This window comes from Ranitomeya imitator, chromosome 3 (genome assembly GCF_032444005.1).
Source record: "Ranitomeya imitator isolate aRanImi1 chromosome 3, aRanImi1.pri, whole genome shotgun sequence".
Lineage (NCBI taxonomy): Eukaryota > Metazoa > Chordata > Amphibia > Anura > Dendrobatidae > Ranitomeya > Ranitomeya imitator.
Window position 1 is genome coordinate 785,402,975 of NC_091284.1, and position 141,591 is coordinate 785,544,565.

The 141,591-nt window shown below is 43.6% G+C and overlaps 1 protein-coding gene across 2 annotated transcripts; it reads left to right on the forward strand.

Annotated features, from left to right (window-relative positions):
- The first annotated feature begins 29,035 nt into the window (after window positions 1-29,035).
- Window positions 29,036-116,427, forward strand: HEPHL1 (hephaestin like 1). 2 transcript variants are annotated; one of them, XM_069759155.1, is made up of 20 exons: window positions 29,036-29,305; window positions 52,519-52,763; window positions 56,708-56,920; window positions 63,861-64,037; window positions 65,697-65,951; window positions 91,309-91,474; window positions 91,776-91,915; window positions 93,308-93,439; window positions 94,160-94,374; window positions 97,154-97,304; window positions 99,804-100,016; window positions 100,613-100,829; window positions 101,914-102,053; window positions 104,019-104,159; window positions 105,149-105,255; window positions 105,646-105,868; window positions 109,433-109,572; window positions 112,596-112,758; window positions 113,705-113,734; window positions 113,816-116,427. In XM_069759155.1, the coding sequence occupies exons 1-20, from the start codon at window positions 29,133-29,135 to the stop codon at window positions 114,016-114,018; spliced, it is 3,444 nt and encodes a 1,147-aa protein (XP_069615256.1). In that variant the 5' UTR covers window positions 29,036-29,132; the 3' UTR covers window positions 114,019-116,427. The 2 variants fall into 2 exon arrangements, with proteins under 2 accessions (XP_069615256.1, XP_069615257.1); XM_069759156.1 differs by having other exon boundaries at window positions 97,160-97,304.
- Window positions 116,428-141,591: the final 25,164 nt, after the last annotated feature.

The window sequence follows — 141,591 nt, forward strand, 5'->3', positions numbered from 1 at the left end:
AAGTACACAATCAGGAATTTATCCAGGTACTCTCGGAAGATGTCATGCATAAAGGACTGAAACACTGATGGAGCATTGGCAAGTCCGAATGGCATTACTAGATACTCAAAATGACCCTCGGGCGTATTAAATGCAGTTTTCCATTCATCGCCTCGCTTAATTCGCACAAGATTATACGCACCACGAAGATCTATCTTGGTGAACCAACTAGCCCCCTTAATCCGAGCAAACAAATCAGATAACAACGGCAAGGGGTACTGAAATTTAACCGTGATCTTATTTAGAAGGCGGTAATCTATACAAGGTCTCAGCGAACCATCCTTCTTGGCTACAAAAAAGAACCCTGCTCCTAATGGCGACGATGACGGGCGAATATGCCTCTTCTCCAGGGACTCCTTCACATAACTGCGCATAGCGGCGTGCTCAGGCACAGATAAATTAAACAATCGGCCTTTTGGGAACTTACTACCAGGAATCAAATTGATAGCACAATCACAATCCCTATGCGGAGGTAGGGCATCGGACTTGGGCTCATCAAATACATCCCGGTAATCAGACAAGAACTCTGGAACCTCAGAAGGGGTGGATGACGAAATTGACAGAAATGGAACATCACCATGTACCCCCTGACAACCCCAGCTGGACACCGACATGGATTTCCAATCTAATACTGGATTATGGACTTGTAGCCATGGCAACCCCAACACGACCACATCATGCAGATTATGCAACACCAGAAAGCGAATAACCTCCTGATGTGCAGGAGCCATGCACATGGTCAGCTGGGTCCAGTACTGAGGCTTATTCTTGGCCAAAGGCGTAGCATCAATTCCTCTCAATGGAATAGGACACTGCAAGGGCTCCAAGAAAAACCCACAATGCTTAGCACACTCCAAGTCCATCAAATTTAGGGCAGCGCCTGAATCCACAAACGCCATGACAGAATACGATGACAAAGAGCAGATCAAGGTAACGGACAGAAGAAATTTTGACTGTACTGTACCAATGGTGGCAGACCTAGCGAACCGCTTAGTGCGCTTAGGACAATCAGAGATAGCATGAGTGGAATCACCACAGTAGAAACACAGCCCATTCAGACGTCTGTGTTCTTGCCGTTCAACTCTGGTCAAAGTCCTATCGCACTGCATAGGCTCAGGTTTAAGCTCAGGTAATACCGCCAAATGGTGCACAGATTTACGCTCACGCAAGCGTCGACCAATCTGAATGGCCAAAGACATAGACTCATTCAAACCAGCAGGCATAGGAAATCCCACCATGACATCCTTAAGGGCTTCAGAGAGACCCTTTCGCCTACCATCGAAACCTTCAAAAAGAACCTGAAGACCCACCTCTTCCGACAAGCCTACAACCTGCAGTAACCACCGATTGACCAAACCGCTGCACGGCCAGCTCTACCCTCACCTACTGTATCCTCACCCATCCCTTGTAGATTGTGAGCCCTCGCGGGCAGGGTCCTCTCTCCTCCTGTACCAGTTGTGACTTGTATTTTTCAAGATTATTGTACTTGTTTTATTATGTATACCCCTCCTCACATGTAAAGCGCCATGGAATAAATGGCGCTATAATAATAAATAATAATAATAATAATAACATAGCTGCCAGCGCAGATTCATTCCATTGAGTGAGCACGGACCACTTTCTAAATTTCTGACAATATAACTCTATCTTATCCTGACCCTGACAAAGAGCCAGCAAATTTTTTTCTGCCTGATCCACAGAATTAGGCTCATCGTACAGCAATCCGAGCGCCAGGAAAAACGCATCGATATTACTTAATGCAGGATCCCCTGGCGCAAGAGAAAATGCCCAGTCCTGAGGGTCGCCACGCAAAAAAGAAATAATGATCAAAACCTGTTGAACTGGATCACCAGAGGAGCGAGGTTTCAAGGCCAGAAATAGTTTACAATTATTTTTGAAACTCAGAAACTTAGTTCTATCACCAAAAAACAAATCAGGAATAGGATTTCTCGGTTCTAACATAGAATTCTGAACCACAAAGTCTTGAATCTTTTGTACTCTTGCCAAGAGCTGATCCACACATGAAGACAGACTTCTAATGTCCATTGCTACACCTGTGTCCTGAACCACCCAAATGTCTAGGGGAAAAAAAAGGCAAAACACAGTGCAGAGAAAAAAAAATGGTCTCAGAACTTCTTTTTTCCCTCTATTGAGAATCATTAGTACTTTGGCTTCCTGTACTGTTATGATTAGGCAACTCAGTACCACAGTGAACATAGAGGTCAGAGCACATACAGTGATCTGACAATAATCCAAAAACATAGAACGAGCTCTGAGACGTGGGAACTCTGTTGACCGCAATCCCTAATCCTATCCAACAACACTAGAGGCAGCCGTGGATTGCGCCTAACGCTACCTATGCAACTCGGCACAGCCTGAGAAACTAGCTAGCCTGAAGATAGAAAATAAGCCTACCTTGCCTCAGAGAAATACCCCAAAGGAAAAGGCAGCCCCCCACATATAATGACTGTGAGTAAGATGAAAAGACAAACGTAGAGATGAAATAGATTTAGCAAAGTGAGGCCCGACTTTCTGAACAGAGCGAGGATAGGAAAGGTAACTTTGCGGTCAACACAAAACCCTAAAAACCACGCAAAGGGGGCAAAAAGACCCTCCGTACCGAACTAACGGCACGGAGGTACACCCTCTGCGTCCCAGAGCTTCCAGCAAACAAATAGATAAGCTGGACAGAAGAAAAGCAAACAAAATAGCAAAGGAAAACTTAGCTATGCAGAGCAGCAGGCCACAGGAACGATCCAGGAGGAAAACAAGTCCAATACTGGAACATTGACAGGAAGCCAGGATCAAAGCACTAGATGGAGTTAAGTAGAGCAGCACCTAACGACCTCACCACATCACCTGAGGGAGGAAACTCAGAAGCCACAGTACCACTTCCCTCCACCAACGGAAGCTTACAGAGAGAATCAGCCGAAGTACCACTTGTGACCACAGGAGGGAGCTCTGCCACAGAATTCACAACAGACAAGATAGTTAAGTTATTAAGCTTAGTTCAGGATTTTTGTTATGTCCAAAGTGACCCTGAAGCAAAGGCAAACACTTTTAGGGCTCCTAGGTGTTGCGTGTCAGGTGATGGCTATGGAAGGGGTAGTTCGCGGTGGCTGTCTTTGTCCAAATGGGGAGTAGTGAGACCCAAACATCACATCAGGAAGACTAGACTGATGAAAAATTTTCTTAGGGAGCATAAGGGACGCATTTGTTGCCAGGATGTTGAGACTTCAAATTCAGACCTTTCACTGTATATGGATGCGTCCGTTTCCAGGGGCTTCGGTGCAATTTTTGGTAAGGAGTGGTGTGCTGCCAGCTGGCCTGAGAAGTGGAAAGCTAGTCCGATGGGAAAGAATCTAGTTTGCCTCGAATTGTTCCCCATAGTGGTAGCAGTGGAACTGTGAGGAGAGGATTTAAGTAACAAAAAGGTTAACTATTGGTCTCATAATGCGTGTGTGGTTCATGGGATTAATAATTTAACATCATCCTCTCTGCCAGTATTGGCTTTGCTCAAGCTACTGGTTCTTCATTGCTTGCAATGGAAGATATGGTTCAGGTCTCACCTTGTATTCAAAATGTTTGTGCTGATTCTCTTTCCCGTTTCCATTGGCAGGAGTTGCCGGAAGGAAACCGAGGTGGGCAGGACCTGTCTCCCAGAACTATGAGAAACACTGATGAGCGCATGATTGAGCTGATTCCTTAGTCAGTGGTTCCTGCTACATGGAATAGTTATGGTAAGGCATGGAGCAAGTGGTGTAGCATGGCGAATCATCCATAGTTGGATCAGGCAAGCTTTTTGAAAGAAGTGACGCACTATTTTCTTCAGCTCAGGTCCAGTGGTTTATGCAATACAGGGGTTAGGAGGAGGTTAGTGGGCATAAGTTTTAATTTTCAGTTATATGGTTTAGTGGACGTCACAAAAGCATTTAGAATTCAACAAGCTTTGGGTTGCAGAAGGAATCATGTTAGCAGAGAGTGTTGCCACCCCATTTTATACGGTCTTCTTGGGCGGCTCATTACGGAAGCTAAGGTAATATGACGTTTTTGAAGCCGTATTAAGTGGGACTGATCTTTGTTATGCCTTTTTTGCGATCTTACAGGTTTGGGCAATTGTTCCCACAGGGGGTTTACAAAGTAATGATGTGATAGCTGAGAATGTTGCTATTTGGGTGAGATTGGGGCTTTCTTAGGCTACGTTCACATTTGCGTTGTGCGCCGCTGCGTCGGCGACGCAACGCACAACGCAAATAAAAATGCACCAAAATGCACGCAAAAACGCTGCTTTTTGCGACGCATGCGTAGTTGCCGAAATTTGGATGCAAGAAAAATGCAACTTGTTGCGTTTTCTTGGTCCGACGCTTGCGGCAAAAAAGACGCATGCGTCGCACAACGCAACAAACAAAAACGCATACGTCCCCCATGTTAAATATAGGGGCGCATGACGCATGCGTCGCCGCTGCGTCGCCCGACGCAAACCCGACGCAAACAGACCAATTCGGTCAAGGGGTCTGGATACCATTAAAGACAGTTAATGGTTCGGTCTGCCCATTTCGGATGGTTATGTCTTATTTGTCTATCCGGAGAAGAAATTTATTTTCGCATCATGATGGGTCACCATTGATGCGTTTTCAGTTTCAAGCTATCTTTAAGCGCTCTCTGAAGTTGGAGCATCACCCAAGGAGTTTGGTACCACAGGTTTGTCTAGTGGAGAGGTCATGAGAATCGGGAGATGGATATCTGATTGCTCTGCAGGTTACATTCGCCCCGATCTTTTAAATTGATGTGGGTAAATCTTTCAGGTCAGTGTCATTCTATCGTGTGGTTTCTTGGGCACTCTCACATCTTTTTAGTGGCCCAGAGGGCTGTTTGCAGACCTGGAGAGAAGATTCTAGGTTTTTGTTACATCAAAGCAGTCTGGAAAAATATTGGTGGTCTTAAATAGTCCCACATGCTTTCTGAAACTATGGAAAGAAGAAATGCCAATCATCCTGGTAATACATGTGTGAGGCAATGATTTATGTTTTTTGAAGATGGCGGAGCTCATGACTTAAATGCGTGCTGATCTAGATCGAATTTCTGGTTTCTTCAGAGAGATGATTTTAGTATGGTCAGAAATAATTCCACAGGTGGCATGACAGGGAGCCAGGGACGCTGTGGCGGTATAAAAAGCCAACAGAAAAGTCAACTGCTACATTTCTTTTTTTTTTTGTTCAAAGGCTGGTGTTATACGGCACAGACAATTAGAAGGTGAGAACGGGTCAAGATGGAGTGCATTTACATTAGGTGGGTTTAGACATATTCTTATCAGGTCTGCAGGGCAGGGTCGAGCAGGCTTTTTTTCTTTTGGGTGGGGGGTCGGAGCTCGGTGTAGGCATACACAAAGCCCTTTGTGGCGGGGAATTAGCAATAAATGCAATAGATGGAGCTGAAGTCAGACTTGTCCACCGGTAGTCCAGTTGGGCATACCGTTTAAGAAGTTGGTGTTACAGAGTTTAATGGGTAAAAAGGTTTTGGGTTACACTAAGAGAAATAGTAACAGAATAAAGCTGTGGCCTACCAATGAAAAAAATCAATGTGTCAGTGGTTTATTCAAGCGTCGTAACAAAGGAGGGCAGCAGCAATGGTTGGGTGTTTGGTTTATGGTCTTAAAGCTTTTCTCGGTTGCAGCTACAACCTATGGAGAGATTATTAATATGTCAGTCACGTAGGTTTGCATGGAATTTCACACTCACCAGTGACCTAGGAGACTAGAATTACTGTATTACTGTCAATGACCAGCAGGGAGCGATAAATAACCTCTTCATGAACCTGTGATTTCCCATGTGTGACAAGCAGAAGACAATAATAATATTTATTTCTATAGCGCCAACATATTCCGACACTTTACATTTTAGAGGGCACTTGTACAGACAATAAAAAGACATTACAGCATAGCAATCACATAAATCCAAAGATACCAAGAGGAATGAGGGCAATGAACCAGACAGCCAGCCAAACTTTTTTCCTTTTGGACCATCGGTGGTTAATGCCAGTTTCTTTCCCCCGCTGGCTGATGCAGGTGGTGACTACTCCCACCATCCTTTAAAAGGTCACCTGATGCATGAGCTGACTGTTGGTGATAGTTTCTTTCTGGACAGCAGCTTAGCAGGGGCAGCTCTCTGGTTATTGGAGTCCAGTTGCTGTTATCTGTAAGGGGGGGCTTAGCAGCGGTATACATAAGCTAAGTGTGGTGTTTTTGTTACCTTGTCCTTTGGTGTTTGTCACTTCCCTGTGTTTATTATCTGCAGAGGTGAGGCTAGTGCTCCTTGCCGGCCAGTGCATTAGCCAGGGCAGTAATAGGTGACTACTAGGGACGAGGTATCCTGATGGTGGCAGGGGGGAAGGACCCGCATAGGGTGTTAGGGGAGTGCAGGGACAGGCTCAGGTTTGAGCTCAGGTGGTGACTATTCCCTATTTCCTACGGGTAGGGATTTCCTCCCACCTTTTCCATCCCGTTGTTTGTGAGTTGTGCCGTCCATTGACCGACCACCCGTTGGGTCAGGTCACACCATGACAATTCGCCTCCGCCAGTGACTCCAGCAAGTTTAGGAGCTGAGACCAGTCCATGCTCTATACAGCCAGCGCCTGCCTCTAAGGCCGGCTTCACACTCAGCGTATGAAAATACGGTCCGTATATTACGGCCGTAATACGCTGAAATGTCCTGAAAATAGTGGTCCGTAGCTCCTCCATAGGCAGGGTGTGTCAGCGTTTTTTGCGCATGGCATCCTCCGTATGTAATCCGTATGGCATCCGTACTGCGTGGTTTTCTCGCAGGCTTGCAAAACCGACATACCGCTATAGAAATGATCCATGTGTCCCAAAAAGAAAAAAAAATATATATATATGTATATATACTCTCTCTCTCTCTCTCTCTCTCTCTATATATATATATATGTCAGTAGACACATATATGTATATACATTAATATTTATTCCAGCGCTATACAGCTTGAAAGCCGGTAATTCAATTACCGGCTTTTTCTTTCTCCTTCCTAAAACCCGACATGATTTGAGACATGGTTTACATACAGTAAACCATGTCTTCTCTCCATTTTTTTTGCAGATTCCACACTACTAATGTCAGTAGTGTGTATCTGCAAAATTTGGCCGTTCTAGCTCTTAAAATAAAGGGTTAAATGGCGGAAAAAATTGGCGTGGGCTCCCGCGCAATTTTCTCCGCCAGAGTAGTAAAGCCAGTGACTGAGGGCAGATATTAATAGCCTGGAGAGGGTCCATGGTTATTGCCCCCCGCCCTGGCTAAAAACACCTGCCCCCAGACACCCCAGAACAGGCACATCTGGAAGATGCGCCTATTCTGGCACTTGGCCACTCTCTTCCCATTCCCGTGTAGCGGTGGGATATGGGGTAATGAAGGGTTAATGCCACCTTGCTATTGTAAGGTGACATTAAGCCTAATTAATAATGGAGAGGCGTCAATTTTGACACCTATCCATTATTAATCCAATTGTAGTAAAGGGTTAAATAAAAGACAAACACAATATTTAAAATTATTTTAATGAAATAAAAACAATGGTTGTTGGAGTATTTTATTCTACCCCCAATCCAGTCACTGAAGACCCTCGTTCTGTGAAAGAAAAAACATAATAAACCAACAATATACTTACCCTCCGCAGATCTGTAACGTCCAACGATGTAAATCCTTCTGAAGGGGTTAAAACAGTTTGCAGCAAGGAGCTTTGCTAATGCAATGCTACTCCTCGCTGCAAAACCCCGGAGAATGAGTCTAAATATAGATCAATGAGCTATATTTAGCTTCATTTGCGGTGAGGCGCCCTCTGCTGGCTGTTCATAGATCGTGGGAAATTTCCTAGAAAGCCTGGGAGCTTTCTAGGTAAGTTCCCACGATCTATGAACATCCAGCAGAGGGCGCCTCACCGCAAATGAAGCTAAATATAGCTCATTGATCTATATTTAGACTCATTCTCCGGGGTTTTGCAGCGAGGAGTAGCATTGCATTAGCGGAACTCCTTGCTGCAAAATGTTTTAACCCCTTCAGAAGGATTTACATCGTTGGACGTTACAGATCTGCGGAGGGTAAGTATATTGTTGGTTTATTATGTTTTTTCTTTCACAGAACGAGGGTCTTCAGTGACTGGATTGGGGGTAGAATAAAATACTCCAACAACCATTGTTTTTATTTCATTAAAATAATTTTAAATAATGTGTTTGTGTTTTATTTAACCCTTTACTACAATTGGATTAATAATGGATAGGTGTCAAAATTGACGCCTCTCCATTATTAATTAGGCTTAATGTCACCTTACAATAGCAAGGTGGCATTAACCCTTCATTACCCCATATCCCACCGCTACACGGGAATGGGAAGAGAGTGGCCAAGTGCCAGAATAGGCGCATCTTCCAGATGTGCCTGTTCTGGGGTGGCTGGGGGCAGATATTTTTAGCCAGGGGGGGCCAATAACCATGGACCCTCTCCAGGCTATTAATATCTGCCCTCAGTCACTGGCTTTACTACTCTGGCGGAGAAAATTGCGCGGGAGCCCACGCCAATTTTTTCCGCCATTTAACCCTTTATTTTAAGAGCTAGAACGGCCAAATTTTGCAGATACACACTACTGACATTAGTAGTGGGGAATCTGCAAAAAAAATGGAGAGAAGACATGGTTTACTGTATGTAAACCATGTCTCAAATCATGTCGGGTTTTAGGAAGGAGAAAGAAAAAGCCGGTAATTGAATTACCGGCTTTCAAGCTGTATAGCGCTGGAAAAAATATTAATATATATACATATATGTGTCTCACTGACATATATATATATACCTATTCTATGTGTACACATTTATTCTACCTATTCTACTGTAAGCTGTCAGTGTGATTTTACTGTACACCGCACTGAATTACCGGCTTTTCTCTCTAACAGCGCTGCGTATTTCTCGCAAGTCACACTGCTTGTCCGTGTGTAATCCGTATTTTTCACGCTTCCATAGACTTTCATTGGCGTATTTCTTGCGCAGTACGGTGACAAACGCAGCATGCTGCGATTTTGTACGGCCGTAGAAAGCCGTATAATACTGATCAGTAAAATACGGCAGATAGGAGCAGAGGCATAGAGAATAATTGTGCTGTATTTTTTGCGAGTTTTACGGACGTAGTTTCTGCGCTCTTACGTCCGTAAAACTCGCAAGTGTGAAGCCGGCCTAAAAGCTGAGACTGGAGCTAGCTCTGACCTCAGCTGTTTCAATCATCGATTATGGCATTTTAGTGAATAAATCCTAAATCGGAGAATATTGCCATCTTCATAAAGCCCAGCCTTAGTTTAAAAAAAATCTAAAAATATTGCAAATAAATAAATAAAAGTTTAATCACCTATCCCTTTTTTTCTATTCTGAAGACAAAACTTGCAATGAAAAAAAAAACAAAACAATAAGCCCTATCTGGTATCTTTGCATCCATGAAAACCCAATCTTTCAACATTAAAATGGATTGGCCACTGTGAGGACACAGCATTTAACCCCTTCATGACCTTGGGATTTTTTGTTTTTCCGTGTTCGTTTTTCGCTCCCCTCCTTCCCAGAGCCATAACTTTTTTATTTTTCCATCAATTTGGCCATGTGAGGGCTTATTTTTTGCAGGACGAGTTGTACTTTTGAACAACATCATTGGTTTTACCATGTCGTGTACTAGAAAACGGGAAAAAAATTCCAAGTGCGGTGAAATTGCAAAAAAAAAGTGCAATCCCACACTTGTTTTTTGTTTGGCTTTTTTGCTAGGTTCACTAAATGCTTAAAATGACCTGCCATTATGATTCTCCAGGTCAGTACGAGTTCATAGACACCTAACATGACTAGGTTATTTTTTACCTAAGTGGTGAAAAAAAATTCCAAACTTTGCTAAAAAAAAAAAAAAATTGCGCCATTTTCCGATACCCGTAGCGTCTCCATTTTTCGTGATCTGGGGTCGGTTGAGGGCTTATTTTTTGCGTGCCGAGATGACTTTTTAATGATAGTATTTTGGTGCAGATACGTTCTTTTGATCGCCCGTTATTGCATTTAAATGCAATGTCGCGGCGACCAAAAAACGTAATTCTGGCGTTTCGAATTTTTTTCCTGCTACGTTGTTTAGCGATCGGGTTAATGCTTTTTTTTAGTTGATAGATCGGGCGATTCTGAGCGCGGCGACACCAAATATGCGTAGATTTTATATTTTTTTATTGATTTATTTTGATTGGGGCGAAAGGGGGGGTGATTTAAACTTTTATATTTTTTTTATTTTTTTAACATTTTTTTCAACTTTTTTTTTTTACTTTTGCCATACTTCAATAGTCTCCATGGGAGGCTAGAAGCAGGCACAACCCGATCGCCTCTGCTACATAGCAGCGATCTGCTGATCGCTGCTATGTAGCAGAAATGGAGGTGTGCTGTGAGCACCGACCACAGGGTGGCGCTCACAGCCACCGGCGATCAGTAACCATAGAGGTCTCAAGGACCTCTATGGTTACAATACTGAAGCATCGCCGACCCCCGATCATGTGACGTCATTTCCGGCCGCCCGGCCAGATGCGGTAGTTAAATGCCACTGTCTGCGTTTGACAGCGGCATTTAACTAGTTAATAGGTGCGGGCAGATCGCGATTCTGCCCGAGCCTATTACGGGCACATGTCAGCTGTTCAAAACAGCTGACATGTCCCGGCTTTGGTGCGGGCTCACCGCGGAGCCCTGCATCAAAGCAGGGGAGCCGACATCGGACGGTATAGTACGTCCGATGTCGGTAAGGGGTTAACCTTAGTTATCCAGACGTCTATTTTCAGTAAGCCAGTTGGCATAAAGTGTAATCTTTATGGTAACTCTTCTTGTAGGTTGAATTGATATTTGTAAATTGATGAATGGTTGCTACTTACCCTTTATATCAGCTCCTACAGATTATTGTTAGTACACCTTGCAAAACTGGGATGCAGAGTCACTGAACAATGATGTTTGCTGATACATGGATTACACATTATACTAGACCATGCAGTTTGTTGACTTGCAAACACTGAAGGGTAAGCTATAACAATCAACAATGCAACAATTAACCTCATCCCCTTAACCTGTGGATGATGGCTTGAAGGACAATAGTTGTGAACTATAAAAAGGAGATATGTCTGTAAAAAGACATCCAAGAGATCCAGAGATTCTATACAAAACCTCAGCCAGGAACACTCTACAGCACAGCTGCCAAGACATCATGGCGCCATCACGAGGGACACAGATTTGACATTCCACAGGATGCCAGCTTAAAGGGACTCTGTCACCTGAATTTGGCGGGACTGGTTTTGGGTCATATGGGCGGAGTTTTCGGGTGTTTGATTCACCCTTTCCTTACCCGCTGACTGCATGCTGGCTGCAATATTGGATTGAAGTTGATTCTCTGTCCTCCATAGTACATGCCTGCACAAGGCAATCTTGCCTTGCGCAGGCGTGTACTATGGAGGACAGAGAATGACCTTCAATCCAATATTGCAGCCAGCATGCAGCCAGCGGGTAAGGAAAGGGTGAATCAAACACCAAAAAACTCCGCCCATATGACCCAAAACCAGTCCCGCCAAATTCAGGTGACAGGTTCCCTTTAAGGGTCCAAGGCCCCGGCTGGAAAAATACAGATATGCTCCATTGACCATCACTAAATCCATGGATATATACATTTGGGAAAGTCAGGATTGGGAGCCACTGGTCACCTGGCTCCATGGAGATGTTCAGAGCAAGGATGCGACCCTCCGGTCATCTGGCTTGGTACCTTAACTCTTTAATGACTGCCTTTATGCCTTTTCACGGTGATAGTTAAATGTACTTAAACCACAGCGCCGTTAATTAAAAAGTGTATAGTGCCCCCTAGAGTCACAATTTCTCTGGAGTCTCAGCTGCTGGGGGTAGCCGAGACCCCAGAGAACATGATTCGGGTTGCTTTTTACCAAGCCTGGGGTTGCGATCGCCGTTATTACCATATAACGGTGACTGCAAAAAAAAAGGGCAATTTGCCATTTAATTTCTTTCTCCTCTGAAGTGATCGCACATCAGAGAAGAGAGAAATAGGGTCCACGATCCCCCCCGGTACTTCTTTCTCCCTACTGTCCACCTGCGCTGTCCCCCCGGGCCTCTGGCTTCTTCCGGGAGAAAATGGCGGGCGCCAGATCTGCCAGCTGGCACCTGGCAACAATAAGGAGATTTTTCCTATTGGTTCATTTTGGTCACTGTGATAGACCCTATCACAGTGATCAAAATAAAAAAAATAGTAAATACACTTGTGAAAATAGAAAAAAAAGGTTCTAAATTAAGATATTTGTAAAAAAAAAAAGTTAAATGTTAATTTTTTTTCCTTCCACATTCCTGTGAAGCACGTAAAGGGTTAATAAACTTCTTCAATGTGGTTTTGAGCACCTTGAGGGGTGCAGTTTTTAGAATGGTGTCACTTTTGGGTATTTTTTGTCATGTGCACCCCTTCCTCAAAGTGACTTTAATGTGAGATGGTACCTAAAATACCTAAAAAAAAAAATAAAAAAAAAGGTTTTGTAAATTTTGTTGTAAAATTGAGAAATCGCCGGTCAACTTTTAACCCTTATAACTTCCTAACAAAATAAAATGTTGTTTCCAAAATTGTGCTGATGTAAAGTAGACGTGTGGGAAATGTTATTTTTTAAGTATTTTGTGTGACATAACTCTCTGATTAAGGCTATGTTCACACTTTGCGGATTCCACTGCGGATTTTTCCTCAGCAGAATTCCAAAATCCGCAGTGAAAACCCGTCGCGGTTTTTACTGCGGATTTATCGCGGTTTTTACTGCGGTTTCTTCTGCGGATTTTCATCTGCCGTTTCCTATTGGAGCAGGTGAAAATCCGCAGAAAAGAAGTGACATGCTGCGGAATGTAATCCGCAGCGTTTCCGCGCGGATTTTTCTGCAGCATGTGCACTGCGTTTTTTGTTTCCCATACAGTGTAATGTAAACTCATGGGAAACTGCTGCGGATCCGCAGCGGTCAAATCCGCTGCGGATCCGCAGCAAAATCCGCAAAGTGTGAACATAAAAATTAAGTTTGAAAATTGCAAAATGTTAAAAATTTTCACCAAATTTCCGTTTTCTTCACAAACGCAAGTAATATCAAACAAATTTTACCAATAACATGAAGTACAGTATGTCACGAGAAAACAGCGGGATCCGTTAAAGCGTTGCAGAGTTATAACCTCATAAAGTGACAGTGGTCAGAACTGTAAAAATTGGCTCTGTCACTAAGGGGTTAATGGACTATCGTCTTCCTCAGCTTGTTGTTACCTCCGCTCTGTGCTTGCCACAGGTGGGGTAGTCGGCCCTGGAATCCTTGATGTCACAGTTGCTCTTATCCTGGCGAGTCAGAGGAAGGGTGAGACTCTGTAATTTTGCACCATCTTGGGTATTTTGCTGGGACTGTTCTGTGTTATTTACCTGTTTTGTGGTTACTCTGCTTTACCCTCACCCTGTGTTGTCACCTTGCTGAGTAGCATTACGCCCACAGTAAAAGAAAAGCGGACGTTCGGTGGAATGACCCATGTTCCATGCGGTTTTGATAATTGGACTAGAGCACCTGCTGACACCCCGTGGTCACATCCACCTTTGAGAACTTTTTTTTTTTAAACTAAAAGTTTGTTCTAAAATAATTTTTGCAATTGGGTTTCATTATATATTAGGCTATCTTTGTATTTTTCAGGCTCTTTCTTTCCCTGCACATTCCACCTTAATCTGTGGCCATAAACCAGCTGAGAAAAAGACAGATATAAAAAAGGATTACACGTTTTTCTTCTAGACTGTCAGAAGGGGAAAGCATCCTTTTTATCTTGATTTTTTTTTTCTCAGCTGATTTATGGCCACAGACTACATTAAAGTAAAATGTGCAGGGAAACAAAGAGCCTGTAAAATCCAAACTGTGAAAAAGTTGCAGTGAAACCCAATAGCAAAAATCATTTTTAGCCCCAAATACATGTTTTGAAGGAGAAAAAATATGATCCAAAGGTGGACAATCCCTTTAGGATCATTTAACCCATATAGGAAGCGCCATTAAAAAAAAAAAAAGCACCAGAATTGTTGATTTTCAGTTTTCTTACCTCCTGAAGCAAGGAAATAGGAAATGAGTGAAAAGTTATAAGTGCCCCAAAGCAATATAACGAAGAAAAAAAAAAAAACATTTCGCCCCACAAAAAAACCCTCATACAGCTCCATAAAAAAAATTGTGGGTCTCAAAACCTACATTTTTGGGGTGACATTAAAAAGCTCTAAATTAAAAAATAAAAACAGTACAATAATTAAATTTAAAAAAAAAACAGCAACAATAACTTGTAATCGTACAGACCAACAAAGTTACTGGGTTATTCTTAATACAATGAACAAGGCACAAAAAGTAATGGCTGAATTGTGGTGTTTTTTGTCTTTTTTTTCTTTCACCATTTCACCCCACTAAACTTTTTTTGAGTTTCCATGCACTATTTTGTCAGATGCAATAGTGTCACTCAAAACAACAACATGTCCTACAAAGAAACAAAAAAAAAACACACAAAAAAAATCTATCCTATGTCATGGAAAAATAGGAATGTTGAAGGAAGCTTTGAATTTTTATGCCCTTAACCCCTTTACCCCCAAGTGTGGTTTGCACGTTAATGACCGGGCCAATTTTTACAATTCTGACCACTGTCCCTTTATGAGGTTATAACTCTTCAACGGATCCTGATGATTCTGACATTGTTTTCTTGTGACATATTGTACTTCATGATAGTGGTAAAATTTCTTTGATATTACCAGCGTTTATTTGTGAAAAAAAACAGAAATTTGGCAAAAATTTTACAATTTTCCAACTTTGAATTTTCATGCCCTTAATTCACAGAGATATGTTACACAAAATACTTAATAAGTAACATTTCCCACATGTCTACTTTACATCAGCACAATTTTGGAACCAACATTTTTTTTTGTTAGGAAGTTATAAGGGTTAAAAGTTGACCAGCAATTTCTCATTTTTACAACATCATTTTTTTTCTTTAGGGACCACATCACATTTGAAGTCATTTTCAGGGGTGTATATGATAGAAAATAACCAGTTGTGACACCATTCTAAAAACTGCACCCCTCAAGATGCTCAAAACCACATTCGAGAAGTTTATTAACCCTTCAGGTGTTTCACATGAATTTTTGGAATGTTTAAAAAGAAATTGAACATTTAACTTTTTTTCACAAAAAAATTATTTCCCCTCCAATTTGTTTTATTTTACCAAGGGTAACAGGAGAAAATCGACCCCAAAAGTTGTTGTACAATTTGTCCTGAGTATGCTGATACCCCATATGTGGGGGTAAACCACTGTTTGGACGCATGGCAAAGCTCGGAAGAGAAGGAGCGCATTTGATGTTTCAATGCAAAATTGACTGGAATTGAGATGGGACGCCATGTTGTGTTTGGAGAGCCACTGATGTGCCTAAACATTGAAACCCCCAACAAATGACACCAATTTGGAAAGTAGACCCCCTAAGGAACTTATCTAGATGTGTGGTGTGCACTTTGACCCACCAAGTGCTTCACAGAAGTTTATAATTTAGAGCGTAAAAATAAAAAATCATATTTTTTCACAAAAATGATCTTTTCACCCCCAATTTTTTATTTTCCCAAGGGTAACAGAACAAATTGGACCCCAAAAGTTGTTGTACAATTTGTCCTGAGTATGCTGATACCCCATATGTGGGGGTAAACCACTGTTTGGGCGCATGGAAGAGCTCGGAAGGGAAGGAACGCATTTGACGTTTCAATGCAAAATTGACTGGAATTGAGATGGGACACCATGTTGCGTTTGGAGAGCCACTGATGTGCCTAAACATTGAAATCCCCAACAAATGACACCAATTTGGAAAGTAGACCCCCTAAGGAATGTATCTAGATGTGTTGTGAGAGCTTTGAACCCCCAAGTGTTTCACTACAGATTATATCGCAGAGCCGTGAAAATAAAATTTCTTTTTTTTTTCCACAAAAATTATATTTTAGCCTCCAGTTTTGTATTTTCCCAAGAGTAGCAAGAGAAATTGGACCCCAAAAGTTGTTGTCCAATTTTTCCTGAGTACGCTGATACCACATGTGTCGGGGGGAAGCACTGTTTGGGCGCATAGCAGAGCTCTGAAGTGAAGGAGCGCCTTTTGGAATGCAGACTTAGATGGATTGGTCTGCAGGTGTAACGTTGCATTTGCGGTGCCCCTGATGTTCCCAAACAGTAGAAACCCCCCACAAGTGACCCCATATTGGAAACTAGACCCCCCAAGGAACTTATCTAGATGTGTCGTGAGAACTTTGAAACCCAAAATGTTTCACTACAGTTAATAACGCAGAGCCGTGAAAATAAAAAAAAAATTTCCCACAAAAATGTTTGTTTAGCACCCCAAATTTTTCTTTTCCCAAGGATAACAAGAGAAATTGGACCCAAAAAGTTGTTGTCCAATTTGTCCTGAGTACGCTGATACCCCATATGTTAGGGTAAACCCCTGTTTGGGCGCATGGGAGAGCTCGGAAGGGAAGGAGCACTGTTTTACTTTTTCAACGCAGAATTGGCTGGAATTGAGATTGGACGCCATGTCGCATTTGGAGAGCCCTTGATGTGCCTAAACAGTGGAAACCTCCCAATTATAACTGAAACCCTAATCCAAACACACCCCTAACCCTAATCCCAACTCTACCCATAACCCTAACCACACCCCTAACCCGAACATACCCCTACCCCTAATCCCAACACACCCATAACCCTAATCCCAACCGTAAATGTTATCCAAACCGTAACCCTAACTGTAGCCCTAGCCCAAATCATAACTCTAACCCTAGCCCCAACCTTAACCCTCACCCTAATGGGGAAAAAGGGAAAAATAATAAAATAAAAACAATGTATTTATTTCCAAACTAACGGGGTGATGAAGGGGGTTTGATTTACTATTCATACCGGGTTTTTTTGTGGATTTTTGTGATTGGCAGCCGTCACACACTAAAAGATGCTTTTTATTGCAAAAAATAGTTTTTGCATCTCCACATTTTGAGAGCTATAATTTTTCCAGATTTTGGTCCACAGAGTCATGTGAGGTCTTGTTTTTCGCGGGACGAGTTGACTTTTTTATTGGTACCATTTTCGGGCAAGAGACATTTTTTGATCGCTTTTTATTCCGATTTATGTGAGGCAGAATGACCAAAAACCAGCTATTCATGAATTTCTTTTTTGGGGGGCGTTTATACCATTACACGTTTGGTAAAATTGATAAAGCAGTTTTATTCTTCGGGTCAGTACGATTACAGCGATAACTCATTTATATCGTTTTTTATGTTTTGGCGCTTTTATGCGATAAAAACTTTTATATAAAAAATAATTATTTTGCATCGCTTTATTCTGAGGACTATAACTTTTTTAGTTTTTCATTGATAACGCTGTATGGTGGGTCATTTTTTGCGGGACAAGATGACGCTTTCAGCGGTACCATGGTTATTTATATCCGTATTTTTGATCCCGTGTTATTCCACTTTTTGTTTGGCGGTATGATAATAAAGCGTTGTTTTTTGCCTCGGTTTTTTTTTTTTACGGTGATCACTGAAGGGGTTAACTAGTGGGACAGTTTTATAGGTCGGGTCGTTACGGACGGCGCATACTAAAATATGTGCACTTTTATTATATATATTTTTTATTTTTTTTAGATAGAGAAATGTATTTATGGGAACAATATTTTCTTTTTTCTTTATTTAGGAATTTTTTTATTTTTTTTACATATGTGAATCATGCTATCATGTTATAGTGTCAGATCAGTGATCTGACAGGCACAGCAGGGAGGTTTCCCGGCGCCTGCTCTGAGCAGATGCTTGAAAGCCTCCTCCCTTCATGACCTGGAAGCAGCCCTGCGGCCATATTGGATCCGGAACCTGCAGGCAGGAGGAGGTAGGAGACCCACGGAGCAACGCGATCGCATTGCTCCGAGGGTCTCACGGAGGCACGCAGGGAGCCCCCTCCCTGCGCGATGCTTCCCTATGCCACGGAACACTGCGATCATGTTTGATCGCAGTGTTCCGGGGGTTAATGTGCCAAGAGCGGTCCATCACCCCTCCTGGCACATAGTGCCGGATGTCAGCTGCGATAGTCAGCTGACACTCAGCCACTCTCCCCTCGTGAGGAATTAAGTCCCAGGTCACTTCGACAGGAGAGTACGTCATATGGGATTAAGGGGTTAAACCATTTCTAACTGAAAAAAGAATATTTCAGCCCTGGGGCGACTGACTCCTCTGCGCCCCCCATACAGCTACACCCCGGGTCGGGGTAACCATATACAAGGCCGCAGCATCATACAACATCCTTGCCCTGGGAAAAGGAAATCCTAGCCATGAGCATAGCCTGGACGACTTCCGTATTCTTCATTTTTGGACTCTCGCGGGACACTCAGCTGCCTGTGACAGAAACATGAGATCATTACGGTTATGTACCCAGAGCCGTTCATTCTGGAAATTCCCACATGTTCCCCAGATTTTCCCAGACAGAGCTCTCAGTCTATGTGAAGGGCTATACAAACATTATGTAAGAGCCACAAGTCCTTAATCCTGCAGATGGATTCTTATCTAGATGTGTAAATTAAAGGGTTTTTTACCTCTACTATTAATGAAGGAAGCTTGAAGGGGTATTACCATTTCCAAGATCCTATCCTAATATGTAGGAGGTGTAATGATAATAATATTAGCAAATAACTAAAATTAGAAATGTAGTATAGTTCTTCTGATTTGCTATGTCACTTACCCCATGTGCAGGGCATTGCAGTAGCTTAGGTATCCACGGATACGACCACTCATATAGTGAAAGTTAGTAAGGGGTTAGTGGTCTGAAAGATATATATCTAACCGAGTTTGCATCTTGGCTTTGGGAAAATGGCCGCCGCGATCTCTTCTGCGCACGCGCAGCATCCCGCGGCCATTTTCCTGAAGCCCCGTGCAGCAGAGCACTACATCTGCGCACGCGCGGCCCCAGGAAGATGGCCGCCCGCACCGATGAAAGGAATGACAGCGCAGATCGCGCGCTGTGTCTTCACGTGGGCACAGGGAATCCGGACCTTGGACATGCGCACACCACTACGCCACCAACGGAAACCTGGGGAAGAAAAGAACGCTGTGAACACGCCCACCTGACCAGACCAGCCTGATTGACAGGCGAAAACGCCGACTTTGGTAATGTATTTCTCAGCATACATGGGGAATCAGGGTACACTACATACACCATAGTAACGCACAGCACAGGCCCTATTTAACAGTATTTATATCTCAATCTCAAAAAACGGGGTGACAGGTTCCCTTTAAGGTACCGTCACATTAAGCGATGCTGCAGCGATACGACAACGATCCCGATCGCTGCAGCGTCGCTGTGTGGTCGCTGGAGAGCTGTCACACAGACAGCTCTCCAGCGACCAACGATGCCGAAGTCCCCGGGTAACCAGGGTAAACATTGGGTTACTAAGCGCAGGGCCGCGCTTAGTAACCCGATATTTATCCTGGTTACCAGCGTAAACGTAAAAAACAAACAAACACTACATACTTACATTCCGGCGTCTGTCCTCTCCGGCGCTGTGCTTCTTTGCACTAAGCGCCGGCCGGAAAGCAGAGCACAGCGGTGACGTCACCACTGTGCTTTCCGGCCGCTGCGCTTACACAGTGCAGAGAAGCAGAGCGCCGGAGAGGACAGACACCGGAATGTAAGTATGTAGTGTTTGTGTTTTTTTACATTTACACTGGTAACAAGGGTAAACATCAAGTTACTAAGCGCGGCCCTGCGCTTAGTAACCCGATGTTTACCCTGGTTGCCAGTGAAGACATCGCTGAATCGGCGTCACACACGCCGATTCAGCGATGTCTGCGGGAGGTCCAGCGAAGAAATAAAGTTCTGGACTTTCTGCACTGACCAACGATGGCACAGCAGGATCCAGATCGCTGCTGCCTGTCAAACTGAACGATATCGCTATCCAGGACACTGCAACGTCACGGATCACTAGCGATATCGTTCAGTGTGAAGGTACCTTTAGTGTTCGCTCTCTATTCTTGGACCTCTATGTATGTTACCCAGCTTGGCTTCTGACCTGTTTTACTGTCTCTCGTCTCACTTATATTTGCTCCCGTCTGGCTCTGACCTCTAGCTTGTATTTGACCACGTGTATTGCTGTGACCTCTGGTACTTCTTGTCCTGATGGTTTCCGACTCAGCTCGTCTGACCACTCTTTCGCCACTTGGTGACGCTTGTGCTGCTGCTCAGTGGTGTTATGCTGTGTGTGCGACCTCTATTGCCTCACCAGCATCCCCTGGTGGAGGTTGCGCTATACTGCACTGCAGCAGCATAACACACACCCTCTCCCCTCCCAAAAACCGCAGAGAAACAAACCTCAGTAAATATAATGTCATTAGGTTTTGTCTTTCCGCCAGTTGGTTACAAAGTTAAATATACAATTATCTCTTAACCTGAGAAACAAACACTTGTATACGTCTAACAGGGTCATCACCCAGCTTTTCCTGGCTTCTGAATGGCAAATCTTTTTAGATATGTGGCTGTAAGATAACAGCGGCGCTGGACGGGTATTATAGGTACCTTGGACCCTCGATCAATCCGCTCATGAAGTCAGAAACTGATCTACACACTAGACATAAATCCCCTTTAATGCCTGCATTATATTTTGAACTCGTTGACTCCCATCATGTGTAGCTGTCCTGAGAATGGGAGGTGTGAAACTGCAGCAGATTCATGACCCTTGTATTGTGTGATTCATGCTGAGCTAATGTGGAATATAAAGCGCTGATACATCCTGATTGAGAAATAGGAGAAATTGCAAATATAAGCAGAATATAGACACCTGGTACATCGTCACACAATACACAGACACCTGGTACATCGTCACACAATACAGACACCCGATATAAAGACGCAAAATACACAGACACCCGATATAAAGATACACAATACAGACACCCGATATAAAGACACACAATACAGACACCCGATATAAAGACACACAATACAGACACCCGATATAAAGACGCAAAATACACAATACAGTAAAGATACACAATACAGACACCAGATATAAAGACACACAATACAGACACCCGATATAAAGATACACAATACAGACACCCGATATAAAGACACACAATACAGACACCCGATATAAAGACACACAATACACAGACACCCGGTACATCGTCACACAATACACAGACACCCGGTACATCGTCACACAATACACAGACACCCGGTACATCGTCACACAATACACAGACACCCGGTACATCGTCACACAATACAGACACCCGATATAAAGACGCAAAATACACAGACACCCGATATAAAGATACACAATACAGACACCCGATATAAAGACACACAATACAGACACCCGATATAAAGACACACAATACAGACACCCGATATAAAGACGCAAAATACACAGACACCCGATATAAAGATACACAATACAGACACCAGATATAAAGACACACAATACAGACACCAGATATAAAGACACACAATACAGACACCCGATATAAAGAAACACAATACAGACACCCGATATAAAGACACACAATACAGACACCCGATATAAAGACACACAATACACAGACACCCGATATAAAGATGGAGCGCCCCCAGACGCAGGGCCACGGGTTACTCGGTACCGGTCCTCTCTGTCTCAGTTCTAGGGTTGTCACGGTGGCTGGACCCGGTCCGTGACCCTGCTAAGGGGCGTCCAATAAAAGGTGATACAAGTCTGTCAAGGTTTTGTGATGCCACCTCTGGTATTCGGTCAGGATGACCGACGCTGCTTGGGGCCCACTGGGGTGGTGGTATGGCAGCGAGATGGAATACCTTCCCACAGGTGAAGTATATCCCCAGGGCTTCCCAGTAGTGTAGGTGGTGATGATGTAAGGTGCGATTAATAACGAGGACACAGGGTTGCAGTCTCTTTACCTTTTACTGAAGGCTTCGGGATCCGCAATCCAGAGCACTGTTAACAGGGCTGTCTGAGACCGGCCGGTCCGAAGGCACATCCAGAGTTCCCTTTGCAGGTGGAAATCAGTGCCTACCACTAGCGCCTGTGTGTTGTAGTTCTTCCCTGCTGAGCATTCGGGATAGTCCTCACAACTTTCGTATTTGTTCTTTCTCTCTCTCTCTCTCTCTCTCTCTGTCCCCCAAGTTTATCTGGATAGGACGCACCCGTTTGACGGGAAGGCTCGCAGCTATTCTGGGACCCTAGAGACGCCCCTCTCCACGCTTGACCCCTATGTCTTCTTAGGTGATATATGGTAGACAGCCAACCTATAATCAACTGTCCTGCCACTGTTTGAAGTAATGCTTGGAGTCAGTTACTTCCTCTGCGTTCCGGCCACCGGCTACGTGCCTCAGTAGGATGTTGCCGATCTCGGGGCACGACTCCTACTGGCTCTCCTTTGTGCTGTGATCTCGTTTCTCACTTCTCCACAATATCCTTCGCTTCGTGTCCTTTCTTAGGATGCTGTTGTGAATTCCGCTCTTGGGCTCCCTCCGGTGGTTGTAAGTGGCACTTTTGTGAGTTCTGCTCTTGGGCTCCCTCTTGTGGTTTCTAGTGGTATGGCTGCTCTTTGGAGTTAGCTGTCATCAGCTGCCTCCACTTATCTTCTCTTCTGCTCGGCTATTTAGGTCTGGCTCTTTCTTCAGCCAGTGCCACTTGTAAATGGTTCTTGGTTGGATTCACATCTCTTTGGAGTTCCCTGTTATCCTGACCAGTTCAGCTAAGCTAAGTTTTTCCTTGCTCTTTTCTGTCCATAGATTGTGGACTTATCCATTCTGTGCTTTCTATGTTTGTCCAGCTTATCAGTGTGAATTAATTCTGTCTTGCTGGAAGCTCTGGGAGGCAGATTTGCCCTCCACACCTTTAGTCAGGTGTGGACATTTTTTGTAAACTCTGCGTGGATTTTTGTAGTGTTTTATACTGACCGCACAGTATTCCATCCTGTCCTATCTATTTAGCTAGACTGGCCTCCTGTGCTCATTCTGGTTTCATTCTGTGTATGTCTTTTCCCTCTCCACTCAGAGTCATTATTTGTGGGGGGCTAATCTATCCTTTGGGGATTTTCTCTGAGGCAAGATAGCTTTCCTGCTTCTTTCTTTAGGGGTAGTTAGCTCTTAGGCTGTGACGAGATGCCTAGGGAGAGTTAGGAGCATTCCACGGCTACTTCTAGTGTGTTGTTGAGCTTAGGGACTGCGGTCAGTACAGTTACCACTTCCTTCAGAGCTCGTTACATGTTGCTCCTAGACCACCGTATCATAACAGGATGCCGCCGCAAGGTAGTGCAGGCGCGGCTCCGTCACGTTCTGTCCTTTCTGCTAGGTACCTGCCAGGATCCCACCCCTGACAGGTCCTCCCTGGAGCTCTCCCAGGCTGCGTTCTGTTCTAACTTCCTATCCAACCCCCAGTTTTACCAGTGTGAGGAGTGGTCTAATACATAGTGCCTTTTGCTCCCTCTGGTGGCCGGAGTGTGAAGTGTAATGTGTGACTGTGATACCTGGTCAGGTTAACTCCTTTAGTGCAATCAGACATAACATCACTCCCCTTAGTGGCAGAGCGACATTACTGCAATGACCAGGACTCTGGGGCGTTGCAAAGACACATAATACACAGACACCCGATACATCGTCACACACTACACAGACACCTGATACAAAGACACACAATACTTAGACACCCGATACATCGTCTCACAATACACAGACACTCGACACAAAAACACACAATACAGGCACCGGATACATTGTCACACAATACACAGACACCCGATACATCGTCACACAATACAGACACCCGATACAAAGACCCACAATACACAGACACCCGATACATCGTCACACAATACAGACACCCGATACAAAGACCCACAATACACAGACACCCGATACATCGTCACACAATACAGACACCCGATACAAAGACCCACAATACACAGACACCCGATACATCGTCACACAATACAGACACCCGATATAAAGACACACAATACACAGACACCCGATACATCGTCACACAATACAGACACCCGATATAAAGACGCACAATACACAGACACCCGATATAAAGACACACAATACACAGACACCTGATACATCGTCACACAATACACAGACACCCGATACATCGTCACACAATACAGACACCTGATACATCGTCACACAATACACAAACACCCGATACATCGTCACACAATACAGACACCCGATATAAAGACGCACAATACACAGACACCCGATATAAAGACACACAATACACAGACACCTGATACATCGTCACACAATACACAGACACCCGATACATCGTCACACAATACAGACACCTGATACATCGTCACACAATACACAAACACCCGATATGAAGATGCATAATGCAGACACCCGATACATCGTCAAACAATACACAGACACCAGATACATGGTCACACAATAAACAGACACCGGATACAAAGACACCTGACACAAAGACACACAATACAGGCACCTGATACATCATCACACAATACACAGACACCCAGGACAGGAACACAGGCAGATATGAGTAGGATAAGGGAGCAGGTAGAAACTAGTACAGACTGGAGGGACAGGAACTGTAAGGGACCAGTTCAGAATAGAAGGACAAAGACACACAGGGCACAGAGTTTTAGCAGAGCAAAGCCGCAGCAATCGGAGAGCAGGGCAGAGCTGCAGGAGGCGAGACAGGACCAGAGCAGAGCCTCCGGTTGCGGCGACCAGAGCAGAGCCGCAGGTTGTGACGACTAGAGCGGAGCCGCAGGTTGCGGTGAGCAGAACAGAGCAGAGCCGCAGGTTGCTGCGAGAAAAGCAGAGCCGCAAGTTGCGGCGAGCAGAACAGAAGGTGTGAACACAAGGATACGTACAGTTGAGTGGGAAAGTCAACAGACAAGGATACAAACAGGTACAGGTATAGACCAGAGTTAAGACAGGGACAGACACGGGAACAAGTACAGGACAAGGATTCAGGACTGGGTGGAAGAAGCAAGACACAAGAATACAGATACACGGGCCTGGGCATGCAGCCCCCAGGGTGACAGACAGGACAGGACCTGGCAACTCAGTAGCAAGACACCCGATACATCGTCACACAATAGACACCTGTCACAAAGACACACAATACTAGACACTCGATGCATAGACACCTTATACATAGACACCCGATACAGACACATGATACATAGATACCCTATACATAGACGATATATATATATATATATATATATATATATATATATATACTAGATTGTGGCCCGATTCTAACGCATCGGGTATTCTAGAATATGCATGTCCCCGTAGTATATGGACAATGATGATTCCAGAATTCGCGGCAGACTGTGCCCGTCGTTGATTGGTCGAGGCAACCTTTATGACATCATCATCGCCATGGCAACCATTATGACATCTACGTCGATACTGTGCCCGTTGCAATCAGACGTGGGATGTCTACGTCCTTTATGACATCATCGTCGCTGTGCCGGTCGCTGATTGGCGGCCTCGACCAATCAGAGACGCGGGATTTCTACGTCGATGATGATGATGTCATAAAGGTTGCCTTGACCAATCAGAGACGCGGGATTTCTACGTCGATGGCGACGATGATGTCATAAAGGTTGCCTTGACCAATCAGAGACGCGGGATTTCTACGTCGATGGCGACGATGATGTCATAAAGGTTGCCTCGACCAATCAGCGACGGGCACAGTCTGCCGCAAATTCTGGAATCATCATTGTCCATATACTACGGGGACATGCATATTCTAGAATACCCGATGCGTTAGAATCGGGCCACAACCTAGTATATATATACATACATACATATATATATATATATATATATATATATATATATATATATATATATATATATATATCATGGCCAAACGTATTAACACCCCTGCAATTCTGTCAGATAATACTCAGTTTCTTCCTGAAAATGATTGCAATCACAAATTATTTGGTATTATTATCTTCATTTACTTTGTCTTAAATGAAAAAAACACAAAAAGAATTGTCCTAAAGCCAAATTGGATATAATTCCACACCAAACATAAAAAAGGGGGTGGACAAAAGTATTGGCACCGTTCGAAAAATCATGTGATGCTTCTCTAGTTTGTGTAATTAACAGCACCTGTAACTTACCTGTGGCACCTAACAGGTGTTGGCAATAACTAAATCACACTTGCAGCCAGTTGACATGGATTAAAGTTGACTCAACCTCTGTTCTGTGTCCTTGCGTGTACCACATTGAGCATGGAGAAAAGAAAGAAGACCAAAGAACTGTCTGAGGACTTGAGAAACCAAATTGTGAGGAAGCATGAGCAATCTCAAGGCTTCAAGTCCATCTCCAAAGACCTGAATGTTCCTGTGTCTACCGTGCGCAGTGTCATCAAGAAGTTTAAAGCCCATGGCACTGTGGCTAACCTCCCTAGATGTGGACGGAAAAGAAAAATTGACAAGAGATTTCAACGCAAGATTGTGCGGATGTTTGATAATGAACCTAGACTAACATCCAAACAAGTTCAAGCTGCCCTGCAGTCCGAGGGTACAACAGTGTCAACCCGTACTATCCGTCGGCGTCTGAATGAAAAGGGACTGTATGGTAGGAGACCCAGGAAGACCCCACTTCTTTCCCCGAGACATAAAAAAGCCAGGCTGGAGTTTGCCAAAACTTACCTGAAAAAGCCTAAAACGTTTTGGAAGAATGTTCTCTGGTCAGATGAGACAAAAGTAGAGCTTTTTGGGCAAAGGCATCAACATAGAGTTTACAGGAGAAAAAAAGAGGCATTCAAAGAAAAGAACACGGTCCCTACAGTCAAACATGGCGGAGGTTCCCTGATGTTTTGGGGTTGCTTTGCTGCCTCTGGCACTGGACTGCTTGACCATGTGCCTGGCATTATGAAGTCTGAAGACTACCAACAAATTTTGCAGCATAATGTAGGGCCCAGTGTGAGAAAGCTGGGTCTCCCTCAGAGGTCATGGGTCTTCCAGCAGGACAATGACCCAAAACACACTTCAAAAAGCACTAGAAAATGGTTTGAGAGAAAGCACTGGAGACTTCTAAGGTGGCCAGCAATGAGTCAAGACCTGAATCCCATAGAACACCTGTGGAGAGATCTAAAAATGGCAGTTTGGAGAAGGCACCCTTCAAATATCAGGGACCTGGAGCAGTTTGCTAAAGAAGAATGGTCTAAAATTCCAGCAGAGCATTGTAAGAAACTCATTGATGGTTACCGGAAGCGGTTGGTCTCAGTCATTTTGGCTAAAGGTTGTGCAACCAAGTATTAGGCTGAGGGTGCCAATACTTTTGTCTGGTCCATTTTTGGAGTTTTGTGTGAAATGATCAATGTTTTGCTTTTTGCTTCATTCTCTTTTGTGTTTTTTCATTTAAGACAAATTAAATGAAGATAATAATAATGAAGAATTTGTGATTGCAATCATTTTCAGAAAGAAAATTAGTATTATCTGACAGAATTGCAGGGGTGTCAATACTTTTGGCCACAACTGTGTATGTGTGTGTAAATATAAATAAATATATATTGCACCCAGAGTACAGACACCCAATATATAGAAGTTATTTAGGGGAGTCTAGGCCAATACTAAAATAAAGGGACAGATTTCACTCTGTATTCGTTAAAGGAGGTGGTCTGTGGTCCTTACTTGTTTCAGAGTTTGGTTCTGTATTTTTGCAGGGGGGCTGATTTGGGACTTTGTATTTGTTTAGGTCAGGGATGTCAAACTCAAATTCACAGAGGGTCCAAATTAAAAGTTTGGACAAAGTTACAGGACAGTCTTGATATTTATTAAGAAAATGTGTACATTTGAGGATGATTTTGCTTATCAAATATAACTATAAACTTTTTCATTTGGAAACAAAGTAAAAAAAAAAAAGTTGTCCCACGAACAAAGTACATTTTAATTAATAGATCTGAGAATGAAATATTGGAATAATCTAATTTGTTGTGTAAGAGCAGTAAAACCATATGGCCCAATGGTCTAATTTAAATATGTAATAAAAGGGTATAAAAAAAACCTCAAATACAGAAAATAAAATGATGCAAGCAAGTGTCCCCAAAAACAGTAAGATACCCCCACAGTGAATTCCTCCAGAATATCCCCTCCCTCAATATCCACTACAAAGAATGGTGACCCTATCACAGTATTATTCTCCGACTGTAATCCCTACACAGCCCTGCATACAGTACAATAGGCCCTGCATTGCCCTCCATACAGTATAATGGTCCCACATAGTCCTACATACAGTCAAATGGCCACATTTTAACTTTACTTGCTTTTCTCTTATTGTTCCAGGTTCAGCATTATGGACACAGTTTTCGCCTAATTAATCATTCGTGACGCTTCAAAATGTTGAAAAAAAATCAAAATCAATCTAACGTTTTTTTTTTATTAAGCATTGGAATACATTTTAAAGCTTATCAAAAAGGTAGAGCAACTTTTTCTATAAAAAGCGGCAAAAGAGCACAAGCCCAAAAATAAGCATCTTTAATTTCAGCGAATATCGGGCACTCGTTTTGATGAATTTGGTGCCAAATCTGCCAGCAGAACAGGAAAACAATACAAAGAAAAATTGGACTTTTAAAAAATAAAAGGAGCGCAATTGAATGGAGACCAAAGTGTATTAGAAAGTTACAGAACTTTTTATGATTCAGCGAAATCGAGGGAATCGATTCCGTAAATGATCGCATCCGTGCTGCTGTTTTTTTGTTTGTTTTTTTTGCAGGAAGCTTGGGCTGCATTGTGTGCCCTCATCCTCCACATTGCTGCGGCTCAGTTTTCGGTAGGTGAGCCCTGTGACTATAGTAACCCATGACTGGCACTTCTGCTAATCCTCCTTGCACAATTTCTCCTGTGTCCAGGCTCGGCCTCTGGCAGCCAGGAGGAGTGTCTTGTGTTATTTAGAGCCTGGCTATGCTTGCAGGCAAAGCTTTTGAGCCTTTCATTCTGTCTGGCTGCTGACAGAGACACAAATGCCTTCTCTATACTACAGTGCGACCATTGTATCTCTGCTGCTTCTCAGCTCTTTGTCTGGACTGGGGCAGTCGCTTACAAGAACCTATTATATCGGCATTGTGGAGGAGTCCTGGGACTATGCACCGAGCGGCCAAAATCTCATCTCCGGACTCAACATATCTGATGACGAGTAAGTGCGATGTGTCTGGTCTTTGTCTTATTTTGTGACTTTTCAGCGTTATTGTAATTTTCATTGAATACGTATAGAATTGAATCACGTGACGCAGCTCACGGCCAAATTCGACCCTTGTCCTGATGAATGGGACTTGCACGTCTGCAGTGCCGAGGGGTCCACTGTGCTGCAACTTTGACGCAACCTTCGTCTTTGCAGACTCGTCATTAAAGGGATTTCCCGCAATAGACATTTATCGCCTAGGATGCGTGATAACTATAAAGCTGACCCCCACTGATCACCATAATAAAACCCCCCCAAACACAATAGATAGCGGTCAAAAGCTAAACAATAGTTTCAGCAGTCAGCTGTCTCTTCTGATTCCTCCATAGATCTGTCGAGCACTCCTATGTTCACCATGAGAAAGCTGCTGCCAGATTCCTATGGCGGTGACTTATCTCACCAACAACAAAAGGATCGGAAGGCCGAAATTAAACAAGCTGGATCCCTGTCTCCTCCAACATCATCTACCAAATGAGTTGTGAAGCCCCCCATTCACATCAGACCGTCGGCTGAGCCCGATAATATTGGCATGTTCATCCAACGTCAATCCAATGTGTATTGAGGCTTTAAATTAATGGTCCAGAGAACCTCTTCCTCCTCAATGATAGAGATAGAATGGAACGATAGTTAAGCATGCCTCCTTTTTCATCATTCAATGTCTTTGAATGAAACATCAATCCACATTATCAATCACCACTGCGTCCATTCTAGTGATTGTAGGGTCCCAACACTGTAGCCCCTCTGGTCTATTTTTATGAAAACCCCTTTAGAGAGGATCTATCACTTGCTATAAATATTTAATCTTTTCCCTTGTGTAAATGCCGCAGTTCTCCTGAATCCGACGTTATTTTTCTTTCGTTCCTGCACTTCTCCATTCCGGAGATATGTCCCCCCTCTTATCTGTATGTGAACCTAGTCTTTTTAACCAAGTGATCCTCAAGACATCGTCCACAGAGAATGGTTGAGAACTTCACCCACTTGGCTAAAAAGATCTGGTGTTGTTTTTGATCTTCTCCATTCCTGAGATATGGCCTAACCAAGTGGGCATGACCCTCAAGAAGACTCCCATAAATGAGAGTTGAGGACTACACCCACTTGGCTAAAAAGAGTAGATTTACGTGCAGTAAAGGGGAGGCCATATTTCAGGAATGGAGAAGAGCATGGACAAAAGGAAAACCACACCAGATCCACGAGAAGAGCGAGATTACAGCAGGTAAAAAAATAGATATTTAAGGCAAGTGGCATAGCCTTTCTTTATGTGGCATCCTCTATGTGAAATTGGCTTCAGGAGATGGTGAGTGCCAGGTTGATTGAGTTTTACAGGAAGGTTTTTTCCAATCTCTGCAGTGGTGACATATGGCCAAGTGGAAATCCTCATGAATAATGATCCTACCTGCTAATTGCATACTCAGCATACTTCATAAAGGTCATAGTCACCTGAAATACATTAGTAATGAGTTTATTGTAACACAATCTATGACATATTTTATTACCTTATTTATAGATGATATTTACATCAGTGGTGAAGGGTTATCTCTAGCCCTGTTCATTATTCTCTAGCCCATGTCATTAGTATCCTTGAGCCAAGGTGACATTGGTGAGGGACCCAGATTGACCCTATCATATAAGTGATGTACAATACTTTAGAGTTTATGCATCATGGACAGAGGAAGTTGCAGCGCCCCAGAGATCTGGTTGTTGCAGTATGACACTCTGCCACTAAGGGGAGTGATGGTACGTCTGATGGCACTGAAGGAGTTCTACTGACCAGGTATCACCAGCACACATTACACTTCACACTTCGGCCACTAGGGGGAGAAAAAGGCTTTATTTATTGGGCCACTCCTCACACTGGTAAAACTAGGGGTTGGATAGGAAGTTAGTCAGAAGTTGACTGGGTTGGATTCAGGCAACATCCCGTGGCAGGGGGTGTTGCAGGGAGAAGACACAGGGGGTCCCTGTCAGGCGTGGGAACCTGGCAGGTACCTAGCGAACAGAGCAGAACGTTACGGAACAGCGCCTGCACTACCTTGCTGCTGTATCCTAAGAAAGAGACACGAAGGGAAGGACATTGTGGAACAGTGAGAAATGAGATCAAGCACAAAGTAGAGCCAGTAGGAGTCGTGCCATGAGACCGAAGCAACATCCTACTGAGGCGCGTAGCCGGTGGCCGGAATACCGCGGAAGTAACTGACTCTAGGCCTTACTTCGAACTCCGCAGGACAGTTAATTATAGGTTGGCTGTCTACCTTAAATTTCCTACGAAGACATAGGGGGCAACGCGTGGAGAGGGGCGTCTCTAGGGTCCCGGAAGAGCCCCGAGCCTTCCCGTCATATGGGTGCGTCCTAGCAAGACATAGGGGGCAACACGTGGAGAGGGGCGTCTCTAGGGTCCCGGAAGAGCTCCGAGCCTTCCCGTCATACAGGTGCGTCCTAGCCATAACATACCTGGGGGATGAGAAACTAGTAACATCTGGAACAAGAGAGAGAGAATTAGAAAGAATGAACGAACGAGAACAGAAGTTGTGAGGACTATTCCGAATGCTCAGCAGGGTAGGACTACAACACACAGGCGCTAGTGGTAGGCACTGATTTCCATCTGCGAAGGAAACTCTGGAAGTGCCCATCAGACCGGCCAGTCTCAGATAGCCCTGTTAATCGTGCTCTGGATTGAGGATCCTGAAGTCTTCAGTAAAGAGGTAAAGAGACTGCAACCTTGTGTCCTCGTTATTGCCTGCACCTCACACCATCACCATCCACCTTACTGGGAAGCCCTGGGGACATACTTCACCTGTGGGAAGGTATACCATCTAGCTGCCATTCTATTACCCCAGCGGACCCCACAGCAGCATCGGTCACCCTGACCGAATACCACAGGTGGCGTCACGAAACCTTGACAGACTCCTATCACCTTTTATTGGACGCCCCTTAGCAGGGTCACGGACCGGGTCCAGCCACCGTGACAACCCCAGAACTGAGACAGAAAGGACCAGTACCGAGAACTCGTGGCCCCGTGTCTGGGGGCGCTCCAAAGTGATAGCTCAATATTCCTTACTTGAGTCCTTGTACCTCTGCCTGAGCCAAATGGATGTGTGCACACTGGAGGAAGCTTCAGGTTGTGTGCAGAGCAGCTCCAATGGCCAACTGCAGGTGACCCCAGCCGTCAGGAGCTAAGCCATGAGGTTGGTTATTTTGAGAGCCCGAGGTGCCGACGTTTCCCAGTTGTGGTGACCCTGAACTCAGAGTGTAAGGACCTCTTTTGAATGAGGGCAATTTAATTATTTGATTTTTTTGCAAATTGTCCTGACTTACACCCTATTGCCACCTAATGGAAATAGCAATAATAAAAATCAATATTGGCTCTTTAATGAGCATTGTCATATGACTACAGATAAAAGCCAAACCAGATTGTCAATTTGCAGACACGTGTTTCAGGGTATTGCCCCTCATCAGTGCAAAGCAAGAGATCTGATTTGGCAGTATGAGAGGCCTCTGACTGGGGTCTAAGTGGTAATGTCTCTCCTAGTGGAGGGTGACATGGCTGACGAGTACACATCCCTTCTGACTAGGAGGGGGTACTTTAAAATGTTCCAACTAAAAGTCAAGACCTTATTACACTCTACATCCTTCACTATTTAATTTGTCATTGTGTGTCGTAATCACTAGAACTTTTCAGAGTTCGGTACCCTTATTCGTTTCCTTTTGAATGGTCCAGAGGGATGGGGGATCATGTGGCCATCAAGCTCTGCTACCTCCAGCAAACCCTTGGCCATCTGGGAGGGAGCCGAACTAGACTGAGCTTGAATTCTACTGAGGTAGCAGCTCCAGTGGATGCACAACAGTCTCTCTCCTAGCTGCCCCCTTCTGTGGCTTTCTGGTCCGGTGGGACAGGGAAACTTTTATTTGGGACCTTCTCCTTTTGTATGGTAGTATGCACCGGTCTCGGGTGTGGATCTTTAAGTGCATATACCCAGACTCTGGAACACCATGAGTAAGGGAACACGCAGAGTCAGAACTACATTGGTGTTGCAGATCTCTGTAGATATGTACCTAGTTTTATTTTTGCAATAAAGTATTGAAGACTTTTACACCCTTGCTGAGCTGGACCGCTAGACTTACCTTTCCTTTTCAATAAATCAATTTACGTTGAGGTTGTACCGGGCTCCATGTGTTAAACTTGATTTTGCTGTGAGCTGGCAATTCTTTTTTTATTGCATGGGCAGACTAGGGATGGGCATACAGAGTAGATTTCACAAAGGAGGTGTCTGGTTTAGAAATAACATTTCCCTCATGATGAATTCTGTGTAACTAAAGGGTCTTTATCTCTAGAAGACCCAGCACGCTTTACATTACATGATCAGTCATTAAAAGTAAAGGGACTGTGTAATGCCTTTTTTCGCCTACGGGTGTGCTGTAGGAAAATTTAACACTTTTGCACTTTACAGCTGATCGCTAGAAGCTAGGTGCTTAAGAAAAGATTAGCTGAATACCTTATCAAATAAAAAAAGGGCAATGAAGTGGCTCAGTGGTTGCTTTCCAGCACTGGGGTCCTGGGTTCAAATCCCAACATGGACAAAATCTGCAAGGAGTTTGTATGTTCTCCCTGTGTCTGTGTGAGTTTCATCTCATACTTTTAATATTTGGGATGGGTGCATACTCAAGTGCTATATGACGAAAGAGTGCCATAGTGATATGCAAAAATAATCCACTTTATGGCACAATTCCTACTGTTCATGATCCACCAGCATAATCTTTTTTCCTCCTACGTATCAACAAGATTGGCCATAAATATTTGTGGGCCAACCTTCTGGGGTCTGCTGATACCTTGATGAATGGCATAGTTTAATACCAGTTTGGCAGAATAGGTACAATTTAATTTCACCCCCAAAAATCCTTATAAAATCTGCCTGTTTCCAGCCTGAGGAAGGTCAAAATTTTACTGAAGAATGGAGTTCTGGAGGTCAGATCCCAATCTATCAAATATTGATGGTATATACTAAGAAGAGAATCAATCTCTTTTGGGAAACATATAGCAGGAAGGAACTAAAAATTGTATTTATTTTCTTTAAGAGATGTACTTTAAAGAGGATGTGTCACTTGCCCTAATTTTTTTTTTTATCCGTTGAAAATACCGCTGTTCTCCTGAATCCGGCGTTGGTTTTCTTTTATGCTTGCACCTCTTTGTTCCTGAGATATGACTCCTTCTTCCTTGTATATAAATCTAGTCATATTAGCCAAGTGGGCATGGATTTGAATGCGACGCCTACAAAGTAGGTTTAATGGCCAAACCCCGTGGTTAAAAAGACTAGAACAGGAAAAAGAGGCCATATCTCGGAAAGGGAGAGGAGCAGGTCCAAAAGAAAGACCACGCCGAATTCAGGAGGACAGAGGTATTTTCACCAGGTAAAGAAAATTAAATACTGTACTTATTACAAGTGACAAGATTCAGGTCAAGTTTACCAAAAAAAATCATAAAGTGTTTTGGGGCCTTTCTTTCTTATTGCATACATGTATAAATGTGATAAAACTGAAAGTTCTCCTTAAGCTTTCACTTCTTAAGTATTATTGAGAAATTCTAGGAAACGGTTTAGGCTGTTTACTGTTTAACTTGGTGAAGTTGGCATTCCACCCACAACGGTGACAGCAAATCTGGCACTCACGTAGGTACTTTGAGCCAGGCCAAAATACTTCTTATCCAGGTTACGTTGACATGTGTTGAAACTAATTTCCCTTATTGGCAGTTATATTTGGAGGAACAAAGAGTTGGATTAGTCAGGTTACTTAGTCATTAGAGGATTACAATTATCAACTCAGTTTAAGATGATGTTATTCTCTACTGGAGAACAGTGAGAGCCCGTTGAGCATATTATCACTGTAGGAGGCTTATAGATCGGGATTCCATGTATTGTCCCTGTATTGGTCTCTATTAGTGATGAGCGAGTGTACTCGTTGCTCGTGTTTTCCCGAGCAGGCTCGGGTGACCTCCGAGTATTTGTAACTGCTTGGAGATTTCATTTTCATCAGGCAGCTGAATGATTTACAGCTTCTAGCCAGGCTGAGTACATGTGGGGGTTCCCTAGCAACCAGGCAACCCCCACATGTACTCAGCCTGGCTAGTAGCTGTAAATCATTCAGCTGCCATGATGAAAATTAAATCTCCGAGCAGTCATAAATACTCGGAGGTCACCAGAGCAATGAGTGCACTCGCTCATCACTAGTCTCTATCACTCATAAGAACATTTATTTTTAAAAAGTATAAAATCAAGAAAATTACCAGTATATTTGGATTTAGGGTGTATTGGACTCAAAAAAAATAGGAAAAATATTTCATACTAATTAAAACTTCTACAATGGTCTAAGGGTATGAAGGCATTTATTATCACTACTTTTGATGGTTTAGGAAAGAAGGTCCCATGTTTATTCTCTGGTGGTCTAATGGAAAAAAAGAAGGTCCCACATTTTATTTTATGGTGATCTAGTTTAGGAAATATGGTCCATTTTTTTTATTCCATGGTGGAGTACCGTTTTAAAGAAGGTCCCAAATTTATTCCTTGGTGGTCTAATGAAAGAAAGAAGGTCAATTACTTATTTGATGGTGGTATAGAGTAAGAAAGAAAGTCCCTTACTAATTCTCTGGAAGTTTAATGGAAGAAAGAAAGTCCCATATTTATTCACTAGTGGTTTAGTTTAGGAAATAAGGGCCCTTGTTTATTTCATAGTGGTGTACAGTGAGGAAGAAGGTACCTTATTTCTTCCTTGGTGGTCTAGTGGAACAAAAAAGATCCCTCATTTATTCCCTGGTGATCTGATAGAAGAAAGAAGATCATTTATTTATTCTATGGTAGAGTAGATGAAGATAGAAGGTCTCTTATTTATTGCCTGGTAGTCTAATGGAAGAAAGAAGGCCCTATAGTTATTCACCGGTGGTTTAGTGGAAGAAATAGTGTCCCTTGTTTATTTCATGGTGGTGTAGAAAAAGAAAGAAGGTACCGTACTGTACCTTATTAATTTCCTTGTGGTCTAATGCAAGAATAAATGTCCCTTATTTATTCCAAGACAATATGGAGGAAGAAAGGAGATCTCTTATTTAATCCGATGCAGTCTAATGGCAGAAAGAAGGTCCTTTATTTATTCCCTGGTGGTCTAAGTTAAGATAGAAGATCCCTTACTTATTCTCTGGTAGACTCTGGTAAGAAAAAAAATCCCGTATTTACTGGTAGTCTCTGGTAAGAAAGAAGTTCCCTTATTTATTCCCTGATGGTCTAGTGATAGAAAGATTATCCCTTATTTATTCCCAGGGGGTCTAAAGTAAGAAAGAAGATTCTTTATTTGGCCCCTGGTGGTCTAAGTTAAGAAAGAAGGTCTCTTATTGTTCCATGGTGATATAGTGGAAAGAAGGTTTCTTATTTATTTCCTAATGGTCTAGGGTAAAAAAAGAACCCTTATTTATTATTTGGTGGTCTTGAGTAATAGTGATATAGTTAATATCTGGTGGTCTAGGGTTACCGTGTAAATACACAATACATTTTTTTTATTCCTGGAGGTCCAGTGTAAAATTGGGATTATGCCTCGGGGTTGCTGTAGATGAACAAGTCTCAATATCGTTTGATGATATTCAAGGTTAAAGTAGGTGGTTAATACCTGCTAGTTAAGGCTTTAATTTCAGTGTCTTTTGCACTATATACAAAATGAAGGGCAGTCCAGTAGCCTATTGTTGGGATCAGGTGTTGATGTATGTAAAAGTGGTGGGCTAGAGAGATCTATGGAAGAAACCCCGCGGTGAGTTTCCTTGAGATCTTTGTAAGAGTTATCATCCTACATCATTAAGAGAGGACTGAAAAGAGTAGACGGCGAGCTGACCAATACGTTGTGGGGCTGGGTTAGTCTAGCCAGGGATGAGGGCAGCTTATGGATTTTTGTTCCGGTTGCTGCTAAAGTGGTATGGCTGAGTGCATTGTCAGCCAGGTAGGGGTCAGTTACGAAAAAATTTGCTGGGCTTGTAAGAGACGCCAGTCTGGGACTGGTTGGGTGGTGCTGGAGAGGGTATAGTATATCTGAGTCTGAGAGGGACTGTGTGGGAAATCAGCTTTGGAGGGACTTTTAGGTTGTGTTCCTTGAGGCCTGCTGCAAGGATCAGTTCCATTTTTGGGGGGCTAAAAATATGGAGGTCCCATGGCTTAAAAAAGAGAGACTAGTAAACTGTTTTTGTTTTTTTTTTGCTTAATTAGAAGTCAAGAGCCAGATGCCAGGTCCCCGTAAAGTGACGAGATTAACGGCACAGACTTAACCATGAGCAGTCTTATCCAAACTATTGTCATGGAATATGGTACTTGGACGTCAAACTACATGACCTCCCTTGATGTTTATGGTTTGCTAGACTAGTTTTACCAGCTCATTGCTACAGTGGCTTCTCCTTTTAAAACTCTTTTCTTTCATGTCCCTCTCAGTTAGTGTGAGTGTTCTTCCAGCAAGACACTTACAAAAAGAGACACATTTCTGGTGGCCATACACACTAGGCCAAAGTTGGCCAAACCCTGCCAATTACAGCGGGACCTTTTGACCACCTATTGTGCATTCACTAATCAATTGGCAGATTAAAGAATGCAAGAAGAGCAAGAAGGTCTGGGATGATGCTTTTGAGGAGGAAGGTCCTGGCAGGGCAGTACCCAGATATCTTCTATTACTATCTTTGCATAAATCAGTTCTCACAGCTCTTCAGATATAAGACAACACTTTATCATCTGTCATGTAACGTAAATTATTTTATGACAATCACTTGGAATCTATTTCACAGCTACAGTAACTCGCACATGGGTTATATAATATACGTGAAACAATCCCATTACATCTGCTTCTCATTAACATTCACTTCCAACCATTTACATGTATTATGCCTTTGTCTTGACATCATCTGGAGCATTTCTCATGAGTGTGAGATTAAATAACACACATGTTTTTGGGCCCTAGAAAGCGAGTGGGAGGGGTGGGGGAGTCGAGACTATATAACACTTAACCCTAAGGCTATGTGCCCATGTTGCAGAATGTAAGCAGAATTTTTCTCACCAAAACCGGACACCCTTGCCAGGAAATCCGCTAGATGTTTTTCTCGCTTTTTTTTTTTTTTTGCATTTGTCATGTTTTCCATGCGTTTTTTGCGTGTTTTTTTTTTTTTTTTTCATGTGTTCCAATACAATTCTACAGTGGCAAAATTGCCGCAATTCCGCAAAACTAATGAACATGTTGCGTTTTTTCCATCATGCGTTTCCGCTGCGGAAAAAAACGCAGCATGGGCACAACAATTTCGGAATGCAATTGAAATTATTGGGATGCGTTTTTTAAGCGTTTCCGCGGTGGAAAAACATGACAAACGCTTAAAAAACGCTACATGGGCACATAGCCTAAGGGTGGCAATTTTTTTCATTATACGCACATCAACATTGAAAAGAAAGAAAGAAAATTGTGGAATTCTGGAAATCTTGTGATGGACAGACGTGTTACTGATCTGCAAATGATGTAGAAATGGAAACAAAATTTTCAAAACCTTGATTTTTTTTTTCAGTAGGGAATATGAGTGTCATGTGCAGAAATCCACACACTTACTTTTGTGCTATCATTGAGGTTATTAGGTTCTGTAGAAGGACGTAGATCTGGGTATTTATTATGATGGAATATAGGCTGAACTGGATGGACAAATGTCTTTTTTCGGCCTTACTAACTATGTTACTATGTTACTATGTATGTATTAATGGCCATCTGATGAATGTTCTGCCGTGCTGAATTCACTTTGGAAAATCATCAAGATCTGCTTCTGGCAGCTTCCTTTGCAATGACGTCCCAGATGGGCTCAATGGGAGACAAGTCTGGAAAGGCTGCAGGCCATTGTGGCATATTTAGGCCACCCAGGCTGTTCACAGAAACACGATAAACATGCGACCATAGGTTGTTGTGTTGAAAAACGTGACACTTTGGAGAAATGGCCATATCACTGGTTCCACACAGCCACCAAATCAGTGTAGCTCTGAGATTTTAGTGTATCTGAAATGAAGACTAAAGGTGTCCTGCTACTGTTCACTCATGCCACGCCTTACCATAATTTTGAGAGTAGGCCTGGTGTCAGGTTTCTCTGTAAAGTCCTCTTGATGATGCTACCCATGAGATCTTCAAACAAATCTCTAGCTGTCATTGTGTTCATAATAAAAACTGGTCACATCGTTTAAGTGGATGGACCTTCATTCCAGCCTCCATTGCGTCATTCCACCCTCAGGTTTTCATCTGGAGACCATGTGGGCCATGCCATGAAGAGGCCTTCACAGGGAAAAGTCACACCAGTCCTACACTCAGGATTACTGTGAGCGGTGGCCTAATGTACCACTCTAGTATTCATTCCAAATACAGCAACAGCTCGGCATTACATTGATTTTGTTGTAGCCTGGAGCATCTCCGGACTTGACTCCCATTGAGCACATCTGGGACGTAATTGGGAGCTGCCAGCAGTGGATCTTGATGATTTTCCCAAGTTCATTCAGAGCGGCAGAACATTCCTCAGACGACCATTCATAACGACATTGATAGCAGCCAAGGCTGTAGGTGTTCTACTATACGGAACCTCTTTACCCTCTCACCCTTGTGATGGACTCTGTCACTTGTCAGTCCTGACTGCAGATGGAGCGGACTTTGTTTTTCCCACAGCTCCTGCAGACACGTTATTTCCAGACTGCTGGACACCCACATGTATTGGCAATGGTAATTATGTTCGTGTAAGCTGCAAGGTAATAGGAATTTCCCACAAGTGACTCAAAATTCACATTTCCACAGTCGATCATGATGTGTGGAGGTCCCTGGATAAAATGCATATGTGGGTATTAGAAGATGAAATGTAATATTGCATAAGGCCTTCGTGATGATGATGATTGCAATGTTGCACCATTTCTTATACAAGCCACAGACCAGCCCCCTAAATATATACAGACCGCAAGACTAATTCCTGAAAACAAAGGACAGACCCCAGACCAGTTTCCCTCACACTGATATAGCGCCACTTATCATAGACACCTAAGCCCAAAATAAATACAAACTTCAGCTCAGACATCCAAAGTAAATATAGACCGTTGACCAATTTCTGAAAACAACATAAGACCATAAAACAGAACCTGTACGCAACTACAGACCCCTAAAAAAAAATACGGATGTCAAATCCTCTAAATAAATTCATACCCCAGGGGAGTCTCCTAGATCAGACTCCCTAGGTAATACAAGAGCCCAGACCAAAATCTGAATACAAAATTCGGACTGTAATTAAAGCAGACTCTACACACGTACAGACCAAAACAAATACTCTTTCCACATCCTTAAAAAATGTGCAACCCAGGTCAGACCCCCTAGATATGTAAATACAGACCCCAGGTCAAACCTCCTCAATAATATAAACTCTGTGATCAGATCCACTAATAATACATCCTAGACTAGTCTCATAAGTACATACAGACCAGAGATCAGACTCCATAAATATATACAGGGCTTTGACCAGACTACCAACAGATACAGACCCTAATCCAGACACCAAATATATGCCAACCCTAGACCATACCCCAAATACAGACCCCAGACCAAACCCAAAACAGATACAGACCCTACACCATACTCCAAATAGTCACAGACCCTAGACCAGACCCCAAACAGATACAGACCCTACACCATACCCCAAATAGTCACAGACCCTACACCAGACCCCAAACAGATACAAACCCTAATCCAGACACCAAATAGATGCAGACCCTAGACCAGACCCCAAAACAGATAAAGACCCTAGACCAAACCCCAAATAGATACAGACCCCAGACCAGACCCCAAATAGATACAAAGGCTAGACCAGACCCTAAATGGATGCAGACACTTGACCAGACCCCTAATAAATGCTAGACCAGACCCCAAATAGGTCTATTTTTTTAGAGATCAAGTCTAGATTATCTATCACCAGAACCCTAAACAAAAACAGAACATAGAAAATAATTTTAGAACTAAAACCCTAAGCCTTCTAAACAAGTGTAAATGCCATGAATATATACTGATGTAAAACCACAATAAATAAATAAAGAACCCCGGTCAGACCCAGTTGTAAGTAGTAACATCATCAATACCAACTAACATCACAGCGGCTACAAAGAGAAGAAGCTCCAGTCATTACATTAGGGGTGAGTTAATTAAGGTTTGACAAAGTATAGCAGGACAAATTCCAAGTTGATAATTTTGGATGGCCCCCGAGTGATGGGCTAAATATCCAAATGGCCTCTGACTGACAGCTCTATGTAAATGCAGACCCCAAGTCAGATGTCCAGGGTCTTATAGAACCTCTAAAAAAGAACAGATCTAGTACCAGTCCTTTAAATAAATATATATACAATACCAGGCCTCTATTCAAGTACAGATCCTAGATCAAAAGATGAAAACAAAACACAGACCTCAAACCAAACCCCTCAAATAAATACAGGCCCCTTAAATGAATAGTCATCATACCCCTGAATACTGACCCCAGACCAAACCCTCAAAAAAAAATACAGATCCAAGGCACATTCTTTAAATAAATACAGACCACCCCACCTCAGAACACCTGGACTTGAGTACCTTCCAGGAGAGCAGAAGTTCCCCCCACTTTCATGAAGTCCCTTCCACATTTCAGAAAGGTAGGCAAGTATCTCATGAGTCGGGTCTCAGTGCACGGTCCTCTGTATGATGCCCTTATTCCTTAATAGAGCACATAGAAAGGCACTGTCAGGATGATACAGCTGTTTTAAAACCTAAATTAAAGGGGTCTGTTCTGTAGACTTCCCCTTTACTTAAAGCTTTGGTCAGTAGCCCATTATATGTGATCTGTCATGGGGCTACCGCGACAGAGAGGTTCCAGAGAACCGCAGTGCTCTGGGCCTCGTTCACACACAGTGAACAGAAGCTCTTCTCCTGTATTCTGACCTGGCTGCTTTGTGCCAGCAGTGCAGTAGTTAATCTTGTTGCTGAGTTGCTGTGAGCTGGGTCTCTCAGCTGAAGGTGATTTTGTAATCTCCTCCTCTATATAGACCCAGCCTTGACTTTAGTTTTGTCAGTGATCAGTTCAGCTGCCTGGCTTGGAGGTTGAAGGAGCATGGTGTATTAGGAGCTTGGAGGTTTATTTACAGAGATTGGTGTCTGCTGTTTTGGTTGCATGTTAAACCTGTTTCCCTTCCTAGTTTTTTCCTTCTCTTTGCTTCTATGTGTTTCCTCTGTGATTGTGTGAGCATTTGGTGAGTTTGAGACTTTCAGTTACATTGTCTGTATACCCTGTTTATTGTTGTGTTTATACACTGGTGCAGTCCACCTCCTTTGGGGGGTGAGGGGGCCATTGATAGGGCCTGCACAGGAGACAGGGATACGCTGGCGGCTCAAGCCTCCTAACCATCATAGGTGCCCCTGAGATAAGGGAAAGTCAGGGCCCCATTATAGTGGCAGGGACAGGTGCGGGTCCCAGTATGCCGTCCTGCCCCTTTATCGCTGTTAACGGCGTGACATGATCATTTCATATCATCTTGGTTTGGAAGCAAAGCTGCCATTAGGGCAGTACAGCTGGTTCTGTTGTATGTGGCTGCGTGATTTATGATAAAATATAGGTCCTGGCCACAACGCACTAAATTGATATTTCTCCTCAGCAAAACCTTCCAGGCTTTATGCGGCCTTGGAGGAGGATTTTCCACAGCGGACTCTTCCTGCAGGAAGCAAATGTGGATGTCAGTAGCTCAGCCAACAAATTAGCAGCTGTGCTGGTGATGTTTAATGCTGCAGACACACCCCTGCGGAGCTGCACACTGGCGAAGAGTGGCTCTACAACAGTGCAGGCTTGTGCGTATATTTTAGAGTGATTTTTATGAATGTAGGATGCACTGTACTAGGACATTATTACTTAAATTGTCAGTCTGAGGCACAGAGTTATATTCATGTACTTTAGTGATTGAAATTTCAAATGCTTGTAAAAATTAGCAACTTTGCCATTTACTTGTTACTAAACTCCCCTCTATTATCAAGGATGGAAGGATTTTTAATTTAACTGCTTATGGCTTTTTGTCTAGGTTACCGGCCACCTACAGCCGTGGGCAAACGTGCAGTACTTACAATCTTTTTCTTACCTAGCTTGTAAGCACTGCTCTGAAGCTGTCAGGATCACTGGAGCCCAATGTTAGTTCCCGATCTGGCAAACTGCAGTGAATCTGCAATTCTCTGATGCTGCGGAGGGAAAACTGCCTCACATAGCAGCGTCAGAGTGCACAGCATGGGCTGGTGGTGCAGTGATGTTGCTAGTCCGGGCTGTCAATCATGCAGGAGTTGCTGGGTGGCCAAGTGACTTGTTCTGTGTTGGAGGGAATCCCGTGTGTGTTTGGGTGGAGGTTAGAGTAGAGGTAGTGATTAGAAATGAGTGGATCAGGTAAAATTAGAATTTGCAGATTTCCTGGGAAATTCGATTCACGGAGAAGTTGTTCACCTAGTATTTAATGTTCCTTATTACGCGCTGAGGTCTCCTTAGAATTCAGAGCATAATAAATGTAGATGTAAAAAATAAAAAAAAAATCCTTATACTTGCCTTACTGCTTACTTCTCTGGCTCCACACCATCAACCGTCCGGTTATTGTTGCATCTTCAGATCACCACCACTCACCCTGCAATCCGAGCCTCTCACTCTGGACCAGGACTTCCAGCTTTGATGAGACTCCGGAGGGTTGTGCACATGTGTCCGCAAGGTGGTCTTTCTTCCTTATGTCCTTCCTTACGTCCTTCCTTCCCTTCTTCACTCTCTCCTTCCTTCCTTCCGTTCTTCCTTCCTTTTTGTCCTTCCTTCCCTCCTTCCGTCCTTCCCTCCTTCCTTACATCCTTCCTTCTCTCCTTCGTTCCTTACATCCTTGCCTCCCTCCTTCCTTCTTTACGTCCTTCCTTCCCTCCTTCGCTCCCCCCTTATGTCCTTTCCTCTCTCCTTTCTTCCCTCCCTCCTTCACGCCCTCCTTCCATCCCTCCTTCCTTCCCTCCTTGACTCTCTCTTCTTCCTTACATCCTTCTCTCCTTCCTTCCTAACGTCCTTCCTTTCCTCCCTCCTTCCTTCTTTACATCCTTTGCTCCCTCCTTCCTTACGTCCTTCCTTCTCGCCTTTCCTCCCTCCCTCCTTCATTCCCTCCTTCATTCTCTCCTTCCATCCCTCTTTACTTACGTCTTTCCTTCTCTCCTTTCCTCCCTTCCTCCTTCACTCCCTCCTTCCTTACATCCTTCCTTCGCTCCTTTCCTCCCTCCTTCACATCCTCCTTCTTTACTTCTTTTTTTTTGCTGGTATTCAATAATGCTAGGGCCAATATATTAGCTTTAGAAGAATATATTCCCCCTGTTATGTATATAGCAGCTCATGCAGCAAATTACCAGCCGGCGATCACCTGATTGTCCAAACTGCGGCAGTACGCATTCTGTGTATACTGATCCAAAAGACAAAGACGATATGTTCCAAAACCGGTCACAAAATACACCTTTATTTAAAAATTGTTTAACATCCATGGTTGTCATTTTAGGGAAAAACAGAGAAGAAAGCATGATATTAAAAATACATGTACAGCTGACGCGTTTCAAATCACATGGGTTAATCATATGAATAAAAACCCGCATGGTTCGAAATGCATCACCTGTACATGTGTTTTTAATACTGTCTCCTCTATTTTTTTCTTAAATGATAGCCTTGGATTTTAAACTATTTTTCAATTAAGGAGTATTTTTTTAACCTTTTTTGAGATTGCTGGATAAAAACTCTTTCAGCCTTCAAACTTCTGTTACCGTTAAGGACTAATTATCTGAGCAGCCTCTGATATTGATATTTCTAAGGTCCGAAAGTCAAGGAAGCCCTGAGTGACCTGATAAGTTGATTTTTTTTTTCTACATTTTTCCTAAACTCCTTATGTTTATATTCATGTAAAAAGTTGACAGTATATAAAATTAAGTTTCAGTTGTTTTTGGAAACCAACGCCTTTAAGAATGATCCTGCATTTGCTATTGATGACACTGGAAGAACAGAAAATATTCTTTTTTTCCTCCTGTTTTCTGCTTATACAGTCAGTCGCTGTTGGAAAGATTCCTAGTAAAGAATCTGATTGATTGTTGTCACCGTGCGCTCCATCCTGAATATGAAATTGCTGTGTCACTAGTCTGACTGCTGTCCAAGTACTGCCCTTTTAAGATGAAAAAAACACATTTTGCTCCCCTCTTTGAATATTGTTCCCGCTGGTATGAGGCCTTAGAATAAAATTACTCTCAAACACTGGTAGTATTGTATCCAGCCCTATTTCGGGAACTGCTTAAAAAGAAAAACACACAAAAAGACCAGAAATTTTGTTTAGCCACAAGGGTCTTTCTAAAGTAAAGCTCACTGCAAAAATCTAGGTAGTAATTAGGTGTGAGGAGTGGGCAGAAGCCATGGTAGATGTTGCATGGACAACTATTCTGGAGATATTCTTCATAACTTTTGGGAAAAGACATCAGGAAGATTCAAAAAGTTTGAATATAAAGTGGAGTTCAAAGTTTTTGGCTTGATGATTTACCTATTTACAGTTAAGTCCACATATATTTGGACCAAGACAACATTTTTCTAATTTTGGTTATAGACATTACTATAATGAATTTTAAACAAAACAATTCAGATGCAGTTGAAGTTCAGACTTTCAGCTTTCATTTGAGGGTATCCACATTAAAATTGGATGAAGGGTTTAGGAGTTTCAGCTCCTTAAAATGTGCCACCCTGTTTTTAAAAGGACCAAAATTAATTGGACAATTGACTCCAAGGCTATTTGATGGACAGGTGTGGACAATCCCTTCGTTATGTCATTCTCAATTAAGCAGATAAAAGGCCTGGAGTTTATTTGAGGTGTGGTGCTTGCATTTGGAAGGTTTTGCTGTGAAGTAAACATGCGGTCAAAGGAGCTCTCCATGCAGGTGAAACAAGCCATCCTTAAGCTGCGAAAACGGAAAAAACCCATCCGAGAAATTGCTACAATATTAGGAGTGGCAAAATCTACAGTTTGGTCCATCCTGAGAAAGAAAGAAAGCACTGGTGAACTCATCAATGCAAAAAGACCTGGGCGCCCACGGAAGACAACAGTGGTGGATGATCGCAGAATAATCTCCATGGTGAAGAGAAACCCCTTCACAACAGCCAACCAAGTGAACAACACTCTCCAGGAGGTCGGCGTATCAATATCCAAATCTACCATAAAGAGAAGACTGCATGAAAGTAACTACAGAGGGTTCACTGCACGGTGCAAGCCGCTTATAAGCATCAAGAATAAAAAGGCTAGACTGGACTTTGCTTAAAAACATCTAAATAAGCCAGCACAGTTCTGGAAGAACATTCTTTGGACAGATGAAACCAAGATCAACCTCTACCAGAATGATGGAAAGAGAAAAGTATTGCAAAGGCGTGATATAGATCATGATCCAAAGCATACCACATCATCTGTAAAACACGGCGGAGGCAGTGTGATGGCTTGGGCATGCATGGCTGCCAGTGGCACTGGGTCACTAGTGTTTATTGATGACGTGACACAGGACAGAAGCAGCCGAATGAATTATGAGGTATTCAGAGCCGCCATACTGTGTGCCCAGATCCAGCCAAACTGATTGGTCCTCGTTTCATACTACAGATGGACAATGACCCAAAACAACCAAGGAGTTTATTCTTGAACTAGATGGTGGCCCGATTCTAACGCATCGGGTATTCTAGAATATGCATGTCCACGTAGTATATTGCCCAGTGACGTAGTATATTGCCCAGCCACGTAGTATATTGCCCAGCCACGTAGTATATTGCACAGCGACATAGTATACAGCACAGAGCCACCTAGTATATTGCCCAGCCACGTAGTATATTGCCAGTGACGTATGTCACAGGTTAAAAAATAAACATACTCACCTAACGATCCGAGGGCCCCTTGTAGTTCTAACATACTCACCATTCTCGTCGCTGCTCCTCAGCGTCCTGTCTCTCCACCTCCTGGGATCGAACAGCGCTGTGCCGATGGGCGCGTGGCTGCCGCCATCTTGTGTTCCCAGGATGCATTACAAAATTACCCAGATAACTTAGTGATCTCGCGAGACCGCTAGGTCTTCTGGGTAATTTCGCAATGCATCGCTGGGAAAGGAAGATGGCGGCAGGCGCGAGCGGCTCAGCGGATAACGGACGGTGAGTATAGCAGGTTTTTTGTTTTTTTATTTAATTATTTTTAACATTACTTTTTTTTACTATTGATGCCGCATAGGCAGCGTCAATAGTAAAAGGTTGGGAACACACAGGGTTAATAGCGGCAGTAACGGAGTGCGTTACCCACGGCATAACGCGGTCCGTTACCGCTGGCATTAACCCTGTGTTAGCGGTGACCGGAGGGGAGTATGCGGGCGACAGGCACTGACTGCGGGGAGTAAGGAGCGGCCATTTTCTTCCGGACTGTGGCCGTAGCTGATTGGTCGCGGCAGCCATGACAGCCAGCTGGCGAGACCAATCAGCGAATGAATAACCGTGACAGACAGAAGGACAGACAGACGGAAGTGACCCTTGGACAATTATATAGTAGCCCGATTCTAACGCATTGGGTATTCTAGAATACGCATGTCCACGTAGTATATTGCACAGTCCACGTAGTATATTGGTCAGACACGTAGTATATTGCCCAGTGACGTAGTATACAGCACAGAGCCACATAGTATATTGCACAGCCCACATAGTATATTGCCCAGTGGTGTAGTATATTGCCCAGCGACGTAGTATATTGCCCAGCCACGTAGTATATTGCCCAGCCACGTAGTATATTGCCCAGCGATGTAGTATATTGCCCAGCCATGTAGTATATTGCCCAGTGACGTAGCATACAGCACAGAGCCACGCAGTATATTGCACAGCGATGTAGTATACAGCACAGAGCCACGTAGTATATTGCCCAGCCACATAGTATATTGCCTAGCCACGTATGTCACAGGTTAAAAAATAAACATACTCACCTTCCGATCCGAGGGCCCCTTGTAGTTCTAACATACTCACCATATTTGTAGTTCTGTCGCCTGTGCGAGGTACAGGCGGCAGCTTCCGGTCCCAGCCTGCTCGCGCAGGCGCGCAGGGCCTGTAGTGACGTCGTGGTCACGTCACCGTGACATCACGGCAGGTCGTTCTGCCAGACCATCTGTGCCAACGGAACGTGGCGGTTGCATTGCGAGGAGCGGGAAAGGCGGCGTAGGTGAGTATATAATCGTTTTTTATTTTTTTAATTATTTTTAACATTAGATTTTTTTACTATTGGCGCTGCATAGGCCGCGTCAATAGTAAAAAACTTGGTCACACAGGGTTAATAGCAGCGGTAACGGAGTGCGTTACCCGTGGCATAACACGGTCCGTTACCGCTGGCATTAACCCTGTGTGAGCGGAGGTGTGTATGCGGGCGCCGGGCAGTCAGTGCGGGGAGTAAGGAGCGGCCATTTTCTTCCGGACTGTGCCCATCGCTGATTAGTCGCGGCAGCCATGACAGGCAGCTGCCGAGACCAATCAGCGAACGAATAACCATTACAGACAGAAGGACAGACAGACAGACGGGAGTGACCCTTAGACAATTATATAGTAGATGGCCAAGTCAGTCACCTGATCTGAACCCAACTGAGCAGCATTTCACTTGTTAAAGACTAAACTTCAGACAGAAAGGCCCACAAACAAACAGCAACTGAAAACCACTGCAGTGAAGGCCTGGCAGAGCATCAAAAAGGAGGAAACACAGCGTCTGGTGATGTCCATGAGTTCAAGACTTCAGGCAGTCATTGCCAACAGAGGGTTTTCAACCAAATACTAGAAATGAACATTTTATTTAAATTTATTTGATCTGTCCAATTACTTTTGGTCCCTTTAAAAACAGGGTGGCACATGTTAAGGAGCTGAAACTCCTAAACCCTTCATCCAATTTTAATGTGGATACCCTCAAATGAAAGCTGAAAGTCTGAACTTCAACTGCATCTGAATTGTTTTGTTTAAAATTCATTGTGGTAATGTCTATAACCAAAATTAGAAAAATGTTGTCTCTGTCCAAATATATATGCACTTAACTGAATATAGGACATTCCCTCTATAATGCAGCATTTCATCAGAAATAGCACATATCCCCTGCTTCAGTTCACCTAAAAATGAAAAAAGAACACACTCCTGACCCCAAAACACATATAGAACGTCCTAAGGAAATAAAGATCCAAAAATAAATGCACAAGTTTCCTAACTATCCAAACTCATGCAGAAGAAATGAACACTTGCAGCCAATTTTTCACATAGATTACAGCTGATCATTTGGTGTTCCAGCACCAGATCCCTTTACGATCATCTTATCATCAGAGTAGGTTTCTATTACATTTTCCAAAATGGACATCCTCCATCTACTATATAAAGCTGAATGTGTGTATGTGTGTGTGTATGTGTGTGTGTGTGTATGTCCGGGATTGGCATCTGCACCGTCGCAGCTACAGCCACAAAATTTTGCACAGTCACACGTCTGGACCCCGAGAGCGTCATAGGCTATGTTGTGAGGCGAAATTTTAACCCCGCGTGTTCCAATTCACCAAACAATTTTGCCCCTATCTACATAATGGGGAAAAAAGTGAAAGGAAAAGTGTTGGAAGCGTCGCAGCTACAGCCACAAAATTTTGCACAGTCACACATCTGGACCCTGAGAGCATCATAGGCTATGTTGTGAGGCGAAATTTTAACCCCTCGCATTCCAATTCACCAAACAATTTTGCCCCTATCTACATAATGGGGAAAAAAGTGAAAGGAAAAGTGTTGGAAGCGTTGCAGCTACAGCCACAAAATTTTGCACAGTCACACGTCTGGACCCTGAGAGCGTCATAGGCTACGTTGTGAGGTGAAATTTTAACCCCGCGCTTTCCAATTCACCAAACAATTTTGCCCCTATCTACATAATGGGGAAAAAAGTGAAATGAAAAGTGTTGGAGGCGTCGCAGCTACAGCCACAAAATTTTGCACAGTCACACGTCTGGACCCTGAGAGCGTCATGGGCTATATTGTGAGGTGATATTTTAACTCCGCGCTTTCCAATTCACCAAACTATTTTTCCCCTATCTACATAATGGGGAAAAGTGAAAGGAAAAGTGTTGGAGGCAAATTGACAGCTGCCAGATGTGAACAAGGGGGACTTAAAGAATGAGAGCGATGGCGCAAAAGAGTATATACCGATCAGTTGCTAAGGAAGGGCCCCGACATGGGATACTCACCACACACGGGGATATGAACACACACACAAAATGCGCCACACACTACCACGTGCTTGAACACATATACCACCCTCAGCACACATTTCACCACACATACACCAACCTCGCCACATAAAAGTCGAAACACAAAAGTCGCCGCTCAAAACTCGCCACGCGTAAAACTCGCCACATGCAAAAACTAGGCTCACGCAAAACTCGCCACAAGTGCAAAACTCACCTCATGGAAAACTCGCCACACGCAAAACTTGCACACGCGGAAAAATTGCCACATGCACAAAATTTGCAACACATGCAAAAGTTGCCTCACACAAAACTTGCACATAGTCAAAAGGCACCAGACATAAAACTCACCACGCGCAAAACTCGCCATGCGCAAAACTTGCTGCACTAACCTGTCACATGCAACTCGACACACAAAAAGTTGCTACACGCATGTTGCCACACAAAACTCATCTCACAAAAGTCGCTACATGCATGTCGCCACACACAACTCAACACACACAACTTGACAAACGAAACTCGCCCTAAAACACACACAAGTCTGGCATTAGCCTTCAAAAATAAAAATCTGATTAATAAGCAGACAAACTACAAGAGCAACAAATGTACCATATAGGAAACACAGCAGCTGTCAGTCACATGACCTGTCTATTATGTGTATGTGTGAGCTAATATATACTGCCAGGGGGAGGGCTTCCTGTTGGCTGGGGATTTATCAGGCTGCCAATTTATCTTACAAATACTGAGGTAAAAATACTGAGCAAATAACGTGTTAACGAGGTCTAATACAGGAGATCACACAGGTATATACTATATACAGGGGAGATGACATACAGATATATACTATATACAGGAGAGATGACACACAGGTATATACTATATAGAGGAGGAGATGACATACAGGTACATACTATATACAGGAGGAGATGACATACAGGTATATACTATATACAGGAGGAGATGACACACAGGTATATACTATATACAGGAGCAGATTACCTACAGGTATATACTATATACAGGAGGAGATGACATACAGGTATATGCTATATATAGAAGATGACATACAGGTATACACTATATACAGGAGGAGATGACACACAGATATATACTATATACAGGAGGAGATGACATACAGGTATATACTATATATAGAAGGAGATGACATACAGGTATATACTATATATAGGAGGAAATGACATACACGTATATACTATATATAGGAGGAGATGACATACAGGTATATACTATATACAGGGGAGATGACACACAGCAGGTATATACTATATACAGGGGAGATGACATACAGGTATATACTATATACAGGAGATGACATACAGGTGTATACTATATATAAGGGAGATGACAAAAATGTATATACTGAGGTGAAAATGAGAGGTGTGAGGTGAAAATGAAAAGGTGTGAGTGCAAAATGAGAGGAGTGAGGGAAAATAGTGTAGTGATCGGAAAATGACAGATGTGAGGTCGAAATGACAAGTGTTAGGCGGGAATGAGAGGAGTGAGGGAGAAAATGAGAGGTGTGAGGGAGAAAATGAGAGATGTGAGGGGGAAAATTAAAGATGTGATTGGGAAAATGAGAGGCGTGATGGGAAAATAAAAGAAGTGACGTGCTATAACTTACCACAGATATTTACTATGCCCAGGCAACGCCGGGCTCTTCAGCTAGTGTTAAATAAAAGCGCACTACCCCTTTTGACAAGTGGTCTGGTCAATTTCTTCCATGTATGTTTTGCATGCATTATGACATTGTCTGAGAAATTATTTTGTGTACAAAATGCTTTTTATTTTATTTTACGGTAAATCACAACTTAACCTTATTATTTTTGTATATTATTTTTTTTCACCAGACATGCATCAGTATTTCTGGAAAATGGCAAAGACATAATAGGACGTGTTTATAAAAAGGCCATATACAAACAATTTAAGGATGCCAAGTATGCTGAGGAGGTCAGTAAGCCTGCCTGGCTAGGACTACTTGGCCCAATTATCAAGGCAGAAGTTGAAGACACTATTATTATACATCTGAAGAATTTTGCTTCTCGATCCTATACTCTTCATCCACACGGAGTCTTCTACGAAAAGGATTCAGAAGGTAAATCTGTTTGATTTTGATCGCAGCTTTGCATATTGGTTAGTCAATCTAATTGACTTCACGGAAAATCAGGGCAACAACTAGGATTATGTAATTTGAATATAATTAGAAACATATTGTAGAGTGTGATTGTTTTAAAACATGTTTGCTGACTTTATTTTCCCCTATGGACTTAAGGCTCCAGAACACATGGATCAAAGATGGTCCATGTCAGTAAGACACCTACCTGTGTATGGTGCACTTTAGGACACGCCCTCTCTTAATTTTTTTGTTGATTTAACATATGCTCGATGATGTACAGTACAGACCAAAAGACTACCTCTTGAAGCTCATCAAGAGAATGCCAAGAGTGTGCAAAGCAGTCATCAAAGCAAAAGGTGGCTACTTTGAAGAACCTAGAATATAAGACATAATTTCAGTTGTTTCACACTTTTTTGTTAAGTATATAATTCCACATGTGTTAATTCATAGTTTTGATGCCTTCAGTGTGAATTTACAATTTTCATAGTCATGAAAATACAGAAAAATCTTTAAATGAGGTGTGCCCAAACTTTTGTTCTGTACTGTGCCTTTCTCATCCAAATTAGTGTTTACTTTAACCAGGAATGAGTTGGGAAATAGTTGAGGACCACTATGATGTGTGCATATGTCCTTTAACCCCTTTCTGACATCAGACATACTATCCCGTCGAGGTGGGGTGGGCCCGTATGACCACCGATGGGATAGTACGTCATATGCGATCAGCCGCGCTCACGGGGGGAACACGGCCGATAGTCAGCTGACATCCGGCACTATGTGCCAGGAGCGGTTACGGACCGCTCCTGGCACAATAACCCCCTACGGAACACTGCGATCAACCATGATCGCAGCGTTCCGGCGGCATAGGGAAGCATCGCGCAGGGAGGGGGCTCCCTGCGTGCTTCCCTGAGACCGTCAGAGTCCTCGGGTCTCCTACCTCATTCTCCCTGCAGGCCCTGGATCCAAAATGGCCGCAGGGCTGCTTCTGGGTCCTGCAGGGAGGTGGCTTGCAAGCGCCTGCTCAGAGCAGGCCCTGGTAAGCCAGGAGCACTGCCTGTCAGATCGCTGATCTGACACAGTGCTGTGCAAAGTGTTAGATCAGCGATCTGACATTATAGTGTGGTGTCCCCCCCCCCCCTTCCCCTCCGGGGCAATGTAAAACAAGTAAAAAAATATATATATTTACATGTGTGCAAAAAAAAAAAAACTAAAATTCCTAAATAAAGAAAAAATAATATTCTTACAATAAATACATTTCTTTATCTAAATAAAAAAAACAACAAAAGTACACACATTTAGTATTGACACGTCCGTAACGACCCAACCTATAAAACTGTCCCACTAGTTAACCCCTTCAGTGAACACCGTCACAAAAAAAAACAAGGCAAAAAACAACGCTTTATTATCGCCGAACAAAAAGTGGAATAACACGCAATTTAAAAAAAGGATATAAATATCCATGGTACCGCTGAAACGTCATCTTCTCCCACAAAAAACGAGCCGCCATACAGCTCATCAGCGAAAAAATAAAAAGTTATAGTCCTTAGAATAAAGCGATGCAAAAATAATAATTTTTTATATAAAATAGTTTTTATCGTATAAAAGCGCCAAAACAAAAAAAAAATTATATAAATGAGGTATCACTGTAATCGTACTGACCCGGAGAATAAAACTGCTTTATCCATTTTACCAGACGCGGAATGGTATAAACGTCCCCCCCCAAAAGAAATTCATGAATAGCTGGTTTTTAGTCATTCTGCCTCACAAAAATTGGAATAAAAAGCGATCAAAAAATGTCACGTGCCCGAAAATATTACCAATAAAAACGTCAACTTGTCCCGCAAAAAAAAAGACCTCACATGACTCTGTGGACCAAAATATGGAAAAATTATAGCTCTCAAAATGTGGAGACGCAAAAACTATTTTTGCAATAAAAAGCGTCTTTTAGTGTGTGACGGCTGCCAATCATAAAAATCCACTATAAAAGTAAATCAAACCCCCCTTCATCACCCCCTTAGTTAGGGAAAAATAATAAAATGTAAAAAATGTATTTATTTCCATTTTCCTGCTCGGGTTAAGGATGGGGCTACAGTTAGGGTTGGGGCTAAAGTTAGAGTTTGGATTACATTTACGGTTGGGATTAGGGTTAGGGGTGTGTCTGGGTTAGAGGTGTGGTTAGGATTACTGTTGGGATTAGGGTTAGGGGTGTGTTTGGATTAGGGTTTCAGTTATAATTGGGGGGTTTCCACTGTTTAGGCACATCAGGGGCTCTCCAAACGCGACATGGCGTCCGATCTCAATTTCAGCCAATTCTGCGTTGAAAATGTAAAACAGTGCTCCTTCCCTTCCGATCTCTCCCGTGTGCCCAAACAGGGGTTTACCCCAACATATAGGGTATCAGCGTACTCAGGATAAATTGGACAACAACTTTTGGGGTCCAATTTCTCCTGTTACCCTTGGGAAAATACAAAACTGGGGTCTAAAAAATTAATTTTTGTGGGGAAAAAAAAGAATTTTTATTTTCACGGCTCTGTGTTATAAACTTCTGTGAAGCACTTGGTGGGTCAAAGTGCTCACCACACATCTAGATAAGTTCCTTAGGGGGTCTACTTTTCAAAATAATGTCACTTGTGGGGGGTTTAAATGTTTAGGCACATCAGGGGCTCTCCAAACGCAACATGGTGTCCTTAATTCCAGTCAATTTTGCATTGAAAAGTCAAATGGCACTCCTTCCCTTCCAAGCTCTGCTGTGCGCCCAAACAGTGGTTTACCCCCTCATATGGGGTATCAGCGTACTCAGGGCAAATTGTACAACAACTTTTGGAGTCCAAATTCTCCTGTTACCCTTGCTAAAATAAAACAAATTGGAGCTGAAGTAAATTTTTTGTGAAAAAAAAAAATAAATGTTCATTTTTTTTTTAAACATTCCAAAAATTCCTGTGAAACACCTGAAGGGTTAATAATCTTCTTGAATGTGGTTTTGAGCACATTGAGGGGTGCAGTTTTTAGAATGGTGTCACACTAGGGTATTTTCTATTGTTTAGACCCCTGAAAGTGACTTCAAATGTGATGTAGTCCCTAAAAAAAAATGGTGTTGTAAAAATGAGAAATTGCTGGTCAACTTTTAACCCTTATAACTCCCTAACAAAAAAAATGTTGGTTCCAAAATTGTGCTGATGTAAAGTAGATATGTGGGAAATGTTACTTATTAAGTATTTTGTGTGACATATCTTTATGATTTAAGGGCATAAAAATTCAAAGTTGGAAAATTTCAAAATGTTCAAAATTTTCGTCAAATTTCTGTTTATTTCACAAACTCAGATAATATCAAAGAAATTTTACCTATGTCATGAAGTACAATATGTCACGAGAAAACAGTGTCAGAATCATCAGGATCCGTTGAAGCGTTCCAGAGTTATAACCTCAAAGGGACAGTGGTCAGAATTGTAAAAATTGGCCGGGTCATTAACATGCAAACCACCCTCGGGGGTAAAGGGGTTAATGGTCTGGCTCTCAGCAAAATATAGATGCAAAATGTGGTGCTTATGCTAACAAAGTAAATAGGCTGTTGCAATCATGGAATAGCTGTGAAGAATTTGACTTGGGGCATATGTTTTCCCCATGGCGGTTCCCTTGTTATACTAAAAAGGTTTGCCAAAAGGTGATACATTGCTTTAAAGAAGGATTCTGCTGCATTTAATTTAAGGAAATGGTAGCGGAGTGGTTAAATCTCGTTCCAGTGTGATCACCACATCAAGTAAAGAAGGAAATTTTCACCCCTTTGTAGCAAATTTGAGCCTTCTTCGAGATTTCAAAAATCCCTTGATAAAGAAATTGTATCACTTTATGAGTTTTGTGTTTTTAGAGTCATGTAGCTCTGTTTTACTTTCCATACAACCCAGAACTTTACATATTGTATATTGTAGGAGCTTTTTATCCAGATGGAACCAGCAAATCTGATAAACGTGATGATGCAGTTCCTCCTGGGGGAAATCATACCTACAAGTGGATTGTTAAACAGGAATATGCACCAACCTCTGAAGATCCCAATTGCTTGACTTGGATCTATCATTCTCATATCGATGCCCCTAAAGACATAGCAAGTGGATTGATAGGAGCTCTGCTGACTTGTAAGAAAGGTAAATATTATGGAACCCATAGAAGTTGGACAATGTGTTCAGTCATTATAAGAAGGGCACTTACTTTCGACAAATGCATAAAAACTATGCCTGAAAATCTTTATATAACTAACTGAAAATGATGGTCATTGAATGAAGAAGGCATAAACTATGTTGCATAAAATAGAATTATTTTTTTTATTCCTGAGCATCTATATCTTTGGACCTGGTCCTAGATTTAGGAACAGGTTCGAAAGAATAATATAGCAAGCATGTAAAACCAAGAGCAGGGTAAACATCACGACTGTGGAAAATGCATGAAAAAGAACCAAGATAACATACTTCTTAAAGTGCCATAGCTGCACCGGGTGCAGAGGTAGTAGTTACGCCCAGGCACCAGGGCTTAGACAGGCGTCCATATTATGAACGGCACATAGTAGGTGGTCAGTGTTTGCTACAGAATTTGTATTGGCATCTAGGAGTTTTAGGCCATTTGCCTATATCATTTATATCTATTAGTGTACACAGGGCTGGATTATATAGAGGACTAAAGATTCTATAGCCCCATGGTCTTGATTGCCTTAGAACCTCCAACACCCAATTTTCTGCAGTTCTTTTAAAACATTCCTAGCAATAAGACTTTACAGTAAACCTGTCAGCAGGATTTTGCTATGTAAACTACAGGCATTGTCAGGTTGGCAGTGTTAAACTGATTAAAAAGATACCTGGGAGAAGAAATCGGCCTTGTGGTTCTTGTGTAATCAGTATAGTAGAACAACCTCCAGCACTCTTATAAGAAAAAAGGTCTTATGTTGAATAATAAATTCTTTATTGTAATAGTAGTTAGTTCTGGGAGTTCACAGCCATGACAACAGGATATAACAGAAAATTTTCCCAACGTTTCGACCATAAAATGGTCTTTGTCAAGGGTACAATCTATATGAAAAAAACATAATACAATATAAGTACAAAATATGTGAAACAACTTATTTCTCATAATGAACACAAACTACAATGATATTGTTACATAACAACCTTACATATATGTGAACTCTCAGGAGAGAAAAAATAATAAGAAAAAAAGAATAATCTATATCCGATTGCATATATATAATAAAATATAATATATTTAAACCAATAGATATTATATATCCTTCAATCCAGGATCTATATGGGCAAAAGAAAGTCCGGTTCATAAAAAACCGATCTATAAACCATGTCAGTAACGAACAGTATATATTCAATATATTACCCCATAAGAGGTCAGAATCGTGAAAGGTCTGGTAAAAATGACAGCCTGATTGACAGAGTAATAGCACCGCAATCTGCAGGTCCTATGTAAAATACGCGGTATATCAACCCCAAAATAAGAACACATGAGAGGGCTAATGGAAATGTATCCCCAAAACACCGAAAGAAAGAAAGAAATAAATAGCAAAAAAAGGATCTAGAAGTGCTGATAGAAGTGATAATTTTTACCTGTATCAGAAGCAAAGTTCCAAACGGCAGTCCCAGAGCTGTGATATAGCGGTGTGAGAAAGGACCTTATATAAGGCCATGACGTAATATCCTGTCCGTCATGTGATATCGCCGAGGAGACCCGAAACAAGCCGAAGTGAAGTACAGGGTAACGCGCATGCGTCAAAGTGAACCGAAGACGCAGAGAAACAAAAGAAGAACAGCGCAGGCGCAAAGGAATAAAGAACTCCGGAGAAGTGCGCATGCGTCCAAGGATGAATACGAAAATAGCCGAGAGAGCCGAGGAGCGCCGAGGAAAAGCAGGGGAAGGAGAGATAGTGCGCATGGCAAACTAAGAGATGTATAAGAAGCCGTAGATAATAAGAGAAAGGAGAAACGTTACAAAATGAGAGAATGCATAGAAAGGACAAAAAGGAAAAGAGAAAGAAAAAGAAAAATAGTGTCCAGGAGAAAGAAGGGGGATACATTACCAAAGCGTTAAGGAACCTATAATAATGAAACAAAAAAGGAATTAATATATAAACACGGATTAGACAATATTATGTATATCAATTAACACATTTAATAACTGATCTCATACTCCCTATTTAACCCCCACGGTTCCAGTGTTTGTAATGTAAAAATCCAATAAGATTCCCTGGATTTAAGTCTCTTGATCCTATCTCCCCCCCGTCTAGACAAAGCTACATGCTCTATCACCTGATACTTCAATTGTGACACATTATGCCCCGCCATTGCAAAGTGTGCTGGGATAGGCAACATAAGTTTCTGACACCTAATGGTGGATTTGTGCTGAGATATACGGTCTCGGATATGTTGGGTAGTCTCCCCAACATATCCGAGACCGCAAGGACACTTAATCAAGTATATAACATAAGAAGAATTACATGTAAAAAAACCATTTATATTAAATAACTTCCCAGATCGGGGGTGTGAAAACGACTCACCCCTTGTGATATTAGAACATTGCATACAATGGAGACAAGGGAACGTGCCCCGTTTCTGTGTGACAAGAGTCTTCTGTGTATAACTGGGTCTGTCAGAACCAATGTCAGCTCTCACTAAGAGATTTCTAAGATTAGAAGGTTTTTTATAACACATAATTGGAGTGTCATTAAATTCGGGTATATTCGGATAAGCTTTACCTAGTAGATCCCAATGACGTAAAATACAATTTTTTATTTTATAAAGATAAGGATGGAACGTGCTGACAAAGGGTATTCTCTGTCTCCCCTGACTTACTTTATCCTTAGTGATATTGGTTCTAGTTTTCTGTAGTGTTCTCAGAGGATAACCACGTTGTAAGAATTTAACTGACATTTCTTGATGTCGTATAGCCTGTTTGTCTACATTGGATATTATCCGTGATAATCGATGATATTGAAAGATGGGTAAGGACTGTTTGACGTGTCGAGGATGACAACTGCTAAAATGCAATAAGCTATTTTTGTCAGTGGGTTTGCAGTATAGATCCACATCAAGATTACCGTCAGCTTCCAATGTTATCATGGTGTCTAAAAAATTGATAGATGTTGTACTCTTTTGTATGGAGAACGATAAATTGGGAACACAGGAATTTATATCACTTACAAACTGGAGGAGAAGATCCTCGTCCCCCTTCCAAATCATAAAAACGTCATCTATATACCGTTTCCAGTATATAGAATGTTGTTGAAATAATGAATGTGTGTAGACATAAGTCTCCTCAAAAGCTGCCATAAAAATATTAGCATATGGAGGTGCCATGTTGGAACCCATGGCCGTCCCAGTCTTTTGTATATAATATTGATCACCGAACAAGAAAAAATTTTTGTGTAAAACAAGAACTAATAAATCTACACAAAATTGAAGTTGATCAGGAGAAAAATTAGTATATTCAGTCAGGAACCACTGGATCGCCTCAATACCTTTTTGATGATTGATACATGTATACAGACTATTCACATCTAACGTAACGAGTATACACCCGGAGGTCACTGGAGTAATAGCATGTAATTTAGAAAGAAAGTCTGTAGTATCTTTAAGATACGAAGAGATGTTATGTAATAAGGGAGTAAGGATGCGGTCCAGGGTAATAGCTAGAGGAGAGAGAAGAGAATTAGTCGACGCCACAATGGGTCGTCCTGGTGGATTCATTAAGTCCTTATGCACTTTTGGCAATATGTAAAACACCGGTGTCATAGGTTGAGTATTCATAAGATATTCACTGAGTTTGACATCAATCATACCTTTGTCTTTATATTTTTCCACAGTCTGGCGTACCTCTCTCGCTATATCAATGGTAGCTTATTGCATTTTAGCAGTTGTCATCCTCGACACGTCAAACAGTCCTTACCCATCTTTCAATATCATCGATTATCACGGATAATATCCAATGTAGACAAACAGGCTATACGACATCAAGAAATGTCAGTTAAATTCTTACAACGTGGTTATCCTCTGAGAACACTACAGAAAACTAGAACCAATATCACTAAGGATAAAGTAAGTCAGGGGAGACAGAGAATACCCTTTGTCAGCACGTTCCATCCTTATCTTTATAAAATAAAAAATTGTATTTTACGTCATTGGGATCTACTAGGTAAAGCTTATCCGAATATACCCGAATTTAACGACACTCCAATTATGTGTTATAAAAAACCTTCTAATCTTAGAAATCTCTTAGTGAGAGCTGACATTGGTTCTGACAGACCCAGTTATACACAGAAGACTCTTGTCACACAGAAACGGGGCACGTTCCCTTGTCTCCATTGTATGCAATGTTCTAATATCACAAGGGGTGAGTCGTTTTCACACCCCCGATCTGGGAAGTTATTTAATATAAATGGTTTTTTTACATGTAATTCTTCTTATGTTATATACTTGATTAAGTGTCCTTGCGGTCTCGGATATGTTGGGGAGACTACCCAACATATCCGAGGCCGTATATCTCAGCACAAATCCACCATTAGGTGTCAGAAACTTATGTTGCCTATCCCAGCACACTTTGCAATGGCGGGGCATAATGTGTCACAATTGAAGTATCAGGTGATAGAGCATGTAGCTTTGTCTAGACGGGGGGAGATAGGATCAAGAGACTTAAATCCAGGGAATCTTATTGGATTTTTACATTACAAACACTGGAACCGTGGGGGTTAAATAGGGAGTATGAGATCAGTTATTAAATGTGTTAATTGATATACATAATATTGTCTAATCCGTGTTTATATATTAATTCCTTTTTTTGTTTCATTATTATAGGTTCCTTAACGCTTTGGTAATGTATCCCCCTTCTTTCTCCTGGACACTATTTTTCTTTTTCTTTCTCTTTTCCTTTTTGTCCTTTCTATGCATTCTCTCATTTTGTAACGTTTCTCCTTTCTCTTATTATCTACGGCTTCTTATACATCTCTTAGTTTGCCATGCGCACTATCTCTCCTTCCCCTGCTTTTCCTCGGCGCTCCTCGGCTCTCTCGGCTATTTTCGTATTCATCCTTGGACGCATGCGCACTTCTCCGGAGTTCTTTATTCCTTTGCGCCTGCGCTGTTCTTCTTTTGTTTCTCTGCGTCTTCGGTTCACTTTGACGCATGCGCGTTACCCTGTACTTCACTTCGGCTTGTTTCGGGTCTCCTCGGCGATATCACATGACGGACAGGATATTACGTCATGGCCTTATATAAGGTCCTTTCTCACACCGCTATATCACAGCTCTGGGACTGCCGTTTGGAACTTTGCTTCTGATACAGGTAAAAATTATCACTTCTATCAGCACTTCTAGATCCTTTTTTTGCTATTTATTTCTTTCTTTCTTTCGGTGTTTTGGGGATACATTTCCATTAGCCCTCTCATGTGTTCTTATTTTGGGGTTGATATACCGCGTATTTTACATAGGACCTGCAGATTGCGGTGCTATTACTCTGTCAATCAGGCTGTCATTTTTACCAGACCTTTCACGATTCTGACCTCTTATGGGGTAATATATTGAATATATACTGTTCGTTACTGACATGGTTTATAGATCGTTTTTTTATGAACCGGACTTTCTTTTGCCCATATAGATCCTGGATTGAAGGATATATAATATCTATTGGTTTAAATATATTATATTTTATTATATATATGCAATCGGATATAGATTATTCTTTTTTTCTTATTATTTTTTCTCTCCTGAGAGTTCACATATATGTAAGGTTGTTATGTAACAATATCATTGTAGTTTGTGTTCATTATGAGAAATAAGTTGTTTCACATATTTTGTACTTATATTGTATTATGTTTTTTTCATATAGATTGTACCCTTGACAAAGACCATTTTATGGTCGAAACGTTGGGAAAATTTTCTGTTATATCCTGTTGTCATGGCTGTGAACTCCCAGAACTAACTACTATTACAATAAAGAATTTATTATTCAACATAAGACTTTTTTTCTTATAAGAGTGCTGGAGGTTGTTCTACTATATTGCATCAATTTTTCCTCCCTAGCACCATTATATTAAGTGTGCGATTAATCCTGGTCATTTATATCTTGTGTAATCAGTGTTAGAAGTTTTCAGTTGATGAGATGCCCGTGCTCCGGGTCGGACTGTAGGCAGTCTTCTCTTCCTGCTCTAAGCCAGAGAATCCAAGGAGAGACCTGTCCACAGGCCACCCCGAAGCACAAACAGTCTGTCTCTCTCTATCTCTATGATGAACTTTCATAGAATGGATCGGCAGTGCGTATGCTCAACCAGGTGTTCCTTATTCATTCCTTAATTCCAAGTGTCATTTACATAATTTTTCAGATTTTCTAGAATGAGTGAATCTACGCTCATGTGAGTGAGCCCTAAGTTTGGAAGGCACCATTAAAAGAAATGGGCATCTAATGGTTCCAATGGATATAAAAGAAGACAAAAAATGGAAAGCAGCAGAGTTTTTTGTGCTGGAGGCTCCAGATTTTTGTGCGCATGAATGGACTACTGTCTAAGAATTGTCTTTAGATCACAGCTGATCGCTGGTGGACCAAGTATGAGAACATGAAGCTTATACTTAAAGCGGATAGCCAGGGACCATTGTGCAGGGTGTAGGGACTACATGAAGCTAAGCTTACTACATACAGTATATTGCGGGAATCACTGTGCTGTGTTAGTGGCCTGGATTGAAGATAACTCCATAAGTTAGATGATGCAGCATCCAAGCTGTTAGCCACCACCATGATGCAATCATGGAGGTGCTGATGGGTTGTTAAGGCCTTCAAGACTGTAATTAGATATGATTACTGCATGTCTAAAAAAGTTTTTCCTCTTGGAAGGCAGGAATGAAAAAAAAATGAAAAAGTTCAGGTGTCAAGGAGTGAAATCTATAGTGATAAGCGAGATGAGGACCCGCCTGATACATCCAATGCTGCCTTCATAGAGGTTAGGTTACTATCCAAAAACTGATCTATGTCCATCAAGTGCTGAGCGACCCGGCTTCCTTCACAAATTCAATAAACCTCATTGAATGTTGGTTTTGCCATTTTCCAGGGACACTGGACAGTTCATTGAACCGACTGGATGTTAATAAAGACTTTGTGCTAATGTTCTATGTGATTGATGAGAATATCAGCTGGTACCTGGAGGAGAATATCCAGACGTTCTGCTCCGAGCCAGACACGGTAGAGGTAGATAATGAAGACTTCCAGGAAAGCAACAAGATGCACGGTGAGTGTCCCCGAAATGTCATCACGAGACTGTAATTTTCTAATATTAGTTTTTCATCCCATCGACCTATCCATTAATTACCATGTACGACTGCGGGTCACATTGCCACAACAAGGTTTTCTCACAGCGGCACCCTAATATTCATGTTTAGCTTTTTCCAGCAGTGTAAATGTACATTGGGTGCCACTATTTTGGAGAAGCATCAGGTGTCTCCTCCAGCTTCTTCTCTAGTGCATAACGGGTTATTACAGGTCAGGAAACAAATAAAGATGACCACAATTATGTTTGTTAGAAGGAGAAAGATCGGCACTGTCCTTTAAAAAATAAAAATAAAAAAAAATTGTGTGCCTGAAGAAGAGACTTGTGGTCCAGACTATTGAGGTAGGTACCTCAGCACCACAAAAGAAAATGAGACTCTAGGTCTTGCTGCAGTGTAAATTTATTTTGATCCAACAAGGAGACGAAAACAGATACTGTCCAACGTTTCGACCAGGAGCGGTCTATGTCAAGGACATCTGCTGCGGGTGCAGGTAGGCAGAAATCTAGCAGAGCAATAACATAAATCGTAAGATCTTTCATGTCAAGGAGACTGTGTAGAGCAAGAGCCGGGAATCGGGAAATGCGACAGGCAGGGTGTAAGCCATGGGGCACACAATTGTGTGGCTACGGCCATGATTAAAAAGCTTATGGCAATGTTTTGGGAGAAGTGCTACTCCACTTGAGTATGAAACATTATTACATTTAATTCCATTATACATCCTTTGTACATTGGATGGTGGTTACTGGTACATTTAGAATCTCCTACCAAGGTGGTCAGTGTTCGCAGCCAGAATATCTGTCCTGGAAGTCTGTGGTATAATTAAAGCATCTCAGTTCTACTGTTCAGTAGTAGTACAGTCAGAATTTCTTACCTGATGGTCAATGTTGCAGCCAGCATCTCTGTCCTGGTGGTCTATGGTGTACTCAACATCTGTCTTTCCTAGAGGTCAGTAGTCTGGAGCCAGCTGGTCAGTCCAGTCACTTCTCTCCAATGATGGTTAATGGTACAGTCAGCATCTCTTTCTTGGTTGTCAGTAGTACAGTCAGTATCTCTTTCCTGATAGTCAGTAATATTCTATGGTTGCCTATATTCTAGTTGTTGGCAGGCAGTAGGTATGACCAATACAAGTAGGTGTTGTGAGTCTAACATTTCCCTAATTTTCACCCTTACCCATCACAAGCAGGTATAGATTTTGCTGTAGGAAGATCCCCAGATAAGAATTCCCAGGATAGTCATATATTGGTGGCAATAGCACTAAAACAGTATGCATAGTAGCCAGGAACTTAGTCAAGGATTCGAGCCGGAAGAAAACAGGTACCAGATGGGCTATTCAAGGGCCAGGACAGAGATAGTAAACAAGAACAAGGCTGAGGTCATAATCTGGGTGAAAAAGGAGTCAAATCAGGAATATTATTATTATTATTCCTTATGCTCACTTATATGGCGCCAGCATATTCAGCAGCGCCTTACAGCGTCAATATGAAGGCTCACAATTTTCGGTACATTTTTGGAGTGTGGGTTGACCAGAGGAAACCACCACACACAGGACAAACATACAAACCCCTTACGGATCTGATCTAAGATTTCTGATGTCATGATACATCTCAATATTTTTTCAGCTATCAACGGTTATCTATTCGGGAACCTTCCGGCCATGGACATGTGTCTCGGAGACTCGGTGTCCTGGCACTTATTTGGAATGGGTAATGAAGTGGATATCCACTCTGCATTCTTCTATGGTCACACAGTCACCAACCAAGGACACCGGACAGACGTGATCAACCTGTTCCCTGCCACATTTGTCACAGTAGAAATGACCCCATCAATGCCGGGATCGTGGATGTTAAGCTGTCAAGTAAATGACCACATTCAAGGTAAGCATTGGACTGACTTGTTGTACAGGAAAACTCTCTGTAATACCTCTAAAATTAGTACATAACTGGCGTGAGATTGTTATATGGAGAGTTAGACCCATAAGGGAGGCCATAATTGTTTACATGCTTGTACTGATGTCTGCACCATTTTCCTTACTGGGTAAATGGTCGCTGGTGTTTTGCATAAACTTTGCATATATTAATGGTACAAGCAAATATAAGAAAGTTTCTAATATGTTTTATTAGAGAAATATAATTATGTCCTCACTTATGAGTCAATTGTTACCCTTCTGTTGTCTTCTGAATTCTTCATTCACTCCGATAAACTGTTAAAATGTGTCTTTTGCTCAAGACATGACGAACTTGGAGCTCACTGAGGTATCAGATCACAGCTGTTCCTATGAGGAGAAGGGAAGAGCAATGAGAAACAGAGGACGAGAGACACACACAGATGCTGCTGTTTTCTAATAAGCTTTATCTAATTCCAGAGCTGGATTCACAGCTACACTGCTCAGTTCTACTGTTGTTGGGGGAGGATCTGGAGTGACCCTTCACGGTTGACTCAATGATTTCCAAATTGATCCACAGGGCGTTGCCGGCAACTGAGAATGACCAGACGGAGACGTGTCTCTGTTTGGGAGGATCAAAAGCAAATCCCCAATCCCGTTTGTTGTGTCGCACTTTTCATAATCTTAGCAAGTTATACTTCAACCAATAGTATAAAAACACACTTGCAACACTTAACCTATAAGGATACAGAAAAACTGGAAGCTACATATATGGCCGTGTCTACGTGGCATAGAAAAAAAACATAACGGCTTGTGCATCAAGGTCTCATAGAACAATACACCCTCAGTCTCCTACCTTATTCAGACTAGAACAATCTGGCTTTCATAACAACGATGAACGTTTACCTAATTAAGTAACAGAATTTATCTCCTAAACAACAAGTTGGAGTCGAAAAGCACAAAAATGAAGCCCTTTTAGTTTTGATCTTAGTTTAGCCCTTCACGTTGCATAATGTCCTCCATGCTGCTGCTGCTTCTGGACATGTGCTATGTAGACACAGGAGAGGAGGAATCCCTCATGTCTGTGTGTGCTGTGTACAGGAGACATCGTAACAGCTACTCTGCTCCCACCAGCTTAGAGACAACTGAAAATAAGAGGGAAAACTGGTGAAAAATGCAGGTTACAAGTCATATAATATAATTACCGGCAATAGTGTTATTTGTCATTTACACACATGTAAGCATACGCTGAAGAGCTTTAAAATAAAATGCTGAAAAAAAAAGTTCTTAGTTCCAAACAGGGGACAAAGTTTGACTAAACATATCAGTTGAGGAAATGCACAGGCCTGACCTTTGTGTCCTGCTACTGACTCTGGTACCACCCTGTAGATCTTCAGGCAGCTCTTAGGTCAACTGCTGCAAAAAATGTAAAAAAACATTGCTTTATGCCCTATTTATCAATGGAAGCGCGCTGCCATCTTATCGAAGGTGTGGCTTCTCCCTGATCATCTGCACCATGAATGATTCTAATGTTCAGAATGGAAGTGTGTAGCTCCTATAGTGAAGCTGCAGAGCGGCAGGGAAAAATCTTCTAGTAAAGTGGCACTAAGGACCCGGGAGCAGCGCTCTTCAGATCTCTCTGCCACTCTTCTACTGTCTGGAGGTTATCAAGATGAGCAGGTAGTGGAGGAGAACCTGACTACGGAATGAGACTAATCGTAGGTTTTGTTGGAAATGTCCCTTAGGGCTCATGCACACGACTGTATAATTGGGACGAGTGTGATCTGTGGTTTTGACAGACAGCACTCGTATCCATGTTATTCTATGGGGCTGTGCACATGTCCAATTTTTTATTTTTTTTGTCCTCGGACGAAGTGGAAAAATATTGCGGCATGCACAATTTTCTCCAAGAATCGGATGGTACTCTCCCATTCGAGTTTAAAAATCAGATCCTACTTGGATGACACCAATAATAATAATAATTTTATAATAGGGAAAGCGGAGAAACTTTTTTTTTTTCCTTTCCACCTCCGAGGAAATGGATCCCACTCTGACCAAACTGATCAGAGCATGATCAGTATAATTGGACCAGTTTTCTCAGATGGAGAGGAAATGGTTGTGTGACCCTAGCCTTAGGAAGATCACAATAATCCATCTGCTCCACAAATACTTTTTCTTAAATGCATCTCCTTAAAAGGTTTGTACTAAAATTTGAAGCTATCCCCACCTTTAGGACAGGAGTTAACTTCCTGATTGCTGGGTATCTGATCACTGGGACCCCCACCGATCCTGAAAATATGGGGTCTGTCCGTCTCAATGGAGCAGAGGTCGAGCATGTGCATCTCCACTCCATTCATTGTCAATGAGATTACGCTTAACGATCTCCTGCGGTCCTCTTGATAACTAAAGCAGTGGAGGTACGCAAGTTCTACCTCCACTCCAGTAAGACAGGGCTCTTCAGGGTCCCATATACAGGATTGATGGAGGTCCTAGGAGATGGAATTCAGATAGAGGATAACTGGAAATGTTGGTACAAACCCTTTAAGGGAGTTATCTCAAGATCTTAAATGGTTAAAATTTCAAATAGTTGTAAAAGCAAGCTTTTTAATTTTATAGTTTACTGCTCGCTGCCTAGGTTACCGCCCACCTCTGCAGTCTCAGAGTGGCCGGTTACCTAGGTAAGAAGCAAGTGCTAGGTTCCATGCTTTAGACCTACTCTGAAGCTGGCTGGATCCCCTGTGCTTCTCCCATGCTGCAGAGGCAAAGCTGTCTTTTGCTAGTACCCTGGGAGAGTGTTCAGTTTGGACCAGCGGCATGATCATTCTGCTGATCCGATCTGTTATTTTTCAGGAATACCGAGGGGGTGTGGCTCACAGGATAATTATGCAGAGCAGCCTGAAGACACGCCCCAGAGGATCCTGTGAACACCATAACAGTAAAAATTTGTACTAAATTTAAAAAAAAGCATATCTCTGGAATCGTATGGGGTTGAGTGGCTCATATTTCTGAAGGGCAGGCTTCAGCTTTTTCTTTATTGCATCACCTCTCGTTTCACTTCTGTTCCCCCCCATCCCCCCGTTCTATTTTCCTCTATAACTTCCTAGAACTACTTAAGAGAATCTGTAACTATGCTCTAACCACATGCTTACTTATTTCGTGTTGTGGTGGTAACTTCGGGAATTCCCCATGCAAACAAACTTAAAGGGATTGTTCAAATTTAATAAAAAAAGTTTACAGAAGATAGGAATCTGTAAGAAGAAGTAATACAAATGTATATTAACCCATTGTATCCCGTTTGGCTCCAGCGAAGCGCAGATAACTCTAGAGATTTCTTGAGATAGTGGAAGCCATGACATACGGTACCCGTTTTTCAGTCACCCGTGATTGGCTACACCAGTCAGGTGACTGGAATGAAACGTCATCGCATGTGACTGGGATTACAAGTACCCTTTCTTGTCCTGACCATACTGTTTCTACATTATTTCCTCCTGTCGACCAGGTAATTAAAAGGTTTACTTCTCTTAGAAAGTGATGGCACATCACTGGGATAGGCCCTCATTTTGATGGATTCCTGGACCTCCCAAAAAAATGGAAAATTGCTTAATGCTGCATTCTCTTCCCTATTTTTTTGTGGACAAAAAATGCTTCCAACCACCCCCACCCCCTGTCTATCGGGCGTGCCTGGTATTACAGCTCAACTCCATTGATGTGAATGGAGTCAAGATGCAAAACAACACACAACCTGCAGTATTACAGTGCACAGTACAATAAATCAAACAATTGCAGGTTCAAAGGGGATAAAACAAAAAAGGAAAGTGTAAAATACTTTTTAAAGAGTATACAAAAGACATAAGTATGAATCGCCCCCTTTTTCTCGACACGAAAAAATACGAAATGGAAAAAAAATAAAAATAAAAAACATTTCTGGGATAGTCAAGTCTAACAAAAGTCCAATCCAAAGAGCATCTTTGCCGTGATAAGTTTTAGGCCAGTGCAGAGTTTGTAATTTTTAACAAAATTTCTATTCATTGTCCGCAAATACAGATCTTAACAATGTTGAGGAATTAGAATAAAAAATACATTGCTTTTTTGTTTTATTTTTATGGTGTTCTGTGTGTATTAAAACTGACCTGGAAATATGATTCTCCAGGTCTGTATGATTACAGCAAAACCAAGCTTTGTGTTTGTTTGTTTGTTGTTTTTTTTTTTAAGATGTTTGTGAAAAAAAAAAAAAATTGTTGTATCACCATTTTCTGAGACTTTAACTTTATTCATTTATGGAGCTTTCTGAAGGTTTGGTTTCTTATTTTTATGGTGAACTGTCACTTTAAAAGGTGCCATTTGGGGTCTTTTCTTTAGGGAGCTGTGGTGACTCAAAAATAGTAATTCTGCTGGGTTTTTTTTCTTAATCGTATTTGCTGTATGGGTTAAATAAATTTGTAACACCCCAGGAAACCGGTTGTTACACTGGTATTGCTTTCCTCACAGGGAGAGAGCCTGGTAGCGAGGAAGGATCCTTTAACAGGTAACATGTACACACAACACTGTTCTGACTCCAGGCCAGAAGGGGGAGCTCTGATCCAGTTTGTGGCTGGCTTCCCTATATATATAATCTGGGTGGAGGAGGAGTTAGGGGAGTCTGAGAGTGAGGAGAGGAGAGCTGGAGCCGTGCAGACAAGAGGATCTGCAGCTCCTGACAGCAGTCTGCATGAGACTGTGAGGGAAAAAGACGCACAGGAGAAGTAAGGAGCTGGAGGGGAGCAGGACTGAGCTCCCTCCACACTAAAGCACAGGAACCAGACACCGGGAGTCCTAGGCTGTGTGGGACTGTATGCCAGCAGAAACTGGAGGGCAGGGGATTTCAAGTCGCCTGTCCACAACCACACCCGACAGCACAGCAGGATTTAGAGCCCGGAATCGCCGCAAGTAGAGACACCTGTAAAAAGGCTCGAGTTACCTGCCATGCGGGTCCTGTCCTACATATAGGACAGCGAGAGAGGGGACCTTTTGTGAAGCCTCAGGCAGCAAGGGATGTACACTACAGCACAGTAAGGAAGGCTCCCAATCCCACCTGGCTAGGGGGATTCCTGAATCGCTTCCAGGCTGGCCGGACCTCACAATCACCTGTGATCTGTACCCTGAACTGTGGCTGCATACTGCCAGTAAAAAGGTAAAGAGACTGCAACCTTTTGTCCTCTAATTCTTTCTGGCACCACACCATCTATCATCTTTGCCTCTACACCGGATGTGGGAAGCCATACCATCCCTGCTGCAATAACATCATCCCCAGTGGACCCCTTTTAAGCAGCGTTGGTCATTCCTGACCGAATACCACAGGTGGCGTCCCGAACATTCTTTATTCAAAACAACCCCTTTAAAGACTTTCCCTTTAATTTGGACGCCCAGGGCCATGGACAAGGTGACTGCCCCTTTAACTACCACTGGACCCGGTACCGAGTATCCCCTAGGCCCTAGCAGGCACTCCGATTTTATATTTTGACAGGTCAGATTTACAGATGTGTTTCTATTTTTTTTTAGTTCTTTACTTTTAAACTGGGAAAAACATTTTTTTAAAATATTTTTAAAAATATTTTTTCATTTTTCTACTTTATTTTTTAAGTCAGTTGCTCATGTGTGGAGCAGGCAACAAATAACAGATTTAGTATTACCATGTCTGCAAGAGTCCAAAATATGAAAAAACGAAATTGGCCAACATGGTAAATGTTCTAAAGAAAAAAATCACAATGTCAGAATTGACATTTTTCGGGTACTGCACCTGCCACCCCTCCCCCCCAAAAAAAATAACCCACTCCCCCCCCCCACACTAAAAAGCAATCAGAACATTGTACGTACGGTACCTTAATTTTTTGCTTGTGCACTTCCGTTTCTTTCCTTGCTTCCTGCCACGACTATAACTTTTTTTTTTTTTTTTTTTACATTTTTCCCTCACACAATGCAGCATGAGATTTTCTTTTTTTTTTTTTTTTTATGGGACAAGCTGTAATTTTTGAATCACTCCATTAACTTCGACACTCAATGTACTGAAAAATAGTTGAAGAAAAAATTTTGAGTGGGAAGAAATTATGAAAAAATGCACGGTACCACGTGATCGCTTGGCAGGAAGAGCTGCAGGCAGGCATCGGCGGCTGGAACGAGGTGCAGTGCCACCACCCAGGGCACGCAGGTTGCTGAGTATGATGTTTTTGTTTTTTTTTTCAATAGGAAACATGCACAAAGGGATAGGGAATAAGGAGGCATGCAGCAGCGTCTCGGATGTGTGAACGGTAACATGTCCAAGATTCCTGTGCGCAAACCCGACAGTCTGATCACACCGGACTGGCTGCAGTCACCGGAAGGCCGCGACTATCTGACCTGTGTCCTGCGGAAGAGGAAGCGGAGAACGTACGGTGCCTTCTGGGAGAAGCGAAGTCTCCCTAAGCTAGAAGATCGTTGGGTACAGCCGGGACCAGCTGCTTCGAAAGCATCACCAAACCAGGGATTCAAGCTTCAGGAGGCTAATTTGCATATTCCAGGTGCCTTCTGGGAGAAGCGAAGTCTCCCTAAGCTAGAAGATCGTTGGGTACAGCCGGGACCAGCTGCTTCGAAAGCATCACCAAACCAGGGATTCAAGCTTCAGGAGGCTAATTTGCATATTCCAGGTGCCTTCTGGGAGAAGCGAAGTCTCCCTAAGCTAGAAGATCGTTGGGTACAGCCGGGACCAGCTGCTTCGAAAGCATCACCAAACCAGGGATTCAAGCTTCAGGAGGCTAATTTGCATATTCCAGGTGCCTTCTGGGAGAAGCGAAGTCTCCCTAAGCTAGAAGATCGTTGGGTACAGCCGGGACCAGCTGCTTCGAAAGCATCACCAAACCAGGGATTCAAGCTTCAGGAGGCTAATTTGCATATTCCAGGTGCCTTCTGGGAGAAGCGAAGTCTCCCTAAGCTAGAAGATCGTTGGGTACAGCCGGGACCAGCTGCTTCGAAAGCATCACCAAACCAGGGATTCAAGCTTCAGGAGGCTAATTTGCATATTCCAGGTGCCTTCTGGGAGAAGCGAAGTCTCCCTAAGCTAGAAGATCGTTGGGTACAGCCGGGACCAGCTGCTTCGAAAGCATCACCAAACCAGGGATTCAAGCTTCAGGAGGCTAATTTGCATATTCCAGGTGCCTTCTGGGAGAAGCGAAGTCTCCCTAAGCTAGAAGATCGTTGGGTACAGCCGGGACCAGCTGCTTCGAAAGCATCACCAAACCAGGGATTCAAGCTTCAGGAGGCTAATTTGCATATTCCAGGTGCCTTCTGGGAGAAGCGAAGTCTCCCTAAGCTAGAAGATCGTTGGGTACAGCCGGGACCAGCTGCTTCGAAAGCATCACCAAACCAGGGATTCAAGCTTCAGGAGGCTAATTTGCATATTCCAGGTGCCTTCTGGGAGAAGCGAAGTCTCCCTAAGCTAGAAGATCGTTGGGTACAGCCGGGACCAGCTGCTTCGAAAGCATCACCAAACCAGGGATTCAAGCTTCAGGAGGCTAATTTGCATATTCCAGGTGCCTTCTGGGAGAAGCGAAGTCTCCCTAAGCTAGAAGATCGTTGGGTACAGCCGGGACCAGCTGCTTCGAAAGCATCACCAAACCAGGGATTCAAGCTTCAGGAGGCTAATTTGCATATTCCAGGTGCCTTCTGGGAGAAGCGAAGTCTCCCTAAGCTAGAAGATCGTTGGGTACAGCCGGGACCAGCTGCTTCGAAAGCATCACCAAACCAGGGATTCAAGCTTCAGGAGGCTAATTTGCATATTCCAGGTGCCTTCTGGGAGAAGCGAAGTCTCCCTAAGCTAGAAGATCGTTGGGTACAGCCGGGACCAGCTGCTTCGAAAGCATCACCAAACCAGGGATTCAAGCTTCAGGAGGCTAATTTGCATATTCCAGGTGCCTTCTGGGAGAAGCGAAGTCTCCCTAAGCTAGAAGATCGTTGGGTACAGCCGGGACCAGCTGCTTCGAAAGCATCACCAAACCAGGGATTCAAGCTTCAGGAGGCTAATTTGCATATTCCAGGTGCCTTCTGGGAGAAGCGAAGTCTCCCTAAGCTAGAAGATCGTTGGGTACAGCCGGGACCAGCTGCTTCGAAAGCATCACCAAACCAGGGATTCAAGCTTCAGGAGGCTAATTTGCATATTCCAGGTGCCTTCTGGGAGAAGCGAAGTCTCCCTAAGCTAGAAGATCGTTGGGTACAGCCGGGACCAGCTGCTTCGAAAGCATCACCAAACCAGGGATTCAAGCTTCAGGAGGCTAATTTGCATATTCCAGGTGCCTTCTGGGAGAAGCGAAGTCTCCCTAAGCTAGAAGATCGTTGGGTACAGCCGGGACCAGCTGCTTCGAAAGCATCACCAAACCAGGGATTCAAGCTTCAGGAGGCTAATTTGCATATTCCAGGTGCCTTCTGGGAGAAGCGAAGTCTCCCTAAGCTAGAAGATCGTTGGGTACAGCCGGGACCAGCTGCTTCGAAAGCATCACCAAACCAGGGATTCAAGCTTCAGGAGGCTAATTTGCATATTCCAGGTGCCTTCTGGGAGAAGCGAAGTCTCCCTAAGCTAGAAGATCGTTGGGTACAGCCGGGACCAGCTGCTTCGAAAGCATCACCAAACCAGGGATTCAAGCTTCAGGAGGCTAATTTGCATATTCCAGGTGCCTTCTGGGAGAAGCGAAGTCTCCCTAAGCTAGAAGATCGTTGGGTACAGCCGGGACCAGCTGCTTCGAAAGCATCACCAAACCAGGGATTCAAGCTTCAGGAGGCTAATTTGCATATTCCAGGTGCCTTCTGGGAGAAGCGAAGTCTCCCTAAGCTAGAAGATCGTTGGGTACAGCCGGGACCAGCTGCTTCGAAAGCATCACCAAACCAGGGATTCAAGCTTCAGGAGGCTAATTTGCATATTCCAGGTGCCTTCTGGGAGAAGCGAAGTCTCCCTAAGCTAGAAGATCGTTGGGTACAGCCGGGACCAGCTGCTTCGAAAGCATCACCAAACCAGGGATTCAAGCTTCAGGAGGCTAATTTGCATATTCCAGGTGCCTTCTGGGAGAAGCGAAGTCTCCCTAAGCTAGAAGATCGTTGGGTACAGCCGGGACCAGCTGCTTCGAAAGCATCACCAAACCAGGGATTCAAGCTTCAGGAGGCTAATTTGCATATTCCAGGTGCCTTCTGGGAGAAGCGAAGTCTCCCTAAGCTAGAAGATCGTTGGGTACAGCCGGGACCAGCTGCTTCGAAAGCATCACCAAACCAGGGATTCAAGCTTCAGGAGGCTAATTTGCATATTCCAGGTGCCTTCTGGGAGAAGCGAAGTCTCCCTAAGCTAGAAGATCGTTGGGTACAGCCGGGACCAGCTGCTTCGAAAGCATCACCAAACCAGGGATTCAAGCTTCAGGAGGCTAATTTGCATATTCCAGGTGCCTTCTGGGAGAAGCGAAGTCTCCCTAAGCTAGAAGATCGTTGGGTACAGCCGGGACCAGCTGCTTCGAAAGCATCACCAAACCAGGGATTCAAGCTTCAGGAGGCTAATTTGCATATTCCAGGTGCCTTCTGGGAGAAGCGAAGTCTCCCTAAGCTAGAAGATCGTTGGGTACAGCCGGGACCAGCTGCTTCGAAAGCATCACCAAACCAGGGATTCAAGCTTCAGGAGGCTAATTTGCATATTCCAGGTGCCTTCTGGGAGAAGCGAAGTCTCCCTAAGCTAGAAGATCGTTGGGTACAGCCGGGACCAGCTGCTTCGAAAGCATCACCAAACCAGGGATTCAAGCTTCAGGAGGCTAATTTGCATATTCCAGGTGCCTTCTGGGAGAAGCGAAGTCTCCCTAAGCTAGAAGATCGTTGGGTACAGCCGGGACCAGCTGCTTCGAAAGCATCACCAAACCAGGGATTCAAGCTTCAGGAGGCTAATTTGCATATTCCAGGTGCCTTCTGGGAGAAGCGAAGTCTCCCTAAGCTAGAAGATCGTTGGGTACAGCCGGGACCAGCTGCTTCGAAAGCATCACCAAACCAGGGATTCAAGCTTCAGGAGGCTAATTTGCATATTCCAGGTGCCTTCTGGGAGAAGCGAAGTCTCCCTAAGCTAGAAGATCGTTGGGTACAGCCGGGACCAGCTGCTTCGAAAGCATCACCAAACCAGGGATTCAAGCTTCAGGAGGCTAATTTGCATATTCCAGGTGCCTTCTGGGAGAAGCGAAGTCTCCCTAAGCTAGAAGATCGTTGGGTACAGCCGGGACCAGCTGCTTCGAAAGCATCACCAAACCAGGGATTCAAGCTTCAGGAGGCTAATTTGCATATTCCAGGTGCCTTCTGGGAGAAGCGAAGTCTCCCTAAGCTAGAAGATCGTTGGGTACAGCCGGGACCAGCTGCTTCGAAAGCATCACCAAACCAGGGATTCAAGCTTCAGGAGGCTAATTTGCATATTCCAGGTGCCTTCTGGGAGAAGCGAAGTCTCCCTAAGCTAGAAGATCGTTGGGTACAGCCGGGACCAGCTGCTTCGAAAGCATCACCAAACCAGGGATTCAAGCTTCAGGAGGCTAATTTGCATATTCCAGGTGCCTTCTGGGAGAAGCGAAGTCTCCCTAAGCTAGAAGATCGTTGGGTACAGCCGGGACCAGCTGCTTCGAAAGCATCACCAAACCAGGGATTCAAGCTTCAGGAGGCTAATTTGCATATTCCAGGTGCCTTCTGGGAGAAGCGAAGTCTCCCTAAGCTAGAAGATCGTTGGGTACAGCCGGGACCAGCTGCTTCGAAAGCATCACCAAACCAGGGATTCAAGCTTCAGGAGGCTAATTTGCATATTCCAGGTGCCTTCTGGGAGAAGCGAAGTCTCCCTAAGCTAGAAGATCGTTGGGTACAGCCGGGACCAGCTGCTTCGAAAGCATCACCAAACCAGGGATTCAAGCTTCAGGAGGCTAATTTGCATATTCCAGGTGCCTTCTGGGAGAAGCGAAGTCTCCCTAAGCTAGAAGATCGTTGGGTACAGCCGGGACCAGCTGCTTCGAAAGCATCACCAAACCAGGGATTCAAGCTTCAGGAGGCTAATTTGCATATTCCAGGTGCCTTCTGGGAGAAGCGAAGTCTCCCTAAGCTAGAAGATCGTTGGGTACAGCCGGGACCAGCTGCTTCGAAAGCATCACCAAACCAGGGATTCAAGCTTCAGGAGGCTAATTTGCATATTCCAGGTGCCTTCTGGGAGAAGCGAAGTCTCCCTAAGCTAGAAGATCGTTGGGTACAGCCGGGACCAGCTGCTTCGAAAGCATCACCAAACCAGGGATTCAAGCTTCAGGAGGCTAATTTGCATATTCCAGGTGCCTTCTGGGAGAAGCGAAGTCTCCCTAAGCTAGAAGATCGTTGGGTACAGCCGGGACCAGCTGCTTCGAAAGCATCACCAAACCAGGGATTCAAGCTTCAGGAGGCTAATTTGCATATTCCAGGTGCCTTCTGGGAGAAGCGAAGTCTCCCTAAGCTAGAAGATCGTTGGGTACAGCCGGGACCAGCTGCTTCGAAAGCATCACCAAACCAGGGATTCAAGCTTCAGGAGGCTAATTTGCATATTCCAGGTGCCTTCTGGGAGAAGCGAAGTCTCCCTAAGCTAGAAGATCGTTGGGTACAGCCGGGACCAGCTGCTTCGAAAGCATCACCAAACCAGGGATTCAAGCTTCAGGAGGCTAATTTGCATATTCCAGGTGCCTTCTGGGAGAAGCGAAGTCTCCCTAAGCTAGAAGATCGTTGGGTACAGCCGGGACCAGCTGCTTCGAAAGCATCACCAAACCAGGGATTCAAGCTTCAGGAGGCTAATTTGCATATTCCAGGTGCCTTCTGGGAGAAGCGAAGTCTCCCTAAGCTAGAAGATCGTTGGGTACAGCCGGGACCAGCTGCTTCGAAAGCATCACCAAACCAGGGATTCAAGCTTCAGGAGGCTAATTTGCATATTCCAGGTGCCTTCTGGGAGAAGCGAAGTCTCCCTAAGCTAGAAGATCGTTGGGTACAGCCGGGACCAGCTGCTTCGAAAGCATCACCAAACCAGGGATTCAAGCTTCAGGAGGCTAATTTGCATATTCCAGGTGCCTTCTGGGAGAAGCGAAGTCTCCCTAAGCTAGAAGATCGTTGGGTACAGCCGGGACCAGCTGCTTCGAAAGCATCACCAAACCAGGGATTCAAGCTTCAGGAGGCTAATTTGCATATTCCAGGTGCCTTCTGGGAGAAGCGAAGTCTCCCTAAGCTAGAAGATCGTTGGGTACAGCCGGGACCAGCTGCTTCGAAAGCATCACCAAACCAGGGATTCAAGCTTCAGGAGGCTAATTTGCATATTCCAGGTGCCTTCTGGGAGAAGCGAAGTCTCCCTAAGCTAGAAGATCGTTGGGTACAGCCGGGACCAGCTGCTTCGAAAGCATCACCAAACCAGGGATTCAAGCTTCAGGAGGCTAATTTGCATATTCCAGGTGCCTTCTGGGAGAAGCGAAGTCTCCCTAAGCTAGAAGATCGTTGGGTACAGCCGGGACCAGCTGCTTCGAAAGCATCACCAAACCAGGGATTCAAGCTTCAGGAGGCTAATTTGCATATTCCAGGTGCCTTCTGGGAGAAGCGAAGTCTCCCTAAGCTAGAAGATCGTTGGGTACAGCCGGGACCAGCTGCTTCGAAAGCATCACCAAACCAGGGATTCAAGCTTCAGGAGGCTAATTTGCATATTCCAGGTGCCTTCTGGGAGAAGCGAAGTCTCCCTAAGCTAGAAGATCGTTGGGTACAGCCGGGACCAGCTGCTTCGAAAGCATCACCAAACCAGGGATTCAAGCTTCAGGAGGCTAATTTGCATATTCCAGGTGCCTTCTGGGAGAAGCGAAGTCTCCCTAAGCTAGAAGATCGTTGGGTACAGCCGGGACCAGCTGCTTCGAAAGCATCACCAAACCAGGGATTCAAGCTTCAGGAGGCTAATTTGCATATTCCAGGTGCCTTCTGGGAGAAGCGAAGTCTCCCTAAGCTAGAAGATCGTTGGGTACAGCCGGGACCAGCTGCTTCGAAAGCATCACCAAACCAGGGATTCAAGCTTCAGGAGGCTAATTTGCATATTCCAGGTGCCTTCTGGGAGAAGCGAAGTCTCCCTAAGCTAGAAGATCGTTGGGTACAGCCGGGACCAGCTGCTTCGAAAGCATCACCAAACCAGGGATTCAAGCTTCAGGAGGCTAATTTGCATATTCCAGGTGCCTTCTGGGAGAAGCGAAGTCTCCCTAAGCTAGAAGATCGTTGGGTACAGCCGGGACCAGCTGCTTCGAAAGCATCACCAAACCAGGGATTCAAGCTTCAGGAGGCTAATTTGCATATTCCAGGTGCCTTCTGGGAGAAGCGAAGTCTCCCTAAGCTAGAAGATCGTTGGGTACAGCCGGGACCAGCTGCTTCGAAAGCATCACCAAACCAGGGATTCAAGCTTCAGGAGGCTAATTTGCATATTCCAGGTGCCTTCTGGGAGAAGCGAAGTCTCCCTAAGCTAGAAGATCGTTGGGTACAGCCGGGACCAGCTGCTTCGAAAGCATCACCAAACCAGGGATTCAAGCTTCAGGAGGCTAATTTGCATATTCCAGGTGCCTTCTGGGAGAAGCGAAGTCTCCCTAAGCTAGAAGATCGTTGGGTACAGCCGGGACCAGCTGCTTCGAAAGCATCACCAAACCAGGGATTCAAGCTTCAGGAGGCTAATTTGCATATTCCAGGTGCCTTCTGGGAGAAGCGAAGTCTCCCTAAGCTAGAAGATCGTTGGGTACAGCCGGGACCAGCTGCTTCGAAAGCATCACCAAACCAGGGATTCAAGCTTCAGGAGGCTAATTTGCATATTCCAGGTGCCTTCTGGGAGAAGCGAAGTCTCCCTAAGCTAGAAGATCGTTGGGTACAGCCGGGACCAGCTGCTTCGAAAGCATCACCAAACCAGGGATTCAAGCTTCAGGAGGCTAATTTGCATATTCCAGGTGCCTTCTGGGAGAAGCGAAGTCTCCCTAAGCTAGAAGATCGTTGGGTACAGCCGGGACCAGCTGCTTCGAAAGCATCACCAAACCAGGGATTCAAGCTTCAGGAGGCTAATTTGCATATTCCAGGTGCCTTCTGGGAGAAGCGAAGTCTCCCTAAGCTAGAAGATCGTTGGGTACAGCCGGGACCAGCTGCTTCGAAAGCATCACCAAACCAGGGATTCAAGCTTCAGGAGGCTAATTTGCATATTCCAGGTGCCTTCTGGGAGAAGCGAAGTCTCCCTAAGCTAGAAGATCGTTGGGTACAGCCGGGACCAGCTGCTTCGAAAGCATCACCAAACCAGGGATTCAAGCTTCAGGAGGCTAATTTGCATATTCCAGGTGCCTTCTGGGAGAAGCGAAGTCTCCCTAAGCTAGAAGATCGTTGGGTACAGCCGGGACCAGCTGCTTCGAAAGCATCACCAAACCAGGGATTCAAGCTTCAGGAGGCTAATTTGCATATTCCAGGTGCCTTCTGGGAGAAGCGAAGTCTCCCTAAGCTAGAAGATCGTTGGGTACAGCCGGGACCAGCTGCTTCGAAAGCATCACCAAACCAGGGATTCAAGCTTCAGGAGGCTAATTTGCATATTCCAGGTGCCTTCTGGGAGAAGCGAAGTCTCCCTAAGCTAGAAGATCGTTGGGTACAGCCGGGACCAGCTGCTTCGAAAGCATCACCAAACCAGGGATTCAAGCTTCAGGAGGCTAATTTGCATATTCCAGGTGCCTTCTGGGAGAAGCGAAGTCTCCCTAAGCTAGAAGATCGTTGGGTACAGCCGGGACCAGCTGCTTCGAAAGCATCACCAAACCAGGGATTCAAGCTTCAGGAGGCTAATTTGCATATTCCAGGTGCCTTCTGGGAGAAGCGAAGTCTCCCTAAGCTAGAAGATCGTTGGGTACAGCCGGGACCAGCTGCTTCGAAAGCATCACCAAACCAGGGATTCAAGCTTCAGGAGGCTAATTTGCATATTCCAGGTGCCTTCTGGGAGAAGCGAAGTCTCCCTAAGCTAGAAGATCGTTGGGTACAGCCGGGACCAGCTGCTTCGAAAGCATCACCAAACCAGGGATTCAAGCTTCAGGAGGCTAATTTGCATATTCCAGGTGCCTTCTGGGAGAAGCGAAGTCTCCCTAAGCTAGAAGATCGTTGGGTACAGCCGGGACCAGCTGCTTCGAAAGCATCACCAAACCGCGCGCCTTACGGCGCGCAAATTTTTGCCTGTAGGACATTATTGCAAGAGAGCTTGGCTGAGTAGATTACACAAGAAGGAAAACACACAGCAAGTCAGCAGGATCTAGGAGCAACATGGCAGATGTGACAACCTACATGGTGAGCTGCAGCATGTGCTACATGTTCACAGATCGACCAGAAGAAGAATCCAATTTCACCTGTCAGAAGTGTAGACTAGTGGCCCTTTTAGAAGAAAAGGTGCGGGGTCTGGAAGAAAGAATAGCAACTTTGAAACTCATCAAAGAGAATGAAGACTTTCTAGACAGAACAGAAGCATCTCTACTGGTCACAGAAGGTGCAAAAAGTGTCAGAGAACCTCCAAAAGCAGATGAGTGGAAGCATGTGACCAAAAGAAGCAAGAAGACCATGGAGAAATCACCAACCACACAACTGAAGAACCGATATCAAATCTTTGTAGAGGATGAAGATGGCACACCTAAGAATGAAGCAATACCAGCAAGCAAAAAAGAAAAGGGCACACAGCAACAAGTGACAGCAAAAAGTACAGCCAAGAAGCAACGAAGAGTGGTGGTGGTGGGAGACTCACTACTGAGAGGCACAGAAGCAGCCATCTGCAGACCGGACATAACTGCAAGAGAAGTATGCTGCCTTCCAGGTGCGATGATCAAGGATGTGACCGATAGGATACCAAAGCTCTTCAGCTCCAAGGACGTCCACCCATTTCTTCTGATACATGTTGGCACCAATGACACGGCAAGGAAGGACCTACCGACAATCTGCAAGGACTTTGAAGAGTTGGGGAAGAAAGTAAAGGAACTGGATGCACAGGTAGTTTTTTCTTCTATCCTTCCAGTAGACGGGCATGGCACCAGGAGATGGAACAGGATCCTTGATGCAAACAACTGGCTAAGACGATGGTGCAGACAACAAGGATTTGGATTCCTGGACCACGGTGTGAATTACTGGTATGATGGACTCCTCGCCAGAGACGGACTACACCTCAACAAACCTGGGAAACACACATTCGCCAGAAGACTCGCTACACTCATCAGGAGGGCGTTAAACTAGAAGAAGAGGGGACGGGAAGAAAAACATTAGACTTGAACAAAGAAGACCCAGGAAAACATACTCAGAAGGGAGGTAAGAACATTTCTAAAACAATCCACAGTGAGGAGATTGGAACAAAACAAAATCCTCTAAACTGCATGCTCGCAAACGCCAGAAGCCTGACAAACAAGATGGAAGAACTAGAAGCAGAAATATCTACAGGTAACTTTGACATAGTGGGAATAACCGAGACATGGTTAGATGAAAGCTATGACTGGGCAGTTAACTTACAGGGTTACAGTCTGTTTAGAAAGGATCGTAAAAATCGGAGAGGAGGAGGGGTTTGTCTCTATGTAAAGTCTTGTCTAAAGTCCACTTTAAGGGAGGATATTAGCGAAGGGAATGAGGATGTCGAGTCCATATGGGTTGAAATTCATGGAGGGAAAAATGGTAACAAAATTCTCATTGGGGTCTGTTACAAACCCCCAAATATAACAGAAAGCATGGAAAGTCTACTTCTAAAGCAGATAGATGAAGCTGCAACCCATAATGAGGTCCTGGTTATGGGGGACTTTAACTACCCGGATATTAACTGGGAAACAGAAACCTGTGAAACCCATAAAGGCAACAGGTTTCTGCTAATAACCAAGAAAAATTATCTTTCACAATTGGTGCAGAATCCAACCAGAGGAGCAGCACTTTTAGACCTAATACTATCTAATAGACCTGACAGAATAACAAATCTGCAGGTGGTTGGGCATTTAGGAAATAGCGACCACAATATTGTGCAGTTTCACCTGTCTTTCACTAGGGGGACTTGTCAGGGAGTCACAAAAACACTGAACTTTAGGAAGGCAAAGTTTGACCAGCTTAGAGATGCCCTTAATCTGGTAGACTGGGACAATATCCTCAGAAATGAGAATACAGATAATAAATGGGAAATGTTTAAGAACATCCTAAATAGGCAGTGTAAGCGGTTTATACCTTGTGGGAATAAAAGGACTAGAAATAGGAAAAACCCAATGTGGCTAAACAAAGAAGTAAGACAGGCAATTAACAGTAAAAAGAAAGCATTTGCACTACTAAAGCAGGATGGCACCATTGAAGCTCTAAAAGACTATAGGGAGAAAAATACTTTATCTAAAAAACTAATTAAAGCTGCCAAAAAGGAAACAGAGAAGCACATTGCTAAGGAGAGTAAAACTAATCCCAAACTGTTCTTCAACTATATCAATAGTAAAAGAATAAAAACTGAAAATGTAGGCCCCTTAAAAAATAGTGAGGAAAGAATGGTTGTAGATGATGAGGAAAAAGCTAACATATTAAACACCTTCTTCTCCACGGTATTCACGGTGGAAAATGAAATGCTAGGTGAAATCCCAAGAAACAATGAAAACCCTATATTAAGGGTCACCAATCTAACCCAAGAAGAGGTGCGAAACCGGCTAAATAAGATTAAAATAGATAAATCTCCGGGTCCGGATGGCATACACCCACGAGTACTAAGAGAACTAAGTAATGTAATAGATAAACCATTATTTCTTATTTTTAGGGACTCTATAGCGACAGGGTCTGTTCCGCAGGACTGGCGCATAGCAAATGTGGTGCCAATATTCAAAAAGGGCTCTAAAAGTGAACCTGGAAATTATAGGCCAGTAAGTCTAACCTCTATTGTTGGTAAAATATTTGAAGGGTTTCTGAGGGATGTTATTCTGGATTATCTCAATGAGAATAACTGTTTAACTCCATATCAGCATGGGTTTATGAGAAATCGCTCCTGTCAAACCAATCTAATCAGTTTTTATGAAGAGGTAAGCTATAGACTGGACCACGGTGAGTCATTGGACGTGGTATATCTCGATTTTTCCAAAGCGTTTGATACCGTGCCGCACAAGAGGTTGGTACACAAAATGAGAATGCTTGGTCTGGGGGAAAATGTGTGTAAATGGGTTAGTAACTGGCTTAGTGATAGAAAGCAGAGGGTGGTTATAAATGGTATAGTCTCTAACTGGGTCGCTGTGACCAGTGGGGTACCGCAGGGGTCAGTATTGGGACCTGTTCTCTTCAACATATTCATTAATGATCTGGTAGAAGGTTTACACAGTAAAATATCGATATTTGCAGATGATACAAAACTATGTAAAGCAGTTAATACAAGAGAAGATAGTATTCTGCTACAGATGGATCTGGATAAGTTGGAAACTTGGGCTGAAAGGTGGCAGATGAGGTTTAACAATGATAAATGTAAGGTTATACACATGGGAAGAGGGAATCAATATCACCATTACACACTGAACGGGAAACCACTGGGTAAATCTGACAGGGAGAAGGACTTGGGGATCCTAGTTAATGATAAACTTACCTGGAGCAGCCAGTGCCAGGCAGCAGCTGCCAAGGCAAACAGGATCATGGGGTGCATTAAAAGAGGTCTGGATACACATGATGAGAGCATTATACTGCCTCTGTACAAATCCCTAGTTAGACCGCACATGGAGTACTGTGTCCAGTTTTGGGCACCGGTGCTCAGGAAGGATATAATGGAACTATAGAGAGTACAAAGGAGGGCAACAAAATTAATAAAGGGGATGGGAGAACTACAATACCCAGATAGATTAGCGAAATTAGGATTATTTAGTCTAGAAAAAAGACGACTGAGGGGCGATCTAATAACCATGTATAAGTATATAAGGGGACAATACAAATATCTCGCTGAGGATCTGTTTATACCAAGGAAGGTGACGGGCACAAGGGGGCATTCTTTGCGTCTGGAGGAGAGAAGGTTTTTCCACCAACATAGAAGAGGATTCTTTACTGTTAGGGCAGTGAGAATCTGGAATTGCTTGCCTGAGGAGGTGGTGATGGCGAACTCAGTCGAGGGGTTCAAGAGAGGCCTGGATGTCTTCCTGGAGCAGAACAATATTGTATCATACAATTATTAGGTTCTGTAGAAGGACGTAGATCTGGGTATTTATTATGATGGAATATAGGCTGAACTGGATGGACAAATGTCTTTTTTCGGCCTTACTAACTATGTTACTATGTTACTATGTTATGTTACAGGGACAGAATGGGGAACGCATGCAAACAGGGACAGAATGGGGGAGGCATTCATATCAGGACAGGGAAGGGGGGAGCTATGCATAGCATGACAGGGATGAGGGGACAATGCATACCCGGCTTATACTCGAATCAATAATTTTACTCATTTTTCCGTGCCAAAAGTAGGTGCCTCGGCTTATACTCGGGTCAGCTAATGCTCGAGTATATACAGTATAATAGAAACATGTAACCACTTCTGTATTTCTCACCCACTGCGGGTTTTAGCGGCTTACAAATACTGAGGGAAAAAACTCATAAAATATTCAACATGTGAACATAACTAGTGATGAGCGAATATACTCGTTACTCGAGATTTCTCGAGCACGCTCGGGGGTCCTCCGAGTATTTTTTTAGTGCTCGGAGATTTAGTTTTTCTTGCCGCAGCTGAATGATTTACATCTGTTAGTCAGCGTAAGTACATGTGGGGATTCCCTAGCAACCAGGCAACCCCCACATGTACTTATGCTGGCTAACAGATGTAAATCATTCAGCTGAGGCGCTGAAAACTAAATCTCCGAGCACTAAAAAATACTCGGAGGACCCCCGAGCATACTCGAGAAATCTCGAGTAACGAGTATATTCACTCATCACTAAACGTAACCTAAATATACTACTACTAAAGCAGGCCACGTGCACATGTTCAAGTATTTGGTCAGTATTTTGCCTCAGTATTTGTAAGCCAAGACAAGGAGTGGGTGACAAATGCGGAAGTGGTGACGTGTTTCTATTATATTTTTTCTCTGATGGTTCTACTCCTGGTTTTGGCTTACAAATACTGAGGTAAAATACTGAGCATGTGCATGCGGGCAGGGTGCTCTCTCCTACTGTACCAGTCGTGACTTGTATTGTTTAACCCCTTTCTGACATTAAACGTACTATCCCGTCGAGGTGGGCTGGGCCCGTATGACCACCGACAGGATAGTACGTCATCGCTGATCAGCAACGCTCGCGGGAGGAGCGCGGCTGATCGCGGCCGGGTGTCAGCTGATTATCACAGCTGATATCTGGCACTATGTGCCAGGAACAGTCATGGACCGCTCCTGGCACATTAACCCCCGAAACACTGCGATCAAACATGATTGCAGTGTTCTGGCGGCATAGGGAAGCATTGCGCAGGGAGGGGGCTCCCTGCGTGCTTCCCTGAGACCCTCGGAACAACGTGATGTGATCGCGTTGTTCAGAGGGTTTCCTACCTCCTCCTCCCTGCAGGCCCTGAATCCAAGATGGCCGCGGGGTCCTGCAAGGAGGTGGCTTGCCGGCACTTGCTGAGACCAGGCGCGGGCAAGCCTGCAGCACTGCCTGTCAGATCGCTGACAATATACAGTGATGTCCCACCCTGGGACAAAGTAAAAAAAAAAAAAAAAAAAAATCAACATGTGTAAAAATATTTAAAAAAAAATTCCTATATAAAGAAAAAAAGAAATATTGTTCCAATAAATACATTTCTTTATGTAAATAAAAAAAACAATAAAAGTACATATATTTAGTATAGGCGCGACCACAACAACCCGACCTATAAAATTGTCCTACTAGTTAACCCCTTCAGTGAACACCGTAAAAAAAAATATATAAAAAAGGGGCAAAAACAATGCTTTATCATCATACCACCGAACAAAAAGTGGAATAACACGCGATCAAAAAGACGGATATAAATAAACATGGTAACTCTGAAAACGTCATCTTGTCCCGCAAAAAACGAGCCACCATACAACGTCATCAGCAAAAAAAAAAAGTTATAGCCCTAAGAATAAAGCAATGCAAAAAAAAAAGTTTTTATATAAAATAGTTTTTATTTTGTAATAAAGTGCCAAAGCATAAAAAAATGATATAAATAAGATATCGCTGTAATCGTACTGACCCGAAGAATAAAATTGCCCTATCAATTTTACCAAGCGCGGAACGGTATAAACCCCTCCCCCAAAAGAAATTCATGAATTGCTGGTTTTTGGTCATTCTGCCTAACAAAAATCGGAATAAAAAGCGATCAAAAAATGTCACGTGTCCAAAATGGTACCAATAGAAACATCAACTCGTCCCACAAAAAACAAGATGTCACATGACTCTGTGGACCAAAATATGGAAAAATTATAGCTCTCAAAATGTGGTAACGCAAAAACTATTTTTTGCAATAAAAAGCGTCTTTTAGTGTGTGACGGCTGCCAATCATAAAAATCCGCTATAAATAGTAAATCAAACCCCCCATTATCTTAGTTAGGGAAAAATAATAAACTAAAAAAAGTATTCATTTCCATTTTCCCGTTAGGGTTGGAGCTAGAGTTGGTGTTAGGGTTTTGATTACGTTTACGGTTGGGTTAGGGGTGTGTCAGGGTTAGGGTTATGGTTAGGGTTGGGATTAGGATTAGGGGTGTGTTGGGGTTAGAGGTACAGTACAGACCAAAAGTTTGGACACACCTTCTCATTTAAAGATTTTTCTGTATTTTCATGACTATGAAAATTGTACATTCACACTGAAGGCATCAAAACTATGAATTAACACATGTGGAATTATATACTTAACAAAAAAGTGTGAAACAACTGAAAATATGTCTTATATTCTAGGTTCTTCAAAGTGGCCACCTTTTGCATTGATGACTGCTTTGCACACCCTTGGCATTCTCTTGATCAGCTTCAAGAGGTAGTCACCGGGAATGGTTTTCACTTCACAGGTGTGCCCTGTCAGGTTTAATAAGTGGAATTTCTTGCCTTATAAATGGGGTTGGGACCATCAGTTGTGTTGTGCAGAAGTCTGGTGGATACACAGCTGAATAGACTGTTGGCTTCTTTTTTTCTTGCCATAATACAAATTCTAAGTAAAGAAAAACGAGTGGCCATCATTACTTTAAGAAATGAAGGTCAGTCAGTCCAAAAATTTGGGAAAACTTTGAAAGTGTCCCCAAGTGCAGTTGCAAAAACCATCAAGCGCTACAAAGAAACTGGCTCACATGAGGACCGCCCCCGGAAAGGAAGACCAAGAGTCACCTCTGCTTCTGAGTACAAGTTTATCCGAGTCACCAGCCTCAGAAATCGCAGGTTAACAGCAGCTCAGATTAGAGACCAGGTCAATGCCACACAGAGTTCTAGCAGCAGACACATCTCTACAACAACTGTTAAGAGGAGACTTTGTGCAGCAGGCCTTCATGGTAAAATAGCTGCTAGGAAACCACTGCTAAGGACAGGCAACAAGCAGGAGAGACTTGTTTGGGCTAAAGAACACAAGGAATGGACATTAGACCAGTGGAAATTTGTGCTTTGTTCTGATGAGTCCAAATTTGAGATCCTTGGTTTCAACCACCGTGTCTTTGTGCGACGCAGAAAAGGTGAACGGATGGACTCTACATGCCTGGTTCCCACCGTGAAGCATGGAGGAGGAGGTGTGATGGTGTGGGGGTGCTTTGCTGGTGACACCGTTGGGGATTTATTCAAAATTGAAGGCATACTGAACCAGCATGGCTACCACAGCATCTTGCAGCGGCATGCTATTCCATCCGGTTTGTGTTTAGTTGGACCATCATTTATTTTTCAACAGGACAATGACCCCAAACACACCTCCAGGCTGTGTAAGGGCTATTTGACCAAGAGGGAGAGTGATGGGGTGCTACACCAGATGACCTGGCCTCCACAGTCACCAGACGTGAACCCAATCGAGATGGTTTGGGGTGAGCTGGACCGCAGAGTGAAGGCAAAAGGGCCAACAAGTGCTAAGCATCTCTGGGAACTCCTTCAAGATTATTGGAAAACCATTTCCGGTGACTACCTCTTGAAGCTCATCAAGAGAATGCCAAGAGTGTGCAAAGCAGTCATTAAAGCAAAAGGTGGCTACTTTGAAGAACCTAGAATATAAGACATCATTTCAGTTGTTTCACACTTTTTTTGTTAAGTATATAATTCCACATGTGTTAATTCATAGTTTTGATGCCTTCAGTGTGAATGTACAATTTTCATAGTCATGAAAATACAGAAAACTCTTTAAATGAGAAGGTGTGTCCAAACTTTTGGTCTGTACTGTATGTTGGGGTTGGGATTAGGGTTTGGGGTTAGGGTCCCCCTGACGAAGGCAGCATGCCAAAACGTGCGTTGGGGAGGGCGCCCATCCAGGAGATCAGGAGTACATTATATTACTCTGTAAGGTACCTGAGATTATTATCATTATTTAAAGTTTTTTTTTTTTTTGTTTGTTTTTTTTTTTATTGATGCTTACGCCTGGTCGTCTAATATATGATGTGGTCATTCTGACACCTGGTGGTATATTTTTGTATTATTCCAATTTACCATTTTAATGATTTTGTTTTTTCATACACACTCACACTTGTGTTGGTTTTTTTTTTTTTTTTTTTTGCACTATTGCACTTTCCTATTCCATTGTGTGTGGTTTTTCATGTGTCACATGCACTATATATGTATATTGTGCACAACACAAGTAGCCTATATATTTTTTTTTTTTGTCAATTTATGTAAATTTTTTACACTCACACATTATCCGCATCTATTTTATATCATCTGGATTAGTGCGTCCCTTTTTTGATGGCATACACATATGTATAGACATTTTATTACATTTTACTATTTTGTATTATTTGGCCGTACCTCAATTTTAAACCTGTTATACTAATAAATAAATTTTATTATCATGAATTTTGGACTGTCAGTCGGCTTCCTTTCTGGTTGTTTTTATGTTGGTCTTTTCCGATTGTTTTTTTTTTTTTTTTCTATTAAGGTCCATTTTGCAATAATATTAATTAAAGGTGGGATTATGTTATATTCTACTTTGATGTGTCATACTTATAGAGAAATAATTGCTCCTTTGATACTCTGAGTTTGGATTCCCTTTCTCTTGTGATTTGTTGTTTATTGTTTTTATGTATACTCCTCCTCACATGTAAAGCGCCATGGAATAAATGGCGCTATATTAATAAATGATAATAATAATAATGTGTGCTAATATCAACATTCCGAAGATCGCGACCACCTAGTGGCAGTAAAATAATGGCTAAATAAGTGTTAATAAGGCTTATTAAAAAAAAAAAAATGTATCCAGTAAAAAAAAAAAAAAAAACTTTATTAGAAAATAATAATAAAAAAGGTTCTATATTGTGAAATGTGGGGCTGGGGAATGTGAGTATTCCATGGAGGAATCGTAAAAAGAGTGTCGCCACTGATTTTGCCACTGGTGGGCACAGTTGGCCGCAGATGGGGGTGTCTAACTCCAAATTCCCAGCATAGATTTTGGGCTCCATACCTTTTTTTTTTTTTATACTAGTTTTTGGTCACTTTTTTTGAAAAATGAAAATGGACTAAAAACAAACAAATGATTCATCATTTGTGATTTTTTTTTTTTTGTCCATTTTTTTTTTTTTTTTTTTCTTTTTATCTTTCATTCATCAATTCATCGGCCCCAGTAAGCTGAACAATAAACTGTTAGCTACTGACAGCCGCCACTAGGGGGAGCTTACTACAAACTGTCCATATAGTGACCTTAATAATAACTGGGTATACAGTGTTACAAGGTATAAGGCGTTATCTGAGCATGCTCATGTCCTAATCGAGTATTTTCGGCAGGCTCGAAAAATAAGTCCTCGCGGCTGCATGTCTCGCGGATGTCCGACAGCCGCAAAACATTGCAATTCGGGTGTTTCAATTTTTTTTGGTCTTTATAGTTTTTACAGATCTTAACTAATTTTATATTTTCATAGATTGGACTTTCCTGATCATGTTAATATCAAATAGGTGTGTTTTTTTTATTGTTAACTGGGAAAAGGGATTAATATGGATTTTTATCAATTTTTTATTTTATTTTTTACTTTATTAAAAAAACCTTTTTTCTTTACTTCATAGGTCAGTCCCCTTAGGGGACTTGACCTTGTCTGATCACTTCTACTATATACAGCAAATACCACAGCGTCGGCGTATATAGTAAAAATCAAGGTCTCCTATGATGCCCAGGTTTAAATAAAATTCTATTTTTTTTAGTAGATATAAAATTTTGCATTAATTAATTCTTGAACATATTTTCACAGCTGGAATGATGGGGCTGTACAATGTGGGAACCTGTGGACGCTCTCCAGCAGTTTTGACACCTGGTGATGTGAAAAAGTACTTTATTGCTGCCGAGAAAGTCCTGTGGAATTATGCACCAAACAATTACGACAGATTTACACATAAAGCTTTAAATGATCCGGGCAGGTAAGGCTGTATATTCTGTTACTGTATCCTTTTAAATTGTTCGATTTATTGCAATAACATGATATCCTAATAATAAAATGATAATATTTAGTTTAGAAATAATGCTTTTCACTTGTAATACCTCACCTGGCCACATGGTGTGCCGTTCATAATTCCATGAGTCTAAGGCACTTCTGCTTATAAAGAGCTCAATTTACTACAGCGCCATCTGCTGGTAGAAAAAAAAAGTTATTTAAGAATCGGCGTTTTTTGTGCATGCTAGTTACATTTATAAATGCACTTTTTTTTTTTTGTTTTACAGCCATTCTGCAACTTTTTTTGCAAAGAGCAGCGACCGGATTGGAGGATCTTATTGGAAGGTGCATTACACGGAATATACAGATGAATCATTTAGTATTAAGAAGCCCCAATCTAAAGCTGAGGAACATCTTGGAATTCTGGGTATGAACAGGAGAATTATTTTTATCTCTAGATCCTTTAGGTTAATATTCGCCCTCCCTTAGATAGCGCCATTAATTCTACAGCGCTTTATGGACATTATCATCACTGTCCCCATTGGGACTCACAATCTAAATTTCCTATCAGTATGGTCTATGGAGTGTGGGAGGAAACCGGAGAACCCGGAGGAAACCCACAGGAACACTGGGAGAACATACAAACTCTTTGCTGTCCTTGGTGGGATTTGAACCCAAGACCCCAGTGCCGCAAAGCAGCAGTGCTAACCACTGAGCCAGCGTGCTAACCACTGAGCCAGCGTGCTAACCACTGAGCCAGCGTGCTAACCACTGAGCCAGCGTGCTAACCACTGAGCCAGCGTGCTAACCACTGAGCCAGCGTGCTAACCACTGAGCCACCGTGCTGCCCCATTTGGTTCACACAGGGCTCCAGCATTCTGGCTGCTCGCGGGCACCACCAGGGGGAGCTCATAGCATACTGATTTTACACAGCCACCACGCAGTAATAAAACAATTTGCAATACCTTTAAATGGCCAGTTGGATCCTCCGTTACAGAGAAATCAGCAAATGATGCTGAAGGAATATGGTGGATTTGAAGCCTCCGTCACTCCAGCTCTATTCCTTGCTCAGTATCAACTCCTCCTTGACTGACCGCTATGCTGTGTGACTTCAGGCAAAGTCATCGACAGTCAAGAAGGAGAAGGTGGGGAATAGAGCTGAAGCGACGGAGGCTTCAGATCTACCAGTAGCTCTTAAGCCTCATTTGCATAAAAATTCAAACGCCGATTTCTCAGAAACAGAGGAACAGGCCGGACATGTAAAGATATGGCTGAATTTGTCTTTGAAAAAAGCTACATACACATATAAATAGTTGGGGTGTGAAATCCTGGTGAAAGATTCCAAATATTGATTTGATTTACATTTCTCTTTTCTTCACGCACTTTCCATTAATTGATAAATAAAACTTGATTTCTATTTTTGAAAGAATTATTACGCTGTAGCGTTTTTTACACACTTACCTAAAGCAGTACTGTATGTGCAATATGTAAATTTGTTGCTTCCAGGCAAGTGGGTGGGGCTTTATCCCAGAACACTCAGTTTTTATTCACACCCACAAGGTTTGAAGTCTTGAAGACTCAATAGCCATTGTATCACAGGAGCCGCCATTTATTTTGATGGCCGCCACTTATTACTACATTTCTCCTGACTATCCGTGACTTTCCCGGGGACATTGCTGATCGCCCCTACGATAGATTCTGAAAGGGAATGATAACCCCTTTTAAGTGTTCTAAATTTTTGATCTTTTTTTTTGTTTATAGATTTGGGTACCTACTGTATGCAACTTTTTTGGAATTTTTGACGTTTGCCTTTTTGTAGGTCCGGTCATCAAAGCTGAAGCGGGAGATACCATTGTGGTTGTGTTTTCCAATAAGGCTGACAGGAACTACAGTATGATGCCTCACGGACTGTCCTTTGGGAAAGAATCGGAGGGTGCACCGTATGCAGATGGTATGCTTCCTCCATTTACAGATGTGTACCTCTATAGGGAGACCACCACTAATATCATCTATGTCACGTCCCTGTAATGCTGAATAAACCCACGTCTCCATTTAAGCAATCCTTGTTTCCGTTCCAGAGAAATCCCGTGTCCGGTTTTTATGCTAATGAGCTGTAAGTTCAGGGGGTTTGTCCCGCCATTTACAGCTCTCTGGACGCTCCCTTCTTTGCCCACCCGCCGCCAGCTTCCTATTGCTGACTGACCTGCTCCCACACCCGAGATCTCACGCGAGCACCACCATTCCTGCCGCACATGTGCAGTGAGATCTTTAGTACATTCCGAGAGCCAGACTATCGAACTGCGCATGCGCCATACCGAGCCTTGAGAACAGTCTCCGAGCTGACATCCCCAGCTCCTCTTTTTGTGCGGTGTCATTATTTCGTTATGACGTGCGTGTGACATTCGGGCCGGCTATTCAACCGGACCCGGTGAATCGATTGGCACCCATCACTAGAGTGAAGCACTTGCTGGAGCACTGAAGCTCATGAGTTGAGGTGCCAGTAGTGGGACGCAGACCAAGTCTGATATTCTCTGGCTCCAATATCAATTTACGAGTCCTGGAGACGCCCTTTAGGCCTGATTTTAAGAAAATCTCTGATGGCGCCCCTCTATTTTTACCTGAACTCTCTACATTACCTTACTTAATCATCATGATTGTGCTTTTGTGGCAGGCGGAAAAGTCAAGGCCGGGGCTCACGTTGCACCTGGAGAGATGTTCACATACACCTGGAACGTTCTAGAGAAGGATGGGCCAACCTCTTATGATCCCCGGTGCTTGACCTACATGTACTACTCGGCATCTGACCCAGTGAAGGACACAAATTCTGGACTGGTTGGTCCACTGGTGGTCTGCAAAAAAGGTTCACTAAGGCCTGAAAACACACAGGTATAGTTAGTTACTTGAACTTTCACATTTGTTTTCCTTTTTATCCAGCATAGTAAGTTATGAAACTTTACAAATCACTTTATTAGGATATCTGTCTTGACACCTGTAAAAAACCGCATGTACAGTAAGTGGCATTATTTTATTTTAATCTGACTACAGATGATGGCCGTGACAGGATCGTCTCCGCACATTTCTCCTCCTCTGAGGAAGCCCTCCCCCTGGCAGTATATATTAGCTCACACATACACATAATAGACAGGTCATGTGACTGACAGCTGCCGTATTTCCTATATGGTACATTTGTTGTAGTTTGTCTGCTTATTAATTAGATTTTTATTTTTGAAGGATAATACCAGACTTGTGTGTGTTTTAGGGCGAGTTTCGTTTGTCAAGTTGTGTGTGTTGAGTTGCGTGTGGCGACATGCATGTAGCGACTTTTGTGAGATGAGTTTTGTGTGGCGACATGCGTGTAGCAACTTTTTGTGTGTCGAGTTGCATGTGACAGGTTAGTGTAGCAAGTTGTGTGCAGCAAGTTTTGCGCATGGCGAGTTTTATGTGTGGTGCCTTTTGAGTATGTGAAAGTTTTGTGTGAGGCAACTTTTGCATGTGTTGCAACTTTTGTGCATGTGACAATTTTTCCGCGTGTGCAAGTTTTGCGTGTGGCGAGTTTTCCATGAGGTGAGTTTTGCACTTGTGGCGAGTTTTGCAAGAGCCAATTTTTTGCATGTGGCGAGTTCTGCGCGTGGCGACTTTTGTGTTTCGACTTTTATGTGGCGAGGTTGGTGTATTTGTGGTGAAATGTGTGCTAAGGGTAATATGTGTTTAAGCACGTGGTAGTGTGTGGCGCATTTTGTGTGTGTTCATATCCCCGTGTGTGGTGAGTATCCCATGTCGGGGCCCCACCTTAGCAACTGTACGGTATATACTCTTTGGCGCCATCGCTCTCATTCTTTAAGTCCCCCTTGTTCACATCTGGCAGCTGTCAATTTGCCTCCAACACTTTTCCTTTCATTTTTTCGCATTATGTAGATAGGAGCAAAATTGTTTGGTGAATTGGAAAGCGCGGGGTTAAAATTTCACCTCACAACATAGCCTATGACGCTCTCGGGGTCCAGACGTGTGACTGTGCAAAATTTTGTAGCTGTAGCTGCGACGCCTCCAACACTTTTCCTTTCACTTTTTCCCCATTATGTAGATAGGGGCAAAATTGTTTGGTGAATTGGAAAGCGCGGGGTTAAAATTTCACCTCACAACATAGCCTATGACGCTCTCAGGGTCCAGACGTGTGACTGTGCAAAATTTTGTGGCTGTAGCTGCGACGGTGCAGATGCCAATCCCGGACATACATACATACACACACACACACACACACACACACACACACACACACACACACACACACACACACACACACACACACACACACATTCAGCTTTATATATTAGATATATATATATGTATATATATATATATACTAGATTGTGGCCCGATTCTAACGCATCGGGTATTCTAGAATATGCATGTCCCCGTAGTATATGGACAATGATGATTCCAGAATTTGCGGCAGACTGTGCCCGTCGCTGATTGGTCGAGGCAACCTTTATGACATCATCGTCGCCATGTCAACCATTATGACATCTACGTCGATACTGTGCCTGTCGCTGAATCAGAAACGTGAGATGTCTACGTCCTTTATGACATCATCGCCGCTGTGCCCGTTGCTGATTGGTCGAGGCCTGGCGGCCTCGACCAATCAGACGCGGGATTTCTACGTCCTTTATGACATCATCGTCGCTGTGCCTGTTGCTGATTGGCCGAGGCCTGGCGGCCTCGACCAATCAGAGAGCCGGGATTTCCAGGACAGACAGACGGAAAAACCCTTAGACAATTATATATATAGATATAATATATTAAACTGTAAAGCGCTGCGGAATATGTTGGCGCTATATAAATAAAGATTATTATTATTATTATATTTTTTTTTTCAAGGGGGTTACTGCAATACCTCATTCACCCAATGGGGGCACTGCAGGGAAAATTACACTTACTGCAGGTGGTCTCATTACCGCTTATGGACAACCGATAACATTTTTAACACATTTTTAGCCAATTTTCTGACCTGAGATTTTATGTCAGTGCCTGTAAAATGTATGAGCCCAGTGTTCAGTCTGTTTAATTTACAGAACGGATGCAACTGTAGCAAAAACTCACCTGTAAGAAATGCTGGTTCAGTAGAACCTCCAGATGTAAATAGGAATGTCCATATTAAATGACAGCAAACAGAGATCTTGAGAACCGACTGCGGCATAAACATACGGTATTAGAAACTTTGACGAATGCAGATTATATTCAAACCATATAAAGCCTAGAAAATTCCTCCCATAGAGCGCAGTTTAGATTTACATCAGTAAACCTTTATTTCAACAAATGTATGACAAAAAAGACCGAATAAAAACAATTTACCGTCTATAGAAAATGGTCAGATAGTACAATGTCTCCACCTAGTGGTGGTAGAAGGTATTAGTCTTCAATGCAAGGAAGAGGAGACAAACAGCTCTGGCAAAAGTTAAGAGACCACCACATCAAATCCCTGTCATGGGCAGCCCAAGCTCCAGACCTGAACCCCATTGAAAACCTCAGGAATGGAATCAAGAGGATGATGGATCGTCACAAGCCATCAAACAAAGAAGAACTGATTACATTTTTGCGCCAGTATATAATAATTAGAACACGCACCGCCTGGTGAACGTTTTTTGGTCTTGATTTTATAATTTTCCAGATGCAGATGGAGCACGAGTTCTTCCTGCTGTTTACGGTCTTTGATGAAAATCTGAGCTGGTATTTGGAGGAAAACATCGAAGACGTTTCTCCCGATCCATCCCCTGTGGACGTCGAAGATGAAGATTTTCAGGAATCCAACAAAATGCACGGTAACGTTCCATACGCCGGAGACATTGACAAGCTATAGAAATTTTGTATAGTCTTAAGGCGTTTTTTTTTATACGTTTTTCTTCTGTATTTTTTTCATGCAGGGAAAAAAAACTGCAGCATTTTTCAGCGGCAACAAAATAAATGAGATTTTTAAAGTCTCACTCACATTGTGACGTTTTTAAGCTATGGTGTATTTTTTTTTTTAAATCACAGCTTGTCAATTCTTTTAGTGATCTTGCTGTATTTTTGCCCATTAAGTGCATAAAAACACATCAGTAATGTAAAAAAAAAAAAAAAAAAAAAAAATGCAGAAAAAATGCTGTTATAAAGCACTGTGTGAACATACCCATAAAACTTAGAACACATTACTTTGCTATTAATTTTTCATGAAACATAAGATGGCAGTATTCCAGATCACCAATGCAGGATTCTACTGATTATCTCATTGGCCGAGTGCGCTGGTGACGTGTAATGTCATTTTGTCAGTGATTCCAACAATTACCATCTCACCTGCTGTTAAAAAAAACAATCTTCGGCAAAAATTCCAATATTTGTCATCACCGCATTGATAACAACCCGTAATATAAAACAATAACATTTTTCATCCAATTCGGTGAACTTCATTAAAAACGTATGAAAAAATATTGCCATTTTTGTTAGTCTTGGCAAAGCAAAAAAAAAAGTTTTCAAAAAGTAGTATGTACTTAAAAATGGTGTTACGGTAGTAGAAACAACATCTTGTCCTGCAAAAACAAAAAGCCCCGGTAATGCTTTATCTATGTAAAAATAAGACAAAAGTTTTTCGTATCCGAATATGATGACCAAAAAAAATTTTTTATTTTTTTTTAAAAAGTCATTTATTTTGCAAAAGAAAGAAATATATAATAACAGCTATATACTAAGAACGGAGATTGGTATTTGGGAAAAAAAAGGGATAAACAAAATATAGAATTGCTGTTTTTGTTTTTTTTTTGTTTGTTCCTTTTGCCTCTCAAAGAGTTAATAGCAAGAGATCGAAAAGGTGACGTGGACCAAAAAATAACACAGGTGAAGACTAAAGTTAGTCACTCAAAAAAATAAGCCATCATACAGAAAATTTGGAAACTTATGGCTCTCAAAATATGGAGACCGAAAACAAAGGATTTTTTTTGTTTCAAAGAGTGTATTTATTGTACAAAAGTAGTAAAACTATTTCAATTTGCCATTTTCGTACTAACTCGCAGAATAAAGCTTTATTGGCGCAGCACGGCGAATACCATGAAATTTAAAAGGCTAAAACTGTGGTAGAATTGCTATTTTTGTTATATTTTTCATAGAGAGTTAATAAAAGTTGGTTAATAAGTTCTATGTATCCTAAAATGACTCAACCCCCCCCCCCCCCCCCAAAAAAAAGAAAAGACCTCATAGGACTGTCAAAAACGTAAAAAAAAAGGAAGATGACAGTAGAAAAGACAGGAAAAAAAAATTCTGGCATGAGGGCCAAAACTATCTGTGCCACCAAGGGGTTAATAATAGGTACTGTTGTGATCATTGGTTTCTACTAGAGTTGAGCTAAAAGATTAGCAGGAGGCCAGTCCAACAAACAGGTCTGTACGTAGTGGTTTTTGGACTAGAGCCCCGCAATCCACCTCCTACTTGCTGCCATCACCGACTCCTCCTTTGATTGGGTTGGTGCAACGTCAACGTTGTGGTTCGCCGCAATCTGGCTCGGACTGGTCCATAGGTGAGCAGGAGAATCCTCCGGTAGGTCCCTGTGAAGGAGCGCTGATGGGCAGTGCTATTACGCTTGATTCACAATTTGTAGAACAAGGTATCGTCTAATCATTCATTAAACAAGCTGGCTGAATTAATATACCATAGAAGCCTCAGTAAATTTGTGTACTAGGATCGGATTATTTTTTACATGTGACTGAACAGTGTTCCCCAAGAGTCAACGTTATTGGAGGGTCTTTGCCCACCCATCTGACACTGGCCGTAGGAGCCGGGATGCCGGGGGACAGGAGGAAGCTTTCAGAGCTCCGTTCTGGTGACTATGGACTATCGAGGTGACCGCTGGATCAGAGCGGAGTCACATTTTTTTTTTTTTGCTCCTCTCTAGTTTCTACTACGTGATTACCATCTTTTCCTAAAGTGGACTTTATCGACCCCTGCATTTAATCAGTATTACAATACACTACTTTTTTTTATGCTACCCCGTGGTTATGTAACTCATACAATGCCCCAGTATGGTACAGATAATAGTCTGGCATCAGGCCGTGCCCACATGAGGCTCACAATTCAGTTTTACTATGTCGTGCCCTCAAACAAATTTCTGTAAGAGAATATATTACCATCTGGAAGGATTTCCATGCCTTGAGGGATGTTTTTATTCACTGACACCAAGTGAAGATCTTAAATAAGTGTGTCTAAAATTGGAAAATAAATCAGAGTGAGAATTCATGTTCCCAGAGGGTGAGATGCTCGGGGGTTGTACACTCACCATGACCTTTCCTCCACAGCTATTAATGGATTCATGTTTGGCGACCTACCGGGTCTTCAGATGTGCCTTGGGGACAACGTATCTTGGCATCTACTAGGCCTGGGCACAGAGATTGACATCCATGGGATTTACTTTCAAGGGAATACTCTGAACCTCGGGGGAATGACCAGAGACACCATCAGCCTTTTCCCGCACACGTCGGTGACTGCGTACATGCAACCAGATCAGGCAGGTATGTGACGCCATCAGGACACAGGAACTTATGGAGGGTTTGCAGGATTTTTCATTGACGCTAAGAATATGCCATCGATACATAATCAGTGTGGGGTCCACCAATTCACAGAACTTATACAGACAGGACAGTATGGGATCGCACATGATTCTTTCTCATTGTTTAAAAACAGGCAGAAAAATGTTTTACCTCACAGAAAGAATCAGCTGTGATCCGGTGCTGTAATGTCTGTATACTTCTTTCCTTCCTCCAGTGCCCAGAAGACCCGTGTGGTCCTGTCTGTATACTCTCTTTTTCTTCCTCCCCTGCCCAGGAGATGTGGTATGATCAGACCATGTTCCTGCACGGTCAGACACGGCCATTACACAATACACAGCAGGGGCGCATTTATAAGATTATCTCGGCACAGGAACATTTTATTTAAATAAATCCAATTGTGGAAATTATTATTATTCCAAGCTCTATTGATTAAAATCAACTTTTGTTCGCGGGAAAACCCTTTTAAGAATTTCAGGCTAACTTCATGAAATTGATTCTGTAGTCATTTTTATTATTTTTAAAACCATCTAAATAGACTTCCTGCCCTTATTCTTCAGGGATATTTGAACTTGGCTGTCATACAATGGACCACTATATCAGTGGGATGAAGCATACATATACGGTGCAGTCATGTGACAACTCCATTGCTGATGAGCACCAGTATGGCATCATGAGAACTTATTTTATTGCGGCAGAGGAAGTGGAGTGGGATTACTCCCCTGATAGATCCTGGGAACTCGAAAAACACAACATTACTGAACATGTCCATGAGAGGTATGTACTTTTCATAGCCTGGCGCTATGAAGTTAATGTGCTGGTAATAAAGGACCGCGTTTCTTCAGAAAATTCAGCCTCCCATTTGGATCTTTAGACTTCTATTCTTTTCATTTATTTTCTTCACTAATCTTGGTTTTATTTTTCACTATCCATCTGGTTATTGGTCGTTCTGTTCTCACTATGCACCTTGTTGTTGGGTGTCCTATTCTCTCTTTCCATCTTGTGACGTTTATTCTCCTTTTCGTTTTGTTGTCAATCTTCATCTCATTATCCGTCTTTTTTGATCACCTTTTACTCACTCTCCATTTGTCTCATGTTGGTCATTCTCTTTTCTGTCATGTTGTTTTTTTATCTATTTTGCTTTTAATCATCCTCCTTTTGTTATTAGTCATGTGTTGATTGTTCTTTTCTCTGTCTTTTTGTTGGACGTCCTTCTGTCCATCCAGTTGTTGGTTGTCTTCTTCTCACATCTATTACTTGTTGGTGGTTGTCCTCTTTTCTTCATGCATCTTGTGATGATTGTCCTTTTTTGACCACTATTTTGTTATTAGTTAGCTGCTGTACATCCTTTTTGAAGTTGGTCACCATCTTTTCTCTATCCATCTTGTTGATGATTGTACACCACTCCCCAATTCCAACAATCTTCTTGTTGGTCTTCTCACTCTATCTATTGTTATAGGTCATCCTCTTCTCCCTATTCATACTGTTGCTAGTCGTCCATCTCTCCATACCCATCTTGCTGTTGGACATCTTCCTTTATCTATCCATCTTCTTTTTAGTCATTCTCTGTTCTCCATTTATCTTGTCGGTGGTTAATCTTTCTCTGTTTATCTTGTTGCTGGTCGTCCACCTCTGTATCCATCTTGTTGCTTGTCAATCATATTTCTCCATTCATCTTGTTGCTGAACGTCCACCTCTCTCCATCCATCTAGTTGTTGGTCTTCTTTATCTGTTTGTGCTCTTATGAATATGTGACTTTATTTTTTAGATTGCTTTCTAAATGTATTATTTTAATTATTGTTTTAGGTATATTCAAGGTAGTATATTATTTTTCATTATGACATGTCTTCTTTTGTTCTAGCCCGGGCCACATATTTGTTAGTACAGGTGAAGACCGCATAGGTTCCAAATACAAGAAAGTGGTTTATAGGGAATACACGGACGGACACTTCACAGAACCAAAGAAGAGATCTGCAGAGGAGGAGCATCTAGAAATCATGGGTACAATAAAAAAAAATCTTTTTTTTTCTTTAGAGGTGCCTATCCTTAGGATTAGCCATCAGTGTTCCAGTATTCCACCATCGCTTTGTATAAAGTATAACAAATAAATTGCCGTTCCAAACTTAAGGGGGTTCTCCGAGAATAGAAAAAAAAAAATAACTAAAGGAAATGTCATTATAAATACATTCCTACATACATTTAATTAGCAAATTACAAATGTTTTGGTTAAGGAGGGTCATGGCTGGGGTTTGATCCAGTGACCTCTGGCTGTCGGTTGTTTTCCCTCTCTGTTGGATCACAGCCTGTGTTGTCTCTGTCCAACTATTGATAATGCTCTTGTCTCTGCTTTGCTGTGTTGCTTCTGTGAAGGTGTTTTCACTTCCTCATTGGTTTGTCCTATCACATCTTTGGAGGTGTTACTTATACTCTCCTGACACATGCAGTCTTTGCTGGCTATATTCCTAGTTAGGTGGATGTTTGGAGTCCCAGCTCCTCAGTGAAGGATTATTTTATTGGCATTTTCTCGATCGCTTCTCCTGTGGTTTGTTTGTGTGTTCCCCTTCTCAGCACTTTTCCCATTTTGTTACATCCAGGTTCTGGGGGTTTTCACATATGCCAAAGGTCTTTTTGGGTTCCTTTCTTTTCCTTCTGACTTTCATATATGACTGTGTAAACACGTCTACGATTTACCAGCGTGAGACATGTAGATCAGGAGAGCAGACTGTCAGGCATTACATGTCTCACACTGGTAACGCCCCTTTCATTTAAAATAATCTCTGGAGGCAGATTCTCCGTGAGATCTATGTCTGGGTCATAGATCTTAACAGCTCATTTACATATTAAGAAAAGTGTGGATTTCTCTGGAATAAGACATCAGATCGCAGATATCAAGGTATCATTTTATTCAACTTCCTGTGACCTGCATGTCCATATAGACGGCTTAAGAAGGTTGATCCTACTGACAGATGCTTTTTAAGGAAATGTCTTTATCCTTTACCTATTTGATCTGCAATGATGCCAACATTGTTATTATCCAGCTTCCTAATAGAAAAAAGATAATTAATTACCTGTGATTTTTTTCCAAAGGATATATCAAATTGTGCATACACTGGTGGGACCTTTTGAAGAAGACATTCCTAGATGGAGACCGAAGTGGGTCTTCCTGCTCAACAGTGATGACATCCATCATCTGATCTTTCCTTTCGTTCCATCACCGCTGTCAATAATGACATTAACTGTTTCTACCTGTTATTCAACTGATATGAATATTTAAAGCAAGAGATAGGAAACCTGATAACATTAAAGGTGGAAACATTTTCAGTATGTTTTCCCATCTAATAATGAGAAAAGAACAACGGATCGATAGCAAAGGCTTTAAAACGTTTTTCCCTAGCCTCATGTACTCATTTTTTTAATTATGTGATTATTTTTTCTAAAAAGCTATTGAGCTACTTGATAGTGGCCAAATCAGAGTGTTTTTTTTTGCTTGTAATGTCAGTATAGTCAGCACAGAAAGATTGTATGATTTATGGCAGCTGCAGTGAATGGATAGAAAAGTATTTTTGCATCGCTTTTCACCCATTCAAATGAAAGGGAAAAAAATGCCTAAAAAAAAGTGAAAAAAATGCTTGTATTTTATGAAGCCTTTTTTTCCTGCCCAACACACCATAAGATTTTCTGCAAATACTGAAAAGGCGCCCATACATTATGTACGCGTCTAACTAGTGGACCTGTCCTTATATCACCTGCCCTCTAATGACAATGGGATGACTCTGCTAATTCTGTCAGTCTACAATGCAAAGTCCACCAAAAAAAGAGCTACAGAAAACGGTTATTGCCGGCTGACGGTGTGCTCTAGTTGGCTCTGTGGAACGCTATAAAAAATGTATTTCTCGATAATCACATAATTTTATTTTTTCTGTAATTAATACCTCATTTAAAAAGTTTATTTTTTTTTCTTCATAGGCCCATTCATAAGAGCAGAGGTTGGAGAGAGTATACTTATTGTGTTTAAAAACAAAGCCTCGCGACCATACTCCATCTACGCACATGGTGTTCAGGTGGCAGATCTTGATGGTGGAAGTGTCATCCAAAATACTCTACCGGGTGAGTTAAAGGAGAACCCCCCTTCTATCATCTCAAAATGTTCTATGAAAATGAATAACCCAGATGTAATAGCATTAGAACTAAAGCAAGGTGTCAAGGATCAAGTGATTGACTCCAAAAATACCTCCAAATGGGGTTGGAGTCTGTTGGAAATTTTGGATTCTTGTGTAAGAACTTGACTCTAATGGACTATTTACTAGTACAGTACTCATCTGTTCTTGATGGGGAGTGAGAACCATCTGCTCCTGGAATTGACACGGTATCCCAAAAATGGTCATACATGAGGGAGTTTAGAAAGAGGTCTTCTGAGGGACTTGTCATTCATTGTTGGTCTGTGAAGTTTGTTCTGTTGGATGAAAATGGCCATAAAGTGACACGAAAGATCTCTGATCTCCAATTCAGTCTGGATTTCTCTTTAAGGGACCAAATCTCTAATTCGACATGAATGACTTGTCAACTACTGCCTCCCTCAATGAATGGAAACGAGGTAGGGTGTTTTTTTCCGAAGATATCTGCCATTGCTTGGCATCTATCAAACATTTGGTGAAGAAAATGAAGCTCCAAGATTCTTGGTTAAACGTTCTTCTTTATTTGAAAATTCCATAAAATCAGGAATTTAGAATTGTCATCCGAAACGCGTTGACTAGAGTATTTTTTTTCCATGTGATCATTTCATGCTTTCTTCATGGTGGATATTCTGCTTCCTGATTCTGGAATTTTCTAATAATGAAGAGTTTTTAACTATGTTGCTGGGACTACCCTTCATTTTCTGCAGAACCTTTGATCTATGACACTAGATATGCTGCATAAACTCCTTGTTACAAACACTTTGACCAAATTTCCATTTTAAGCAACTTATCAAGGCTGAAACTTGGCGAATATGAATATGTCATATAAAGTCATAATTCTTAATTAGGATCTATATCGAGGGTAACTTTTGCAGGATCCTGTGACTTCTTTTTTATTTTTAGCCAGTATTTTTTTTTCAGGAGGTACAAGTATCTATCATTGGAATGTTCCCGAACGATCAGGGCCAGGGAGTAATGATCCGGACTGCTTAACATGGGCCTACTATTCCAAAGAAGACTATATGAAGGTATGATATACACTATAAAAATGTTACCGGTTTTGTTGCTGCTCGTTGACACTTATTGGAGAAACCTCTGTTCCAGAACTTTTAGCCCATAAAACACTGTGATCTAAGGGGCCAAAACCACTGGGTGCTTTTGGCAAACGAGCAGGTAGTGGAGTAAAAAAGCTGTTAGAACTTCATCATGCCACCCCTTGTAGAGCGCCGCCCGAGGTAAGATTCTCTGACATCCATAAGTTAGGTCTTACCCTTGAACCAGGTCCCATGTATCTTTAGTTGTAACCTCAATTCTGCTTAATGTCGATTTTAAGTATTCTATTTCATTAATCTTTTTTCTCTATAGACTGTCTTTACGAGTATTTAGGGTGATTTTTCTACCTTCCCTTGTTTGTGTAGGACATGTACAGTGGCCTGGTAGGACCACTACTGACTTGTAGGAAAGGTGTGCTGGACAACAAAGGCCGGAGGAGGGATGTGGCTCGGGAATTCGCATTGTTGTTTTTGGTGTTTGATGAAAACCTGTCATGGTATTTGGCTGACAATATTGAGACTTATGTTCATAAAGACCCTGCAGCAATCAATGTGACAGAGGAATTTGAAGAAAGCAACAAAATCCATGGTGAGTAGTCCTCCACCGTAGAATAATTATACTACCGTTTATATAACAAATGGATCTACATCAAAAGTTCAATAATTTGTAAAAACATAACATTACTTAGACTGTTCTAATACTGAGGTACATCCTTCACAATACCCCAGAGCTGCACTCACTGTACTGCTGGTACAGTGTACATACTTTACATTACTGATCCTGTACTGATTCTGAGTATTATACCCCAGAGCTGTGCTCACTATTCTGCTGGTGCAGTCACTGTGTACATACATTACATTACTGATCCTGAGTTACATCCTGTATTATACCCCAGAGCTGCACTCACTATTCTGCTGGTATAGTCACTGTGTATATACATTACATTACTGATCCTGAGTTACATCCTGTATTATACTCCAGAGCTGCACTCACTATTCTGCTGGTGCAGTCACTGTGTATATACATTACATTACTGATCCTGAGTTACATCCTGTATTATACCCCAGAGCTGTACTCACCATTCTGCTGGTATAGTCACTGTGTGTAATCATGAATTACCCTTAAAAATCACGAAATTTATTAAATATATCTCTAAAAAGCCAACAACCAATGGCTCACCCCAAAAAAACGAAAAACAACACACCGTGAATAAACTAAAGTGATCATCTGGACAGCAGGCGGGCGGCAGATCATCTGAACGATGAGTATCAAACAGCCTAATGGGCTCTAGCTCTTGCAACTGATGATACATATGCAATATGCATGAATAAGCTCTGTAATGTGCCGTTTATTATTACATATAGGCACAATCGTCTAAACTACACAGTATATGCCAATGTAGACAGATAGAGGAGGCAGTTCAGTTAAGAATTGAGATACCACTGTGGAAAGGTATCAAGAATACAGGGCTATTGGCCAGGCATGGATGTAAGCCTATGAGCCGGGCACGATATTGAGCTTTGCATATGGAGCTAAATGACCTAATATATCGCTAATATCCAAGTTATACAGAGTGTGGGTCACAGTGTATCCAGGGCTAGGGATACACTCATCATTCTGCTACCAAGACGCCTAAGTTACATGTTCTCCTGTTGTTTTTAAGATACACTGTGTGGGGTGTAGGATTCCCTAGAGATAGGAATGTTCTATGTATAGTGTATAGGGGTACCTTTAGTACAATTTTGTCTGGGTAGCGGGACCCTGTGGGTGTATTAGGGCGTATCTAGGGACCCCAGGGTCAGCCATCGCGGAGCGGGGGCGCCATAACGCTTCCCCTAGGGTGCCTACCCCCGCAGATAGGTAGCCATTCAGCATAGACGTTCTAGTAGGGTGACTATTCCCCCCACTTTAGTTTATTCACGGTGTGTTTTTCGTTTTTTTGGGGTGAGCCATTGGTTGTTGGCTTTTTAGAGATATATTTAATAAATTTCGTGATTTTTAAGGGTAATTCATGATTACACATATACAATTACTACCCGGATATATTTACTTTAAACATACTATAGTCACTGTGTACATACATTACATTACTGATCCTGAGTTACATCCTGTATTATACCCCAGAGCTGCACTCACTATTCTTCTGGTGCAGTCACTGTGTATATACATTACATTACTGATCCTGAGTTACAGTACAGACCAAAAGTTTGGACACACCGTCTCATTTAAAGATTTCTCTGTATTTTCATGACTATGAAAATTGTACATTCACACTGAAGGCATCAAAACTATGAATTAACAAATGTGGAATTAAATTCTTAACAAAAAAGTGTGAAACAACTGAAAATATGTCTTATATTCTAGGTTCTTCAAAATAGCCACCTATTGCTTTGATGACTGCTTTGCACACTCTTGCTATTCTCTTGATGAGCTTCAAGAGGTAGTCACTGGGAATGGTCTTCCAACAATCTTGAAGGAGTTCCCACAGATGCTTAGCACTTGTTGGCCCTTTTGCCTTCACTCTGGGGTCCAGCTCACCCCAAACCATCTCGATTGGGTTCAGGTCTGGTGACTGTAGAGGCCAGGTCATCTGGCGTAGCACCCCATCACTCTCCTTTTTGTACAAATAGCCCTTACACAGCCTGAAGGTGATGTTTGGGGTCATGCCGCTGCAAGATGCTGTGGTAGCCATGCTGGTTCAGTATGCCTTCAATTTTGAATAAATCCCCAACAGTGTCACCAGTAAAGCACCCCCACACCATCACACCTCCTCCTCCATGCTTCACGGTGGAAACCAGGCATGTAGAGTCCATCCATTCACCTTTTCTGTGTCGCACAAAGACACGGTGGTTGGAACTAAAGATCTCAAATTTGGACTCATCAGACCAAAGCACAGATTTCCACTGGTCTAATGTCCATTCCTTGCATTCTTTAGCCCAAACAAGTCTCTTCTGCTTGTTACCTGTCCTTAGCAGTGGTTTCCTAGCAACTATTTTACCATGAAGGCCTGCTGCACAAAGTCTCCTCTTAACAGTTGTTGTAGAGATGTGTCTGCTGCTAGAACTCTGTGTGGCATTGACCTGGTCTCTAACCTGAGCTGCTGTTAACCTGCGATTTCTGAGGATGGTGACTCGGATAAACTTATCCTCAGAAGCAGAGGTGACTCTTGGTCTTCCTTTCCTGGGGCGGTCCTCATGTGAGCCAGTTTCTTTGTAGTGTTTGATTGATTTTGCCACTGCACTGGGGGACACTTTCAAAGTTTTCCCAATTTTTCGGACTGACTGACCTTCATTTCTTAAAGTAATGATGGCCACTCGTTTTTCTTTACTTAGCTGCTTTTTTCTTGCCATAATGCAAATTCTAACAGTCTATTCAGTAGGACTATCAGCTGTGTATCCACCAGACTTCTGCTCAACACAACTGATGGTCCCAACCCCATTTATAAGGCAAGAAATCCCACTTATTAAACCTGACAGGGCACACCTGTGAATTGAAAACCATTTCCAGTGACTACCTCTTGAAGCTCATCAAGAGAATGCCAAGAGTGTGCAAAGCAGTCATCAAAGCAAAAGGTGGCTACTTTGAAAAACCTAGAATATGACATAATTTCAGTTGTTTAACACTTTTTTGCTCAGTATATAATTCCACATGTGTTAATTCATAGTTTTGATGCCTTCGGTGTGAATGTACAATTTTCATAGTCATGAAAATACAGAAAAATCTTTAAATGAGAAGGTGTGTCCAAACTTTTGGTCTGTACTGTACATCCTGTATTATACCCCAGAGCTGCATTCACTATTCTGCTGGTGCAGTCACTGTGTACATACATTACATTACTGATCCTGAGTTACATCCTGTATTATACCCCAGAGCTGCACTCACTATTCTGCTGGTGCAGTCACTGTGTACATACATTACATTACTGATCCTGAGTTACATCCTGTATTATACCCCAGAGCTGCACTCGCTATTCTGCTGGTGCAGTCACTGTGTACATACATTACATTACTGATCCTGAGTTGCATCCTGTATTATACCCCAGAGCTGCACTCGCTATTCTGCAGGCTTTAGAGCTTGTATCCCCTGCTGGTTTAGTGTCTGGACAGAGCATGTAAGTATTTCTCCACTACTGACTTATTTGTTGTATTACAGCTATTAATGGAAAGATTTATGGAAATCTCCACGGCCTCACTATGACTGAAGGTGAGAAGACCAACTGGTATCTTCTGGGGATGGGGAATGAAGTTGACATGCACACCGTGCACTTCCACGCTCAGAGCTTTCTGTATAAGGTGAGTGCCGGTCACATCTCCTCTCGTGCAGTGATACGGTGCACACAGTCCTGGTGGCTGGTGGACACCATCTGCACATTTTGGTGGCCCTCAAAGTGGTATTTCTAGAAACCTCTGTGCCCTATTGCTCCTCTTTCATAATTTCCCAGGCAATATCCTGTTGCAGGAGCTCTGCTGGCATATAAGCCACACGTATGTATTTTTGGCCCAGTTTATCTTGATATCCCTTTTTATTTGTCTGTATAGAAAAGTGTAGATCAGTGCAATTTCCTGCGCAGAGACATCCCGCCAAGAGAGGCACAACGTGCAGGATAGCTTTTTTTTCTACAATGAGCCTATGGGCGATGTATGCTTATACATTAGCATATCGATGAGCTTTCCATAAAAAGTATAGAGCAGGGAATACACCTAAGGTACAGGCTGATGGAAGACTCCGATGTGGTGGGAAGGGAGCAGAAATCACGTATGGATAGTGCGGACAGCTGATAACGCCACGCTCTGTGCTAATGGGCTGGTAGGTCATATATTCCTTCTCAGAGATGAGCCCGAAAATCACTTATTGTACAAGACAAACATATTTCTTAAAGGGGACCTGTCACCAGGTCATAAGTGGACATTTCTGCTCTTTATCCCCACTGCTCCACTGACTATTGATTTATTTTAGACAATGGTAGAAAACACGGCACTCAATAGGTATGAGGAATGGTGGTGCTCAAGTAGGGTGTCCACCCCGTAGAATATAGATGAATAAACTTGGCACTCAGAATGCGAGGAACAAGGCTTCTAATTTTATTGATGCATCCAGACACATGAACAATGCTAAACGTTTTCGGTCCACACCGGACCTTCGTCAGAGCGTATTTTTTGGCAATGACTTAGAAGCAAACAGGAGGCACAAAGGAGCGTCCAAGAGAAGAAACGCTGCGGCGGGTGCACTGAAGGCTGGAGGAGCGGGACCCACAACACACGAGAAAAGCGCCAAGGCTAGGAGCAGAGCCTAGAGGGAGAAGCAGCGCTACGGGTCCGGAGCAGGAGAGAGCACTATGCCCGGCAGCAGAGTTGCTGCCGGGCATAGTGCTCTCTCCTGCTCCGGAGGTGTGTTTGGGGTCATTGTCCTGTTGAAAAATAAATGATGCCTGGAGGTGTGTTTGGGGTCATTGTCCTGTTGAAAAATAAATGATGGTCCAACTAAATGCAAATCGGATGGAATAGAATGCTGCTGCAAGATGCTGTGGTAGCCATGCTGGTTCAGTATGCCTTCAATTTTGAATAAATCCCCCACAGTGTCACCAGCAAAGCACCCCCACACCATCACACCTCCTCCTCCATGCTTCATGGTGGGAACCAGGCATGTAGAGTCCATCCGTTCACCTTTTCTGCATCGCACAAAGACACGGTGGTTGGAACCAAAGATCTCAAACTTGGACTCATCAGACCAAAGCACAGATTTCCACTGGTCTAATGTCCATTCCTTGTGTTCTTTAGCTCAAACAAGTCTCTTCTGCTTGTTGCCTGTCCTTAGCAGTGGCTTCCTAGCAGCTATTTTACCATGAAGGCCTGCTGCACAAAGTCTCCTCTTAACAGTTGTTGTAAAGATGTGTCTGCTGCTAGAACTCTGTGTGGCACTGACCTGGTCTCTAATCTGAGCTACTGTTAACCTGCGATTTCTGAGGCTAGTGACTCGGATAAACTTATCCTCAGAAGCAGAGGTGACTCTTGGTCTTCCTTTCCTGGGGCGGTCCTCATGTGAGCCAGTTTCTTTGTAGCACTTGATGGTTTTTGCCACTGCATTTGGGGACACTTTCAAAGTTTTCCCAATTTTTCGGACTGACTGAGCTTCATTTCTTAAAGTAATGATGGCCACTCGCTTTTCTTTACTTGGCTGCTTTTTTCTTGCCATAATACAAATTCTAACAGTCCATTCAGTAGGACTATCAGCTGTGTATCCACCAGACTTCTGCTCAACACAACCAATGGTTCCAACCCCATTTATAAGGCAAGAAATCCCACTTATTAAACCTGACAGGGCACACCTGTGAAGTGAAAACCATTCCCCGTGACCACCTCTTGAAGCTCATCAAGAGAATGCCAAGAGTGTGCTAAACATTCATCAAAGCAAAACGTGGCTTCTTTGAAGAACCTAGAATATAAGACATAACAAAATTAAGTATATAATTCCACATGTGTTAATTCATAGTTTTGATGCCTTCAGTGTGAATGGACAATTTTCATAGTCGTGAAAATACAGAAAAATCTTTAAATGAGATGGTGTGTCCAAACTTTTGGTCTGTACTGTATATATCTATCATATATTTATTTTTGCATATATAGAGTATTTTATCCACCTCGGTTTACATTTCTGAGTAAGCCAAGGTGGCGTCTTTCTCGTTTTAACCTGTTCCACCAGTTTGTGCATTGTTCGTAGTGACATGCAGGGAATGTCTGACACCACAGAGATATTGTAGCCTCCGGTGGTGAATTGCAGTGAGGAGGATCTCACACCCGGGTCCTCCAGGTTATTTTGTGGTTCATACCTGGCGTAGGGCCCTTCATATTTTATTTAGGAAAGGAATTGGGGGTAACAGTAGTTGAAATCCTTTCTAAACGCCACATTATGATATTCTGGGGATACTGCTGTGCTGGTGGAATATACATTGACTCCTAGGACTTTCACCTGTCGTAAAGCTCCTCTGTCCATAAGAACATGTGCAGAACTGTCTGTGAGCGGCACTGGTGGGACGGCTCTTGCCCAAAGCTGTAGGGAAACTAGGGAATGCTGGGGGATTTCAGCTCTGAGGCTACAGAACTGTGAACGTAGCTTTGGAGTATTACAGGCTGTAACTCCTATTTTGTATAATGTAATGTGTAAATTCATGGGTGGACTCACACTCACGACAAATCTGTTGTCCCGATGTATGTAAGATAGGTACGTACGCTGTGAGCCCCTCAGAGGACGAGGACTCATCCGAGTGAATATTTTCTTTGTACAGAATGGTAAATTAATTATATATTTTGACTTTTAGAAAGACAAGACCCACCGGGCGGACGTGTTTGACCTCTTTCCTGGGACTTTTCAGACGATAGAGTTGGTGGCTGGTAACCCTGGGACCTGGCTACTTCACTGCCACGTCACAGATCACATCCATGCTGGAATGGAAACCACTTTCACTGTGAAGAAGAAGTCAGGCAAGATTTATATAAATATATTTATAGAGACCCATGATCCAGTATAAAATCTACACAAACCAGTCTGAAGAGATTTTTGATATGGTAGGAGGGTCTCTCAGACCTCTCTGGTACCATGGCCTATAGGGGGATGATGGTAAAGGTACCAACCTCTGCTGCCCTTAAGTTTACCCAACTGATGTACAATATTTTAGTTACGGTACATAACGTACTGGTAGTATTTAGCTGTAATATGTGGGAACACTGACAGCTTTTGTTCAATTATTCTGTAGCACCTCCACAGGAGACATAAGGTATTACACATTTTTCGGTGAAATCTCTGTACTGCACAGGCATTCTGCGTCCTCCAGAGTGAGCGCTCTTTATAGCTGCTTTTTTTTTTGCTCTGGCATCATAGTGAATGAGGATCTTGAAGAAGGAATCAGAGCTTTGTGTTAGAGTAATTGAATTTTATTTCATTTTTTTTTTTTTAACCCCTGGGCGCTTAATTATGGATTTCACTGTGGGTTCACGCCTGGTTCCGCATATAACAACGTGGCTGCGATGCAATCACGAACAGCAGCATTTGCTCGTGACAGCAGCAATCAGAGCTTGATCCGATCGTTGCTGTTTAACCACGTCAACAGACATTTACATGATTTACTTCCTGGTATACGCACACACTGTCTACCATCGCTCCTCTCGATACCAGTGAGATACCATGCCGGCCGAGGCCTTGATACTCCAGGCATTTACACTTTATGCTGTACTGCAATATTGTGGTATACGCAGTATATAATACAAGCAATCAAAGTTTTCAAATTTCCTAAGGGGACTGAAAAAAAACAAACCCCACCAATATGGCTCATCCCTTGTCTCTCTTTACCCCTTGTATATAGACAAGGTTTGAGTTGGTTCCATAGCTCTTCTTGTGTTATATGCATGGTTTCTTTTGTTGTTTTTTCAGTCCAAGAAGAAAGCGGCACTGTTACACCAGGTATGAGTCCTTCAGGCCAAAAAAAACTAATTTTTTTCCTCCATTGTCTACAGTTTTGTTGATGACCTATCTTTATTATAGATTCTGATGAGCATGGAGGAGTACCGTTCCTAGGAAGAGTCCTCACAGTTGGCCAGGCCCATGCTGCCCTTCTCTCACTGTTGGCCATTGGCGTGGTTCTTCTCCTAGTCCTTGTGGTGGTCCTGGTCATTCTCAGCTGCCGACAGAACAAAATGTATTATAGCACCATCAACAATGGTTCCATCCCAATGAACAGTATATGAGAAGGTGACTGGGGACACGGCATCTCTAGGACCTCAGGAAGTGCCTTGGGATAGAGTTTGCATTTGCACTTTATGGTTATTTGTTTACAAGCACAACATCTATTACACTGGAGAGGTTCGGACTCCCTTGGATCAAGGACGTTGCCAAGGATGAGAGGAAATGGGAAGAGCCTTGATGGGGGGGTCACTGCTTGACAAATATAAGAAGGACTAAGAGCTTCAACATATTTTACCATTAGTATCTGAGCTTTAAGGGATGACACATGTAAAGGGGACATCTTGATTCTACAAGTATTTGAATGTATCTGCACTAGTCTGGAAACTGATATTTTATGATGATGATGTATTTTTGTATGGTACTTGCAGGTCAAGAACTTTCGTTAAGAACTTTCTTCTGCAACCAGCACTCGCCTTTGTGTAGCTCATTCTGAAGAACTTTTGGCCTGTAATTAAAGCCGGTATCACATATTGGACATTCACCATCCGAGTGTAGATTGCGATGTCCGACTTGGCACCAGGTCACATAACCTCAACTCCACAGCCTCAAACGTGGGTCTACTGAGTCAAACTCAACAGTCACATATATACCAACGAGGCTGTTGGGTTGACGTCAGAAGACCCGTGGCCGGTCTGGACACTGTGGTTCTTACTTGAACGTGTGAAACATTTCTTAAACTTTATATGCAAAAACCATCTCAAATGCGCCATATAGGTAGATACCCTGTAAGTCAATGTAATACCTAGCAGCGCCTTGGAGCATGGTTATGAGACTCCAATCTGTAGATGTAGCTGTTTTTTGAGTTGTACTTTCTCCTTAAATCTTATAGATCCCTTTTTGTCAAATCTTAGTTAGCAAAAGTTATAGTTGTAAAAATCATGTAAGGTTCACTTCACTATTGACACACTTAATTACACTCCATGTTATCCCCATCCTTCCTTCTCTAAAATAGACAATACGCGTCATCTAAGCAGGACCCCTTGAGACTAGCATTAAAGGGGTTCTACAGGATAAGAGAAACATAGGAGATATGGAAAGAGGTTGTCTAAAGAGGACAGTCCCCTTCTCATTCCAATATGCCACCATACCACTAAACCCAAGAAACCATCTGTGGCTCTCTTTAATTTATGCCTCATCTTTCTTCTGTCTCCTAAACGACCTTGACCTAAGGATTTTTGTTTTTTATATTTCCTTTCTGACCACTTATAGCCTGACTTTTCGCCCCACCACTCTTCTGAAGCTTCCCTCTCCAGAGCCACTGATGATCTCACACTACTTTATACTCCTCCTACCAAACGTGTCCTCAGCACTGGACAATGTAGACCGCCCACTTTTCAGACTTTCTTCTCCCTGGTCCTCACAGTTATTGTATCTGTGTAGCTGAACGTTTAGTTTGTCCTTCTTGTACCATTTCCATCTCTTGTCCACTCTTTGTAGGTGCACGTTCATCTCACTAGATCACTAACTCTGGACCTCTCCTTGTCTCGATCTCCACTTGTGGTCTTGGACAGCCATTAATTCTTATGGTTTCGAAAATCATATGTAGTTATGCAAATTGCCTCTTCAGAGAGGAAGAAGACTTGAACTCTAGCATCTTTGACTGGAAGTAGCAATCCTAAAAGTCAATATCGACTTTTTATTTACCTGTGATATGTGGGTTAAAAGGACAAAAAAAATGGCCAAGTGGTGGAGCATTTTTTTTCTTGTTACCCAAGGCCCCATTTATATAAAACAAACTTTCCCTCCATTCTCCACCCTCCTATTAATTCTCGACTCACTACGAAACACAAACCCTATGCAATAGCGCCACTACATACTTTTATAAGCTTCTCCCTTCTTGCTTTTCATCACTCTTGCCTGCAAGACTTCTCCTGTGCTTCTCACTTTTTCTTGAATTTTCTCTTAAATATCAAACCCTGCCCTACTTTTTTTTAATACATTAATGAGGACCTGTCACTTGCCATAAATATGTAATTTATTTTTACCTGATGAAAATGCCACTTTTCTCTTGAATCTGGCAATGCTTTTCTTTGGTTCTTGCACCTCTCCCTTCCAGAGAGATGGCCCTTTCTTTCTTTATAGTCTAGTCTTAGTCAACTGGGTGTGGTCCTCAAGATTACGCCCACAAGGAACGGTTGAGGGCTACGCCTACTTGGATAAAGATTCTAGGTTTATATACAGGGAAGAAGGGGCGATATCTCAGGAATGGAATGGAGCTGGAACACAAAGACAACGCCGGATTCGGTGGAACAGCGGCATTTACATAGGGTGAAAAATATATATTTATGGCAAGTGACAGGTTTAATTTTAAATAGAACATAAAATCATAACCCAGGTTTATATACTCAAACCACGCCTTACACATCTATGATAAAGAGTAAACCACTCCCATTTACATTTATATCAGATTTCCAAGAAAAAGAAGGAAAGTGCGGCACTCACCCAAGCGGATTGCAAATCAAAGTCCTTTATTCATCGTAGCAAAACAATGGACATAGCAAGGAGAGGCGGCTGGGAGAGGTCGGCGGTGCAGGGAGTGAGAAAAGGACTACGGCCGTTTCGCGCTTGTGCGCTTCCACGGGTCCATTGTTTTGCTACGATGAATAAAGGACTTTGATTCGCAATCCACTTGGGTGAGTGCCGCACTTTCCTTCTTTTTCTTGGATATTTGTTCATTACTTTTTGTGCTGAGCACCACCCGGTTGCTTTTGATTTTATACGTGCCACAGGACTCTTTAAGTGGAATCCTAAGTCTGCGTTTGCACCGCCTGTTGCGAGTACACCTAGTGCCATTCATACTCTGTGTTTTGATTTATATCAAATTATTTTAGGTCATTATAGGAACAGAAATACAAAAATAATGGAAGTGTAAAGTGGACACTAGTTGCACCAACTGAACCTCATCATAGATAGCACAGATCTGCGATGACGCCTGCAAAACCGGAATATACATAACCTACTATATATAAGATAATGCTTATAGTTTGGTATTTTACTAGCAATAAACAGTGCGCAATATTTAAATGGGTTCAGGATTAAAAAACCAAAACGGCATTGTAAAAATTGCGCCACCACTCTACACAGGTTGTGACTGGTATTACAGTTCAAGTCCATTGAAGTGAATGGTGAAGTACTGCCATACCACACACAACCTGTAAACAGGGGTGGCGCTGTTTTTGGAAGAAGGCAGCTGTGGTTTTCTAAATCTAGTCAAGCTTTAACAGCAATATTGTGTTCATACCATTTCATCGCCATGAGAATACTCCTACTATGACCGAATAAACATATATTCTCACAGAAATCTAACAGAATTGTTTAGTTTCTATAGTTTATTAATTATGATTCTGACCGACCAGCTTGGAGTGACGCACAAATAGATGAATATAGATTTTTAAGTATATACTGTACATGTTTTATATATCTAAGGTATCATTAATTATTTGCTATGAACTATAGGATATAGTGATGGAAAGAAAAAGAAAAAAGCCAAGGTGCTGGATATGGCATGGCTAAAGTAGAGGTAAGTGGCGGGACTGTATTGGCCGCATGACAGGATGCCATAAGGGACAGGACAATAGTGGAGTCAGATGACATAATGCAGATGAGGCAGGACCAGGGTAGTGTCAGGTGGAGGGACGCTGCATGAGGCAGGACCAGGGTAGTGTCAGGAGGAGGGACGCTGCATGAGGCAGGACCAGGGTAGTGTCAGGAGGAGGGACGCTGCATGAGGCAGGACCAGGGTAGTGTCAGGAGGAGGGACGCTGCATGAGGAAGGACCAGGGTAGTGTCAGGTGGAGGGACGCTGCATGAGGCAGGACCAGGGTAGTGTCAGGAGGAGGGACGCTGCATGAGGAAGGACCAGGGTAGTGTCAGGAGGAGGGACGCTGCATGAGGCAGGACCAGGGTAGTGTCAGGTGGAGGGACGCTGCATGAGGAAGGACCAGGGTAATGTCAGGAGGAGGGACGCTGCATGAGGCAGGACCAGGGTAGTGTCAGGAGGAGGGACGCTGCATGAGGCAGGACCAGGGTAGTGTCAGGAGGAGGGACGCTGCATGAGGCAGGACCAGGGTAGTGTCAGGAGGAGGGACGCTGCATGAGGCAGGACCAGGGTAGTGTCAGGAGGAGGGATGCTGCATGAGGCAGGACCAGGGCAGTGTCAGGAGGAGGGACGCTGCATGAGGCAGGACCAGGGCAGTGTCAGGAGGAGGGACGCTGCATGAGGCAGGACCAGGGTAGTGTCAGGAGGAGGGACGCTGCATGAGGCAGGACCAGGGTAGTGTCAGGAGGAGGGACGCTGCATGAGGCAGGACCAGGGTAGTGTCAGGAGGAGGGATGCTGCATGAGGCAGGACCAGGGCAGTGTCAGGAGGAGGGACGCTGCATGAGGCAGGACCAGGGCAGTGTCAGGAGGAGGGACGCTGCATGAGGCAGGACCAGGGCAGTGTCAGGAGGAGGGACGCTGCATGAGGCAGGACCAGGGTAGTGTAAGGTGGATAGAGGCTACATGAGGCAGGATCAAGGTAGTGTCAGGTGGATAGAGGCTGCATGAGGCAGGACCAGGGTAGTGTCAGGAGGAGGGACGCTGCATGAGGCAGGACCAGGGTAGTGTCAGGAGGAGGGACGCTGCATGAGGCAGTACCAGGGTAGTGTCAGATGGAGGAACGCTGCATGAGGCAGGACCAGGGTAATGTCAGGAGGAGGGACGCTGCATGAGGCAGGACCAGGGTAGTGTCAGGAGGAGGGACGCTGCATGAGGCAGGACCAGGGTAGTGTCAGGAGGAGGGACGCTGCATGAGGCAGTACCAGGGTAGTGTTAGATGGAGGGACGCTGCATGAGGCAGGACCAGGGTAGTGTTAGGAGGAGGGACGCTGCATGAGGAAGGGCCAGGGTAGTGTCAGGAGGAGGGACGCTGTGAAAGGTTCTAGCAGGTATGTGGGATGTCATCTCGGACAGGATGCAGAGCAAGGGTTAACAGGTTTATTTACAGGGGAGATACTTCACGCAGGGAGGTAATGAGTCAAACAGAGTTAAAGATACAGCAAAATGCTATTATGTAGTCCTCACACTGCACTTCTTGCTGCAGATTAAATAGCGCTGGCGGGCGCAGTGCCTCCTCCTAGATGATATTGCAGTCGCTGGTTCCGTCTTCTGGCGGCAGTGGTCGGTCTCCGGTACCTCCCACTGACCCTTGTCCATATACTAATGTAAAGACACAAATCTCAAGGCAAGGTATGCATTTAAACAAATCAAAAAGAAAGGGGAAAAATTCTTAACCATCACCACTATGTATACCAAATGGACAATGTGACGGACAACTCGGAAAATACAATCATAAAAAAACTGGGAAAAAAAACAAAAGTGTCCAATGATTTTCTAAATAATAATATTTATTAAAGGATATGCAACAAAGTGGGGTAGAGGGGGAATAAAATACCAAAGAAAGGGCACTGTACCATGGGACGACAAAATTGAAAATTGATTACAAAGTAGTGTGATAACACATGAGAATTATATGAAATATTTGATCAAAGGCCAATTCATATAGCTAAAATAAATAATCACATATATAATTACCACAACTGAAAGAAAAATAGTAGAATAATGGTATAACAGGTATATTCATATGTAGAGGGATTCTGCATGAGGCAGGTCTAGGGTGGAGTCGGGTAGAAGGATGCCCTATGGTAAAAGCACAGACCTTAGCTATTGGAAGATGCGGCTTATCACTTGTCTTTTTTCTCGTCTTGAGCCAGTCCCCTTTTATTGAATGTTTACTTAAATAGCAAAACCCATGAAGAGGGGCAGCGCTGCTCTCCTGGGATGGTTCCTCCATTAGCTGCATCGTTATCTTTGGGGTTCTCGCTGCATTACGTAGGCCACAGCTTTTCAATTGCTCTCTAAGGGAACTATACTCCCAGTGCTGCATATTCTGTGGGTACGCTAAGGATATGTGGCATTTCAGTTATGTACTGGGGTGAACGTCATGATATTTGTGTGATATGCTATCATTTTTGCACACATGGGGTGTTTTTATATTGTGCACCGTGTATGTATCGTATATTATGTAATTACAGTGACTGATAATAAAAAGTGTGATGATGCAAAATGTTTTCATGTGAGGCAAATGTGTTAATATGAAGAACAAGTATTATAAGTGGGTTATAATGAATGGGAAAAAAGTGTTATAATAAATCCTACAAACTGATGAGCAGATTGATATTTAAATATTGGAAAAAGCAATTCCTACTCTGGTGTTATGAGTCCAGTGGGAGGAGTTGTTCAATGATTGACAGTCTTGTCTGTATGAGTCTTTGGAGAGATTACTGTCAATCACTGAATAGTACCGCCGCTGGACTCAAAATGAGCAAGTTATTGTATAACTATATATAAATTTATCTCCTCACACTTTTGCCCCTATACTGTCTCCTCACACCGTTGTCCTACATACTGTCCCCTCAGACTTTCCCCCGAATACTGTTGCCTCATACTTTCCTCCCCATACTGTCCCATCACACTTTTCCCCCAATACTGTCCCCTTACACTTTTGCTCCTCAAACTGTCTTATCACACTGTCCCCCAAATACTGTCCCTTCATACTTTCCTCCATACTGTCCCCTCACACTTTTGTCCACTATATTGTCACCTCACACTTTCCCCCCACACTGTCACTACACGTATCCCCCGCAATAAAACTCTTCTATTTCTTTGGCTCCATTGGAACACATTACATTATTGCCATCTCTGCGACACAGGAGTGACACGAGTAGCACGATCAGGTGCTGCTCCAATGGTATGCAAGAAGATGACATCTTTATCTTTTTTATTATCAAGAAAGAATTAATAATAAATTTCACAACTACTACTTCAGAAATCCTATAAGGGGAAATAACATTTTTTTACAGTTATCAATGAAAAAAAATAAGGACAACAAGCTGAAGGAAAAATTTTAAATTACCGAATTTTTTTCAACACAAGAATCTAGAGCTAAGGCAACTGAACCATATCTAACTTTAAAGAAAGCATCTGCACAGATCAGTAAACGGCCATGAAAACCTTGGTTCAAGCAAAACGAACATCAAAAGAATAATAAAGTATTAAGGAGAATTTAGGAAAAAATATTCATGTACAGAAAAAAAAATATTAATAGTAAAATCATTGTGTTTGAATGAGATAATACATCTAAATGATTATATCAATCGGGAAAGCAATTGCCTAATGAATTTCTTCAATTGTTTTCCAAAATTCTAAATAAATTAGAATGGGTTTTGCCAGTAACAACTTCTACCCACATAAGGAAGGGTTAAGGGTTTACTTTCCTATTTTCAAATATCAAAAAAGAAATCTCCCAAAGTCTCTGGCCGGTGAAGACTATTATTTCAGATTTCGAGTTTGTATAATTATTATTATATATTTTTTATAGCGCTATTTATTCAATGGCGCTTTACATGTGAAAAAGGGGGAAAAATAGACAAATACAACTAAACATGAGCAAAAAACAAGGCACTAACAGGTACAGAAGGAGAGAGGACCCTGCCCGCGAGGGCTCAGTCTGCAGGGGATGGGTGAGGACTAGGAGAGGGTTGTGCTGCGGTTCAGTAGGTCGAGGATCACTGCAGGCTGTAGGCCTCGTATAATGATGACTACAGTATCCCTTCAGAAAGTGAGGATTATTTATTGGCCCAAACATCGATCTGAAGAGGAAGAAGATGATTCTTTCTATATTTAAAGTGATGACAACTATAATGACATGAATCCAAAAGATATATTTGAATATTTTTTTTGTTTTGGAGAAATCCAACCCGGAAACAATAAAAATTGTATTGCTTTCAAGTATTCAATACTCATCTGATTGTTCCCATGTTAATATCAAAGAACATGAAAATCCAATCTCACTCGTATTTCCAGCAGAAAAATGGGAATAATGATTATTGTGGACATGCGGTGTTCAAAGGGGAACATTCATTCACAAGGTAATAGAATTCCCGTAGGCAATTTAGTTTATGCAAATAAAGTTTTGCTCGATGGATCAAACTTTCTGAAAATTGGTAATGTATTCAATAACTCAAATATTTTAATGATTTCACACACAACCTTCCACCGATACCCCAAAAAAAGCACAATTGGGCAACGCCATGAATAGGCCTTCACGAGGGAACGTCACACTGGTCCTACTCCAGGAATTATGGTGTGGGGTGGCATAATATAGAGTAACTGGACCCCAAAGACAGCAGGATCATCGATCAGTACCCCAGTACTAAGCAGAGGCGGGAAAGAGATCCAGTGATCATCACAACACTTAGCTGAGTATAAGTCCAAGTCATCCTCGTTGGATGGAAATTTTCGGTCAAATGTAGAGATAAACCTACTAAGAAGGGGAGAATGGTTAATATGTTAAAAAATCCTTGGAGGTAATTAAGGTTAAGGGGACGGCTACCAATTGGTTACCGGTGGGAGGAAGAGCGCAGAACAGCGAGTTGGTGGAGAAGACTCTTGAGATTAGGTGTCAGGTGACAAATGCATGTTTTATGTCATCAACATATGCCCATTAGTGTTATGATCTGGTGGCCTTGGAGCAGCATGAGACGTACTCTGGAGAAGGTGGTCCCTGTACTGACCGCAAACCCTGAACCTAGCAGCACAACTAAAAGCAGCCGTGGGGGGGTACCTAACACTCCCTAGACCCCTCGACACAGCCTAAGATCTAACTACCCCTAAAGACAGAAACAGGAAACCTATCTTGCCTCAGAGAAAATCCCCAAAGGATAGATAGCCCCCCACAAATATTGACTGTGAGAGGAGAGGAAAAAACATACGCCGATATGAAAACAGATTTTAGCATAGGAGGCCATACTAGCTAAAAAGAAAGAATAGAACAGAGTACTATGCGGTCAGTATAAAAACACTAGAAAAATATCCACCGCAGAAAATACGGATCACCACATCTGACTAAAGACATGGGGGGTATATCTGCATCTCCAGAGAAATAGCTAGACTGCAAAAAATCCTTCACAGACCAAGCTGGACAGGACAAAAACATGAAAATGCACATAATTATAAGGTCCACCGCAGGTGGAAAGCAAAAACAAAGCCAGGACTTATCTTTGTAGAAAAACACAGCAAACTGGAGAGACCAGCAGGGAAGTGAATCCTTCAAGAACAATGGACAACTGGCACTGACCAAAGGATCCTGCAAAGCTATATACCCAAGTCAGTCCTGCAATTAGTAGATACACATGTCCACTCCTGCAATCCAGGCCCAACTGCATTACCCTCTACAACCACCGGAGGGAGCCCAAAAGCTGAATTCACAACACATTAGGGTGCCAAGGTTAAATGAACTTTGCAAATTGGTAAGTCTTACCCCTCAAATTTGTTCCTTTTGGCATAACGATTCACCATGTAAAATATGTTGACATTAAATTTAGATTTACCACTTGCTCAAGGTATGTGAATTATTCCATGTTTCTCATTTTTCACAATATTGTACACGCAATAACCACTCAGTTTGTCATCATATCTTTAACTGGATATACTATTTATAAAAACCTAAAAGTTCAAATCACCCCCCTTTCGCCCCACTGAAAATTAAAGGGTGTCAGGAATCCCCTGACCGCTGATACCAATTCGTCACGATTCACACCGTGACCGTCACCCCTACGTCACGGGTTGGGGTGACTTTAGGCCAACAGACGGCTATCACATGTGCAGGGGGGCTTATCTTAGTTATCCCTCCACTGCTAACAATGTGATGAGAAAACACACACAAGGCTATTGACCTCTTAGTTTACAGCAGGGGCTTATTCTAGGTATCCCACTGCTTTCAATATACCACAAACTGCAGGGATTTATGTATATCCCGCTTACAGTTCCACTTAACACTTGCAGCTCTCTGGCGCCCCCTTACTCTCAGGTCAGATTAGGTACTGCACCCTGGGTAATTAGTCGCCAGAAAGGCTGCCTGCTATGTACTGGCTATTGGGCACGCTGCAGCGACGCGATAAACTACTCCTACTCAGGCAGGAACAATTATTATCAACGCCGCAGTCGCTACAACATCACCCCAAAAGCCTGCACGGTATCACTGCCACCAGCTTCGATTAAACGGGTCCGAAGCTAACCCAACACAGTAGCGTAATTCTCTTCCAGAGACTTAGGGTACGGTTGTTAGAGCATGGAGAATGAACTAACATATAATAGTATATCCCATAAAAAATTAGGCAGTGCTTTATCAAAAATATTTTATGAAGATGTTACAAATGAGACAATTGCAAATATGTACAAGGGTAATTATGAAATAAACAGGGATTAAATGAGAAAAAGTAACACTCACATGTTCAAAGCAGGGCAGGCACCCAGGCTAGTGCAGTTTTCCATACGTCCCAGTTCATGGGATGTGCTCAGCTCTTCCAGGGAAAAAAGACAAGAGAACGCTGGGGATGTTTGCAGACAGTTATAGCTAAGCCTGTAACATCCCAGAAAGGGGTTGGATCACCTCGTCCCTCCTACCTCTTCAGTTAACTCATTTTATTCTAATCTATATCTAATTTCGATAACTCCGCTACAAAACATGTCATAGTCCTAACAAACCCATCATTCATCTCGGATTAACGTGAGCATTCTAATGAGATCAAATATGTCCTATCTGGGATACATATTTACAGAGAAATCCCTACTTCTTTACCAGATGGAGTTAGAAGCCCGAGTTTCAAGGGATGGGTAGATACACCGAGTGGGAATACGAATATATATTTTCGTGTTCTTAACGTAAACATTGTGCATAATATCGTACAAAAACCAAACAAAGAATCTTTCATGAATTTTGGAGCCATTTTTCCAGTTCCAGCTGGAGGAAGATTCTAACCTGGTCGTAAATACCTTTCGGCCATAAAACTCCCCCGGTACATTGGCAAAGCAGCTCTTGGCGGAGTGAAAGGGAAGGGGGGGGGGGCTTTTTAGCCCCCAGCCTGCTGCAAGAGAAACTACTTATATGATATTTCATACCATATCGTGACACCTCCCCCTTTTGGTGTGCGCTAGGGAGGCAGTACCCCACGGTATGCCTCCATGGGCACCTCAGTAGGTTCACCCTGGCGGGAGAGTCCATCTGCATTCCCATGCTCTTTGCCCGTTTTGTGTTCAATGGTGAAGTCAAACTGCTGAAGAGCAAGGCTCCAGCGTAGCAACCTGCCATTGGTTCCACACATGGCGTCTAGCCAGCGCAGAGGGTTGTGGTCGGTCACCACAGTGAAGGGGTGACCGTACAAGTAGGGCTGCAAGCACTGCAGGGCCGAGACTATGGCCAGGCACTCCTTCTCGATGGTGGAGTAGGCCACTTCCCTCGGCAAAAGTTTCCGGCTCAGGTATAACAAGGGGTGCTCTTGGTCCTCCGAGTCAACCTGGCTAAGCACAGCACCAAGGCCAAACTCGCTGGCGTCGGTCTGCACCAAGAACGGTCGACTGCTTTCAACACAGGGGCGTTGCACAGTGCGGTTTTCAACGCCTGGAAGGCCCCCTCACAGCCATCTGTCCAGTTGACGATGTGGGGTAGCTTCTTCCTGGTGAGGTCCATCAAAGGTTTTGCCAGGCTACTATAGTGCTGTACAAAGCGCCTATAGTACCCTGCAGTGCCCAGGAAGGACATCACCTGTTTCTTGGTCACGGGAGTGGGCCAGTTCACGATCGCGCCCACTTTCTCCGGCTCTGGCTTCAGGGTGTTCCCGCCTACCCAGGTAGTGAACCTCCCTCATGCCCATCTGGCACTTTCCGGGCTTGACAGTCAGTCCTGCTTGGTGAATTCGCCTGAGCACCTCCTCGAGATGCTGCAGGTGTTCCTCCCAGGAGGAACTGAAGATGGCAATGTCATCCAAGTACGCCACAGCATACTTCTCCAGTCCCTGAAGCAGGAGGTTGACCATCCGCTGGAAAGTGGCAGGGGCATTCTTCATGCCGAAGGGCATGACCGTGGACTCGTACAGTCCAAAGGGTGTGATAAAGGCGGACATCTCCTGTGCCTCAGGGCTCAGGGGAATCTGCCAGTATCCTCGACTCAGATCCATTATTGTTAGGTAATTTGCGCCAGTTAACTTCTCAAGCAGCTCCTCGATGCACGGCATGGGGTGCGCGTCAGAGGCTGTAATGGCGTTGAGCCCCCTGTAGTCCACGCAGAACCGGGTGGTCCGGTCCTTCTTTGGCACGAGAACTACAGGTGATGCCCACGCGCTCTTTGACCGTCGAATCACCCCCAGCTGTAACATCTCATCGATCTCTTGGCGCATAATCTGCTGCACCTGGTCAGAGATTCGATAGGGTGTTCGCCGTAGTGGGGCGTGATTCCCGGTGTCCACCTCGTGGACTGCTAACTCAGTCCTCCCAGGTCGGTTGGAGAACACGACCCGGAAGGGTTCCAGTGTGGTTTGCAACTGCAACCGCTGGGGTTCAGTTAACGAGGCGCTTACCTCCATGTCCTCGATGGACCCATTGGCCTTGGCTTGGGCCAGCATGTCCAGGAGGGTGTCTTCCTCACCGTCTTCGGGCAAGCTGCAGACCGGTAGGACGAAAGGTTCACGATCGTGATGAGCCTTCATCATGTTGACGTGAAAGGCCTTTCGCCTACCCCGAGCGTGGTCAAGCGTGACCACGTAAGTGACCGGGTTGAGCTGTTGGTGGACGACGTACGGGCCCTCCCAGGCTGCCTGAAGCTTATCCGTTGGTACGGGGACCAGCACCCACACCTTTTGACCCACGTGGTAGGTCCGCTCCCGGGCGTTCTGGTCGTACCAGTGCTTCTGATCAGCCTGAGCCTGCGTCATGTTGTCATGCACCAACTGCGTCAAGGTCTGCATCTTGTCATGGAAGCGCATGACATACTCCACTATGGACACTTCAGAAGGGTTCGGCTCCTCTTCCCAGGATTCTCTTACCAACCCAAGGGGTCCCCGGACTCGCCTGCCGTACAGGAGCTCGAAGGGGGAGAACCCCGTCGAGGCCTGCGGAACCTCTCGGTAAGCGAACAGCAGGTGTCGGAGGTACCGCTCCCAGTCGCGCCCTTGAGTCTCAACCAGCATGCGTAGCATCTGTTTGAGGGTACCATTGAAGCGTTCACACAAGCCATTGGTCTGTGGGTGATATGCACTCGATACCAGGTGCTTCACCTGCATTCTCTTACAGAGAGCCTCCATTAGGCGAGACATAAATTGGGTCCCTTGATCAGGAAGCATTTCCCTGGGAAACCCTACACGTGAAAAGATGGCCAACAGGGCATCCACCACCTTATCTGCCCTAGTTGACGACAGAGCTACTGCCTCTGGGTACCGGGTAGCGTAGTCTACCACAGTAAGGATGTATTGCTTTCCCGAGCTGCTGGGGACGGCCAGCGGGCCTACAATGTCCACCGCGATCCTCTGGAAAGGCTCCTCTATCACTGGCAAAGGGATCAGGGGAGCCTTAATAGCAGGCCCCGCTTTCCCCACCCTTTGACAGGTGACACAGGAGCGGCAGTAGTTTGACACATCTGTCCCCATCTTAGGCCAATCATTATTATTATTATTATTTATTTATATAGCACCATTGATTCCATGGTGCTGTACATGAGAAGGGGTTACATACAAGTTACAAATATCACATACAGTAAACAAACTAACAATGACGGACTGATACAGAGGGGCGAGGACCCTGCCCTTGCGGGCTTACATTCTACAGGATTATGGGGAAGGAGACAGTAGGTTGAGGGTTGCAGGAGCTCCGGTGTTGGTGAGGCGGTAGCTCCGGTGTTGGTGAGGCGGTAGCTCCGGTGTTGGTGAGGCGGTAGCTCCGGTGTTGGTGAGGCGGTAGCTTCGATAGTGATGAGGCAGCAGCGGTGTCAGTGCAGGCTGTAGGCTTTCCTGAAGAGATGAGTTTTCAGGTTCCGTCTGGCCAATAGAACTGTTGAGACAGCCGGGCCTTAGTTTTGCTGATCCCCAAGTGTCCAGCTAGCGGGATCTCATGGGCAATCCGCAACAACTCACCCCGGAATTGCTGCGGGACGACCAGCTGTCTTTCCCTCAACCACTCCTTTTGTAATTCTCCGGGTACTGTCTCCCGGTACAACCTTCCTTGTTCCCAGAACACCTTCTCCTTATCAGTCTCAGAGAAGCGCGTCCCGGCGAGTTGTCTCAAACTCTCTAGGCTCGCATCTGTGTGCAGAGCGGCCTGAAACTCCCGGCTAGGGGAAGCCAGAAGCGATGTCAGGGTCCCTTCCCCACGGGAACCCTCTTGGACCTGCTCTGGGTCCACCTCTGGTTCAGTCACAGTGATGACTGAGGAGGGTCCGGAAGGCTGACAGTTATCTGCATTCCGGGCACTCTGACTGCGGGTGACAGCAGCTACGTAGGCTGTCTCCCCGGGGATTTCTACAGTCCCATCAGCCGGCGCTGCTATGGGCTCGACCTCCCCATCCACCCCCAACACTCCAGGGGCAGTGCTACTTATGGGCCAGTTACCTTCCTCGGTGGCACTGGTCACTTTCATGGCATCACCTTCCTCACGGTTCCCATGCATCTCCCCATTTCCTGTAGCACCGACACTTGCCCCTGTTAGGGGTTCCTCAGCCATCTCACTCCGCAGAGCGACGTGGCTGGGCACGCCTGTACCTATGGACACATTAACCTTCACAGAAAAATCATTATCAGGTTCAATTGGCACAGGTAGAACATTTTCACCATCAATCCTAGGAAAAAAATGGTTATTAGATGCATCATTACAAGATAAAGCATGGTCAGGTAACACATGCGATTTCCCATCATCATCATCATCATCATCATCAGGGTTAACGTTACCCTTATTAGTAGATTGGGGAGGGGTATCAGGGACGTAGTGGGCAACCAACCTCCCCAAATCAGTCCCCAACAAAACATCAGTGGGCAAATTATCAGACAGCCCCACTTCCTTCACCCCGCTCCCGGCACCCCAATCAATAAAAACCCGGGCCATCGGTAAGGGACAGCTGATGCCCCCAATCCCAGTGACAGTTAGGGTTTTCCCCGGAATGATTTCTTCAGGGGCCGCCAGTTCGGGGCGGATGAGGGTTCGTTCAGTCCCGGTGTCTTTGAGGCCTGTAGCAACATGGCCTCTCACAATGACGTGCTGTACGTTGTCACACACCCTCCCAACCACACCACCCACCAAAAGAACTGCTGAATTAGGCCCTGGGGCCTTGTCTGGGGTGTTGTTCTGCTTGGTTGGGCAGGAGGGACTGAGGTGACCAGTCTGATGGCAGGTGAAACACTTGCGAGGTTCGGTGGTAGGTCTGGTGCTGTTGGCCACGGGGCCAGGACCTCTGGTGTGTTGGCTGGCAGGGATACTGGCGTTGGTTGCAGGCTTACCCCCTCTCCAGCTGGTGGTGACTGGCTTCCGCACTTCCGATCTACGGTTGGCCTCATAGGCATCGGCAATCTGCGCTGCTTTCGTCACGTCTTTGGGTTCTCTGTCCATCACGAACTGTCGCACCTCAGCTGGGCAAAGATGAAAGAACTGGTCTTTGATCATCAGGTCTCGCAGCTGTGCAAAGGTGGTCACTGACAGTCCTTGGGTCCACTGGTCAAAGTGGGTCCCCAGTCCATGCACCACATCACTGTAACTGTCGTGTGGGCCACGTTGGAGGGTCCGGAACTTTCTACGGTACACCTCGGGTGTAAGCTGGTACTTGGCTATCAGAGCCTGCTTGATGGCCTCATAGTCCCCATCTTGTTCTTGAGGGAGGGCAGCAAATGCCTCCAGAGCTTTGCCTCTCAGCCCTGGTGTCAGGTATCGTGCCCATTCCTCTGTAGGCAGCCGGTACTGTCTGCAGGCTTTCTCAAAGGCCCGCAGAAACGTGTCCAAGTCTCCGTCCTTCTCCATAACAGGGAAGTGATCGGGCCGGGGCTTAGGTATCTGAGCGCTGCTGGGCTCACGGCTGGACTGGGACGACCCCTGCATTTGCAGTTGGGCTAACTGCAGCTGGTACTCCCGCTCCGCTTGCCGCTCGGCTCGCTGGGCCTCTCGCTCGGCTCGCTCATGGTATTGCTGAATCAGCTGCCGACGTCCCTCTAGGTCATCTGCGGCGCATTGTTGCAGAGCCAGCTGCAGGAGGAGGTCTGCAACCCCCTGGTTGCCAGTAGGGCCCGTATTCAGTGGTTGGACCTCTGCTGCAGCACCATGTTCGCTTGTGCTGGCTTCTGCGGCCTCTGGGCTCGGTGGCCTGGCTTGGTCTGCTTTAAATTGCACCAGTTCAGCGACCATTTGAGCCTTGGTCTTACCCTGGGGGTTCAGGCCATGGCACGTGCATATGCCAGCAAGAAAGTCCTTCTTCTGCTGGTTGTACCAGGCTTCCCCTTTCGCAGCCATGGTTGCCAAATAAAAGATAGGATAGAAAAACAAAGAGGAAGGGAGGGGATAATTACCAGTACGCAATTGTCTCAAAACTAATAAAACACTGAGTTCGTTCTCCAAACTTATTTGCACAGAGTCCTCGCAAGAACTTTCTGCAAGTTTTTAGTGAGAGGAATGATTGCTCAAACCAAATCACTAATGCTCTAATATATCCCACCGCTGCCACCAATTTGTCAGGAATCCCCTGACCGCTGCCACCAATTCGTCACGATTCACACCGTGACCGTCACCCCCACGTCACGGGTTGGGGTGACTTTAGGCCAACAGACGGCTATCACATGTGCAGGGGGGCTTATCTTAGTTATCCCTCCACTGCTAACAATGTGATGAGAAAACACACACAAGGCTATTGACCTCTTAGTTTACAGCAGGGGCTTATTCTAGGTATCCCACTGCTTTCAATACACCACAAACTGCAGGGATTTATGTATATCCCGCTTACAGTTCCACTTAACACTTGCAGCTCTCTGGCGCCCCCTTACTCTCAGGTCAGATTAGGTACTGCACCCTGGGTAATTAGTCGCCAGAAAGGCTGCCTGCTATGTACTGGCTATTGGGCACGCTGCAGCGACGCGATAAACTACTCCTACTCAGGCAGGAACAATAGTTATCAACGCCGCAGTCGCTATAACATCACCCCAAAAGCCTGCACGGTATCACTGCCACCAGCTTCGATTAAACGGGTCCGAAGCTAACCCAACACAGTAGCGTAATTCTCTTCCAGAGACTTAGGGTACGGTTGTTAGAGCATGGAGAATGAACTAACATATAATAGTATATCCCATAAAAAATTAGGCAGTGCTTTATCAAAAATATTTTATGAAGATGTTACAAATGAGACAATTGAAAATATGTACAAGGGTAATTATGAAATAAACAGGGATTAAATGAGAAAAAGTAACACTCACATGTTCAAAGCATGGCAGGCACCCAGGCTAGTGCAGTTTTCCATACGTCCCAGTTCATGGGATGTGCTCAGCTCTTCCAGGGAAAAAAGACAAGAGAACGCTGGGGATGTTTGCAGACAGTTATAGCTAAGCCTGTAACATCCCAGAAAGGGGTTGGATCACCTCGTCCCTCCTACCTCTTCAGTTAACTCATTTTATTCTAATCTATATCTAATTTCGATAACTCCGCTACAAAACATGTCATGACGTGAGCATTCTAATGAGATCAAATATGTCCTATCTGGGATACATATTTACAGAGAAATCCCTACTTCTTTACCAGATGGAGTTAGAAGCCCGAGTTTCAAGGGATGGGTAGATACACCGAGTGGGAATACGAATATATATTTTCGTGTTCTTAACGTAAACATTGTGCATAATATCGTACAAAAACCAAACAAAGAATCTTTCATGAATTTTGGAGCCATTTTTCCAGTTCCAGCTGGAGGAAGATTCTAACCTGGTCATAAATACCTTTCGGCCATAAAACTCCCCCCAGTACATTGGCAAAGCAGCTCTTGGCTGAGTGAAAGGGAAGGGGGGGGGGGGCTTTTTAGCCCCCAGCCTGCTGCAAGAGAAACTACTTATATATTTCATACCATATCGTGACAAAGGGTTAACCCCCCACCCCCAAAAACCCACACATTTGGTATCGCCGCGTTTAGAAACGCCCGAACAAAATTAGGAGGTAAGACCTTCAAAAACGTGCTACTTAATTTTTATGATGCATTTCCTTGGCACCCTAATACCCATGAGTCGAAAAAGATTTTGAAAAAGATCTGTGAGGACAAGTTTCTGAGCATGATTGACTGAATGGGCGGAATCAGGCAGAAATAAGGCTATAAAGAACAATTGAGAAATGGATAAGGGGTGGGCAAACTGCAGCCCGCGGGCCTCTCTGACCTTTCCCGGCGCCAGCACACTGCAGTACTTGACTCTGCCCTCAACAGGACAGATAAGTACGCCTGCGCAGGAGTGCGATGCCGTGGAGCCATGAAGCAAAAGGAGGGCGGCATCACAAGAAGGTGGGAGGCGCCAGACCCGGACCTGTGACACCCATCAGACCAGAGCGCCCCGGGTGAGTATAATAAAACATATTTTTCTTATCTTTCAGGTTGGACCGGGGGCTTATCTACAGCATTACAGAAATGCGGTGGCCGCATCTTATATCGGATCGCTTTAATGGTCCAAAGTAATACAACAATGAAAAGTTGTTTTTCAACTTACAGTACATGTTACAATTTCAAAGATATTGGTTGCAAACCCTTTGGCAATGATGACAGCCTCTAAACGTTTCTTGTAGCCATCTGGCTTTTAAACACTGTCATCATCCATTGGCTAATTCATGTCACATGGGCACCGACAATTAATCACCATTGATTCTCATTGGTGATTGACCACAGGTGAGTCAAAATGTGTTTCCATGCTAATTTAATGTAAAGGGTGCCAATACCAGTGTCACAGGAAGCTTTACGTTTTTCTGTTTTTCCCTCCCATTGTCTTTTGTTTTAAATTATTGTTTATCATTTTGCTCTTTTGTATTTAACACGAGTGCTCCATACAACAAAACTGTTTCCCTTGATTCTTTGTTTCAGGAGATATTCCACATTATGTACTTAAACTTCATGAGTGCCAATAATGATGAGCAGGACTGTATATAGGAGGCTATGTGGGGCTCATGCTGTATATAGGAGGCTGTGTGGGGCTCATGCTATATATAGGAGGCTATGTGGGGCTTACACTGTATATTATGCTATGTGGAGCTCATACAGTAAACAGGGGGCTGTATGTGGGCTTTTATGGTATATAGGAGGCTGTGTGGGGCTCATGCTGTATAGAGGAGGCTATGTGGGGCTCATGCTGTATATAGGAGGCTATGTGGGGCTCATGCTGTATAGAGGAGGCTATGTGGGGCTCATGCTGTATATTATGCTATGTGGGGGCTCATACAGTATATAGGAGGCTATGTGGGGCTCATGCTGTATAGAGGAGGCTATATGGGGCTTACGCTGTATATTATGCTATGTGGAGCTCATACAGTAAATAGGGGGCTGTATGTGGGCTTTTATGGTATATAGGAGGCTGTGTGGGGCTCATGCTGTATATAGGAGACTATGTGGGGCTCATGCTGTATAGAGGAGGCTATGTGGGGCTTACGCTGTATATTATGCTATGTGGGGGCTCATACAGTAAATAGGGGGCTGTGTGGGGGCTTTTACAGTATATAGCAAGCTGTGTGGGCTCATACAATATATAGGGGGCTGTGTGCTAGCACATACTGTACGAGGGATGCCAACATACTTAATTCTGCTTAATATTAAGTAATACATTTAATATTACTATAAAATAATATTAATATTGATACAATTAATTTCAGCCTATTAATACGGCCCTCCACAAGAGCCATGGTCTCTAAATGCCCACCCTTGGAAAAGAGGGGTTTTATTTTTCACTAGCACATGGGTTGTATTAAAGCTAGATCATTGAGAAAAGCTGCTGAACTACATGGATTTGGCGATACATGCCCAGATGTTATATGGGGGTACAGAGTGGTAGGAAAATTATATCAGGAAGTAGATGAATACTAGTAAAATTCTAAGCTTTTGACTTGTGATTTGGACCTGTGATTGAGATTGAGAGGACTTGGAATGAAGAGGCAAGGATAATGTATGGTAAACAACAAGATGGTTTGTTGGGAGAGTAAGAAGAGGATGTATAATTGGGACTTTGCTTGTAAATTTGAAGACACAAGTCTGAAGTGTGGGGTAAGTGTGGGATGTTTTGCTACTTCCGCTCGGTCCCATATTAGGGTTACAAATGATTTTTTGGATAAACTTAGTGACATCCGAGTAAGTACTTCCACTATTTTGGTATCTTTTGATGTCGTGTCGTTATACACGTCTATCGAACATGAAAGGGGTCTGCATGCCGTCGGTGTGGCGGTGTCGGGCTCGGACGTGGCTCCAGATTGTGCACAGTTGGTCCTCACACTGCTGGAGTTCATCCTCAGGAGGAATTTTTTCCTCTTTGGGGATGATTACTACCAGCAGTTACGGGGTACCGCCATGGGGTCCAATGTGGCCCCCACTTATGCTAACATCTATATGGCGGTACTCGAGGACCAACATGTGTACAGTTCCAACTTCTGGCGCCATGTCCGGGCCTGGTGGCACTATAACGACAAAATTTTTTATATATGGGAAGGGACCGGTGAGGATCTTTCCGACTTTTTGATTGAATTGAATAATATACATCCAGAGCTGAAATTCACTATGACGTATTTGGTGGATAATTTATAATTCTTGGATACCATGGTTTATAAACAAGGTGACAGTCTGCATACTGACTTGTTTATGAAAGTGACTGACAGAAATTGTATTTTATGTTATGACAGTTATCATCCGAGAAGGATGATGGATTCACTCCCTTGGAGTCAGCTAGTTTGTGTACGAAGGATTGTTTCTGATAATGAAGTATGTCACAAAAGATTGGAGGAAATGTGTAATAAATTTGTCCATAGAGGTTATCCTAAGAGGAAAGTGATTGGCCATATGGACAAGGTATCCAATCTATCGGGTGTTGATTTACATACCCTGTAGGGATTTCACTCACTCAGCTGCGACGGCTGACACTCAGGAGACGTGTTCCTTTAAAGTTCACTGGGTTTATTGCTTCATAAACCATGTGGCAAACAACAGAAAACAAATGGCCTTTGGTTCAGGTAAAGAAAAACAAGTGTCCAGTTCATCCGGCTCAGTCCTGAAGCCGTAACACACTCAGGAGGGTTTCACCTCCACACATACCTACCTGTGTTAAGCATTAGGCTTTCTTTTATATGTCTAACCACACCCAGAACCCATCACATGACCAGACATGTGGTTGTGACATCACCACAGGTCCTGAAACACATATAGGTAGCCATGGTTACATCACAGCAACAAGCCATCTATAAGACACATATCTCCCATCGATTAGACATCCTTTAGCCACGCTACATACCTCCCCCCTCTGCCTAAAGCCATGGGGCTTGGCACTTTCTCCCACTAGACAAGGGATTCTTGACAGGGCATCAGCATTACCATGCAGCTTTCCGGCCCTATGTTCCACATGGAAACAGAAGTCCTGCAGGGCTAAGAACCAACGGGTGACCCTAGCATTTCTACCCTTCGTTTCCCTCATCCACCTAAGTGGGGCATGGTCGGATATCAGTCTAAATTTACGTCCCAGCAAATAGTACTGTAATGTGTCGACTGCCCATTTTATGGCCAAGCACTCCATTTCAACGACTGAGTAGTTCTTTTCAGATGAGGACAGCTTCCTACTCAGATAGAGAACAGGATGCTCCTCTCCATGTAGTTCTTGGGAAAGGACTGCTCCCACCCCAACATCTGAGGCATCTGTCTGAAGAATAAACTCTTTCTTGAAGTTTGGGGCCATCAGAACGGGTTGCTTACATAAAGCCTCTTTCATTTCTTGGAAGGCTGAATCTGTTTCTTCGGACCACTTAACCATTACTGATTTTGTCTCTTTTAGCAGGTCAGTCAGAGGCGCCGCCATTGTGGCGAAGTTTGGGATGAACCTCCTGTAATATCCCACGATTCCCAGGAAGGCTTTAACTTGCTTCTTGGAAACTGGTTTTGGCCATGTTTGAATTGCCTCCACTTTACTGATTTGGGGTTTTATTTCTCCATGACCCACTATGTATCCAAGGTACTTAGCTTCTTCTTTACCCAATGCACACTTCTTCGGGTTTATTGTAAATCCGGCCTCTCTTATAGCATCAAACACCGCTTGGACTTTCTCCAGATGACTCTCCCAGTCCGGGCTAAAGATGACGATATCATCTAGGTACGCAGCAGCGTATGCCTTGTGGGGTGCAAGGACTCTATCCATAGCCCTTTGGAAGGTGGCCGGAGCTCCCTGTAGGCCAAATGGCATCCGGACATACTGGAAGCATCCATCTGGTGTAGAAAACGCCGTCTTCTCCTTGGCTTCCTGTGCCATGGGGATCTGCCAATACCCCTTCGTCAAATCCAAGGTGGTTATGTACCTGGCGGGCCCAAGCCTTTCGATGAGCTCATCAACTCGGGGCATGGGATATGCGTCGAACTTGGAGACCTCATTCAACTTCCTATAGTCGTTGCAAAATCTCCACTCCCCATCAGGTTTTGGGACCAGGACAATTGGGCTCGACCAACCGCTCTTGGATTCCTCAATGACTCCAAGCTTCAACATACGCTCCACTTCCTTGGAGACTATTTCTCGACGGGCCTCAAGAATTCTATAGGGCTTCACGTTCACGCGCACATGGGGCTCTGTCAGGACCTCATGCTCTATGACCTTCGTGTACCCAGGCAACTCGGAAAACAGGTCCCTGTTTTTCTGGAGTAACTCCCGGCATTGCTGTTTCTGGGACTCCGATAGCGTCTCCGCTATAGTAACCGCTCCAACCTCATCTTCTGGGTTGCTTAACAACGATGGAGTTACTGTCGGCTCTCTATCTTGCCACGGCTTGATAAGGTTGACATGGTATACTTGGAATGGTTTCCGTCTTCCTGGTTGGTGAATTTTATAGTTTACTTCACCAAGTTTCTCGACAACCTCATATGGCCCTTGCCATTTGGCCAAGAACTTGCTTTCCACTGTCGGAACTAACACAAGAACTCGGTCTCCCGGATTGAATTGCCTCACTCTTGCAGACCGGTTGTAGACCCTGGCCTGAGCTTCTTGTGCTTGGAGAAGGTGTTCTTTCACGATAGGCATCACCTTTGCAATCCTCTGCTGCATCAGGGCCACATGCTCAATGACGCTTCTGTGGGGCGTGACTTCGGCTTCCCAGGTTTCCTTGGCTATATCCAGGAGTCCTCGTGGATGTCGGCCATACAGAAGCTCAAACGGTGAGAAACCTGTGGAGGCCTGTGGAACTTCACGAATGGAAAACATCAAATAGGGTAAGAGACAATCCCAGTCTCTACCGTCTTACTCTATAGCTTTTCTCAGCATGCTCTTCAGTGTCTTGTTAAATCTCTCAACAAGGCCATCTGACTGGGGATGGTACACCGAGGTCCTCAACTGGGAGATTTTCAGGGCTTTGCATAGTTCCCTCATCACCTTGCTCATGAAAGGTGTCCCCTGGTCAGTCAGGATCTCCTTCGGCAGACCTGTCCGGGAAAAGACATGGACCAACTCGCGAGCTATACTCTTTGAAGAAGAATTTCTCAAGGGAATTGCCTCAGGATAGCGTGTGGCGTAGTCCAGGATGACTAATATATACTGATGGCCCCGGGCTGATTTAACTAAGGGACCGACCAAGTCCATGGCAATTCTCTCGAATGGCACCTCAATAATGGGCAGTGGCACAAGGGGGTTCCGGAAATGAGGAGTGGGAGCAGTTAGCTGACATGTAGGGCAGGACCTGCAATAGTTCACTATTTCCCGGTGGCACCCAGGCCAATAGAACCTCTGCACAACCCGTTCCTGCGTTTTTTCCACCCCTAGGTGTCCACCCAAGATGTGTGAATGGGCCATGTCCAACACCTTCCGTCTATATGGACCCGGCACCACCAACTGCTCTACCAACTCCTCCCTTATTTTCGTGACCCGGTACAACAACTCCCTGCTCATTAGAAAATGGGGAAATCTTGTGTCTGCCCCCGGCTCCTGTACCACCCCGTCAATAACTGTGACATTATTAAAGGCTTCCCTCAGAGTGGGGTCCCTATGTTGGGCAGTCCCAAAATTTTCACCGGATACCTCTAACTCCAGAATGTCAGATGCAGGGGACACTTCCTCCTCATCTCCAGCCAGGACACAAAAAGGAAATCTGTCTGACTCTGGGTGTGGCACCACCCTTCCCGGGTTCACTGGTTCCCTACTCTTGCTAGGGAGCTCAGAACCTTTCCCCCACAAATCCCAAAACAAACAGAAATCCCGGCCAATAATTATAGGGTGCAACAAGTCCTGAACGACGCCGACTATGTGGGACTCCGTGCCACATGTCGTTTCAATGTTCACACTGGCCACAGGGTAGTCCTTTGCATCACCATGTATGCACCGCACTCCGACCTTCTTTCCCGGGAGCAGGTGGAGAGGAAAAGTGGCCCTCACCAGGGTCACTAGGCTCCCCGAGTCTAACAGTGCCGTTACTGCTTGACCGTTCACCTTCACGGGACATGCTTGAGGTCCCTCGTTGGGCGGAGAGTTCACACTGCAAGCTGGATACGCATAGTATGAACAACGGCGTCCCATGCTGCAGTCCATCTGCTCATTGGTTTGGGAACAACGGGCAGCTATATGTCCTGGCTTGTGGCACCTCCAACAAATAATATCACCCGTGGGGACCTTGGGCACCACCTCCCCCGCCCTTTGTGACCTTGGACGCACCACCCCTTTTTGGGACTCAGCTGCCTTCTGGGATCCCCAGTACGGCATGGGCTGCCTCCCGAAGGAGCCTTCCAACCCTTGGTACCTCTCAACCAGTCCGATCAGCTCGTCGGCATTCTGGGGATCACCCTGGGCAACCCAAGACTGTATAGGCCTCGGGAGGGAATGGACAAACCGATCCATCATCACCCGTTCTACCATCTGTGCAGGCGCAGAGGACTCTGGCTGCAGCCATTTCTGGACCAGGTGCAACAGATCAAACATTTGGGAACGAGGTGGTTTGTCCCGGTGATAGCCCCAGGAGTGAACTCGCTGTGCCCTGACAGTCAGTGTCACCCCCAAACGTGCGAGAATCTCGGCTTTCAATTTGTGATACTCTTTGGCATCCTGCAAGGTCAAATCATAGTACGCCTTCTGGGGTTCTCCCGTCAGGTATGGCGCAAGTACCTCTGCCCACTGCTCTGGCGGAAGTTTTTCCCTCTCAGCGACCCTCTCAAACACCGTCAGGAAGGCCTCAACATCATCCCCGGGAGTCATTTTCTGCAATGCGCGTCTTACCGTTTTCCGGATGTGGGTGTCATCAGCCAAACCTGGGGTTGGGGCGCTCGCCTTGCCCTGGATGGCGGTTGCCAGAAGCTGCATCTGCTGCTGATGCTCCTGCTGGCTCTGCTGCATCTGCTGCCCGTTGCTCCTGCTGGCTCTGCTGCATCTGCTGCTGGCTCTGTTGTAATTGCTGCCGTTGCTCCTGCTGGCTTTGTTGCATCTGCTGCATCAACAGCCTGTTGGTCTCTTGCTGCCTTTGCTCCTGCTGGCTCTGCCTTTTCTCCTGCTGTGACTGCATCTGGACCAATTGTTTCAGCAGGTCCTCCATTTTCTCCGGCAATGCTTGCTGGCTTGCAACAGCCTTGACCCAGGACATTCAAAATAAACTCACGTCTCCGCTGGGAACGCTGCTCGCACGTCTACCACCAATTGTAAGGATTTCACTCACTCAGCTGCGACGGCTGACACTCAGGAGACGTGTTCCTTTAAAGTTCACTGGGTTTATTGCTTCATAAACCATGTGGCAAACAACAGAAAACAAATGGCCTTTGGTTCAGGTAAAGAAAAACAAGTGTCCAGTTCATCCGGCTCAGTCCTGAAGCCGTAACACACTCAGGAGGGTTTCACCTCCACACATACCTACCTGTGTTAACCCTGCTGTTCTGTTCGGTCTGGGGAGACCTATTTTGAACTATGGTATTTTTTGGGGTGTTCAAGATGCGGTTCTGAAACTTGTGGTTGATTGACTTAAATGAGGATGGGTCGGTCGGCCACGGGTTTCAGAGCCGCATCTTGAATATTTTAAAGAATATTGAAGTTCAAAGTCGGTCATTTTTGACCAACAGAACAGCAGGGTTAAGCATTAGGCTTTCTTTTATATGTCTAACCACACCCAGAACCCATCACATGACCAGACATGTGGTTGTGACATCACCACAGGTCCTGAAACACATATAGGTAGCCATGGTTACATCACAGCAACAAGCCATCTATAAGACACATATCTCCCATCGATTAGACATCCTTTAGCCACGCTACAACCCATAGAGGTAAGGTTAAGCAGAAACGTGTACCCTTTGCTTCAACATACTGCCCAGCTAGCAATGGCATTGCAAACATTTTGAATAGACATTGGGGGATATTGAATAAAGGTATGCCTCAAGTTCAGGATTTTTGTTCACGTCCTATTCTTTCATATAGACGTGGACGGAATTTAAAGGACAGATTGGTGAAATCTGTTGTGGGTACAGACAAGGTTGCCCTCCAAAGGACTTTGTGTCCACCTCGGATGGGCAACTTTCCCTGTTTGAATTGTGCGTGCTGTGGTAATATGCTAAGGGACGACAGCTTTAACCATCCTCGGACCGGAAAAAAATGTATGATTAAAGAAGGCTATACGTGCTCTTCCAAATTTGTGATCTATTTGATAGTATGTCCGTGTGGACTCATGTATGTGGGTCAGGGGCGGACACAGACTGCAGAGGGCCCCTGTGCAAGAAATCTTCCCGGGGCCCCCCCCAATAGCGCAACAAAGTTATGTAAACATATAGGCAAGGGTGGGATTCAAATTTTTAACAACAGGTTCTGTGTTTGTGTGTAGGAAAACCACACCCATTTTGTAAGCCACACCCATTCACACACACCTTTTCCTCAAACATATACAAGTAGGGGCGCAGTTAAATCATACCTCCCAACTTTTGAAGAGGGGAAAGAGGGATAAAGTTTGCGCCGCGTGTAGCGGCAAATTTTAAGCCATGCCTCTGACCACACCCATTTCACAACTAGTCACACCCATATCCACATCCGAACCACAACCATTTAGCATTGCTGATCACACTGTTTCATAAACAGTAATTATAAACAAAAAATATGACCACACAGTGCTCCATATTGTATAATGGCCACACATAGCGCTCCATACTGTATAATGGCCGCACATGATGCTCCATACTGTATGATGGCCCCACATGGTACTACATACTGTATAATGGCCCCACATATTTACTCCTACACACGCGGCTCTGCTCCGTACACCTTGCATACACAGCTCCGCTGTATAATGGCCACACATAGCGCTCCATACTGTATAATGGCCACACATAGCGCTCCATACTGTATAATGGCCACACAGCACTCCATACTGTATAATGGCCACACATGATGCTACATACTATATGATGGCCCCACATGATACTACATACTGTATAATGGCCACACATATTTACTTCTACACACGCGGCTCTGTTCCGTACACCTTGCATACACAGCTCCGCTCTGTACACCTCATACGCACACACA

Coding starts and splice junctions, on each gene's coding strand:
- HEPHL1 (XM_069759155.1), top strand. CDS start 29,133: ATGCCTTCTCTATACTACAGTGCGACCATTGTATCTCTGCTGCTTCTC. Junction 52,764..56,707: donor CTACGAAAAGGATTCAGAAG/GTAAATCTGTTT, acceptor TGTATATTGTAG/GAGCTTTTTATCCAGATGGA. Junction 109,573..112,595: donor CTCAGAGCTTTCTGTATAAG/GTGAGTGCCGGT, acceptor TTTGACTTTTAG/AAAGACAAGACCCACCGGGC.